Raw genomic sequence first — 116940 nt, 5'->3', positions numbered from 1 at the left:
GCTCGGGCAGGCAGCGCTCAACGGCGCGGAGCGCAAGTCGCGCCGGCAAACGTGCTGCCCGCAAGGCGGGTCCCGGCAGAGCTGGCGCCGTCCGGGGGCTTCGCGAAGGCAGGCAGTCTCGGGGGTAGCACTGCCAGGCCTGGGTCTGCAGAAGTAGTTGGGGATCCTCTGGAAGGGCTGGATCGGTGGGCCCTGATGCCCTCCACCCACGGGTGTTGGGAGGGCTGGCGGGGGTCACTGCTGTGCCCTTGGCCCGCCTGTACGAGCGAGCGTGGTGCACGGGCCAGGTGCCCGGAGATTGGAAACTAGCTAATGTGGTCCCCATGTATAAGAAAGGGAGGAAGGAGGACCCAGGAAACTATCGGCCCATAAGCCTCGCATCGGTTTTGGAGAAAAATCCTTGAAAGAAATATCAAGGATCACATCTGTGGGGGGCCAGCAGGGGAGCTCAGGCCCAGGCGAAATCAGCGTGGGTTCATCAAAGGCAGGTCCTGCCAGACCAACCTGCTGGCCTTTTATGACCAGGTAACTAAGTCCCTGGATGATGGTGTCGCCGTGTACGTAGTCCTTCTGGACTTTAAGAAGGCCTTTGACACCGTCTCTCTCCCTGTTTTCATTAATAAACTGAGCGACTGTGGCATTGATGCCTGCACAGTTGAATGGGTCAGAAATGGCTGATGGGGTGCACCCAGAGAGTGGTGGTGGACGGGTCGTGCTTGACCTGGCGGGATGTGAATAGTGGGGTCCCCCAGGGCTCGGTCCTGGGGCCTACACTGTGCAACATCCTCAGCGACTTGGACGAGGGAGTGGAAAACACGTTGTCCAAGTTTGCCGATGACACCAAGATGTGGGGGGAGGTAGGCACGCTCCAAGGGAGCGAGAGGCTGCAATTAGATTTAGACAGGCTACAGAAGTGGGCGGATGGTAGCAGAATGGGCTTCAATGTAGGTAAGTGCAGGGCGCTGCACCCGCGGAGAAGGAATCCACAGCACACAGACAGGCTGGGGAGCGCTCCCTTGTGCGCACAGAGTCGGAAAGGGATCTTGGAGTCATTATTGACTCCAAGATGAACATGAGCCACCAACGCCAGCAAGGCCAACCGCACCTTGTCCTGCATCCACAGATGCATCTTGAGCCGGTCCAGAGAGGTGATCCTCCCCCTCTGTGCGGCACTGGTCAGGCCGCAGCTGGAGTACTGCGTCCAGTTCTGGGCGCCGCACTGCAGGAGGGATGTGGACAGCACGGAGAGGGTCCAGAGGAGGCCACTCGCATGGTCGGGGGCAGCAGGGCGGGCGCTACGAGGAGAGGCGACGGGACCTGAACCTGTTCAGCCTCAGCAAACGGACGCTATGGAGGGATTTGGTGGCTGCCTACAAACTCATCGGGAGATCAACAGCAAATAGGTAGAGTCCTTTTCTCCCCAGCACCACCTGGGGTGACGAGGAACAACGGCCAGAAGCTGCTGGAGAATAGGTTCAGGTTAGAGATTAGGAGGCATCGTTTCATTGTTAGGGTGGCTAGGATCTGGAACCAACTTCCTAGGGAAGTGGTCCTTGCTCCTACCTTGGGTAAATTAAAAAAAAGAGGTTGGATGATCACCTGTCTGGGGTCGTGTGATCCCAGCGTGTGCTCCAGCCAGTGGCAGGGGCGGTCAGACTAGATGATCTGTTCAGGTCCCTTCTGACCCCAAACTACTATGAAACTATGAAGGCACAGGGTTGTGAAAAGCCAGTGTGCTCCAAGCTGAGGTATACGGAGACCAGTGCAGCACCCTGGGGTGGCGGTCCTGGAACTGGGTTTCTTCAACGTCTTCATCAATAACCTGGAAGATGGGATGCGGTGCACCCTCTGCAAGTTCACGGACAACGCCGAGCTGGGGGGAGCAGTAGATACGCTGGAGGGCAACGCTAGGATTCAGAGAGACCTCGACACACTGGAGAATTGGGCCAAGAGGAATCTCATGAGGTTCAACAAGGACAAGTGCAAAGTCCTGCACCCCTCCACTGGTGCAGGCTGGGGGGACGGGCTGGGCAGCCGCTCTGCAGAACGGGACCTGGGTGGGACGGGACAAGAAGCTGGACAGGAGCTGGCAGTGCGCCCTTGGTGCCAAGAAGGCGACCGGCATCCCGGGCTGCATTGACAGAAGCGGGCAGTGATCCTTCCCCTCTATGCAGCACTGGGGAGGCCACATCTGGAGTCCTGTGTCCAGCTGTGGGCCCCCACTACAGAAAGGATGTGGACACATTGGAAAGAGTCCAGCGGAGGACAACGAAAATAGTTGTGGGGCTGGAGGACAGGACTGGTGAGGAGAGGCTGGGGGAAATGGGCTGATTGAGTCTGGAGAAGAGAAGACCGAGCGGGATTGAATAGCCGCCTTCACCTCCCCGCAGGGGGCTGCAAAGAGGATGGAGCGGGGTTGGTCTCAGTGGGGCAGATGACAGGACAAGGAACAATGGGCTCCAGCTGCAGCAAGGGGAGTTGAGGCTGGATATTAGGAAAAATTTCTCACTAGGAGGGCGGTGAAGCACTGGACCAGGCTCCCCAGAGAGGTGGTGGCATCTCCATCCTTGGAGGTTTTGAAGCCCCGGGTAGACAAAGCCTTGGCTGGGATGATGCAGTTGGGGCTGGTCCTGCTTGGAGCGGGGGGTTGGACTGGATGTGACCTCCTGAGCTCCCTTCAACCCTCCTTGTCTGTGATTCCAAGGCAGCCCACAGTACCTTCATCATAAACCAGTAGACTTAAAAAGTAGCTGGGAAATCGTTATCACTCAGGGGGAGTTGCTAGTCCAGCCCTGTACAGCTCAGTCCCCCATTCACCCTGTTCTTGATTAATGACCCAGAAGAAAATAATAGCTCATTAATCTATGATTCTATGATTCTAAACTTAGAGATGAGGCAAATTAATGTTTAAAAATGGTAACTGGGCAGCTGTGCAGCCCAATCCGGATTGCTCAGGGAGCTGAGCTCTTTGAACGTGGACAAACGTGCGCACATCTAGGAGCAAGGGCTGTAGTTCAGCTTCCTCGACAGCAGCGACTGAAAAGGATTTGGGGACCGTGATTCATAAGCAAGTAGCACTGGGGCTGCCAGTACAGCAAGAAACAGATTAAACCGTTGAGGTGCAAGCAGGGGAAGGGCACGGATGTGGTATTGGTGAGACCATTACCAGTCAGACCCAGTGCCCAGTGCTGGTATCAGCCCCACAGGAGGGATATGGATAAACTGAGGGGTGTTCAGAGAAGAGCTGCAAGAAAGATGCGGAGTCTGGAAGAGCCCTGGCCACGAGAGACAAAGGAAACTCAATGGACTGAGTTAAGACATGGGCCTGGTACAGTCTGCAAGACCTTGCGCAGAGACTCCCCTGGGCCCGGGGTGCTCAGATGCATCCTGGAGTCGTCGTCCTCGGGACTGGGGACAAGGCAGGTGGGAGGATCCTCCCTGCTGGCTCAGGCCATGGCCTGTGCTGTGCAGGCAACCAGGCAGGATGGTCTGACAGTCCCTTGTGCTCCCAAACCATCACGGAAGAAGTCCTCGCTGCCAAATATGTCGGGCAGCTGTTGGGAGGTGGGCCTGGGGGTGTCACAGGGCATCAGCATCACAAACCAGGGATCATGTCTGTGGTTAGACTAGACTATGGCCCATTTGCGAGCTGAGCCACTTAGCCAGCTCAGGCACAGATGGGAGGTGCAGCTGCAGTTCCCTTCACGATTTGCCCTTCCCCATGCGCCGAGGTCCACAGACCAGCTGGGCTGGCTGGGACCTCCGCAGATCGCATCTAGTGCAGTCCCCTGCTCAGAGCAGGACCAGCCCAGACAACTGTCTCTTTATTCTTCAGCTTCTGGGAACAAACATCATGTGCGAGTCCCGGGTCTAACACCCAAAACAGCAAATGCACCCCTTAGAATTGCAGTCACAGTGAGGGTGGAAGGGAGCTCCAGAGGTCACATCTAGTCCAACCCCTGCTCCAAGCAGGACCAGCCCCAACTACACCATCCCGGACAAGGCTTTGTCTACCCAGGGCTTCATCACCTCCAAGGATGGAGAGTCCACCACCTCTCTGGAAAGTCAATTTTACTACCTTCCTAGTGAGAACATTTTTCCTAATATCCAACCTCAATTTCCCTTGCTGCAGCCTGAGCCCATTGCTCCTTGTCCTGTCATCTGCCCCCACTGTGACCAGCCCAGCTCCATCCTCTCTGCAGCCCCCCGGCAGGGAGGTGAAGGCTGCTGTTCAATCCCCCTCGGTCTTCTCTTCTGCAGACTCCATCAGCCCAGTTCTCTCAGCAGTTCAATTTAGGCAAGACTCAAGATACCTGGGTGCTAGAGCAGCTCAGTTCACCCCCTAATACAGAAATTATTATTATTGCTACAGATCCCACCATGAGACCAGCTGGCTTTGATCTCCCTGGACATCCTTGGTCTTCTGTAAAGCGGATCAGGACGGGATGCAGCAGGCGGGGATCTCTGTTACATCCGTGGGACTAGACTGGCTCACTCAGCTGTGACTGCGGTGCCCTTTTGCAAACTTTGACCCACGTCACCCCTGAATGCATCTCCCTGCAATTAAAGGAATGCTAGCGCATCTGCACAACACCACACCTGAGACGACAAACCAGCTGCAACATTTGGACATTGTGAATGTTTCTCCTTGCTCTGTGATCACTGTATCATTGTGCACTGAATAACAACCATGGGCTGCTCTCACTGCCCTCCCAGGATGGCTATGTGGGACCCCAGGAGACAGCCCCAGCTCTCCCACCCAGCGCAGAGGCCTGCACTAGCCAGCTGGGTAGCAGCAAACCCCTTTGCGCCCCTCTGCCCGGTGCCGTCCCTGGGCTGCACTCTCAGCGTGACAAGCCATGGGCACTGCCGTGTGCATGACCTCCCCGAGGCTGCCAAGTGCCCGCTGGCTGTTTCCACGAGCCCACGCCACGTCCCAGCCAAGCCGCTCCCCGCACAGTGCCGTCACCAGCCAGGCCCCACACGGCCTTGCGGACAGGTTCAGGGAGCCTGGGTCCCCTCCTCCGCCTCGCTCAGGCCGGGAGCAGCTCAGGGTAGCATCCCATCTGCCCCGGGGTTCAGGCAGTGCCCAGCGTGATGGGGGCCTGGCAGTGCCACTGCAGCTGGGGGCAATGTGGAGGAGGATGCACTTGCTGAGGCCTCCTGCCCTGCAGCACGGGGCCCAGCCAGCTGTGGGGCAGGGAGTGTCTCTCACACGCACACCCTCTATCAGTGGGACTGACACACGCGTACACCACTGTCCCTGGGAGCCACAGCTAGACACACCCCCCCCTCTATCAGTGGGGGTGACACATTCCCCCTACATTATCAGAGGGGGTGACACACACCCCCTCTATCAGTGGGAGTGACCCCCCCCATCAGTGGGACACACACGCACAACCGCACGGGATGGAGAGACCCAGCACGCTGCCCTGCGCGGACTGCCCCCGGACGCTCTCCACCCAGCCCTGGCACCATGGCACTGCCACGCACACAAAGCCCTGGCACAACAGCCCCGGGGTGTCGGCCAAGTGTTTCACAGCTGACGCCTCCCAGCTCTACGCCTTGCCCCGCAGGATGCCTGGGCCAGGCCTCTCCTTCCTGCGTGCAGGGGCTAGGAAAGCCGGGCCTGACAAGAGCCCCCACAGGGAAGCATCCTGCCAGGTCCTGGCCTGGAGAGGTGCCCAGTGGGAGAACCAAGACAGCCTGGCCCTGCTCCGGGCACCGGCCAGTTTCTCTCCGTGGTGCTGGCACATCTAAGGGCAGGGACAGACACACGCCCTGCTGGAACATGGGCTGGTTTTGCACCACAGCTTGCCAAGCAGAAGGCAGGGCAGCGTGGCACCTCGGAGACTAATTTGATCAGAGAGATAGGAGCTCAGTCATCACTGTCCTCACTGGGCATTATCGAAGTCTCGGGCTGCATCGCAGCCAGGAGATCCCAACACCAGACCTGTCTTAAACAACCACAGGCTCGGTTTGGTGGCGAAGGCTCAGCCAGGTTTGTTGTCTGCAAGCCATGGCCATAAGGCGCTTGCGATCTGCTGCACAAGGTGTTAATGCACGTGTGCCCGTGATAAAGTGCACCATGTAGGCTCCCCATGGCCAGTACCAGGTCCCCGTCATTTCTAATTCTCCTTCTATACAGGCCTAAAAACTAATGTTGTCTTACTTTCCACCTGGATTTTGAATGTCTTAAGCTGTCGTGTACCAGGAGCTTGTTCCACATCCTGATCTGGGGGTTCCCATCCCAGCCTTATTACCCTCGTACCGGACTATCCCACACCTTGCACAGCCGTCCCCACCCCTTCCCATCTACAAAACTTGCCAAATTTTCCTTATGGAAGGTGTTCATGCATCGGTCAGGTTTGCTGGTCAGGCTCACTGGGGATGGGGATGGTAGGCAGCTTGTCTGGGCATGGTTCAGGCTGACGGCCACTGCTACTAAACCTTACCATGGGATGGCAGGGAAAGCCAGCAGCCCGTCTGCCTCCCGGGAGCACAGGGCTGGAAGGGACGACAAGGATTGTCTGGTCCAACCCACTGCACCAGTCCTCCATCCTCCCTGCCCAGTGCCTCCTCTTGAAAACCTCCAGAGAAGGGGACTCCACCTTTCCCTCTTCTAACCGTAAGGAAGCTGGTCCTGAGATTCAGTCTCAAGCCACTGCTTCGTGCCCAACCCTCTGCAGCAAGGGGAGCAGGGCTTCTCCCTCTTCGTGGCAGTATCTCAGGTGCTGAAGACTGCCGTCATAGCCCCTCTCAATCACCTTCCCTGCAAGCTGAATGTGCCCAGCTCACCCTCTCCCTGTATGACTTGCTTCCCAAGCCCATTTGCCTCCAGCAAGTGACAAGCTTAGGATAAGATGCAGACAGACGACTGCTAAACCAGTGTCAGGTACACTGGGGGCGTTTCCTCCAGTTCTTTGGAGGCTGAACTGCCATGGCTCTGGATGTCTCCTTTAAGCAGTGTGATACGAGTTTCACACCCCATGCCCAGAGATGCCACCTCCATGGTAGCTGAGCTGGGTTTACCAACCTGCGCTGTCTGCAGGCCCGGGGTACGATGCACGTAGGGAAGGACTAGCCTGGCTGAGCACAGGCTGTAAGGCAGGGTAGGAGTAGTAAGTTAAAGGCCTTCTGTGGAAAGCACTGGGGTTCATCCGAACCTCTGGCATTTATTCAGGGTTGTTCAGACTCAGTACAACCTAGCATAACACATAAGGACAACAGGCAGGACAGTACAACCAAACCTGGCACATGAGATGCAAGGGGTATGTGGGGATGTTGGAATGGAGAATCAAAGAGCAGTGGGGCTGGAAAGGGCCTGCAGTGGTCACATCTAGTCCAACCCTGGCTTGTCCAAACCATCCCAGACCAACTATATTGAGTATATGTTAACCTTTTATCACCATGCCCCCCCACCGCTTTGCCTCTGCCAGGTTCAAGTGTAATGTCTGATGTTGTATCAGGGTTGAAGAGTTTAGAGGATGGATGTGTCTGGGATGGTTTGGACAGGCAGGAGTTGGACAAGATGTGACCTCTGCAGGTCCCTTCCGGCCCCACTTTTCTAAGACTATAAATCCATAATCTGATCTGGAGCTGGGCTGTTCTCAGTGGGGGCAGATGGCAGGACAAGGAGCAATGGGCTCAAGTTGCAGCAAGGGGAGTTGAGGTTGGATGTTAGGAAAGAACTTACCCAGGACGGTGGTGAAGCACTGGACCAGGCTTCCCAGAGCGGTGGGGGAGTCTCCATCCTTGGAGGTGTTTAAGACCCGGGTAGACAAAGCCTTGGCTGGGATGATGTAGCTGGGGCTGGTCCTGCTTGGAGCAGGGGCTTGGACTGGATGTGACCCCCTGAGCTCCCCTCCACCCTCCTTGTCTGTGATTCTCTGAATCTCCCAGTAGAGCTAAATACACAGGGGGCAAAAAGAAGGTACCGGGTAATGTGGGGCCCCTGCAAGACACGATAGGAAATTTGGTCGTCACACCAGATGACAAAGCCAATATATTTAATGACTTCTTTGCCTCTTATTTTCCTGAGCAGGGACCAGATCAGCCCCCACCATCAGACCCCCCTCAGGCCCTAGGGGAGGCGCACCCAGGCCCAGGGTCAGGGAGGATCTAGTCAGGGAACATCTGGAGGGACTGGACGTGTTCAAATCAGCGGGTCCGGATGATCTCCACCCCCGCGCGCTGAGGAAATTGGCTGTGGTCTTTGCAGGACCCCCGGCACGGCTGTACGAGCACTCGTGGGGCTCTGGGGTGGTGCCAGAGGACTGGAAGAGGCCAACGTGGTTCCCATCTTCAAAAAGGGGAGGAAGGAGGACCCGGGAACTATAGGCCAGTTAGTCTTACCTCGATCCTGGGAAAGCTTTTTGAGAGAGTTACCTGGCGCATGTCCACGAGGGGCCGGGGGGAGATTATACTCAGGGGCAACCAACACGGGTTCATTAGCAGCAGGTCCTGTCAGACCAACCTGGTGGCCTTCTACGACCAGGTCACCCAATCCTTAGCTGCAGCGGTAGCAGTGGACATCGTCTTCCTGGACTTTCAGGAGGCCTTCGACACTGTCTCTCACCCTGTTCTCATTAAGAAACTGGGGGCTGTGGTGTCGACACCCACACAGTCAGATGTGTCGCCAACTGGCGGGAGGGCCGCGCCCAGAGAGCGGTGGTGGACGGGTCACATTTCGACCTGGAGGGATGTGGGCAGTGGGGTCCCCCAGGGCTCGGTCCTCGGGCCCGCACTGTTCAACATCTTCATCAGTGACTTGGACGAGGGGGTAAAAACACCCTTTTCAAATTCATGGATGTGGGGGGATGTGGGCACACTGGAAGGGAGGAATAGGCTGCAATAGGGCCTAGACAGGTTACAAGGGTGGGTGGATGAGAACAGGATGGGATTCAACACCGACAAGTGCAAGGTGCTGCACCTGGGGAGGAACAACCGGCACCATACCTACAGGTTGGGGAACTCTTTTCTCGTCAGTGCAGAGGCAGAAAAGGATCTGGGGGTCATCATTGACTCCAAGATGAACATGGGCCGGCAGTGTGGGGACGCGGTCAGGAAGGCCAACCGTACCTTGTCCTGTATCCACAGATGCATCTCGAGCAGGTCCAAAGAGGTGATCCTCCTCCTCTATCCAGGGGTGGGTCAGTGGGTCAGGCCACAGCTGGAGTACTGTGTCCAGTTCTGGGCGCCGCACTGCAGGAGGGATGTGGACAGCATGGAGAGGGTCCAGAGGAGGCCACTCGCATGGTCAGGGGGCAACAGGGCAGGCCCTACGAGGAGAGGCGACGGGACCTGAACCTGTTCAACCTCCACAAGAGAAGGCCGAGGGGGATCTAGTGGCCTGTTACAAACTAGTCCGAGGGGACCGGCAGGCATTGGGGGAGTCACTGTCCCCTGAGCATGACCAGGAGTGACCGGGAATAATGGTCACAAGCTGGCAGAGGGGAGATTCAGGTTAGATATCAGGAGGCGCGACTTCACGGTCAGGGCAGCTAGGGTCTGGAACGAACTTCCGAGAGAAGTGGTGCTGGCTCCTACCCTGAGGGGCTTTAAGAGGAGGCTGGACAATCACCTTGCTGGGGTCGTTTGACCCCACTACTCTTTCCTGCCATGGCAGGGGGTCGGACTAGATGATCTGCTCAGGTCCCTTCTGACCCTAGAAACTACCATCAACCTCGACACAGCACCAGGAATTACATCTGTCCCTGCCACAAGGAAAGCAGGGGGGCCCTGGCAGGCAGCATCCTACTGCAGCAGAGTGTTAATATACCCATGAGAGACCCCAGGCAGAGCCCGTGCCCCCACTGCAGAGGAAGGCAAAACCCCCCAGTCCAGTACAGCCTGACCGGGGGAAATCCCTTCCTGCCCCCAGTACAGTACAGTACAGTGTCGGTCTGTGTCTGAGTGGAGGCGCAAGACCCTATAGCCAGGACCCTCTGGATTTGGTCCCAACAGGAGCATTGACACAGCCCTGTCCCCATTCCCAGCCTGGCCTGAAGCCAGCACCCAATGCTGCATGGAAGGCTTTAAAAAGGCTTAAAAGAAACAAACCCAAAAAACCCTGACATGGAACCACCAAATGTGACTGACGGTGTGTGGGCAGTGATGTCAGCACTTCTAACAGAACAGAAATGCACTTCGGGTGTGTTTACCCCTGCACTATCCCTGCTGTCAGATTGCCCAGCTGATAGCATGAATAAAGGCTATGCAAAGTTTATACTCACTAGCTGCTGCAGGCTTATTCAGACCACACTGTAGGAAGACGTGACAGGTCCCTGGAGGCAACAACACTGAGATGGCAGCACAGTGGCCATCAGTGGTGGGAGCTCACTGCGAAGAAAGAAGGGGTCCCTTGGGATGAGCTGGACAGCTGCTGCAAGGAACAATGGGGGCTCTCTCTGATCATCTTCATAGCCACACAGGATGCCTCCAGGGGAGACAGACTGCAGCCAAACCAGAGCTACGGGGCTCAATGCAAGGGCCAGGAAATGATGCACGAGAGCCAGTGGGAGAGCGGCCGACAAGATGCCCTAGCCTTTCTGGCGCAAGTCTCCTGACTGCAATTCCAGCTCCAACACTGGAGCTCTGTAGCAGGGAGCAAAGGGCTGGTAATCCTGGTTAGATCTGCGAGTCACCCTGTTAGATTAACAACCTGGAAGACCAGGACTCTCCCCTCCCCAGCACAGACGGTCTCATGGACTGGCAGTGCAAACAGCCTGCACTTGAGGGGAGGGAAGGTGAGGCCAAGCCAGCAGTCTCCTGCCCTGTCCAGACAGTGCCAGGGCCCTGCTCCATGCCCTGCTGCTGCTTTCAATGAGGCAGGTCAAAGGGGTGCAAGATAAAAGGGGCCAGGGAAAAAGCAAGGCTGTGGTGCCTCGCCCAGGGCCTTTTTATTTGAAAAGCAGATGCAGCGTTGCAGTCCCTGGGCTTGGAAAATGCTTCCAGCTCGTGAGCAGCGCGGAGTCCCAGAGCAGATAACACTGCAGACATGGAGGCTGCCGGCCGGCTGGCATGTGACCCTGGCAGGCAGGCTGCGACTCTAAGGCTTCTGGCTGCTGCTCCCGAGATAGTCCTGCAGGCTCCTGGCAAGGGACCCATCCAGCAGGAGGTTTGTTGGCTGCGGGCACAAAGTCAGGTACAGCGGGAAGGATCTGCAAGACACGGGGAAGCGGTCAGCCAGCAGTAGCTCCCGTGGCAGACGCTGGCAGGACCATGTAACAGCCACTGAGCACCATGGACCTGCCAGCACCCCCAATGCACAGCATCCAGCCCATGCAGAGGGGGAGCTCTGGGCACAGGGGTCACCTCTCGCTGTGCCCACCCCCTCCCTTCGTGTCCCACAGCCAGTGCCACCAGCTACTTTCACCCCTTCCCTGCCCCTGCTGCTGTACGCACCTGCCCGGCACCTCCTGCTGCCCCTCTGTTTGGCCAGAGTCTGCCTGGAGCTTCTGCCAGAGTGCGGCCGCTTCCTGCCTCCGGTCCAGCTTCCACAGGGTCTGCAGCAGGTGGGAGGCAGCTGCCAGGTCCCCTGCAAGGCACGAGTGGGCTCAGTTGAGCTGGGAACAAAAAGCTCTGGGGGCTCCACCTAGATTCGGGTGCTCTGGGACATCCGGCCCCCTGCATCCCAGGAAGGCGAGAGCAGCACCACGGGCTTCACAGAGGGTCCAGCCAGACCCACTCCCATGCCACAAAGCAGAGCTGGGGCTGGGCTGGAACCGGGGAGCAGTGGGGAATCAAGCACCAGCTGCCCTCGCAGTAACCCAGCAGACTCCATGGCGTGTCAGCAGCCTCAGGGGCTCCCTCCTGCAGACTGCTCCAGCCAGTGTTCGGCTCCCACCCACCGCACCGGCAAGGTGCACTTCCCCAGGACGTCCCCAGCATCCGGAGCACTGTGCCCTGAGACAGCCCAGATCGATAAAGCCCAGCCCCCCCGCATCCAGCACCTCCTGGGGGGGACTCTCTTCAGAGACTAACAGGGAAGTGCCCAAGGGCTGGGACCGGACCAACTCCACCCCCACGAACCAGCCTTGTCCTAATGCTCGAGTGGCACGGGGGGGATGAATGGGAGCAAACGAGGCCGCTCCAGCACAATTGCTGTAATGCTGAGCCTTATTCAGTGCCCAGGGCTGCAGGTTGCTCTGAAATGTGGACTCCCAGGACCTGGAGCATTTCCCATTGCAAGGAACAAAGCAGCCTGGGCTGTGCTTGCAGGGACCCCAGCCCGAGCCCCCTGTACCTGGGGAGACCTGCAAGGCGTACTGGAAGTTCATCAAGGCATCTCTGTCCCGTCCGAGCTCCAAGAACTGGGTGCCTCGCCCGACGAGAGCCAGAAGCCGGATTTTTTGGAGCACCGCCGCCTCCGGCAGGGCACCTGCTGCCACCTCGCCAATGTGGAGGCCGTCTGGGGTAGAAGGAGCAACGCCGTGAGCTTAGACATGGCATCCCCTGGCTCCCCGCTTCCCCTGCCACCAAGGATGGGGCAAACAGCTGGGAGGGCCTGGGCCATTCATCATTCTGGTCCCCCTTCCCAAGCACTCTGCAGGCCCTTCTGGGAGGCTCAGCCTCTCTGCTGGCTTCCAGCTATAGCTGGCTGCTGCTGCTGGGGGGTTGCACACAGCACATAGTTCAACATGAGCCTTTTGCAGGCTTTGCTGAAGCACTGGTTGACACAAGCACCGAGTAATGCACGTTCAGCTCCCAGACAGGCTTTGATAAAAGCAGGTCCAACAGAAGGCTGACTTGCTCCCACCTGACAGGGGTCTTGGAAGTCAGGTTTGGTGGGGCTGGAAGGGAACTCCAGAGGTCGCGGCTAGTCCAAGCCCTGTGCAAGCCAGCCTGGACAAACCCATCATCAAACCTCTCAGTAAAACTACTGATAACCCTAGCACAGCACCAGACATTGCCCCTGACCCTGCCACAGGGACAGCAGGAGGACCGTGGCAGCCAACGTCCTGCTTCTATAAAAGGTTAGTAGTATATGCACAAAATAACCCAGGCAGAGGCCATGCCTCCACTGCAGAGGAAGGGAACTCCTTCCCTCTCCCCAAGCCTGCACCAGTCTAAGCAGGGGGAAAATCCCTTCCTGACCCCAGTGCAGCATTGGTCTGACCCTGAGCAGAGGGGCAAGCCCCTCCAGCCAGGGCCCGGTAGGGTTGGTGCCAGCAGGAGCACTGGCACAGCCCAGCCTGGGCTGCAGCTACACCCAGCACCTCTGGGGAAGGATTAAACCCCCTGACACACGGAGCAGAAAGTGGGGAGCAAGATTCCCTCCCACCCCCATACAGCTACCAGCACAGCCCAGAAGCCTGGGAAATACCCCTAGTAGGGCACAGGCATCGCTGCACCCAGATCATGCCTGCCCACTGTCTGTCCACCCTCTTCTCGACACCTCCAGTGATGGAGGGAGTCCACTGACCTCTGGCAAAGTTGGCTCAACAACCAGCACTGTTCCTCCTTTTTCTCTTTCCTCTAGCGCAGCTCTCTGTACAAGGGCCAGGGAAGGGTGTTTGTTGTCTGTGCTGCTGCTGTGTACAGCGTGTACTTCCTGGAGACCTCGACGTCACACAGAGCCTAACCACAGGCTCAGTTTGATGGCAGGGGCTCAGCCAGGTTTCTTACCCACAAAGCCCAACTCCCTTACTAGCCTGTCCAAAGGGTTACAAGATAAGCCCTGGAGGCTGGTGGCAGGGCACAGGCTCAATGCGTGTACGGCACCCCGCGAGCCCTGGGCAAAGTTCCTAACATTTCACGTCCTTTTTAGACGTGGATGAAGCAGTTGTTTACCACAGGCCCATGGCACATAGTCATTTACTGACTTCATGGGCTCTCTGACCCCAAACGTTGTGCATCCTGCCTTGCTTCACACAGAATCACAGAAAATGAGAGTTGAAGGGAGCTCCGGAGGTCACATCTAGTCCAACCCCTGCTCCAAACAGGACCAGCCCCAACTATATCATCCCAGACCAGGCTTTGTCTATCTGCATCTTCAAAACCTCCAAGGTTGGAGACTGCACCACCTCTCTGGGAGGCCTATTCCATTGTTTCACCACCCTCCTCGTGAGATTTTCCTCCTAATATCAAACCTAAACTCCCCTTGCTGCAGCTTGAGCCCACTGCCCCTTGTCCTGTCATCTGCCCCCACTGAGACCAGCCCAGCTCCATCCTCTTTGCAGCCTCCCTGCAGGGAGGTAACAGCTGCTATTCAGTCCCCCTCGGTCTTCTCTTCTGCAGACTCAGTCAGCCCATTTCCCTCAGCCTATCCTCACCAGTCCTGTCCACCAGCCCCCAACCATTTTCATTGCCCTCCACTGGACTCTCTCCAATGTGTCCGTAGCCTTTCTGTAGTGGGAGGCCCAAAACTGGACACAGGACTCCAGATGTGGCCTCCCCAGTGCTGAACAGAGGGGAAGGATCACTGCCCTTGATCTGCCGGCAACGCTACTACCGATGCAGCCCAGGATGCTGTTGGCCTTCTTGGCACCAAGGGCTCACTGCTGGCTCCTGTTCAGCTTCTTGTCCCCTGTCCCACCCGGTCCTTTTCTGCAGAGCTGCTGCTGAGCCAGTTGGTCCCCAGCCTGCATCAGTGCATGCACATGACAGAACATGCAAATTTGGAGCTGGCACAGGTCAGATCCCAATCACACCATTACTTGCATGACAGGACATGCAAATTTGGAACTGCCAGGATCAAGACCCCAGGTCTCTCCTGCTCTGCCAGGTGGAAAGCTGGGTGCCTGCTAAACCAGGGCAGCCCTGGGACATCAGGCTGCACTGTAGGGACCTTGTCACGCCTTCAGTTTAGGGCACAATGAAAACCAGCAACAAAATTACTGCACATATTTTTGGAATCATTGTGTTGCCTATTTCCAAATTATCACACCATGAATTGCCTGCATGTGTGGCTGGGTTACTGTTTAAGGGGCGATTAACTGGTGAATTGCGTGCTAAGCATAACGCCTGCCAGTGGCCTCCAGCATTTACATCACAGACATCAGCACCTCTTCACAAACCACCCTGATCCCGGCACCTTTTGTCATTCATGTGCATTTCGGACCCCCGGCACCAATTTTAACACTCAAACTCATCAAGCAACTTTGCCAGAGGTTGGTAAAGCCTGACTTTGAAGAGGTCTTTCAGGCCAAGGCACGGGTAGGTGCGGCTAACCTTCCGTCAGGTCTGCTTTTAGCAAAGCCCTTCTAGCTGTCTCCACATTGATCAGTGCTGGTGTCGGTCAATCCTGCAGCCGGGGGCATACCTTCCAGCGCAGGCCTTAACAGGCAAGAGGGAAGCTGTTCAGGGAGAGCCGCAAGGGAGCACCCGGGGGGAAGGGACCCGGAGATGGCGTAGGAGGAAGGCAGACAGGACAGGCGGATCCAAAGCAGCTGCTGGTGATGAGTCAGCAGCGGTGTAAAGAGGACCGAAGGGGCCAGGCCACTGATTTTTCCGGGCATGTAACCGGCTCCCAGAAGGGGACGCTGCCGCTTGCCTTTACCTCAGCTATGATGGTAATAGTGAGCTGGGGCTTCCCTGAAATCTTTTCCTCTTGGCTTGCCCTGAGCTGCTCCATGAAGACCCCGGATGTGGGCTGGCAGCACTCCTGGCTTTGCCAACGGCCGAGGAGACTGGTTCTTAACCAGCAAGCTGGGTCCAGTGCTGCGGGTGGGCCGTGATGGGGTCAGCCACCCCTGCCCCGTCTTATGTGCCAGACAGGGTCTGCGCCTGTGACCTGAGCAGCAAGCAGCAGCCTTGGCTCTGCCGAGGGGCTGGGCAAAATCAGCACAGGAGTGCTCAGCACAGCTCTGGTGCTTCCAAGTCTGAGCTAGCGTGGAGGTGTCTGCAGCACGCTTATGAGCCCTCTGGGCCTCCACAGCTGGACTAACAGCCAACAGCAGCAGGGAAAAGCCTTCCCAAGACCCCTGAGCCAGCAGAGAACAGCGCAAAGCAGGTAGATCTATTCCCTAGAGTCTGGATCTCCTTGCTGCTGCTCAGGGCATGGCAGGTGCAACAGGCAGCCCGGGAACGGTGAGAGAACATAGGCAGCTGAGGTGAGCTGCCCCTGGGCCCTCTCAGCCTTGGACAATGCTCCAGAGATGCTCAGGACACAGGGCAGGTACATGCCAGCATGAAGCAAGGCCTGGCACAAAGCCCCGCCTATCAGCTGAACACTATGGGCCCTGCCATAGCACTTCCCATGCTCAGGGCACCATATAGGCACCACCTGCTGCACACAGGCTTTGCCAGCCCATACCCCTCCAAGAGAGGCAAGGGCAGGTGCAGCTGTACCTACCTGCACTCACAAGCTGGACTCTGAGAAGGTCATTGAGGCACCTGGAGGGACAAGCCAAAGGAAAATCATAGAACCAGAGCAGTGGAGCTGGAAGGGACCTCCACATCTAGTCCAACCCCAGGATCAGCCCTGTCCAAACCTTCCTAGACAAATCTATAATCTAACCATCTAACCTCTTCGTAGAACTACCATCACCCTGACACAGCACCAGACATCACACCCAACCCTGCTGCTGCGAAAGCAGAGGGGCTGCGGCAACGAGTATCCCGTTGCTGGAAAGGGTGTTAAAAGATGCTCCAGAGATGCCAGGCAGAGGGTGTGCCCCCTGCTACAGTCGCTCCCAGGGCTACTGCCCAGTCCTAGAGGCCACGGGCCAGCAGGAACCTCAGCCCAAGGACAAGAGCGCCTGCCCTGAAGGCACACACGCCCTGGGTCCTGCACAGGCCCCGTACCTCAGCTCCAGAGCCCCACGGCTCAGCCATCCCCGAGGCCCATATGAGGATGGCCCCATGTCTCCCTGCTGTGGGTGGAGGCGAGACACCCTGCGCACAGTCTGAGCAGGGCCCTGGGGCTGCCCCTGCAGGCTGCCCTGCTGCTCCTGGCAAGCTGCTGTCAGCCCCAGCTGGCTGCAGCCTGGCCAGCTCCCTCTCCCTCTGCTTGCAGTAACGGCACCTGGTAAACTGCGTTATGGCCTCCTTGCTGTCCGCTAGGCCAGCCCATGCCCAGCCCTGGTGCAGGTACGCGGCTGCTCTCCACAGGATGCAGCGCAGGCTCTCTTTCTTCTGGGGCAGGATGTCACAGGACAGCCCCGACTTTGGCCTGGGTGATGGGGAACCTGCCTCTGCCCCATCCCAGGAGCTCAGGTCAATGCGCAGCGTCTCAGGAGTCAGGTCACGCGTTCGGCTGACAACCTCCTCACACACAGCAATGGCGTCCCGGTGCCTCCCGAGCTGCTTCAGGGCACACGCGGCTTCCAAGAACACCTCGGGGATCCTGGGCAGAGCCGACTGGCTGTGCAGGGGCACCTGTGGGGCAGGTATGGCACGCTTTGGCTCGTGCTTGGAGGGGGAACCTTTCATGGGGCTCAGCTGCAGCTGCCCCGACCCAGGCTGAGTGAGAAGCCAGTGGCCTCGGCTGCGTAGCTGGGGTTTCCCGAGCCAGGCTGGGAACACAGCAAGGAAACAGAGCCGTGGCCCTGGCAGCATCACAGACAGCGCTGAGCCAGCCCTGGCTGAATGCCCGCACTGCACGGACCACATTAATGTGCACTGCAGTGCAATGCCATGGCTTCCAGGTGGGGAGGCCTCTGCCCCTTGGCATCTCCACCTGGACACCCCAAGAGCTCCAGGTCCATGTGCTCTGTGTGGGCCTCCCTTCCCCTCCCTGCCTGCAGCTGAGCCCTTCAGTGTCCTGCCTCAGCCCCCGCATTTGCTCCCTTGCTCTGGTGCTTTTGGGTGCCCAGAGCAGGCCAGGGCCCCTGTCCCTGCAGAGGTGCCAGAAGGCACCTGAGGGGATGTAAGTGCAGGTGAGGAAAGAAGCCATCCTGCAGAATCCAAGGGATGGGGCTCCTACAGTGTCTCACAAGCCCAGTCACCCCCCAGGCCCCTGGCAAATTCTCACCTGGTGCCGGGGCCCCTCCTGCAGCACAGCCAGCAAGTCCAGGTAGTGCTCCCCTGCTTCTGCCGTCCTGCAGCACAGAAAGGAGGGAGGGAGGAGGTTCCCCTGCAGCCAAGGGGGAGCGGGGACCGGGGGAAACCCCAAGAAAAGGCCTCTTCTCTCAAAGAGTAGGACCAAGACCGATAAGGGCAGTAAGGCCATGTGGGAGCCGTGCTGAGCCACCTGCCTGTCCCCGCAACACCAGTCCCAGCGCCAAGAAGGCAGGCAGGCAGGCAGATTCCTATTGGCCTGGCACTGGTTGGATGCTCAGCAAGGGTTCAACTGGTGCCAATCTAGGAGCCCAAAGGAGACAGGGGGCTCCAAGCAGGCTGGGTTCCTGCCCAAGAGGAGAGAGGAAAGGGCTTCACCTTCCAGCCTGGAGGCACCTCTGGGCCAGCAGGTACTTCACCTCGGAGGGGGAGGGCTGGCGGAGCAGCGACGCCAAGGCCAGGGGGTGGACCAGCAGCTCCGTTCGGACCAGTGAGCCAGACGCAGCGGAGCCAGCCTCCGGAGGGGGGCTGTCTAGAGCCTGCAGAGGCAAGGGAGGCACAGAGCTTATGGGAGGTAAACCCCTGCTCTAACCCCAGGGAGCTGCACCCAGGCTCCTCCGTTTCCGTAGAGGCCCCAGAGGCCCGGACCGGCTCATGCAGCCACCTCTGGGGTGGAGGGCAGCACTGGTACTGTAAGCACACAGCAGCGCAGGGCCCTTCAATGCCCCAGGGGCAGAGACCTGCCTGGGACTCTGTGCTCTCAGAGGGCCCCAGCCTGCCCCTGCCCCGGCATGCTGGATGGCAGGGAGCTCTCTCCGCCCCATGCTTGTTAAAACCAACTGAGCTCGGACTGTGACTGCCTGTGGGACCAGGCCCCAGTGTGCCCCCACCACAGACCAATGCCATCTTAATGGCTGGTCACTACAACTACCTGACACCCAGGCATCCTTGGGCAGAGCATCTCCACTTCATGCCACTGCCTGGGTAAGGCCAAGGCGGTCTCCGAAGTCATCTGGAGCAGCCGCTGTGGGGCTCAGTCGGCCTGGCTCCCCTTACCCAGCTGCAACCAGAGCTGCTCCAGGGTCTGTACAGCCCAGCCAGACCCAATGCAGCAGTGAGCCACACAGCTTCAGGATGCCACCCCGAGAGGCCACGCTGGGCAGACAAACCTCATGGAGCAGAGCCAGGGCCTCCAGCTCCGCGTCCATTTCCCCCAGCTGGTGGTACACCATTGCTGCCTGGGACAGGGCCGTGAGGCACTGGAAATCAAGCTGCAGGGCTTGCTTCAGGTGCTGCAGAGCCGTCTGTGGCTTACCCTGGGGGCAGGAAGAACCAGACAGCAAGACCTCACTCCCTGCTATAGCTCCAGAGTATCACCTGGAGAAACATGCTCCAGGCATCCTCCTAGAGGAAGGGGCCTGGGCCCTCAAAATGGGGTGGGTGGGGAGAATCAGGGGGCCCAGAGGAGCTACAGAGGCCAAGGCATGACAAGTCCCTAGCCTGGCAAAGCACATAGTGCCAGGCACCCCCTGGGCTCAAGGGGCTGGAAAGGAAACCCTGCAGTCTGGTGATCTGGCTACTCCACCTCCATCCCCAACCGTGCTTTAGAGGGAAGCACTCAGGGTTTCCTCTTTCCCAGGGCAGCAACAAGCCTCTCTGTGCTGGGCCCTCCAGCCTCCCCTCCCCTGGACCTGGGCTGCACTAACCCACAGCAAAGCTGGCTGAGCTGCCCCAGGAGAGAGCAGGGAGCAGCCGGCACAGCCAAAGTGCTGGGCTGGGAAACTCAAGTTGCTGCCCCAGAAAGTTGAGGTTACAGTTCCCAATGGAGCCCAGCGACACTCCACCTGTAGCCCTTGGCCCCAGGCATGCACAGCGTGGCTGTTAGGCTGCCCCTCCAGCTCCCTGCAGGCACCGGCTAATCCACCCTCCCTGCTCCTGGTGAAAGACACGGCACGTTACCATTTGCCGAGTGCAGCAGCCCAGGCAGATGTAGATCTGGGCCAGGACTCTCTTGGAGCAGAACCCGGTTGCAGCCAGTTGGAGGAGGGAGAGGGCAGCTGGGAGATTCCCAGCCTCCAGCTCCTGGAAACCTGCAGTGTGAATGGTAGATATTAGCTGTGCGCCATGTCCGTCGCACCCCCGGAGTCGGGCCTCTGTGGCAGCCTGTGCACCACGGGCAACATCCTTGTGTCGGCACCAGCCAGCCTTCCTGCTCAGTGCTGCGTTACGCCTTTGAAAATGCAGGGACCTCAACCACCCCAGCACGTGCTGTGGGCTGGGCACAGCTGTCAGAACTGCTACCTTTCTTTTATCTGGAACACTTGCAGGAGACCATTGCATTCCTTTCTGGGAACAGAGCTGGGACAGCAGAAACCTCCGAAGACAGCACAAGACACATACCTGCATGCTGGCCAGAGGCAGAGGATGCGGTTCGGGGGTGGCACAGGCAAGGGCAGGAGGTGATGAACCAGAAGGGAGAGCTGGAACAAACTGAGTGCAAAGGCTGAGCCGGCACCGTTTGAGGACCTAGCAGAAGCTGACTACAAGCTCCTGGGTGAGAGTCCTGAGAGAAGTGTGTGGCTGGGAGCAGAGAAGCCAACCCTGGCTGCTGGACTCCCTCGGCCCTCTGCAAGGGAGCAGGAATTCTGTGCAACCTTCAAGTGAATGGATCTGCCCCTCGGAAACCTGACCCCACCCTGGGAGCTACAGACCAGAGTATAAGCTTGGCTAACCCCTTGGGGCCAGAGAAGCTCTAGGACCTGCTCTGTCACGACAGTGAGGACCCCAGAGAACCCATCCCTGCATACAGGCTGCAGACATGCTCTCTGATGAAACATCATTGGGCTGCAGCCCGAATATGAGCCAAAGCTGCGGATAATACATGCTTAAGCTGGTGTAGATTGACGTGCTCAATATATAACCGCTAGGAAGCAGAAGCATAATCTGTTAGCCAAAGCCCCTAGTTTTCACCTAGGACAAATGCAGGCTATTGCTTTTAACTAACAGCTGCAACAACTTGATAAGAACCAAATCATGTGTAGTCAGTTGCAATCCCACTGAAACGCTACCGGGTCTGTGCTAACTGCACAGGATAAGAGAGAAATGTGTGTCATATTTACAAGAGATGAACGGGAAAGTCAGAGGGGCTCTGGGAAGTAGATCCAGGAGCACAGATGTAAAAGTGGCAGTGTGCCACCAAAAACCACCCGTGGCCAGCCTCACCCACGTGCAAGGGATTTGTGATCAGCTGCAGAGGTACAGCAAGAGCAGAAGGCCTCCAAAGCATGGAGGGGATGGAGAGGGGCAGGGGCCTGGCTGACCTGCCTCTCACTAGTCATTCCAAGGCCTAGGTACCCAGTTAAGGCCACAGCATGGAGAAGCAGGGGAGCACCTGTGACAGAGGCAGGGTGCGGGTGGAGACAGGAGCCTGGGGGACCCCACAGTGCTGAAAGCCGAGCAGGGGCAAGTGCAGGGGTGTGGGGGGGGTTGTTTTCAAGGCTGACACATCACTGGGCTTCCTCCTTGGCCTCTTGTTCAAGTGCAACACACTGAAGGGCAGGGAAGGCTGGAAGGGAAGAGCTAGGGAAGTGCAGTGCAGGCAGGCTCCAGAGGCAGGGCTGGAGGGACAGTAGCACCCCTGGAAAGGAGGTGTGTAGAGCACTGGATGCACCCTGTGGTGCAGGAAACGTGCCCAATCCATACCTTGCAGGAAGGCAGCTGAGGTCCACAGTATCTCTTTCACATCCCGGGCACTCTGTACCACGAGGGGTGAAGTGCCCCCATCAGCAGGCACCTGCCAGGCCCTGAGTAGTGCCAGGAGCTCGTTCTCACCTCCAGGGCAGGGTGACAGCACTGGCTCCTGATAGCAGACATGGAGGAGAGTGGGTGAGATGCAGAGCCCTGGAGACCTCTGGAGCCTTCATGCTATGGCGGTTCGCATGCCCAGACCACATCGCCCAGCAGCCTATCTCCGGCCAACAGCGTCTTCACCACTGTGAGGCTGAACGGTGCTGTGCTCCAACTGTGCACCAGGTCACACCACCCCTAGATGAGGCCAAAGGGCCCCCCAGGCCCACCCAGCCTTGCCCTAGGGCATCCACTGAAACCTGCTAGAAGCCCACAGATGAGTGCATGTGGGCTGCGTGAGGAATGCACGTGAGCTGCATGTGTACATGCCACAGCCAGGGATTCTCCTGCTCACCCCCTATTGACACTACTCCCCTGGGAGAGCCTTCACTGCCCACCACCAGCAGGAGAGCTCCTGCTCTCTGGCTGGAGACCACGGCTGTGTCTGGACTCTCGCTGCTGGGGGTAGTCCAAGGCCATGGGAGCAGGGAGCTGACTGGAAAGCCACTTAATGCCCTTCAAGACGTTATACCAAAGCTGTAATGCCAGCAGCAGGCAATTGCTGCTCAGCACAGACGGGCTCCAGGCTCCCAGTAGCGCAGCATACCCTGCTTGTCATAACCCTCCAGTGCCGTTCTGCAGCCAGCCCACAGGCCCTCACGTTGGACAGCAGGCCCTGTACAGACAGCAGGAGGGCAAGCTCAGCTCCTCCTGCCCCCAGGGATTTCTCAGGCTTCTGGGCTGTGCTAGTTGCTGCAGGGGTTGGGAGGGAATTCCTTCCCCGCATCAATGCTTTGTGTCGTGGACTTTTTGTAAGCCCCCCTCAGAGGCATTGGAGGTTGGTTGCAGCCCAGGCTCGGTATGGGGTCTAAGATGTGCCAATGCTTCTGCTGGGACCAAAGCCAAAGGGTCCCAGATAGCAGGTCTTGCCCTTCTGCTCAGAATCAAACCAATGCTGCATTGGGGGCAGGAAGGAATTTCCCCCCCTGCTCAGATTGGTATAAAATGGGGGTTTTTGCCTTCTTCTGCAGCATGGACACAGCCTTAGTCTGGGATCTCTGGAGTGTCTACTAACAACTTTTGCAGCACTTTCCCTGCGACAGGGTCGGGTGTGGTATCAGGGTGACTGGGCTAATTTGCTCAGAGTTTGGACACTGGACTTGTGTGGGATGGTTTGCACAGGGCTGATCCTGCCTCAGGCAGGAGTTGGACTAGACATGACTTCTGCAGCTCCCTCCCACCAAGAAATGATTCTGGGTGGGATCTGTAGGGAGCTGGCTGGGTGGACTCCTCCCCATGCCCCCAAGCAGCACCAGCAGCAGCAGCAGCAGCACTGTGCTGGCACTGCTTGGGAAGAAGCATGTAAGCAGTCCACTAGAGCACAGGGGGGAGCTGCTGCCTGGTTGTGAGACCCAGCACCACGGCATGTCATGGTGCCCCGTGTACAGTAGCCAGCCAAAAGGGTGCCCAGTGCCTACTTACTTCAGCTTTTGGATAATAGAATCATAGAAAACAAGGATTGAGGGGAGCTCAGGAGGTCGCATCCAGTCCAACCTCCTGCTCACAGCAGGACCAGCCCCAACTACATCATCCCAGACAAGGTTTTGTCTATCTGGGTCTTCAAAACCTCCAAGGATGGAGACTGCACCACCTCTTTGGGGAGACCGTTCCAGTGCTTTACTACCCTCCTAGTGAGAAAGTTTTTCCTCATGTCTAACCTCAGCTTCCCTCAGTGCAAGTGAAACCCATTGCTCCTTTTCCTGTCATCTGCTCCCACTGAGAACAGCACAGCTCCATCCTCTTTGCAACCCCCCTGCGGGGAGCTGAAGGCTGCAATCAAATCCTCCCTGTTTTCTCTTCTGCAGACTCAGTCGGCCCATTTCCCTCAAACTCTCCTCACAAGTCCGGTCCCCCAGCCCCACAACCATTTGCATTGCCCTCCACTGGACTCTCTCCAACATGTCCACATCCTTTCTGTAGCAGGGGGCTCACAGCTGGACACAGGACTCCAGATGTGGCCTCACCACTGCCGAATAGAGGGGAAGAATCACTTCCCTTGATCTGCTGGTAAAGCTGCTACCAATGCAGCCCAGGATGCCGGTAGCCTTCTTGACAACAAGGGAACAAGACTGCTCAAGGCGAGGGGCAGCACAAACATCTAGAAGACAGGCAGCATCCTGCAGCTGCCTCTGTACCTTGGCACCACTCAAGAGCCGCAGAAGCCCGGTGATGCTGCCCAGGCGGTTCGCTGCCAGCCACAGCACCCCCTGCAGAACGCCCAGTTGATGCAGTGGAGCTCGCAGCTCCTCGGCAGGCACCTCTTGCAGCACCTTCTGCCAGAGCTCCTCGGTGCTGAGATCTTGCCCAGACACCCCACCAGCTTCCAGCACTAGAAGAAAAAGAATGAGCAAAAGTAGTTATCACATGGGGGCTGGGGGGGAATGTTTTCCCCTCCTGCTGCTACGAGTCAGGGCTTTTTGGTTTTTCTTTTTGTTTTTTTAAAGCCTCCCCCACAGGTGCTGGGTGCTACAGCCCAGGCTGGGGATGGGGCTGGGCTGTGCCAAGGCTCCTGCTAGCACCAACCCCACAGGGTCGTGGCTGGAAGGTCTTGCCCCTCTGCTCAGGGTCAGACAGGCTGCCATATTTGGGTGTCAGGAAGGAATTTCCCCCCGGTCAGACTGGGAGTGGGGAGGGGTATAGCCTTTGCCTGGGATCCCTTGAATGTATATTAACATCCTTTGCAGCATCAGGACACGGCCCCCTCTGCTTTCCCTGTGGCAGGTTTGGGTGTGATGACTGTGTTGTGCCAGGGCTGATCACATGAGGTTGGACAATGGGGCTGGTTTGCACAGGGCTGATCCTGCCTCAGGCAGGGGTTGGACTAGACGTGACCTCTGCAGGTCCCTTCCAGCCAGACTTCCCTGTGTTTCTGAGAGGCCAAATATCATTTGGAAAGGCAGCCAAGGCTATTGCAACAGCTCAGAGCACCCCACAAAGATACAGCCCCTCATGGAGCTGCCCAACATCCACTGGCTCTGGGAAAGGCAGACAAGAGCCTTTATCTCCCTAAGCTGAGAGAAAGAACAGAAACCATGGGGGTGAGCAGAGAAAGGACCTGAGTAATGAAGGGCGCTCACATCACAGAGATCAGCCTTTGACTGGAGCTTAGCCAAAGCCATCACTGGCTTTGCAGACTCTTCCTGCACTCTCTCCTGCCAAGAGCAAGTATCCCACTTTGTCCGTTCTAGAGATTCAGCCCACTTCTTCTAAGTTCCTCTGCTCCCAAGTCCCTGAAAGAAGCTCAGACAAACACCCCTTCCCTCTCTCGCCGGTGACCTCCATCCCAGTTTTGGCCTGAGCACACTTTACGTGTTTGGTGTTCTTCCTCAAGGTCCTGAGCCCCAGCCCTGCAGGCTCCAGGATGCCACAGATGCCACATCCACTTGGCCCCACGCCCAGTGAGCTCTGCTCTCTTGCCATTTGCACCAGATAACATGAAGTCGCCTTCTTAATGCACAGCCCCACCTGTATTTTGCCCCAGCCAGCCTAGCCCCACCACAACTCTGAGAGACTGGGATGTTCTCCTTACCCCTCAAGAGCCCCTGTCGTATGCCTTCCGGTTCTCCCTCAACAATGCAGTCGGAGCTGCCAAGATCAAACAGCAGGGAGTTGTAGAGCACAGTCAGCTCCAGAGGCAGGCTGGGGAGGACAGCTGGCAGCCCTGCAGTCAGAGATGGGCCCAACGCAGGGCCAAGGCAGATGAGCATCAAACAATGCACCTGAGTGACCCAGATGCCAAGGATTTACCAGGTTGCCCTGCTGCCCAATTCATTCCCACTCGGGTTCCCGTGCACTCCCCGAGCCCTACATTCACCCGAGAAGAAAAGCTCTGACCAGGCCAATCTCCTCTCCAGCACTTGGAAGTCAGCATTAGGAGGCCACACCCCAGCTTCCTTCAGACTAGACACCCAGAGGCTTTGACCCTCCAATGCAGAAACCTCCCCTCTGATTTTTTGGGAAATCACCAATGGGCTTTGCCCTCCCTGGTGCAGCTCTTGTCTCCTTAAACGGCAGGGATTTTGCACCATCTCTTAGGTACAAGTATAGCATGACCGTTCTAGGATGGCAACTGCTTTAACCCACTGACCAACCCACACTGCTACTGCCTCTTCCTAGCGTGCTTGCCTCTGGGCAGCTCTTCTTCCAGCACTTTCTCTCTAGCAGGGGTGTCAAACATACAGCTGGAATCAGTTCACAAGACTGTTCCATCGGGCGTGGCCAAAGCTGCAGAGCATGGCTGTTGGAGCGTGGCCTGCTGCAGAATTCAGGGTCCCTAGACCCCGATGGACATCGTCATCGGCAGCAGGAGGGCAAGCAAGGACAATGTAAATACTGTCCTGAGGTTTGGATCCAGTCTGGGGCCTGAAATGAGTTTGACATCCCTGCTCTACAGGAAGTCGCTTCTAGCTCCTCCACCAGCTGCTGCACTACCCCAAGTCTCCCTCCTTCAGCAGGGAAGTTAATACCATCTGTCCTTGCCCAGCTCTGGAAGACCCTCCAGCATGCTGCTGCTGCTCCTTCCAGCTCCCCTCGCTACTGAGAGGAAAAGGAGGCTGCTTCATGGCTCCCAGACACATCCTTTAGGAAAAGGAGCAGGTGCAGCTCAGGACGGGGACACGACCCCCGCTCTAGGGCTCCTCTCATCACCTCCAAATATGCGCATCTCAAAATGCTGCGCGGCTGCACCTGCAGAGACAGGCCCGATGCGGGCACAACGACGGCTGCCCCTTGAATGGCGATCCCTGCTGTTCCACTTCCGCTGGACGGTGCACACAGGGACAGCAACCTTTTCTCCTTTAAAGGGTTTTCTCCTTTAAAGAAGAATGCGTTTTTAAAGGGGTGGATCCTTTTTTGTTCCCAACCCTTTCATGTCTTCTTGCAACCTGCTTCCGGGTCGCAACCCAGGGGTAGAGAAACACTGCCCTACACAAGCCTGCTGCTCTGACTACAGAGGTTGACTCCCCTGTCACAAAGCAGCTCTGCCAGCAGACCCCCGCCGCAGCGACACCGATCCCTGCACGCATCCAGGGGTCCGTCAGCAGCGCTCCGGCACCCGCCTGCCTCCGCGCTCTGCAGGCGGCGCCTTGTGACACACGGGGTAGCTGGAGCGCGACGCGGTACCTTGGATCTTCTGCAGCAGTTTCTCAAAGGCGCGTCGGTGCTGCAGCACCGCCTGCTTCGCCGCGCGGCCCGACCCCGACGAGCTGGCGACCTGCAAGGAGGCCACAGTCACGCGCTGGGGCAGGGCTGGGGGAGACCTCCGGGCGGAGGCGTGGGGGAGAAGCCCCTCGTTGGCACCCAGCCTGGCCTCGGCCTCTCCCTTCGGGAAACTGCCCCGGCGCAGCGGGCAAAGCAAGCGCGGCACGGACTGAGGAAGAGCAGACTGCACTGCGAACGCACACACCTACATTCACACATACACGCGCGCGTGCACTAGCAAACCGATGTGCACGCCCACATGACCACAACCCATGGACGCATGAACCCACACCCCCAACCCACACATGCAGATGCGTGTGTACGCGAACACCCGCATGCACACTAGCACACATTAACACCCTAACATGCACACCCACACCTGGACAGACCCACGCCTACACACCAGCACACACATTTACCCCCGTGCTAATATACAACACGTCCGCATTTGCACACTAGCACACGCTGACACACATACGAGCACACACCAATATACACATACAAGTATGTGCATGCACACTAGCACGCACACGGCCTCATGCGGACACGTGCTAACGGACACCTGCACACGCGCGCTGACGTCACCGGCACACACGCATGACGCGTGCACACACACCCGCCAGCTGCGGACCAGCTGCGCGCAGTCCCCGGCCCACAGGCGCTCCATGCTGCTTCCCGGACGGCCACTTCCGGGGCCGCCGCTGATTGGCCCGCGCCTCGCAGGCGAAAGCTGCGATTGGCGGAAGCAGCCGGAAGTAGGTGCGGTTGCCCGGGGAACGAGGGCGCGGGAGATTCGACATGGCTCTGGAGCCGTTTCCCGGGCCTGAGGGGAAGGGGCGTGGCCAGCTCCAGCTCCGCGACGGTGGCCGAGAGCAGCCAAACCTCTTCCGAACATGGCTTGCATGAGAGCCGGACACGTGCTCAGCTGCGCCCACGTGCGTGAGCACGCTGAACGTGCACCAGCACACACACATCTAAACACACGTGCCGAATATACATCATAGGCCTGCATGCACACGTAACACGCTCAGTACACATCTGCACCCGCCTGCAGGCCGGCCGGGGATGTCCGAGCTGGATGGCCGCGGTGGGGGCTGAAACTGGCTGGAGCATCGGGCTCAGACGGCCGGGATCCGTGGCTCGTGGTGTAGTTGGCAGCTGGTATGAAGCGCAGCGCCCCCGGGGCCGGTCCTGGGGCCGGTTTTGTTCAATGTCTTCATCGATGACCTGGAAGATGACCAGCACAGATGACACCCAGGTGGGGCGCCCACTAGATACACTGCAGGGTCGGGCTGGGATTCGGAGACCTCGACACGTTGGAGGATCGGGCCAAAATAAATCTCACGAGGTTCAACAAGGACAAGTGCAAAATCCTCCACTGGGGAGGGAGCAATCCCCTGCACCCACGCAGGCCGGGGGTGATGGGCTGGGCAGCAGCTCTGCAGAAAAGGACAGGGGTGGGGGGCAGCAGATGATAACTGAACAGGATCCAGCAGTGTGCCCTTGGTTATTTTAATTATTAAAATATGTATCTATATCTTTAGATATATGTATGCAGTGTGCCCTTGGTGCCAAGAAAGCTACTGGCATCCTGAGCTGCATTGGTAGGAGTGCTGCCAGCAGATCAAGGGCGGCGATTCTTTCCCTCTGTTGAGCACTGGGGAGGCCACATCTGGAGTCCTGTGCCCAGCTGTGGGCCCCCACTACAGAAAGGATGTGGGCACATTGGAGAGAGTCCAGTGGAGGACAAGGAAAATGGTTGGGGGACAGGACTGGTGAGGAGAGGCTGGGGGAACTGGGTTGATTGAGTCTGGAGAAGGGAAGACTGAGGGAGGATTTGACAGCGGCCTTCACCTCCCTGCCGGGGGGCTGCAAAGAGGATGGAGCTGGGCTGGTCTCAGCGGGGGCAGACGACAGGACAAGGAGCAATGGGCTCCAGCTGCAGCAAGGGAAGTCGAGGTTGGATATTAGGAAAAACTCTTACGAGGACAGTGGTGAAGTGCTGGAACGGGTTACCTAGAGAGGTGGTGGACTCTCCATCCTTGGAGGTTTTGAAGCCCCAGGTAGACAAAGCCTTGGCTGGGATGATGTAGTTGGGGCTGGTCCTGTTGTGAGCAGGGGGCTGGACTAGATGTGACCTCCTGAGCTCCCTCCCAACCCTCCTTGTCTGTGATTCCATGCATACACACCTATTATACACCTACAACACATTAACACCCCCTCTCTAATATACACCATGTGCAGACATTAAGATACACCCCAATATACCCCTATACATAATGTGCACATTAAACACACTAACACAACTAGTATACCCCTACACACTTAATAAAGACCTACAGGCGCACACACTCACACACACAGCCAATACACCCCTACGCACACTCCTAATATATACCTACACACACCCACACCTAATACACACCTGCACACATAATATACACAGACAGCACACTTTTAACCCCTCCCCAATATACACCTACAAGCACACACATTAACACACACAATGGCATGGGCACTGCAAGAGGTGCTTTGTGAGCAAGGGGCAGCAGTGCCACAATGGCTGAGGCAGGACATGTACCTGCAGCAGGCCCGGCTCCTACACAGTGGCGCATGCAGCACTACAGGATTGGGCTCTGCAGGGCTGCTGCATCCCCTGGGCCCGACACACCCCTTCTCCAGACTCTGCAACCTGCTCAGTGCGTCAGAGAGGAGCAGCCAGGTCCCGAGTCTGGCCTGTGCAGCACAGACCCCGTGAGCAAGGGCTAACCCAGGCCCGACCCCCTCTGCCTGCTACAGACAGGGCTGAGCTGCAGTAAGGAGCCTTTTTGCAATCCCCCGTCATGGTTCTTCTACTTTTAATGCAGTTTTGGGGCCAGTTAGGTTGGGGGCAGCAGGCTATGCAGCCTCAGGGAATCCCCTGAGGGCTCCCCTCTTCCCCAAAGAGTGCTCACAGCCATGCTCCTGGCCCCCTCACTCCCTGCTTTCTTCCCCTCTCCAAGCTTAACACAGGACCTTTGTGCATGCGGCTGCATTTGTGAGGCGACCGCTGCGCGCCCTTCCCTTCACCTCCTTTGGACTGTGCCCCACTCCCTGTGAGTAACGTCTTAGCCCTGTGATGGGCTGGTCCCAGCAGACCCAGTAGGAAGATGCAGTCTCTCCCTGATTTTGATCTCACATTTTATTTGCAACGATTGAGTTTGCAGCAGCACGGACCCAGGCTCAATCAGTCACCTCTGCTTCTGCTGGAGGGCAGGTCACCAGTGGGGGCCCAGCTGGGAGCAGCCAGGCCCCAGAACCATCCTTTACCCAACCTGGATCCATGTAGGAGATAGCAACAGTCAAACGCCTTAAGCAAACCTTCTCCACCACCGATTAAATTATTCGGGAAAAATTAAATAACCTTAGTGATAACTACCCTTCTCCAACCCCATCTGTAAGGATCTCCATGCATTTTACAGATGATCCTGCCTGACGGCACCCCTTGTGAGGTAGGTCAGTAGTATCCCCATTTTACAGAGAGGCAAAACTGAGGCACGAGAGGTGAAATGACTTGCAGGGGATCACAGTGACTCAGCTGCAGAGCTGGGAATGGAGCAGGGCCGACCAGTTTCCTGCCCCCCATCCAGAGCACAAACCAAAGGGCTCTGGAGGATGGAAGCAGCCCAGAGGGGAGCCCAGACGGGGCAGGTTGCAGCCACCTCGCCCCTCCAGGACCCTCTCACTGGCAGACACAGGAATCACCTCCCCCTAGGGGGTGAGGTCACCACAGGAGCAAAGGAAGGGACAAGCGGATACTGAGAGCTGCCCGGGAAAGTGCAGCCCCTTGGCAGCCAGCTGCATGCAGAGCTCTCAAAGTGCGGCAGAGCAACAGGGAACTCGAGGCACGCAAAGGCAGAAGCAGGTGCCCTGTACTGCTCTCCAGCCAGGAGACAAGGTGACTCCTGGTCCCTAGCAGTGGACTTTGCACACTGGCCTGCCTGGCTTCTCCCTGGGGCAGCAGCAGCCAGGCGAGCGCTTTGCAAAGATGATCAAACCATTTCGCAGAAAGGAACGAGCAGAAGGGAAGGGGCTGAGTGCTGAGATCCGCCACCCTGGGGAATCAGTGCAAATCTCAGCCCTTGGTGCCACGAGCCAGGCAGGACAGAAGCCTGGGCATAGCCTGGCAACCCATTTGGCACTGATCCCAGGCCTGCAGGGGAGTGGGATCTCTGAAGATTTCCAGGCTGTACAAAATAGGCACGCACCAAGACCTCCCAACCATCCCTGCTGGCAGCTGGGCTTGCACCGGGGAGGGGCTGCAGTGGAGTCTTATTCCTGTGCAGATGGACAGAGCCCACCATGGCCAGGCAGGGTCACTGCCAAGGAGCATCCGGCCACCCTCTACCAGAGCAAAGCGGGCAGCAGTGGCCGGGCCAGGACTGACCCTATTCTGCAGACACCGGCAAGAAGCAGCAAACTGAGGATGTGAAAAGACCTTTCCAGCATCACCAGACGGGCTGAGGAATGCACTGAAATGCATTATCTAGCCACGATTGCAGGATCTGGTACCATCCCGGCCCATCTGGAGCGCAGAGGACAGGCTGCTCCTGCACCCCAGAAACAGGGGGGTCTCTGCAAGCTGTGCCTTGGGGGACAGTGCACAGACACCCACAAGGAAACTGGGCCTTGTCCAGAGTTCCCACCCACTGCATCCTTGCCTGGGGGCGACCCTGGCTCTGCTTGGGGGTGCTTGCAGGGAGTTCTACCCCATTCCAGGGACAGGTGAAAGCTGGCAGTAGGACAGCAGCAGCACGATGCTCCAGGGGATGCTCAGCCTTGCCTGTGGCTGGCCCACTGCCTCCCTCCTCTGCATGTCAGCCCCAGAGCTTAAACCACCAGCACAGCTAATTTCATGGCAGCAACTGGCACCCTGTGCCCCCAGGTTCAGCGGAGACTGCCTGTCATTTCCCAAGGCAGCCAGCAGGCTCAGGGGGAGGCTAGGCACTAGCACAAGCAACGAGTGCAGCCTTGGCTCTTGGCGTGCTGCACAACCGCCGGGCTTTAAGGCCTTTGCCCTGGCACAATCTGTGGGCAAGGCAAGAGCCCCCAAGGACACACTTGCCTGCCTGTACACTAAGGCCAGGAGCCTGGGCAACAAGCAGGAGGAGCTCGTCCTCCTGCTCAGTGCAAAGAATTATGACGTCATTGGGATAACGGAGACCTGGTGGGACTCCACCCATGACTGGACCACGGGTATAGAGGGCTATACCCTGTACAGGAGGGATTGTGTTGACAGAAGGGGCGGGGGTGTAGCTCTCTATGTGAAGGAAAGCTACACGTCCCTGCAAGCTGATGTTGGTGACCCGCATGGACAGCCAGAGACCCTCTGGGTAAAGATTCATGGGGAATACGGCACAGGGGACACAACGGTGGGAGTCTACTACAGACCTCCCACTCAAAGTCCTGAGCTTGACCAGGAGTTCGCCCGGGAACTGACTGAGGCTGCTTGCTCCAGGACCTTGGTGGTCATGGGTGACTTCAATTACCCGGACATCTCGTGGGAAGATCACTCAGCTAAATCCGAGCGGTCGCAAAGCTTTCTCTCGTGTGTGGATGACCTCTACCTGACTCAAGAAGTCTGTGGGCCAACGAGAGGCAAAGCGCTGCTCAACCTGGTACTGGCTACGGGGGACGACCTAATCGGCGACCTAGTGATCGATGGGAAGCTGGGTGACAGCGACCACGACCTGATCACCTTCACCATCCGCCGTAAAGCTGGCAAGTCAGTCAGCAACACAGAAGTCCTTGACTTCAGAAAAGCCGACTTTGACAAGCTCAAGAGGCTTGTCGGTCAGGCCCTCAGGGACCATGACCCCAGGGAGAGGGGAGTTCAAGAAGAGTGGTTGCTTCTCAAGGAAGCGATCCTCAGTGCACGAGCTAAATCTATTCCAACACGGAGGAAAGGCAGCAAGAAGGCACAGCAGCCCCCCTGGCTCTCCAGGGACCTAGCGGACCTCCTGCGGCTAAAAAGGAAAGCCTACAAAGGATGGAGGATGGGATTCACCTCCAAGGAGGATTATTCTGCACTGGTCTGGTCCTGCAGGGAGCAAACCAGGAAAGCCAAGGCTGCAACTGAACTCCAACTAGCTTCAGGCATCAAGGACAACAAAAAGTCCTTTTTCAGGTATGTGGGGAGCCGGAGGAAAAGCAAGGGCAACGTTGGACTCCTGCTGAACCAGATGGGGCAACTGACAACTGACGCCCAGGAAAAACCCAACCTATTAAATAGGTACTTTGCGTCAGTCTTTCATCAGTCCCATGGGACGCCCATGCCTGCTATGGGACAGGGAGATCCGGGTGATGGGGTTTGCTGCGGGTAGGTCTTGCTTGACCAATCTCATTTCCTTCTACGACCAGGTGACCTATCACCTGGACAAGGGAGAAGAAATTGATGTCACATATCTTGACTTCAAAAAAGCTTTTGATCTGGTATCCCATGATCACCTCTTGGCCAAACTGCCCAGTTGTGGCCTTGGCTCCACCACGATCCGCTGGCTGGGAAACTGGCTCCGTGGTCGGACCCAGAGGGTTGTAATCGATGGCAGTCACTCATCGTGGTGCCCTGTGACCAGTGGGGTCCCTCAAGGCTCTGTCCTTGGACCCATACTGTTCAACATCTTCATTAACGATGTGGACATTGGAGTCAGGAGTGGACTGGCCAAGTTCGCCGATGACACCAAACTTTGGGGCAAAGCATCCACGCCAGAAGATAGGCGGGTGATCCAGGCTGACCTGGGCAGGCTCAACAAATGGGCGGATGAGTAACCTGATGGTGTTTAACACCGAAAAATGCAAGGTTCTCCACCTTGGGAGGAAAACCTGCAGCATCCTTATAGGCTCAGCAGTGCTACGTTGGATAGCACTACAGAAGAAAGACTTGGGGGTCATCATTGACCACAAGATGAACATGAGCCTGCAGTGCAATGCTACAGCTAGCAAAGCGACCAAAACGCTGGCTTGAATCCACAGATGCTTCTCGAGCAAATCCCGAGACGTCATTCTCCCCTTGTACTCGGCCTTGGTGAGGCCGCAGCTGGAGTACTGCGTCCAGTTTTGGGCTCCGCAATTCAAAAAGGATGTGGAGAAGCTTGAGAGAGTCCAGAGGAGAGCCACGCGCATGATCAGCGGTCAGGAAAACAGATCTTACGATGACAGGCTGAGAGCCATGGAAAAGCGCAGGCTCAGGGGTGATCTGATGGCCACCTATAAGTTTATCAGGGGTGGCCACCAGGATCTGGGGGAACGTTTGTTCACCGGAGCGCCCCAAGGGATGACGAAGTCGAACGGTCATAAACTCCTGCAAGACCGTTTCAGGCTGGACATAAGGAAGAATTTCTTTACTGTCCGAGCCCCCAAGGTCTGGAACAGTCTGCCAGCGGAGGTGCTTCAAGCACCTACACTGAACACCTTCAAGAGCAAATTGGATGCTTATCTTGCTGGGATCCTATGACCCCAGCTAACTTCCTGCGCTTTGGGCAGGGGGCTGGACTCGATGATCTCCCGAGGTCCCTTCCGGCCCTAATGTCTATGAAATCTATGAAATCTTTGGTGTGGAAGCCTAGTCCGCCTCTCAGGAGGGACTGGCTCAACAAGGCCCCCATTCAGCTGGGGGCTTCTTGGCACGACTGCAGGGTCTAAGGAGCCCTCTCCGGTGAGGGGTCCCATTACACTGATTGGAAAACTGGGGAGACTGAGCTCCCACGTCAGTGCTCATACCCCTAAAAAGCCTAAAGGTAACATGGAGTTTAAGAGTCTAGGTCAGTTGTACAGGACTCTCCCTCAAGCCAGGGGGGTGGAAAGAGCCTGGGACATGTCCCCACCTCATTGCTAGCAAGTGCCAAGCACAGGATCTTGTGGAGCCAGGACTTTTGGGTTCAGCCACTGCTTCCTTACGTGGATGTGCCCAAGTCGCAGCTACGCATGCCTTGGGTGTGGGGTAATCCAGCCCTGATGGGAGCAGGCATGCTGGGGGCAGTGCTCACTCACATGTGCCAGGTGCCCCGAGATCCCAGACCCAGGCTGCAGAGGGCTTGGCTGTCCAATGATGAGTTGTGCTGGGAAGGGGAAAGCACAGCACAGTCCCGGCAGCAGCAGGGATGTCAAGCCAGCCACAGCCTCAGAGCTCCCAGTACCATCTGCTGAGGCTGGGCAGAAGTCAGGCAGTGGCTGCACAGTGAAAGGCGCTCCCACACTGCAGAGGAAGATGCTCAGAGAGGCCCCTACTCACACCATGCAAGAGCTGAAGGAGCAGCTGGGCACTGCAGAGAACAGCCCCGTAGCAGGTGACCCTGTGCGTTGCCCACCAGAAGTCAAGTACAGAGCTCAACTCCCTTGCAAAGAGCTAAGCACTGTGGCCACGGCAAGAGGGGGCCCTTGGCTGCACCACACACTCATTGGTACAGCTGTGGAGCTGAAGCCAGATCTGGCTGCTCTCCCCAGCAGTGTCAGCAAGTTGTGTGTGGGGTGGGCCAAGTGGGCGACTCCATGGGTCCCGCCAGCAGAGACAGCCCCTTCCAAGCTCTGTCCTGCCCTGTGCGGCTTCCAGGATCATTTCCCCACCGCAGGGGGAGATGACAAGGGCCAGAAGTATCGAGGAGCCAGGTGGATATGACTTATTAGACAGCCCTGCTAGAGGCTCTGGAGCTGGCGGTTGGGGCTGGTTTGGGATCTGAGGAGGTGGAAAAGGGGTCACTGGTTCAGAGAGGGCCTTGCCCAGGGCACACTGGCCTCAACTCGGCTGTCCCCTCCCCCACCAACTGAGCTGCATCTCAAGAAGCAGTGCCACACAGACCATAGTTGGGCCCTGCCACCCTGCACCTGGCAGGCTTCTCCAGCTACAAACCCATGCACACAAACCCAGGGGTGCACACATGCAGAGCCCTTCCACGGGCTGAGGAAGACAAGGAAGAAGGGCTGGTGGGGCCAGAGCTCACCCCGGGCAGCAGACAGGGGTGGCAGTGTCATAGAAGCAGCTGCCGCCAGGCTGGGGAAGCAGTTCCAAGGCTGCATGCGCTTCACAGGTCCTCCTCTTCAAAAGCCTGGCTGGCCCATGGTGGCCACTGCAGGCTGCGCTGCCCCTCACTGATCAGCTCAGGGACATGCTTGATGTGTCCTTCCCCCACGCAGCTGGTCCCTCAATCACCAGGGCAGACAGCCGGCCTCCAACCCCAGCGTAGGGGGAAAAGACACCCAGCTCCGTGCTCACGCATTCTGCGAGCAAAAGCCGACTGGCAGCCCCTTGCAGCAGGGAGGCAGGAGCAGCCCAGGCTGCCAAGTCCCTGCAGGCCCCACACAGCAGGGAGGCGACAGATGCACTGGTTTCCCTGCTCCCTCCCGGCGGCTCAGCTGCTACCTGGGTTCGAGCTGCCTGTACCAGGCACTAACGGCACAGTCCACGTGCAGCACCAGGGAGATGCCCAGCAGGAGGCAGACGAAGCTCACCACGAAGCCCAGCGCCTCAAAGAGGAACCTGTAGGCAGGATGGGGACAGAGATGGCATTGCAGCCGGGACCCTGTGGGAGACATGGCCGCCCTGGCTCCCTCCACCTTGGGGGCCCACAGCCCTCTAGCACCCAGGAGCATACAGCCCCCCAGCCCCACAGATGATGGGAGTGCAGCCAGGGATGCAAGACTATAGGAGCCCTACCAGCTCCCCCATCCCGCAGGCCATGGCCCTCAAAAGCTCACAGAAAGGTCACTGCTCAGCCCTCATCAGTGAGCAGCCAGTGCACCTGGGAGCTGTTCCATGAGGGTCACTTGTTTCCTCCCCAGCACTTCTCCCGTGATATGGAGACGTTCCCCCACTGGAGCTACGGCCTGCAAGTGTTCATTTCCTTCCCCTCCAGAACAAGGGACCAACCCCCCTGCCCAGAGCAGCCTCAGGGACTCACTTGGGAGCAAAGACCTTCCAGACCATGAGATGCCTCCTGAGGATCATGGCAGTGCAGACACAGGCCAGGAGCTGCCGGAGGAGAGGGAGAGGCAGAGTCACCATGGAGGAGCCTCTCTCAGCCACATAGCTGCCAACTGTGCAGAGCCCTGGCTGCCCAGAGCCATTTCAGATGGGCCATGAGGACAGCCCGCAGCCAGGCTGGGCCTGAAGCAGCAGCCAGAGAATCCCTCTGCCGAGGTGAGGAGCTCAGCACTACCCAATCACTCCTTCCCCACTCTCCCACCCTGCAGGCTACCACAGCTGCCATGCCTCCAGGAGCTATACCACGGCTCCCCCGTGTCCTTGGGCCCCAGACAGGCTCATAACCACCTTGTGCAGGCAGGCAGCAGGTCATTAACTCTCTGGACCCCACCACTTGGAGACTGCTTTCCTCCCTGACCGCCCCCTGCCCAGTGAGGGGGGCTTGGCCCTGCCGTTACCTGCATGCCAAGGACAAAAAGGTACTTGAGCCCCAGCTGCAGCAGCATGGCTGAGAACCTCTCCGGGGCTTCCCGCAGCCTCATCTCCATGAGCGGCTCCTGCTCCTCATCCTGAGGGTCCTTCTTCAGCCTCTTCCGCCGGGAGCCGCGTGTCTCGCACAGGAATGGCCAGAGCAGGAGCAGGGGGCAGCCAACTACCTCAAGGACAAAGGCACGGGGAGCTGACGAGAGTCCCGGCAACACAGGGTTCTGGAGGCAGGGACTGCAGTCCATCATTACCAGTGACTGATGACACCTCGGACCCAGCCCCACCCAGGAGAGCAGAAATGTCTGCAGACTGACTGGAGAGCTGCACTTCTGCTGGGGGCCCAAGAAGGCCCCCTGCCATGTCCCGAGCTGATTCCTGCAGCACTGAGCCCAACAGCCAGCCTGGGAGGCTGGGAAAGAGACTGAGGTCCTGTTCCCTGGCACCCAAGAAGAAATCCACTTACCTGCAAAAAGGATATGGGAAGCAAAGGTGTTGGCGGCCACCAGCAGGGCAGGTACCAGGTGGGTGGTATGGTCCTCATGGAAGCCCACGAAAGCCGCGTTCCAGTGGATGGCGGGGAAGATGGGCTGGTGGCCTGTGGAATAGAAGAACTGGGCGGTGGCGAGGACCCAGGCGATCACCGCGTTCCAGGGGACCACAAAGGGCTCTGAGAGAGAGAGAACAGGGTGAGGAGCAGACCTCTGAGATGCTTCCCCTAACCCAGACAAGGCACATGCTAACCCCGTCTCACTGCCAAGGGCTTCATTGGAAAAGGCATTAGCACGGTCCTCAACTGCTGCACGCACAGCTCATGTAAAGACTCTGCAGAAAGCAGAGCTTGCTGAGCAGAACTGGGCACTACCCCACATTGCTACATGCACTAGATTAAAAGGCACTGGGAAAACCAGGCTGTGTGGGCTTCGCCAAAGGCTAATGGGTCAGGAGGCCTAGTAAGACTGGCCTGGACCCCCCCCAAAAAAGCTGCCATGTGCTGGGTCAATCCCTAGGTCAAATCTGCCCCACCTGCCATGTCACACAGCAGCAGAGAACAGAGGCTGGAAGAGAGAGACTGGGGTCTGACCAGGGTTTTCCCGTTTCTCTCTCCCTTGCAGCCTCCAGCACTGAAAGTCTGGGAAGCTCTCATGCAGAGGCCATGCCCCTCACCCCTGGGCTCAACAGCAAAGGAGGGCTGAGATGTACCAGGATTGAAGTGATGTGGTCAGCACATTTCCCTATTTAGCTGGAACATCTTATCTTGTGGTGGGAACAAGGATGACTGTGGACACAGGTGACAGCTGCATAAAGGAGGGACTGAGGCCCCCGGATCCCGGGGCCTTAGGACACCGGCTGTGTGTGTTATAAGGGGCTCTGGGGGTAATAACCCTTGCTGAGCTTGTGCCACTAAGTACTGGGCCTAGGGCCGTATCATAGGAGTCTTTCAGGACTGGGCACTGGGACAGCATCCTGGCATGATGCATGGATGACCTAGACAAGGGGAGTGACACCGGAGTCCCTCTGCTCACCTCTCCTTCAAGAAAGGAGAAGAGTCCAGCCTAGGGCATCCAGAAAGCCCTGATGGTCCCTACCCACCCAGCCAAGGGGCTACAAAGCTCTCCACAGCCTGGGAGGCCTCTGACCCACGCTGGGGCTGGGGCTGCTCTCACAGCCACACGACCCAGCTCGGGATAGCTGGGGCTCCCCTTCCCTTTCATAGCTGGTAGAGTCAGAAGGGACCTGAGCAGATCATCAAGCAGTCCCCTCTTCCCCGCCTGGGAAGAGGGGACTGCTGACACCACCTGCTTGGGGAGGGGCCCTCCTTGATTCCCAAGAAAGGCGGCTGCCCAGGCGATCCCAGCACCTGACTCACCCGCCTCGCCGGCCAGGCTCATGGCAGACACATGGAGCCGTAGCAGTATGAAGGCCTCCAGGAAGAGGAGCAGGAAGGAGAGGCTCATGCGCTCGCTGTGCAGCAGCAGCAGGAAGAAGCCCAGCAGCGTGAGGGTGATGATCAGCGCAGCCGAGTACACGCTGCCCAGCCCATAGGCAGCCACTGCTGCCCACCGACTCCCACCCTCCAGCTGGCTATTCAGGGACTCCTGCATCCTCCTGTAGATCTGTGAGATGACGTGCAGCAGGTCGGCTTGGGAGCTGGGTGCCCCCTGGTAGGGGGTCACAATGGGTCCGGCTGCAGCCCGATTGTCCTGGGCGAACACTGTCACCGGCTTCCACAGCACCAGCAGCAGCCCCGTAGCCACCAGCCCATAGACAGCACGAGGGAAGGCGACCAGCGCGGCCTGCACCAGCTCCTGCAGCTTACCCAGCGTGTCCTCGGTGCCCGAGGTGACGGCCCAGTAGCAGGCAATGCAGAAGGCTATCAGCGGGAAGCCCCAGCGCACAAAGAGCACCAGAGGGCTGGTGCTGTTGAGGTTGCCGTAGTGGCGCAGCCAGCGCCGTACTGCATACACCAGCCCCACCAGCGAGGCCACGCACAGGAGGTAGCAGAGATTCTTGACCTGGGGGCTGCGCAGGCTGGACAGCGGCGCCAAGCAGGGCGAGGGCTGGCAGTGCAGCACCTCATCACGACACTGGTGGAAGAGGCTCGAGAGGCGCAAGCAAACCAGCAGGGCAGCCAGGAGGCCCAGCAAGGGCCGGCTCTCCTTATGGCAGGAGAGGGAGCCTGGGGGCTGCTTGGGGGCATCTGGGGGGGTGCTCAGCTGGCCATCCCAGTGGAGCTTCCCCACCCACAGCATGGCCAGGGAAGCCAGGAGGAATGGGACCACCCGGGACTCAGCTATCACAAAGCTGTCTGAAAACATAGCGCCACAGCGGAGGGCTAGGATGCCCAGGGGCAAAGCCGGCTCCAGCCATGCTCGCAGCCTCTGCCACAGCCCCATGCTGGCCACCGGTGGCCGGACACTAGCCAGATGGATTCGCCGCGGCCGCTGGCTCCACGAGTGCCAAAAGAAGCCCAGCTGGGAGGCTGCAGCTACCCATGACGCCACCAAGATGGGGTCCAGGTCCCCGTGGGCCCATCCCAGTAAAGCTCCTGCCAGCAGGCCCCCAAACAGTGAGTAGAAGCAGTGGTGGTAGAAGTCTAGGGCACTGGCCAGCTCGGAGGCGATGTAGCAAAGCAAGCAGGAGGCAGCAATGAGGGCACAGCCGGCCACCATGCGGAAAGGGTGGAAGCGGGCCCAGGATGTTGTGCACACAGCCCGTGCCTCCTGCAGGTAGTGCTGGAAGTGGCTGCGCAGCCGCCCCAGCTGGGCCTCCAGCTCCGGCAACGCCAGCAGCCCCTCCTGCACCTGGGCCAGCAGCTGGGCATGCTCCTCTGCTGCCGCGGTGAACAGCTCCTTCAGCTGCTGCAGCCGGTTCCCAGGCAGGTCCTGGGCAGCCAGCGCATAGGAGTCCAGGAAGCGGTCCACCTGGGAGAGACGGGGTCTGTCAGCAGTTGCAGGGGCATTGGCTCCCTCCTGCCTCCCCCAGGCACTATACTGCACCCAAAGCATCATCAGCACTTGCCTCTCAGCTGCACAACCTGTCCCTATGTAGTCCCATGGAAGCTGGATGCAACTTGGCACAAGCATCCTGCTCCCTTCCAAGCCCCAGCCTGTAGGTGCAGGACACACCTTGTTCCCAGACACAGGGAAGCACACATCTGAGTGAGGTGATTGCCTCCTCTTTATCGCACTACTAGCCCTGCGCCAGCCACATGCTCCACTAGCAGCCACTACCTGTTTCCTTCTAGGTCACTGATGACATCCCCAAGCAGCTTCAGGTCTCACACCCACTCCTGCGGCACCTGCTGGAAACTCCCCTGGCCAACAGCAATGCCCCAGTGATATCACTGGCCAGTTGGTCCAGCCCCCTGGACATGGGCTCTGGGGATGTTTTACAATCTAACTACCAGGCACGTCTGAAGCAGGCACCTTCCAAAAGGTGCTCCTAACAGCGCGGGGTCCAAAAGGCTCCTTCCAACAGAGAGCAAGAGGAGCCACCTAGGACCATAACAAGAGTGGGCACCAGGACACCTGGGTTCCAGTGCTGCTGCCGCCTCAGTGACCCTGGGCAGGTCTACATGCCTGTCACCCAGGCGCTGGGGTGGGAAGGACAGCCGGTGCGTGATGCAAGGAGATCCCTGCCCTACCTGCTTGGCATTGACATGATATGCTGCAAGCTGGCTGAGTGCAGCGGTGACAGCGTCCCCATCCCCCTCAAACAGGTCGGCCATCACCTCTCCGATGCTGCTGTAGGGAATAGGCACGCCCAGCAGCAGGGCCAGCGTGGGCACCAGGTTCACCTGTGGGACAGTTTCCGGCTCCTGAGGCAACAAGAGAAGGGCATGGCTGCTGAGCACGTCCACAGGCTGAGGTTGCTGGTACATTCGTGCTCAGCATCCCCTGAGCTGGGACACCCCTGGTGCTGCACCTTTGGGTCCTCACTGGTGACTTGCAGGGCCTCAGGGCCACCCCCCCCTGCACAGGACAGATGGGGGGCAGCTCAAGAGCAGCAGAGGGGCTCAATCCCTGGAGATGCTCCAGAGGGGGAGTGGGAGTCACAGCCAACACACCCTTCCTGGAGTCACAGCCAACACATACCTCACTTCCCCTCCCAAATCATCCCCTGCAGCCTGTGTGTGGAGACAGGCTGGGCTACCTGTAACAGCTCCATGACCCAGGGCCACAGCCCTGGCTGGACACTGCCTGGCAGGGCTGGGGGCCTCAGGCTGTGTGCATGCTGCCCCGCTCTCACCTTTGGTGGGCCAGCTCGGAAGAGCGGCGTTTTGCTGTACACGAAGAGCGCCGCATTCACCTCCTTCTCGCTGTCTCCCCCATGGTCCCCAGTGTCCGTCATGCCATGGTCACCTGCCACCAGCAGCAGTGTGTCGTTCTCCAGATGATCCACCAGCGAGCTGTACGGGAGAGCAATGAGCCATCACCACTTCCCACAGGAACAGCCTTATGGGTCCCCAGACCCTAACAGGGACCCAGGACTCCTGGGTTCTCTCTCTGCCGTCAGCCTCTGCACTAGCTGTTGCACCCGCTAGCACCGGCTCCACAGTGCTTGTGCTTTCTGGGGGCTGCTGTCACTGCAGGCATGGAGAAGCCAACTCCACATGCCCTCCCGCAGGCTCCAGTTCTGACCTACAGCTCTAACCCAGCTCGCTCCCCTGCGCAGGGTCCTGGGACAGCAGGCCAGGACTGACTCAATCCCCAGTGATTTAAGAGCACGTGGCTGACTGTGACCCCATTAGAGGCAACCCCAGGGCTCTGTGTGCTGCCATTGGGGGTTCGTCTGTCGCCTTGCAAAGCCACCACTATGCTGCAGCATGTGCTCCCTGCTCCTCAGCCCACAAAGGCCACCCAGGCTCCCCATGAGACCACGAGTTGCCCCATGCAGGCTCCATGAAATGGGTTGGGGATGCAGGGACCCTGTATCCCCATCTGAAAATCAGGGTCCTGAAGGCACCACAGTGAGCTGGCATCCCCTCCCCTCCCCTGGCCTCCGGTCACCTGATCATCTCGTTCATCTGGGTCAGCTTCTTGGCCATTTCTGGGTGGTCAGGCCCGTGCTTGTGCCCACAATGGTCCACGCCCAGGAAGTGGGCGATCAGCAGGTCCCAGTCCCCTCCATCCACTGCACAGCGAGAGAGGTGGGGGATGTGAGGTGGGGGGTGACCCTCTCCCACCAGCTGGGTGCCCCCTTGTCACCCTCAGGCTCTTGGGACGGGGCAGGACACCCAGTGTTTCCCACTGAAGGGGAATAACCACGGGTGCTGTGGCTCTGGCTGGTCCCCGGGCACCTTTACCCAATCTCTCTTTGCTGCCGTGAGCTCTCTGAGGACACTGCCCCCTGCCCTGCATTCAGGGAGTGCTTGTCACCTTGTGGGAGCTACAGCAAGCCCCACAGAAGCAGAGGCAGCCCCCACCCCACTCCTTTCTCTTTCCTCCTCCAGCATCAGGAAGGGAGATCATTTTAAGGACAAACTCAACCTCCCTCTCCCCACAAGGAGCAGGCACCCAGGCCCCTCAGGCCATCATGTTATGCAGATGCAGAAGAACCCCCCTCCCCGCCCAGCCCAGCTGCAGGCCTCTCCCAAGCCAGGAGCAGCACGTCCCTCTCAGAAGAACACGGCAGCCCCCAGACCCCATAACAGACTCTGGGCAGGTGGGTCACCCCCAACCTGGGCCAGGCTCATCACCCGACGTGGGCACAGCCCCAGCCCCAAGGAACAGGTGCTCACCTGTGCTGTAGAGGTGCTGCAGGATGCCATCGTCCACAGTGTGCAGGTCCTTCACGTTGAAGGACGGGAAGAAGTAGGAGCGAGAGAACATCTTGGGGAACAGCCCGTCCCATGTGTCGTCCCCCATGAACACCACTCTCCTCCCTGTGGAAAGGGACAGGAGTTAGCACTGTGACCTGCAGGGTGCCGGGATGCTCCCCACCCTCCTGTGCTAATCCCAGGAGTCTGGACAGGCCCAGAACAGCACGGGGACCCCAGCTCCACCCCAGCCTGGGCTCAAGGTCAGCAGCACCCCAGAGCTGTTCTTCAGGCCTACGCCCAGCCAGCTGGGAGAGCTCAGCCCTGTTAGTAGTGCCTGTAGCGCACGCTCAGTGCAGCACAAAGGGTCCCTCTTATGGGCCATTTCTGCAAGAGACCAAAGACTGAACACACTAAAGGACACATATGATTTACGTAGTTGTAATGAGGCAGCTGCTGGGCTCGGTGCTGTGACAGGCCAGGCCAGACCTTGCCCCAAACATCAGGTGAGAGACAACAGAGAGGTGAGAGCACTGAACAGAACCAGGGGCCTCCAGGCTCTGGGAGTCTCCAATGCGCCTCTCAGAGAATTTACCCGGCCCCAGCAGCGTCTCTCAATGGTTACAGCCTAACACGGGGTCACCACCCCCAGGGTAAAGCTACTGCTCAGGTGAGTCTGGCCATCGTGTCTGTCCCCACAGCCAGCCCGGGAGAGCTGGTCCTGTGTCTGCTCCTACCTAAAGACTCCTCAGGGCAGGGGTCGCATTCCCCACTGCAAAACCCGGACCAGCTGGAGGACACATCAGACATGCCAGGTGCCCATCCCCTCCCAGCACCAGGAGGAGGGTGAGACTGGGCTGGAAAGCTGATAACTGAGAGCTCCCTCTTTCTGCCATGCCAAGAACAGGGAGTTGGAAGGGGCAGGTCATCCTGCAGATGAGGATGACCGTGACCATCCCCATTACATGGTGCCTGGGGCACTTCCCCCACCTGCGCTGGAGGCATCTGGGATGGGACCAGCACCCTCCTCCAACAGCCTTGCCGAGATCCAGACCTTCCTCTTGCCCTCCTCCCTGTGGCCCTGGCTGCACCCAACTGTCCCAACATGAGGCCGTGCGCCTGGGGCAGAACCTGTATGTGGCACGAACCCCAACATGAACTCATACAGAGCCTGAACGTGGCGGCTGCAGCAGCTCACACCTGAACTAAAGCACTGACGGCCAGACCCCCCTCCCCTGTGAGACACTCAAGTGTAACCCCATTGCACCCTGCTCAGGCCCCTGGAAGTATCGAGGGGGGGACATTCTCCCCCTGGTTCCTGTCCCTGATTTCATCCCCAAGCTCAGGGATCAGGGTTGGGAGAGACCAAACCTGTTAACTCATCAAGCAGGGGGAAAGGACTGCACCTCAACAACTAAGAGCAACAGAAGAGTGCCAGCAAAGCAGCTTTCCCCCAGACAGGGCACGAAGCCATGCATACACGTGTGTACAGATATGCACGTGTGCATGCATGCGTGTGTACATGCATGCATCTGTACACACACGTAGATATGCGTCTGCATATGAACGTATGCATACATGTGTATGCACACACGTGTGTGTACAGCAATACATGCGCGCCCGTACATGCATGTGGGCACACATGTGCATACTTGCATGCAGGCACGCACACACACAAATGTGCGTGTGCGCAGATGGGCGTGCGCTTCGTACAAGCACCTAAGATGGAGGATGACCTCGTGGCTGCACACCCACCCGCCCTAAGCACTCCCACCCAGCGCCCCTCCCCGCACCGTTGTGCACAAGCTGGGCCAGCAGGTTGTCCTCGCGGATGGCGTAGGAGGCGAAGTTGCTGCCAACGTCCACGAAGGTGGGCAGGGAGCCGGTGGTGAGGCCCTTGATGCGCTGCATGGTGGTGGTGGGTGGGTCAGCGCGGAAGCGGTAGAGCCGGGCGTAGTGGGGCTGGGTGGCCGCCAGGTGGTGCAGGGCGCCCAGCTTGTTCTCATAGGGCCGCGGGCGCGGCCGTGCCTCCTCGAAGCGAGCAAACTCGAAGGCCAGCGCGTCCACCAGCACCAGTACGGCCCGAGCAAAGCGCCGTGGCAGCCAGCACGAGCCTACGGCCAGGGCCGCGGCCGGGGCCGGCGAGGGGGTGCAGGCGCTGCGCTGGGGCAGCTCCACCCGCAGCAGCAGGAACCCGCTGGCGAAGAGCCACAGGCCGGCCAGGAAAAGAAAGCCGGCCCAGGCCAGGAACAGCAGCACCGGGCAGCGCCTCATCCTAGGGGCAGGGCAAGGGTCAGTGCGGGGTCCTAGGGAACAGAGGTAGAGGCACCCCGCCAACCATTACGCCCCGCCCCTCCCCAAGCCCCGCCCCTCGCCCACCAGGCCCTGCTCTTCCCGTTCCGCCCCCTTCCCCAAGCTCCTCCCCTCTTCCTTCAGACCCCGCTCTTCCCGAGTCCCCCCAACAAGCCCCGCCCCCCGCGGGCCTCCCCCGGACCAGGCCCCTCGTGCCGGCCCCGCGCCCCCCTCACCCCGGCACCCGCGCGCGCAGCAGCGCCACCCGGAAGCGCCGCCGGTCACGTGGCGCCGCTACGAGCAGCCCGCCCCCGGGGCAAGAGCGGCGCCCGCGGATCCCCTGCGCCCCCTGGCGACAGCGCCCGGCGCTGCAGCGCGGGAGGACCCGGGGCGCTTCACGCGGGGCCGGGGCCGGGGCGCGCTGGTGGCCGAGCTCGGCCGCCCCGCAGGGAGCAGGGCCCGCGGCCACCTCCGGTCCCTTCCGTTGGCTTATCGGGGACAAGCAGCTCGGCCCGGAGCATCCAAGTGCGGCCCTAGCCCTTTCCCCTCGCAGCCCTCCCCGCCAACTACAGCAGAGCAGATGCAGGGCTTGACGTCGCACAGACGGCCCCGGGCCCGCAAGGATACGGGCCCCGGAGCCACTGCCTTTATTACATGATTCAATCCAAATTAAAAAAATCAGGAAGGAAACGTAGGAGAGTGTTTAAGGGGGGAGGGCAGCGCTCTGGCACCCGAGGCCCTGCTAGCTGGACTGGCGCTGCTCGGACTCGGGTAGCTCCACGCTGGGGGGCTTCGGGACGTCAGGGGCAGGCAGTGAGAGCTCCGGGGGCTTCACAGCATGCGGCTTGGTCAAGGCACCATAGATGCCCAGAGCCTAGGGAGAGGGAAACAGCCGTCAGGTGGGAGAAATGAATCCCGAGCAGAGGCCTGGTTTCCAGCCTCGAGCATGTGGTCAGGAAGGCCCAGCCTCCTGCCTGGGGCAGGGCAGCAGCAGCGGCCTGGTGCCCAGCAAGCCCCAGAACGTGCAGGTGGGAGTCCAAATGTCAGCAGCTGAGCCAGGCCATGGTGACTCCCACCCAGAAGCCTCCTGCTCCGAGCCTCGGGCTCACTTGTTCCCCACGAGGACGTGAGGCGCTGCATTCCCACAGCCTTCCCAACCCGCGTGCCAGGCCTTGGCCGTGCTGACCTGGGTGACCATGCTGGTGATGTCGCCGGTGTTGGCGGGCAGCAGAACGGTGTTGGTGTCCTTGGCCAGGTGGGAGAAGGCGTTCACGTACTGCTCAGCCACCGACAGGGAGGCGGCCGCGTTGCCGTTCTGCAAGAGAAGCGGGGCAGAGTCATGTTCTGGGGAAAAGCAGCTCCTCCGACAAGGGCACGAGGTGCTGCCCAGCCATGCCGCAGGACCAGCACTCCTTGCTCTGCCCCAGTCACAGCTGATGGGAAGGTGAAGCCCCCACGTGCTTTACTGCATGGATGAGGGGGGCATGGCTGAGTGGCTGGGAAGCCACAGGCTCAGGATTCCTAGGCCAAGGAGAGCAAAAGGGACCTGGAAAGGGAAAGCTGGGTAACCCCCAGCCAATATTAGCAGCCTTTATGGACTGGCTCCCTCCCCCCCACACGAGGATGACCAGGGAACCTCCCGACAGAGCAGCACAAAGGTCAAGTAGGAGCCCATAGCACAGCCTTGCTGCCAGGGAACAGCAGCGTCTCCAAAACCCAGGGTGGGAGCATGGGGGTGTCCCAAACACACGGGGTGTCCAGCACTGGCCCATGGGACCTTCCCTGGGGGCCTCCAGGCACCCTGCAAACAAGAGACCCACATACACATGCGCCTGGGGTGAGTCATGCAGCTACCAAGGGGATAACCACCCCCTGCCACCTGCAGTCCCTGCCATAGAGATACTGGGATGCGCCTGATGCAGCACGGCAGCAGCCCCCAACTTCCTCACCTCCCTCCACCAAAAACACACACTCACGTGTTTTGTCAGTGCAGCCGCCAGGAGTTCAATTGCCTCAGCCTTGGCCTTGGCTCTGACCAGAATGGCGCTGGCCTCTCCTGGGAAGGGAGAGGGGGAATCAGCAGGGGAGGAAGCACCAGTGCAGGGAGAGCCCTGACACCCCTGGAGCCACTGGTAGGTGGCTGGGCCCTGCTCTGTGGAAGGGCAGCATCTGGCTCGAGCCAAAGGAAAGCCCAGGCCACAGCAAGGTAAGGTGCCCACTCCGTGCCTCAGCCTGGACTAGACTGTGGCTCAGCAGCACCAGCCACGCACAGGCTGCATGCCCTGTGACACCAGGCTCCAGGCAGCCAGTAAGACAGGGGCCTGGGGTGATGCCAGCCAGGGACCCCGGCTCCTTTCCCACCCAGGCATGTGGGAGAACCTGCTGCTGCTGGAGGAAGCAGGTCTGAGCTCTCCCCACCTCGATGGGGCAGCCCCATAGGGGGCATTATGGAACCCCTAGTGCACTTCCAGCCCAGGCCATTACCAGAGGCTTTGTTGATTTGCTCGGCCTTCTGGGCCTCGGAGGCTAGGATCTGCGCTTGCTTATGTCCCTCAGCCACGTTGATGGCAGACTCCCGCGTCCCCTCCGATTCCAGCACCGTCGCCCGCTTCCGCCGCTCGGCCTCCACCTGTGAGGAAGTGCTGGGGTTGGTGGCTGCAGGAAGCGTGGCTCCCCCTCCTTGGGGGAGGCATGGGCCTATCTCCCTGCAGAGACCTGCTGTAAGCAAGGCACAGGAGGCAACCCTGGGAGGGACCTGAGAAGCCCTGGGCAGCCCAGCCTGACTCAGCCTGGGCACTGCAGTGAGGAGCAGCCAAGCCATTGACGCAGTGCTTGCTGCCCAGCTCGGCCTGGGCTGCTGCACTCCCACCTTATGCAGTGGACAGTGAGCAGGCAGCTCATGCCATAGGCTGCACTTGTGATTTCACGCTGGGTAGCACAGGGCTCTGAAAGGGACCGAGGGCAGCTTCCTGCTGCCCTGAAGGGCTGCTCCTGGCACACTGCCAGCCTTCTGCCACCAACGGGTGCTGGCAGGCATTCATGGCACCTAAAGCCAAGTGGCAGCAAGCAGAGCCACTGCTGCTTTGCTGGGACCAGTCAGAGCTATGAGGACCCACTTCCCCAACCCTCAGGGAACAGAAGGTGGGGTCGTGAGGGCAGAGCCAGCTCTGGCTCCAGCACCTATGTGCGTAGAGGCTGACCTGCATTTGCATGGACTCCTTCACACGGGGCGGCACGTGGATGTTCTTGATCTCGTAGCGCAAGCACTGGATGCCCCAATCATCTGCAGCCTGGTTGATGGCATCCACAATGCCGGCATTGAGGGATTCCCGTTCCTGGGGTTGCGGGGGCAGGCAGGGAAAGCCAGGTGAGAGGGGCAGGGGGAACCCTCCAGGCCTTCTCCCAGAGAACACAGCCCCAAGGGGGAAGGGGAGGGGGTCCAAGGCAGGACTGACTGCACCTTCCAGATGTCTCCCATGGGGCCAAGGCCCCACTTACACAGGGACTGGACAGTGTCCAGCAGAGGTACCACTAAACATAAATGACTCCAGGCCTGACATGAAGAGCCCAGAGCTGAGGCAGCCATGCCTTGCAGTTTTGGCAGCACAGCCCAGCGGGGCCTCTCCAGACCCCAGCTGTGCACCAAGAATGGCACCTACTGCACAGGAGCCCCCATGGCTGGGCCCTGCCAGGGCATACAGACTGGCTGGAAGGGCCCCAGGGAAGCAAGCTTTGATGCTGGATGTGGAGGGGCTTGGGCGCCTTCCACCCCCACTGGCTCTGGGAATGCTGTTGGTTCTGCCTCACCTTTCCTGGGACCAGATCCCTCCTCCTAGCAGGACAATCACCACTAGGGACACTCAGGGGCCCAGCCTAAGATGGGTGCAGCTGTTGCTGCTGCCTCGGTACAGACCGTCCCTCCCCCACTGCCACCTCTCTCCAGCCTCACAGGCCAATGGGTCTCACAAGAAAGAGCACGCTGCAGCTGGGCTGGAGGCCCTGCCATTCAGGACCTAGGGAAACTATCCAGCTCCCTCCCACCCCTGGGTCCAAGCCCCAGCCCCAGCACCCAACTCACCCGGAAGACTTTGTCGAGGGAGATCTTGCCCAGCTCAGACCGCATGGTGGTTTGGGCAAGCTGCGTCACAGCGTACTCAGGGTCCTCCACCCCATAGCTAGCCTGGAACGGGAGGGCACAGCATTCAGTAAGACCCTGCAGGTCGACAACCCCCCTCCCTTGCTGGGAGGGGTGTTGTTAGGGCCCACCTCTCCCCAGCAAAGGCAAATGCTCATGCCAGAGCACAGCACAGCACGGAGATGCATGCAGCAGTGCTCAGACGAGAACAGGAAACAGGCAGCCCCACGGGGGCGTATGGCAGAGCCCTGGCCCCAGAGTGGGTGTCTACTGGACTTAAAGCAGCAATACCCAGCCCTGCCAGCCCCCTCCATGCACAGCAAGCATGGGCTGTCCGCAAGAGGAGTGGAACAGCAGGAATGGCAGGCAGTGCCCGCTCTCCTGGCCCCTACCAGCTGCTGAGGGCCCACAGGTGGCTCAGTGCAGCACTGGCCAGCCCATGCACAGAGGGCTCAGGCCGATGCCCAGCCCAGCAGGGAGCGTGGCTGCTGCTTCCAGGCTAGGGCAGAGGATCTGGTCCAGGACACAAGGGGCAGGGGACACCAGCCCCAGGCAGAGTCCCCACAGGAGAAGATGAGGAGAGGAGCACGTGTGGCCCCCCACTTCCCCATGCAGGAAGCTTGGAACAGCAGTAGATTGGGTGGGGGCCTGGCCCCAGCCTTCCCTCCCCTGCTCCAGGCCTGGCTCCTTCCATGACCTCAGTCCCCTTTGCAGTCCTTCGCACAAGCAGCTACAGCAATGCAGAACAGGAGGCACAAAGGGACTCCCCCAGGCCCACAGCCAGCTACGTGGCCAGGCCGAGCCCCACAGGAACAAGGTAGGTACCTTGTAAGGGTCCATGATGCGCAGGTAGAGCACACCATCGATCTGCAGTGTGACGTTATCTGCCGGGAGAGAGGGGAGCAAGTGGTTACTGGGGCAGGGGATCTTCTGACACAATCACACGTTCATCAGGGTTATACGCTTCTCTCCCCCGAACCAGCTAGGGGCAGCTTGTAGTAAAGGGCCAAGTAACTGATAAACACGGATGGGAGGTTAAAATAAGCTATTTACGGTATGTAACAAAACCTACTCCTGTAGGTCTTTCCCCCGCCATGTTTCTCCCTCCCCACTGCAGCTCCGGCTCTGGCTGGGGCCCTACTCCAGCTGGAGCAGGGAGCATGGAGCACAGGCTGCCTCTGGATCTAGCTTCACAGCAGTGGCGGCAGCTCTGGCTCTGGAGCCAGAGCTGAAGCTGCCACCAATGCAACAGCTGCTATGAGACCAGGCTGGAGGCTGCACATGCTTTGTGCTTCTGCCCCCGGCTGGAGCAGGGGCTGGAGTTGCAAGGGGAAAGTAACTGGGGGGGGGGGGAAATGTGAGGAGAAGACAGCAGCAGGAGCTAAACAGGGGGGAGGCAGTGGGGGGCTCAGCAAGTGCTGGTGTCCGAGTATGCAGGCACCATGGGGAGGGACAGGCATCATAAAGCACAGGCATGGCAGAGCAGGTGGGAACGAGGACAACTAGCGTGGAGGGCAAGGAGAGAGGCAGATGCCAGAGGTGCCCTGCCAGCAGGTACTGGAGGGGCCAGGTGCCAAGGGAGACAAGGGGCAGGGCTCAGGCCCAGCTAATGCAGTCACAGCAACAATAAACCTCGGAGTTTTTCACTACTGCCCATGACTACAGGTTGTCCTTTCTACATTGCACCTGGACTCCAGAAGGCTGACTGCTGGCCCCAGCCTCCCAGCAGCCGAAACCCTGCACCAGGCACCTGAAAACATGTCCTCAAAGCAGTGCCGTGCTCCGCAGGCCCTTGGTCAGCAAGTGCTGGAGATGGTGGCTCACCTCCCTGGGGATGGGGGGAGGGGAGGAACGGTCTGAAAGGTCAAGAGCCCGTGGAGAAGAGTAGGCTGAGCACTAGGGAGGATCCAGCAAGGTGGAGGCTGGAGATGGGAGCCCAAAGGGCCATGCTGTTCTCTGCACCTCGAGTTCTACAGACAAGGTCAGATTCAGATGTACCAGGGTGGAGTATCCCACACTTGCCAGGAATACACCAACCTCCCCCCACCACAGCTCCCTTGGCCCTGGAGGGGGGAGGAGAGGGCTGCTGCTGCTCACCCAGGGTGACAGCCGACTGCTCCGGGACATCGATGACAATTTCCTTGAGGCTCTGCACGTAGCAGATCTTATCCAGCACCGGGATGAGGAAATTCAAGCCCTGGAAGGGAGCAGGGAAGTGGCAGTTAGAGCCTGGATCCCAGCATCTGGGCAGATGGTGACACACTTCGGAGCCAGGGATCATTGGGGTCATGATCTGTTGAGGTCCCTTTCGACCCTAGCATCTATGAGTCTCCACCACTACCCACAGCTGCACAGCAGGGCAGACTCCAGCATGTGCAAAGCACCTGCCCCAGGCACGAGGCTACAGGCTGGGCTCAGTTTCCCACATGCTGCCTTTCAACCCTTATGTCCCCTACCGAGAAGCCACTTCCATGCCTGCAGCATTACCAGCTGCTGAGAGCATAAGGAGCCCAGAGGCCGAGGACTCAGTTTAACCAGGGGGCAGCAGGCACAGAAGGCAGGCAGCCAGCAGGAAGTGGTGAGACGAGACTAAACCAGGTGTCAGCAGAGAGAAGACCAGCAAGATCAGGTGCGCAGGCAGAAAGTGCGGTGCCCCAGTGATTGAACTGGCTTGCAGAGGTTGTTAATGTTAACACCGTGTGAACCACACTGATGTGGTAGCACAAACTTCATCCACAAACAAGGTGGGGATGGGGGGAAGCTGATTCTGCCCTGATCTGTGCTTATCACACACAGTCCTGGGGTCGGGAACAAAGTGTGGCCTGCCCAGCAAGATCCCGGTGCAACCGGGCTGCAGTAAGGGAGCTGGAGGGAGGCGAGACCCGCACCATGGGTCACCGCAGCACAAGGCCTCAGCAGCCAGGGTCTCTCCCTAGCCAAGGATCCACCCGCAAGGGAATGGGGAGCCCTGGACAGACAGGACCTAGGCTGCAGTGGAGGAGGGAGGATGACAACCAGGCACGGGCCACATGCAGAGGGCGGGATGCAGCCTCCCCCGGACAGCGCAGGCAAGGGGGGCTGGTCTCGACTCCTGTGGCAACAGCCCCCACATCCCAGCCCCGTCCCAGGCACTGCCGAGCAGACAGGACGGGGGCACTGGAGACGCGTGCGAGGATCCCTCCTGCCCCCTCCAGAGGCAGCTACAAGCCTCAGGGACGACGGCAGCGAGGTGGGACAAGCAGCAGCAGGAGCCTGAGCTCGGGCTTGGCTGCCGGGGGCGGGGGGGTGGACATCGCAGGTCCCAGGCAAAGCGGCTCCTTACAGGGTCCAGGATACGGTGGAAGCGGCCCATGCGCTCCACCACCCAGGCCTCCTGCTGCGGCACAAACAGCACCACCGTGTTGAAGGGCAGCCCCGACGTCGTGGACGCCGCCCGCCACGGGCTCTGTGCAGGGAGGGAAGGAAGGAGACGGTGCCACGGTCAGGCCTGGTAGGACCTCTGCCACGACCCCCCACCCTGCTATAATCCTCCCTGCCCCCGACAGCCCGCTGCCCCACCCCCGCCCCCACAGGCACTTTGCCCCTCCCGCCCCCGTGTCCCTCCCCCACGCACCACAGCCCCCCAGTCCCTGACCCAGGCCTGCCCCCCGCCCCTCACCCTCAGCAGAAGCCGCCCGGCCCCGAGCGCCCTCCGAGCCAGCATCACCGCCTCCCGCCGGGCACTTGCGACCAACGAGACGGCGCGCAGAGCGACTCCCGCGCGGCTGCGTCGGAGCAACGCGCCCCCCAGAAACACTTCCTGTATGCGCCGGAAGGACGGAGCCGGCAAGATCGCGGTCGGTCCGTCCACGAAATGCGTCTCCCGAGGGCACTTCCGGCCCCCTTAGTACGACGGTAATATTCGTCCCCCCACCGTGAAATAAGTCGCTCGTTAGGCGTTCCGCTGTCGTGCAATAGCGAGCAACCGGATTGGGCGGGGGGAGGAGCCAGGACGCCTGGGTTTTTCCCTGACCCAGCTCAAGCCTTCACTTGCTCGGAGCCTCGGTCTTCCCACCTGTGTAATGGGCACAATGAACCTGTCCTGTGTACAGGGGGTGTTAATCCAGCCCTGCGGGGCAACGGGGCAGTTGTACACAAGGCCAGTGTGGTTTTGGGCCTCATCCACAGCAGCATTAGGTGCAAGACAGGGGAGGTGGTGGTGCCTCGGCTCAGTACTGGGTTGGCATCATCTGGAGGTTGGCATCATCTGGATACTGCGTGCGGGTCTGCGCCCCGCAGTTTGTGAAGGACGTGGAGACATTCGAGAGGGGCCAGAGGCAGCAACAAGGATGCTCTGGGGCGTGGGAGGCTGCTGGAGCAGGGCATGTCCATGCCGATGGACAAAGGGCTGACAAGGGGCCACGAGAGCAGCCTGCAAACACTGGAGGGCTGCCAGAGAGAAGAGGGGAAGCAGCGCTTCTCTCTTGCTGCTGAGAGGATGCGCACCAACGGGCTGAAGTTGCAGCAAAGCGGGTTTAGGTTGGAGATCTGGAAAACGGCATCGCTGCTGCAGCCAGGAGCCCATGGGACAGACACCGGGACGGGGGGACTCCAAGACTGGAGGCATCATGGAGAGGGTGGGCAGGGACTGCGTGGGTGCAGCGATGCCTGTGCTCTGCTATGGGGACTGTGGCAGGCCAGTAGGGGGCGCTCCTACGTTGAGCCACCCACCTCCCTGCCCCTGACCACCCTCCCGGCCCCCAAGTGCCTCCCTGGGGGCGCCTCACATCCGGCTGACCCCCTTCCTGGAGCACGCTCGCTAGCCTGGAGGTAACTTGAGCTGCCACCACCCCGAGAAGGGACTTGGCCTGTGTCCTCGGGGAAACACAGGCCTAATGTCCTACGGGTACTCGACCCAGTACAGGCACTCGGGGCACTTCCCCAAGTCCGCGGGCAAAAAGTAAAGTCTTCCTTAGTCCGCAGACCTAAGGGGTCTCTCTGGCGTAATTTAGACCCACCCCTCAGTAAGTCTCCTCCACCGATCACAAAGGAGAACTGTATTGATTCCAGGGGTAGGGTGAAAATAGGGTACAAGATTGAGCAATCTCATAGAAATCCCATTGAGCAAGACCGTCTGGCTGCAGTAGTCTTTTGATCACGCATCTGAGTTACTGCCAGCTAGATATCTACCCAGATCTCGAGTAGCTTACTCACAAGCATCATCCCGAGGCTGTTGGAGATCCCCTCTGGAGGCAGGCCGTTCCCAGCTCCTGACCTATGGGGGAGAGAGCCAGTTTCAGATGGTCAAGCTCCTCTCTAAGCCTGAGTCCCCCGCATGGCTGCTGCCCCCTCCTCCTGGACAGTCTTAACTTGTATAGCCCCTGCGACCTCATTCACCTGGTCCAGTGGAGGCCAGCACCTGTTGGCTGTCGGCCAACCAATTTGAAATACATCACCTGTCACCGGGCAGATTCCAGCTCCCCAGGTAGATGCCCCCCACCCAGGTAGCTGATGCCAGTCCCGTGGGCAGAGGGAGCAGGTTTCCCCTCCCTCAGGACTGGAGCCAGCTCAGGTTACCTAAAAAGATAGGGTAAAGGTGCGTCTCCTCTGCTGGGCCTGTCCTAATCACATTGTCACGGGGCAGAGATTTTGGGGAGAAACAAAGGTGGCTTCCTGCCACAGGGACTGCCCAGGTTTCGGGGCTGTGCTGATTGTACCCCCTTTCTGCTCCACGTGTCAGGGGGTTTAAGGCGCTGGTGCTGGCTGGAGCCCGGCTTGGACACTTTGCAATGCTCCTGCTGGGACCAAAGAGAGGTTAGTGGCAGGAGGGTCTTGCCCTCTGCTCAGGCTCAGACCGATCACCAAATCTGGGGTCAGGAAAGACTTTCCCCCGGTCAGACTGGGTGGGGGTGGGGGCTTTCTTCCTTTGCTTTCCTCTGCCTGGGGTCTCTAAATGCATTTGAACCCTGCTTGCAGCATCAGGACACTGCAGTCTCCTGGCTTTACCTGGGGCAGACTTGGGGGCTCTCGGTGTTTGGAGCAATAAGCCGGGCCGTTACGCCAGGGGCCACTTGCATAGCTTTAGGCACAGGTCGGCCCAGTGACATCACCCCGGAGTTAGTGGGGCCACGGCTGGAAATTTAGCAACGGGGGAGCAGTGGCCGCAGTTCTGGAAACAGCTCTGGAAGCTGCTGCTGCTCCCCCGTGGCCTCTCAGGTGTGGCAGCACCATGGCTGGATCCAGCTGACGTGGGGGGCGGCGCTGTGGCTGTAGCTGGCCTGCAGACCAGCCCCATGCCAGGTATCCAGCCACTGAGCCCAGTTGGGGAGGACAGGCCTGCAGGGCAGGTGGGAAGATTGAAGACCCGGACTGTGCTCAGGGGAAGAGCCTGGGGTCAGAGCCTGGCTCCAGCAGCGCCACTGGGGTCTGGCGTCCTTTGCTCCCTGCCCATGGCAGCTGGAGAGTCTGTCCCCAGGGCTGAGCATCACAGCCAGACTCCCAAGGGACAGCCGGTAGGAGAAACACCAGCCCCAGGCACCGGGGCCTGCGTCAGGGCCTGCAAACAGGGGCAGCTGCATAAGGGGCCAGCCCATGCTCTGGTCTCTCCATTGCAGCATCTCCCCCCGTCCTCACAGGCCCCCTGCACAGCTCCGAGGTCGGGAGAGCGTCCGCCATGCGCTCAGGTCCCTGCTCGCAAGCACGACGAGGCGGCTGGGCTGTTTCCAAATGACCGTTTATTAAATTAGAAAAGAAGAAGGAGGTACCAGGGACAATGTGACTTTTTGGGGGGGGCGGGGGGGTTATTATTTTCAAGTTTCTGCAAACGTTTGTTTCCCCCCACCCTGGGCTCTGGAGGATGATGTGAGATCGCGGGCGCCGAGCCCCGTGGCGAGTGAGAGGGAGGGTGGGGGCGGCCGTGGCAGCCTCCCTGTGAAACGTGGACAGCAGCTCTGCACTGAGGTAGCTGGGATGGAGCCGCTCCCGCCCTCCATGGGTGGGCTGGGGGGCCCGGCGGCTTCCTTCTCACATGCGCCCCATTGCTCGGCGATGCTGTGGACTCGGGTGGGAGGCGGTGGCTGACAGGTGGGTGCTGGTCATGCGGGATTGAAAACACCGCCTCCCTCTCCCCCAGCAGCAGCCGGACTGGGGGGCGAGTCAGGGATCAGCATGGGCTCCAGGGAGCCGCCTGCATCTACCTCGCTGCACTGGGGTAAAGCAAAGCCCCAAGCCAGAGCTGGCCTAGGGGGGAGTGAGAGCTGTGGCTGAAGTGGGGAGGGAGGGAGGGAGTGACTTCTCTGCGCTTCCCACCTCCACTCAGGTCTGCAGGAGCTCCCACCCCTGGCCACACCAGCCCCTGGCCGTGTTGGGGGGGGCACTTCCCCTTCTCCCCCTACAAACACCCCCGAGACTTGCGAGCGGATGGCAGCTCTCGCATCTCTGAAAGCCCACAGCTCCCACCCCCTGCACACACGTGCCCCTTGCGTGTGGGGTCAGGACTGGCCATGGCACCACTCTGTGGGTCGGCGTCCTTTGCTCCCTGCCCATGGCAGCTGGGGAGTCTGTCCCCAGGGCTGAGCATCACAGCCAGACTCCCAAGGGACAGCCGGTAGGAGAAACACCAGCCCCAGGCACCGGGGCCGCCAACGGATCCTAAATCCCTCTCTTTCAAGAGGCCCCAGCCTGCTGCCAGCCTCCACGCGGCTCTCTCCTCGCTCCACGTCCACCAGGTCCCGGGGGCTGCACTAAGGCCCCCAGGTCTGTATCCTCCTGCCAGCCTGCCCCACAGGGCAGCACGGGTCAGGGAGGGTCCGTCTGACCACAGACTCACTCAGCTCCCTGCAGAACGGGCCAGGCCAGAGGCTCCCCCCTCAGACTGAGGGGAAACCTCACCTCTGGGCAGAGGGAGCAGCCCGGCTGCCTGGCCCCTGGCCGGGGAGACACCCATGTGTCCGTGCCCCACCCCCAGCCCACCCCCTGACCCGTCCTAGCAGCTGCTGCCCAGGGGCCAGGCCTGCCACGACCGCTCCGTCTCATCTACGCACCACACCAGGCTCTGTGGGTCTCATGCCGCAATAACCAGCAATCCCCATCCCCCAGCTCCTGGCCTGCTCTGTTCAACTTGCAGCAAACGCTCACTTCAAAGCCAGCGGCACCTGGCATGCCCTGCCCGGGGAGAGCCCATCCCCTCCCTGCCCCACACATGGTGTCCTGTGAGGACAGAGCCATAGACCCCAGCCCAGCAGCACTGTGCACACCCTTCCTCCCCACTCCCTCTGACCTGCTCCTGCCCTGTCCTCCTGGTCTGGACTCAGCCCCAGCTGCCTAAGCATGGCCCAGACCCGTCAAGACAGGGCCACTGGAGGGGCTTCTGCTCCAGCCCCTGCAGCCTCCCTGTTTCCCATAACAGGACCGAGGGCTCAGGAGCTCTGCAGGCAGTGAGGCAGGAGAGGCCCCCTCGCCTCTTGCCTTCTACTGAGACGCCTCAGCTGTGATCCCACCCCGACATCCCAGCCCTGGCTCCCCGCACCCTGGTGCTGAAGAGGCCATGCCCCATGCCCCCAGCTCCCTCCCACATGGCACTACAAGGCCCCTTTGGGACCACCTGTCTCCTTGCACCTGTGACAGCCTGGGCCCAGAGCCGTCCACCAGCCACGGCTGACTCCCCTGCAACAATAAATACTAATAAATACTGCACCCCAGCTCCCTGCACTGCCCCTTCCTCCCCACAGTGGAAGGTCTGGCCCGGTCCAAGCCCCCCATCCCAGCAGGGCATGGCACTGTGAGAGACCTGGGGATGTCTCCAGCACTGGCAGGTGAGGAAGGCAGCACCCTGGCAGCCGTCTGCACGCTCCCACGTCACCCTGACTCCTCTGTGCTCACCACCATGCAAAGCCCCGGGGCCACTGGCAGCCGGACACCGCTGCCAAGGCTTGATACCCCACAGCTTGGTGGGGCGGGGGCACAAGCTCCAGGGCAGAGGCTGAAGAGCTGTCCCTGCTCTTGCCCTTTACTGGTCTCTACAAGGTGCTGGGCACAGAGACCTGGGCTGGCCCAGCCCCGTTCAGGCCCGAGGCGAGTAGCAGGGGTTCCTTGGCATCTCAGTGAAGGATTTCAGTTCGTAGGGGATGCCGGAGTCGACCTCGATGGACTTGCGGGAGAAGAGCAGTCGGATGTCGTCGTGCAGGTAGATCTTCCCTGACTTGGAGCTGTGAAACCTATGGGGAAACACGGGTTGAATGTACTGAACAGGAGGCAGCAGTGTGCCCTTGGTTGCCCAGAAGGCTACTGGCATCCTGGGCTGCATTGGTAGGAGCACTGCCAGCAGATCGAGGGCAATGATTTTCCCCTCTATTCAGCACTGGGGAGGCCACATCTGGAGTCCTGTGTCCAGTTTTGGGCCTCCCACTGTAGAAAGGACGTGGACACATTGGAGAGAGTCCAGCGGGGGGCAATGAAAATGGTTGGGGGCTGGGGGACAGGACTGGTGAGGAGAGGCCGAGGGAACTGGGATGACTGAGTCTGCAGAAGAGAAGACCGAGGGGGACTGAATAGCAGCCTTCACCTCCCTGCAGGGGGGTGCAAAGAGGATGGAGCTGGGCTGGTCTCAGTGGGGGCAGATGGCAGGACAAGGAGCAATGGGCTCAAGCTGCAACAAGGGGAGTTGAGACTGGATATTAGGAAAAACTTTCTCACTAGGAGGGTGGTGAAGCACTGGAGCAGGCTCCCCAGAGAAGTGGTGCAGTCTCCATCCTTGAAGGTTTTGAAGACCCGGCTAGACAAAGCCCTGGCTGGGATGATGTAGTTGGGGCTGGTCCTGCTCGGAGCTACTAGATGTGCCTGGAGGGACTAGATGTGACCTCCTGAGCTCCCTTTAACCCTCATTTTCTGTGATTCTGTGTGAAGCAAGGCAGGATGCACAACGTTTGGGGTCAGAGAGCCCATGGAGTCAGTAAATGACTATGTGCCATGGGCCTGTGGTAAACAACTGCTTCATCCACGTCTAAAAAGGACGTGAAATGTTAGGAACTTTGCCCAGGGCTCGCGGGGTGCCGTACACGCATTGAGCCTGTGCCCTGCCACCAGCCTCCAGGGCTTATCTTGTAACCCTTTGGACAGGCTAGTAAGGGAGTTGGGCTTTGTGGGTAAGAAACCTGGCTGAGCCCCTGCCATCAAACTGAGCCTGTGGTTAGGCTCTGTGTGACGTCGAGGTCTCCAGGAAGTACATGCTGTCCACAGCAGCAGCACAGACAACAAACACCCTTCCCCGGCCCTTGTACAGAGAGCTGCGCTAGAGGAAAGAGAAAAAGGAGGAACAGTGCTGGTTGTTGAGCCAACTTTGCCAGAGGTCAGTGGACTCCCTCCATCACTGGAGGTGTCGAGAAGAGGGTGGACAGACACTGGGCACCTCCTGAGCTCCCTCCAATCTTCACGGTCTAGGATTTTATGACAAGACCCAGCATGGGCAGGCCTGACTCTGCCGTGTGAGGTGTGGGGGCAGATGCTCCCACTCAGCTGCCTCATGGGGCAATGGCAAACCTGGGCCCCCCCCATTTCAGCTGGACTTGTCACCAAGACAGGGTCTCACGGCTAGGACCCGTCATCTCCTCGTGGCACGTGGCTTTCCCACTAACCTGTGCCATTCTTCAAGACAGCCACCACAGACGCCAACCCCCCCGCCCCGGCAGCATGCCTACAGCCTTAGGGGAGATGGCCACCCCCTGCTTCACAGCCGGGCGCTAGGAGAGGCTGTGGGGAGTGCGAGGGGAGCAGGAGGTGGTGGGGAGAAAGGTGAGACGCTGGCCCTGCTCCTGGAAGTGCTGGGAGGCAAGGGTGGCCATCCCTCCCACCAGCCCCATCGCCGCCCCTTACCTCAGGTGCATCAGGTAGCAGAGGACCCTGCGGGGGGGCTGAGCGCAAGCCGGGTTGCTGGGCACCGCACCAGCCCCCTCGTCCTCCCCCACGGGCACCAGGAAGATGCGGTGGCGCAGGAAGGTCATGTGATGGGCCGGCATATCCTGGAAGTCGTACGTCACCAGGAACATTTTCACCACAGTCTTGTTGGGGTTAAATAAGGTCTAGAAAAAAAGTGTGTAGGGGGGAGAAGGTAAGGAAGGTTGGGGGAACGGGGGGACAGGGAGTGGGGGGAGGGGGTCTGTGCCCCTGGGGTGAAGAGCGGGGAGTGCTGGGCTGCTGGGCAAAGGGGCATGGGGGTGTAAGGAGGTGCCTGGCTTCAAGGGATGCGGCTGCAGGGCAAAGGCTGTGATGGGGCCCACTCAGCACCGGGAACGGGAGCGGATAGAGGCTGGGGGGCCAAGGGCTACGAGAACCTCAGCACCATGCCCAGAGAGGCTCAGCTCGAGGCCCGAGCTTTGGCCATGCACCAGGCCAGACTCAGCCTGGCAGGGGGACGGGATGTGGCCGGTCTGAGCCCTCTGACGCCCAAGCTCACCACTTGGATGGTTCCAGCTTTGGGCACGCTGTAACCCTTCTTTCCCAAGGCTTCCAAGTCGATCACTCCCTGGAACGACAGAGCGGGGAAGATGGGGAGGGAGCGCCGGGCGGGCAGCCTGGCCCCGACATGCAGCCGACAACAAGGGGCAGGTGGGAAGAGGTGGCGCTCAGCCTGCGCCACATCCCTGCGGCCAGGCCCCTCCCTTCCCATGCAGGGCGGCACCATCGCTGCACGTGCCGCCTTGCTCAGGGCAGCAGAAGTAAGGGATGCCCGTCCTGGCAGGAGCCGCCTGCCCGGGTAGTGCCTTGGTGAGCTGTGTGTCACCTGCCAGGGCAGCAGGACTCCAGTGACACCCCGGAGAGGAGAGCGGGCAGACGCACTCCCCCAGGCCTCCTTATTACAGAGCACTTCCCCCACAGAGACCCTGCTTGAGTGTCTGGACCCCTCTCTGCCGAGAGCCAACAGCTTCTCCTGCCATCTTGGAGGGCCTGCTGGCTCCTAAAGCTGAAGGGGAATCCCGCGTCTCTGGGTCTCAGCGTTCTTTGCTCCAGCTGGCTGGTGCCCAGCTACCCAGACTGGCCAGAGGATGAGACATGCCCAGCCCAACAGGACCATGGACCAGGCTGGCTGGCAGGGCCCTCAGGAGGGCAGGGCTAGTCCGAGCCCCTGCTCCAGGCAGGATCTGCACCGGTGTGTCTGATGTACGTTTAAACACCTCCAGGGCTGGAGACTCCCAGCCTCCCTGGGTGTCTGCCAGGGGGAGAAGGCTCCCCTTCATCCCCAGCCTGCATTTCCCCTGCTGCAGTGTAAAACCCTGTGGTTTCTATCCTCTGCGTAACCTCCCTGCAGGGATTTGCAGCCTGGTCTCGAATCCCCCCATAGCCTCCTCTTCTCCATGCTCAGTCACCTGCGTCTGCCTGCCTCTTCCTGTGTATCGGGCTCCCCAGGCCTCTAGTCAGCTTGATCCAGTCAACTTGATCAGTCTCTGCTGGACTCCTTCTCTGGCCTCACTAGCCTCATGCTCGAGGGAAATCTACCTAACAGCTTAAAAAGGTGAACTTGGGAACAACAGTTCATAAGCTGGCTAAACACTGAGAACTGAGGATAAATAGACATGCGATTTATGGTCCATTATATTTTACCCAAATCTTGACTCTCCTCCTTTTGGAGAGGCCTTGATCTCCCAGCAAGCAGCTTCTTGGCTTCTGCTAATCGTGTATGTGCTACCCTAGGGAATTTCTCTCACCCCTTCCCCTCTGCTGGTTTCACTCTACTGTGATCACAGACCCGCAGAAAAACACCTTGCATTCAAAAGTTGGTCTGACTTTATCCCAGCAATGTAGTTGATCCAATAAAAGTCACCGCCCTCCAAAATCCCTGCCTCTGGCATAATTTCTGGACTGCCATGCCTACAGCGTCACTCTTATATTGCAATTGGGTCAAGTCTTTCTTGCGACAGGTGCCCCAAGCTGGATTCATAGTTTCATAGTTTCTAGGGTCGGAAGGGGCCTGAGCAGATCATCAAGTCCGACCCCCTGCCATGGCAGGAAAGAGTACTGGGGTCAAACGACCCCAGCAAGGTGATTGTCTCTTAAAGCCCCCCAGGGTAGGGGCCAGCACCACTTCCCTTGGAAATTGGTTCCAGATCCTAGCCGCCCTGACCGTGAAGTCGCGCCTCCTGATGTCTAGCCTAAATCTCCCCTCTGCCAGCTTGTGACCGTTATTCCTGGTCACTCCTGGTCCTGCTCGGGGGAACAGGGACTCCCCCAGTGCCTGCTGGTCCCCCCTGACTAGTTTGTAACAGGCCACTAGATCCCCCTCAGCCTTCTCTTGTGGAGGCTGAACAGGCTCAGGTCCCATCGCCTCTCCTCATAGGGCCTGCCCTGCTGTCCCCTGACCATGCGAGTGGCCTCCTCTGGACCCTCTCCATGCTGTCCACATCCCTCCTGAAGTGCGGCGCCCAGACCTGGACGCAGTCCTCCAGCTGCGGCCTGACCAGTGCCGCATAGAGGGGGAGCATCACCTCCCTGGACCTGCTCGAGATGCATCTGTGGATGCAGGACAAGGTGCGGGTGGCCTTCCTGACCGTGTCCCCACACTGACGGTCCATGTTCGTCTTGGCATCAATGATGACTCCAAGATCCTTTTCTGCCTCTGCCCTGACGAGAAGAGAGTTCCCCAGCCTGTAGGTACGGTGCTGGCTCTTCCTCCCCAGGTGCAGCACCTTGCACTTGTCAGTGTTGAATCCCATCCTATTCTCGTCCGCCCACCCCTGTAACCTGTCTAGGTCCAATCGCAGCCTATTCCTTCCTTCTAACATGCCCACATCCCCCCATTCACCCACCCACTTTAGGGCTGCAGGCTCAGCACAGGGGCCAGACCCCTCCTGACAGCCGCGTGAAGCCTCTCCCCCAGCTTTGCAGCACAGCCAGAGCATGACTCCTGGCCAAGGAACAAACCCCGCAACTACAGGCGCTTCCCTGGGGGTAGCCAGGAGGGAGCAGAGCCTGCCAAGACAGCGGGTGTGCTTGGCCATGCCTTCACATTCCCCAGAGCTGGGCTCCATCTCTCAGGCCTGCAGGACCTGGCTCTATCCCAGCTGATTCCTTCAGTACCTGCCTGGCCCCAGCCTCAGCCCCAGCCTCAGCGACGTACCAGGAAAGGCGAGGGTGCGCTGTGCTCCGAGATGTCGAAGTAGGTGACGTCGACGGGCAAGGTGGCGTGCTGGGGGCAGTATGAGCCACTGGCCCCGATCTCCGCTGTGAACCCTTCGATGCGGCCCGACGGTGCAAAGCGTCCCTTCAGGATGGACTCCTGCAGGGTGTGGGGAAGCAAGCAGCCCTGAGCCCCTGCAGCCTCAGAGCTGCCCACTACAAACCCCAGGCCACAGTGGAGACACCAATGTCAGAGGCTGCCAGCCCCAGATGGCTCTGATGCCCCTGCCAGGAGCCCTCTTGCCCTGTCCCATTCCCAGCCAGGGGCCTGGCGGGTGTCAGAGCCTGCTGGTGCATTTACCTCGAAGTTGCCCAGCAAGGCCCGGCTGATGGAGGCGGCAGCCCAGGCGGTGGGGGATGGCCGGGTACCCACGGGCCCCTTCCGGAGACTGCTGCGGAGATGTCTCCTGCTGAAGATGAGGCAGCGTCAGAGCCAGTCTCTTGCCAGCCAGCAGCTACAGGGTCCCGGGGGTGTAGGCAGGGGGTCTCCTCTCCTCTCACCAGCCCTGCATCCCCTTCTCTCCTGCATGTAAGAACCACCCACCCAGCTACCAAAGGGGTCCCTGTCTTGGGAGCCCCAGCAGCCCAGGTGCTGGGACCCCCTGCTTCCCCCTGCCCGGGGCTGAGCACCTGCCCCCAGTGCCCGCTGCCCGGCTTGGGGAGCTTGTGCAGGGGGAGGAGGCAGCTTGGGGCACTCACGATTTCAGGCGCAGCCCGCTCTTCACCCGCCGCCCGACCGTAGTGCAATCTGCAGAGCTCTGGAGACGAGAGACCACAGGGGCGCATTAGGGGCAGCGCGTGCCAGTGGGAGGGGGGCATCTCCAGGACAGCCTGGCCTGTGCCCTCGCAGCCAGCTCCCACCCAGCCCTGCCTGACTGCTCCTGGCACAGGAAACCCTTTCCCCAGAGAAGAAAAGCACACGTGTGTACATGCATGCACACGCACTCTGCCCCGACACAGGTTCACATGCGTTCACGCATAGAGTGACACCTACCCAGAGGCTCCCAGTCTGGATGCTCCCCAGCCCCATGGGGTCCATATTGAGCTCCGCTGATGCCCGCTGGACACAGGGCTATGGCGCTGTGCCCACCTGCCCCCATGGCTGTGGCCCCAGGGGCTGGTGAGGGGGCAGGACGAGGGCTGCCGGCCTCCCCTGCACAAAGGGTACTTGTCCTTTCAGGCCTTTTCCCCTTCTGGAAGCCACACAAAAGGGGCAGCACAAAGCAGAGCAGGGAGCAGCCGCATGACAGGTGTGAAGCTTCTGGGTGGCCGACAATGAACTGGGGCAGGGGCAGGGGCAGGGGCTGGGGCCAGGGCTGTGGGGGCGTCGTGCCAGGACGCGCGGCAGCACGGAAGAGGGAAGAGCCCTTGGAATGGGGCAGGCACACCCCGACTCGGGTGCTGGGGAGCCCAAGCTGGCAGCGAGCAACCTCAGGGGAAGCGCAGTGCGGAGGAGCTCCACACCCCTCCCCTCCCCGCTGCCGCCCCGACACCAGGCAGCTAAAAAGCCCTGGGTGGGAGAAGGGTCTCCCGCACCTCTGATCACCGTCCCCTTCCGAGTCCCTCCCCCACAGCCCACTCACCCTGGCCCCGGGCAGCAGGTGGTTCCAGAAAGGGGCACCCTTGGCATCGGTGCTGCGGCCGGAGGCCGGGACCGGCGGGCAGAACGGGGCCCGCTTCTTCCGTGCCGGTGGGGACAGGGCCTCGTCCTCTGAGCACGAGTCGGCTGCGCCCTCGCCAGCCGGCAGCAGCTTCCGCTTGGCCGCGCAGCTGCCCCCGCCCAGCCGCCCGCCCGGTGTCTTCTCCGCCGAGCCCAGCCCGTTGTTCGCGGGGCCTGGGGCTGCCGGAGGGGTGCCAGGCTCCTTGTGCCCGTTGGTTGCGGCCGGCGGCTCCCCTTCTGAGCCAGCCCCGTTGCTGCAGGCAGGGCTGCTCCCTGGCTCCTCTTTCTTGCCACTGCCGGTGTCCACCCAGGGCTTTTGTGCAATACGGTGCAGGTCAACGTCAAGTAGGGTTTGGCTGCTGGCTCTGTCTGCCCGCGGGGCCCCATTCTCCTCCGCCGGCTGCTCCCTGGCCCCGGCTGGGCGCGGAGGCTCGCTGCTCCCCGCAGAGCCACTGTCCCTGGGGGCTGGGCAGCCATCTCTCATGTGCAAAGTGCTGCGAGCGATGTGCGGTGGCTGGGAGGCAGTGGCAGCCTCCCGCCGTTTGTCCTCTGGGCAGGCCCGGGAGCCGCTCTCCCGGCACCCGCTGCGGCCAGAACTGCCTTCGCCCCTGTGCTCCACCACACGCAAGCCACTGTGGGAGAAGTGCTGTGCCGAGCCGCAGAGCGACAGCTCCTCCACCAGCAGCCCATCCTCAAAGGCATCGTCCTCCAGCGCGTCCTGGCCGGGCCGCAGCTCACCAGGGACCCCGTCCCGCCTGCCCTCTGTCCCCGCGGCCCCCCATTGCGCCCGCTTGGGATCCCGTGTGCTCTCCGGAGCCCGTGGCTCTGTGTACCCCCTCTTGACAGCTGCCCGCCCGCCGGCCGGCTCAGAAGCACTGGAGAGGTGTGAGAAGATGGAGACCTGGTAGACCTTCTGGCGCTTAATCTCCGTCTCATTGTAGCCCACCAGGAGGCTGTGGCGCGGGCAACGCTCAGGGGCTGGCTCCAAGCCCGCTTCGCTGCCCGCCCGCGACAGCCCCGCATCCTGGCTGCGCTCTGGGGGAAGGGGTGTCTCCGCGTGGATGTGCCGCATGGAGCCTCACTGGGCCGGGCGCCGCGCTGCGCCGGACACAGGAAAGCCCATAAAGTAGCAGGGAAGGGGTGGTAAAGTGCCACGAGGTCACGGGGGCCTTAGACCACCCCCGGCTCAGCAAGTCCGGATGAGGCTTTGGTTACGGAGCACACTGCAACACCGCATCTGTTGGGGGAGAGAGAGGGGAGTTAGCTTCTGAGACCAAGGATAATAAAAAGTCCTTTTTCAAATATATAGGGAGGATGAAGAAGGCACTGAGTAACGTGGGGCCCCTGCAAAGTACGCTGGGCAATCTGGTGGTTGCGCCAGAGGAGAAAGCGGACCTCTTTAACCAAGTCTTCACCTCCATTTTCTTGTGCAGGGACCGGGACTTCCCCACCGTGACGCAAGACGGACTCGAGGGGAACGCCTCCAGACCTCAGGCTGGGGAGCACCGGGTTAGACAGCTTCTGGAGGGACTGGACGTGTTCAAATCAGCAGGTCCAGATGCTCTCCACCCCAGGGTGTGGAGGGAGCTAGCTGGGGTTATTGCAAGGCCCTTGGCACCGCTGTACGAGTGTGCGCGGTGCTCGGGCCAGGTGCCGGATGATTGGAAGATAGCTAATGTGGTCCCCATCTTCAAAAAAGGGGGAGGGAGGACCCGGGCAACTATAGGCCCATCAGTCTTACCTCAATCCTAGGGAAACTCTTTGAGAAGATCCTCAAGGAGCACATCTGTGATGGGCCGGCTTCAGGGATGATGCTCAAGGGCAACCAGCACAGTTTCATTAGGGGCAGGTCATGTCAGACCAACCTGATTGCCTTTTATGATCAGGTCACAAAGGCAATAGATGCAGGTGTCACCGTGGACATAGTCTTTCTAGACTTCAGCAAGGCCTTTGACACCGTCTCCTACCCCATCCTCATTAAGAAATTGGGCGACTGTGGCATTGATGCTTCCACAGTCAGATGGATTGCAGATTGGCTGAAGGGTCGCACTCAGAGGGTGGTGGTGGACGGGTCATATTCAACCTGGGGGGAAGTGGGTGGCGGAGTCCCCCAGGACCTGGTCCTTGGGCCTGCGCTGTTCAATTCCTTCATCAGCAATTTGGATGACAGGGTGAAATACAACCTGTTTAAATTCGCTGATGATACCAAAATTTGGGGTGAGGTGAGCACACTAGTAGGGAGGGAAGGACTGCAGCAAGATCTGGACAGGTTACAGGGGTGGGCTGACATAAACAGGATGCGTTTCAATACTGACAAGTGCAGGGTGCTGCACAGGGGCAGTAGTAACCAGCAGCACACTTGTAAGATGGGAAACTCCCTTCTTGAGAGCACGGAGCAGAAAGGGATCTTGGAGTCATTAGAGACTCCAAGATGAACGTGGGCCGACAATGCGAGGTCATGGTTGGCAGGGCTAACCGGACCTTGTCCTGCATCCACAGGAGCATCTCGAGCAGGTCCAGGGAGGTGATCCTCCCCCTCTATGCGGCACTGGTCAGGCCGCAGCTGGAGTACTGCGTCCAGTTCTGGGCGCCGCACTGCAGGAGGGATGTGGACAGCATGGAGAGGGTCCAGAGGAGCCCACTCGCATGATCCGGGGACAGCAGGGCAGGCCCTACAATGAAAGACTGCGGGACCTGAACCTGTCCAGCCTTCACAAGAGAAGGCTGGGGGGGGGCCTGGTGACTGTCTATAAACTCACTAGGGGGACCAGAAGGGTTTGGGGGAGACACCGTTTCCCCGAGCTCCCCCTGGCACGACAAGGAACAATGGATACAAATTATTAGACAGTAGGTTTAGATCAGACATCCGCAAGAACTACTTCACAGTCAGGGCGGCTAGGAGCTGGAACCAGCTTCCGAGGGAAGTGGTGCTGGCTCCTACCCTGGGGGGCTTTAAGAAGAGGCTTGATGACTACCTGGCTGGAGTCATTTGAGTCCAGTCTTTTCTCCTGCCCACGCGGGGGGGTGGACTTGAAGATCAAGGGCTATGGGCTGTACAGGAGGGACAGGACAGGAAAGAGGGGTGGGGGCACGGCGCTCTATATTAAGGAGGAATACACATCCTCGTCAATTAGCAAGGAGCCAGGGGAGGGGCACTCTGAAGTGCTTTGGGTTAGAGTACAAGGCAGTCGAGGGGAAAGGGACTTAACGGTGGGGGTCTACTACAGACCTCCCGACCAGGGAGAGGAGCTTGACCAGGAACTCTTGGGTCAGCTCACAGAGGTGGCGAAGGCTAAGGATGTGGTGGTCATGGGGGACCTGAACTTCCCGGACATCTGCTGGGAGGAGCAGTCAGCCAGGTCTGACCGCTCACGCAGGGTCTTGGCCAGAGTGCAGGACCTCCATCGAACCCAGGAGTGCATAGCCCCACCGGGGGGGACGCCTTGTTGGACCTAGAGCTGGCCACGGGTGATGACCTGGTGCGGGGGCTGCGGGTGCTCGACCCCCTGGGCGACAGCGATCATCGCCTGCTGGGAGTCACCATCCAGCACAAGGTAGCAAAGGCCTGCAGTAAGGCAGCGGCCCTAGATTTCAGGAGGGCAGACTTCAACGAGCTAAGGAGGATAGTTGGGGAAGCGCTGAGGTCCCGGGGGGGAAGGGAGCCGGGTGTCCAAGGAGAGTGGTTGCTCCTTAAGGAGACGATCCTCCAAGCCCAAAGGAAGGTAATCCCAACGAGGATCAAAGGGAGCAGGAGAGCACACAAGCCTCTGTGGCTCACCAAAAGCATCCGGGAACGTCTCGTTGCTAAAAAGGAGGCTTACACCCAAGGGAAAGAAGGGGTCATCACCAGGGAGGACTATTCTGTAGTTGCTCGGGGATGTAGGGGGGCAGTTAGGAAGGCCAAGGCAGAGATGGAACTGGGACTGGCTTCCCAGATTAAGGACAATAAGAAGTCCTTTTTTAAATACGTAGGGGGTAAAAAGAAGGTCCCGGGTAATGTGGGGCCCTTGCAGGACGCGTTGGGAAACTTGGTCGTCACACCAGACGGCAAAGCTAACATGTTCAACGATTTCTTTGCCTCCGTCTTCCTCAACAGGGATCAGAACAGCCACCTCCCTGCTGGGACCCCCTCGGGCCCCGGGGGAGGCACACCTGGGCCATGGGTTAGCGAGGATTTAGTTAGGGAGCTTCTGGAGGGGTTGGATGTATTCAGGTCAGCCGGCCCAGATGATCTCCATCCTAGAGTACTAAAGGAACTGGCCGGGGTCATTGCAGGACCCCTGGCACGGCTTTGCGAGCACTCGTGGTGCTCTGGAGAGGTACCGGAGGACTGGAAGAGGGCCAACGTGGTTCCCACCTTCAAAAAGGGGAAGGAGGACCCGGGAAACTATAGGCTGGTTAGTCTCACCTCGATCCTAGGCAAGCTGGTCGAGAAAATTATGCTGGCACACACCCAGGAGGGGCCAGCAGGGACTGCATGCTCAGGGGCAACCAACACGGGTTCATCAGTGGCAGGTCCTGTCAGACCAACCTGGCGGCCTTTTACGATCAGATCACCAGATCACTAGATGCAGGGGGAGCAGTGGACATCGTCTTCCTGGACTTCCAGAAGGCCTTCGACACTGTCTCTCACCCCGTTCTCATTAAGAAACTGGGGGGCTGTGGTGTAGACACCCACACAGTCAGATGTGTCGCCAACTGGCTGGAGGGCCGCACCCAGAGGGTGGTAGTGGATGGGTCCTTCTCAACCCGGAGGGACGTGGGCAGTGGGGTCCCCCAGGGCTCGGTCCTCGGGCCCGCACTGTTCAACATCTTCATCAGTGACTTGGACGAGGGGGTAAAAAGCACCCTGTTCAAATTTGCTGATGACACTGAGATGTGAGGGGACGTGGGCATGCTAGAAGGGAGGAATAGGCTGCAATCAGACCTGGACAGGTTACAGGGGTGGGCGGACAAGAATAGGATGGGTTTCAACACAGACAAGTGCAAGGTGCTGCACCTGGGGAGGAATAACCGGCACCATACCTACAGGTTAGGGAACTCCCCTCTTGTCAGCACGGAGGCGGAAAGGGATCTGGGTGTCATCATCGACTCCAAGATGAACATGGGCCGGCAGTGTGGGGACACCGTCAGGAAGGCCAACCGCACCTTGTCCTGCATCCACAGATGCATCTCGAGCAGGGCCAGGGAGGTGATCCTCCCCCTCGATGCGGCACTGGTCAGGCCGCAGCTGGAGCACTGCGTCCAGGTCTGGGCGCCGCACTTCAGGAGGGATGTGGACAGCATGGAGAGGGTCCAGAGGAGGCCACTCGCATGGTCAGGGGACAGCAGGGCAGACCCTACAAGGAGAGGCGACGGGACCTGAACCTGTTCAGCCTCCACAAGAGAAGGCCGAGGGGGATCTAGTGGCCTGTTATAAACTAGTCAGGGGGGACCAGCAGGCACTGGGGGAGTCCCTGTTCCCCCGAGCACCGCCAGGAGTGACCAGGAATAACGGTCACAAGCTGGCAGAGGGTAGGTTTAGGTTAGATATCAGGAGGCACGACTTCACGGTCAGGGCGGCTAGGGTCTGGAACCAGCTTCCAAGAGAGGTGGTGCTGGCTCCTACCCTGGGGGGCTTTAAGAGGAGGCTGGATGAACACCTTGCTGGGGTCATTTGACCCCAGTACTCTTTCCTGCCATGGCAGGGGGTCGGACTAGATGATCCGCTCAGGTCCCTTCCGACCCTACAAACTATGAAACTATCTACAAGGTCCCTCCTGACCCTACTTCTGTGATTCTGTGATCCCAGGTCATCTGCTTCAGGCTGTTACTGGGGAACCGAGCAGGATGCAGCCCCCCAGCCCTGGTGCCAGCGAGCGCCCCAGCCCCCTCTCCCTGGGCAGGCGGGCTGCAGGACAGAGTGGTCTGCCAAGCTGGGAGAAGCTGGGCCGGCCTAGAAGCAGGGAGACACCCACCCGGGGAAGGAGAACGCAGATGAAGAAGGGCAGGGTGCAGGGATCCCACCTGCAGGGTCCATGTTGCATCCTCGGCCAGAGCCCTGGGAGCCAGGAAGAGGTGCGGAGCACCCTGCAAGGCCGAGGCCACAGGGGACAAGCCAAAACATGCAGGGGGAAGGGACCAGGTCTCCAAGAGGGAAACGCAAACAGGACGTGCCCAGGCTGGCCCTGGGAGAAGGTGGGTGAGACTGCCCCAGGGGCTTAGGGATGCCCTCTCCCAGGGCAGGTGGGCACATTCCCCAGGTAGCAAGACCCTGGGAGCCAGTGAAAGGAAGTGCACTGGGAGGATCCAGGCCATCGACCCCAACCACAGGCTGCAGAATGAGTGTGGACGGACAGACAGCCACCCGGTCTTCTCCGTCACTGCCACCCTGGCCTCAGCCCCTGGCTCTCAGCAGCCTCGGGGTTTCCTGCCCCAGTGCATTTTCCACAGCTCTGCCCAGCCCCGCATGAGCTGTCTCCAGCAGCGTGTCACCCCCACCCTGCCCTGGAAGGGTTGCACAGCCAGCCTGCTTGTGCTATGTGGCTGAACCCGCCCTGCCCTTATCATCAGCCTGTTCCAGCCTGGGTGCCTGCCCCGCAGCCCCGTCTTGGCAGCCATGCCCTGGCCTCTCCATGGGGGCAGAGTGGCTCTCTCCTGGCCCCATCCCTACCCCCTGAATAGACCCTTTTAGCCACCTCTTCCTGAAGGGAGGTGTCTGGGATGGATCAGAACGAGCCGTTCCACGTCACCCCGGAGGAAAAGCCCCCTGCTCCGCTCAGCAGGGAGCTCTGGGTGCCTGACGCCATGCCAGCCTCTGCCCCAGGCTGCCCTGCCAACCTGAGGAAGGAGGAGCACAGCGATGCAGCCACATAGAAATAATGATGACCACACATGACCTAGGAAGAGGCCTGTGCGCAGCACACCTCTGCCCTGCAGGCAGGTGGGCGGTATGCATGGAGCTGCCGGGAAGCAAGGGCTGAGTGGGGAGGATTTGGGTGCTGGGCTGGGCATTGGGAAGAGCCCAGCTCTGCTCCTGCCCTCTTCTGCCAGGAGCTGGCGAGGTGGGCAGGCAGCTTGCGGTTTGAGCCCAGAGCCCTGGCAGCATGCAGGAAAATGCCAAGGAAGTGGCTCGGAGTTAGCGGAGGAGCTGAAGCAGCGGTGATGGGAATTGGCCCAGCCAGCCTGCATGGGGAAGGGAGGCCGAGATGGCCGCTACGCCACACCTCCCCACCTGTGCAGCAACAGGATGCCCGACAGCTCTGTGCTGGGGGACCTGGTGCACGGCACTGCAGGCAGCTAAGCAGGAGATGCCCGGTGCTTGTGAGAGGCGCTGGGGTCCCAGCGCTGCATCTCTGGCTGGGAGAAGGCCTGGAAACCCAACCTCCAAGAGGAAAGGAGGCAGCTTCTGCTGCATATGGAGAAAACCCACCCGGCAGCCTCGGAAGGGCAGAGCACCGGGAAGAGCCCAGCCCTGGCACTCCCGACTCCTGCCTGATAGCGACGGTTTCTCAGCAGGTTCCAGGGCCTGCGGGGCTCTGTCTACAGGCAAGCTCTCGCTCTGTCTAGGGCGAGACCAGAGGGGCAGAGTCATGGCAAATCAGCAGTCACGGCTTCTGGCTCTTGTCCCTCTGCCCTGTCCCTTGCCCGGGGCAGGCCCTGAGGCTTTGTCTGTAGTGTGCAATGAAAGGTACAAGCAAGCGCTTGAAGAGAGGGCGACATCAGCTCCCAAGCCTCTGCCCCCGAGGACGGGGGGCTGGGTACTCACCGCTCTGCAGCCGACCCCCTCGCCGAGCCAGGTAGCCCTGGTGGCCCCGCAGCACACGGTCGTTGGCACAGCTCGCCGGAGACACCTGCCACCCCGGCACCCCCCAGAAGCGGCGTGGCTGTCGGGGAATGGCTCCCACCATCCCGGGGTTTGCGGTCAGGCTCCTCAGGCTGTCGCTGGCTGTCTGGCCTGCTCTGCGTGCTTGTGGGGAGGAGAGGGAGGGAGGTGAAACAGGGCTGATGGTGCTCTGCACCCAGCGGTGCTACAAGAGGAGCAGGAGACACAATCCCCGGCTGGACCAGCAGCCGCGGCGGGACGTCAACACCCAGACCCATGGGCAGCCCCCAGCCCTGCTCACCGGTAATGGCAGCCTTGACTCCTGGAGGCGATATCCTCCTCCCAAGGCTTCAGCTGGGATTCATGGCCACTTCCTTCCTTAAGCTTAATCCTGGAGCCCGAGCTAGCCAGCTCCCTCCCCCCACCCGCCCCACAGCCCCTGAGGCCTGCAGAAGAGGAGACACCGGGCTGGAGGGACCCAGGAGGCAGGGGACCAGGATGGGAGGATCGCCAGCAGCCCCGCCAGGATCTCCCTGACCCCAGGGACGGGGGCCAGGCTGGAGACCTGCCACCAAGCGCTTCTTGGCTGGCACGCCGCGCCCCCAGGACAGAGCCTCAAGGGTCAGGGGACTCCCTGTCACAAGAGATCCTGTTGTCAACACCGAGGCAGGCAGAGACAAGGAGCCTCTCGGTGCAGAGGCCTGGCAGCCCCACGCTGTGACAGATCCCTCCCGGCTCCAGCCGGGGCCAAGACAAAAGCCCTTTGTGAGCGCTCACCTGTTCACAGGCGCCCTTCACGTGCCGGCGCCGCACGCAGCATCCCCCCAGCGACAGCTCATGCGATCGTGATCCCACCGGCCTGTCAGACGTGGCACCTGCGGAGAAGGACGGCAGAGTCAGGCCCATCCAGCAGCTCCTTGCTAGATGGGGAATGAACACAGCGCTACCACTACCCACACCCCAAGAATGCCCTAGGGTCCAGCTGGCAAACCTAAACCGCCCTTGCCAGGCTGGTGTCCTGACGTCACCTTCCACCCTTGCCGCTGGCCGAGGGGCAGGGAGGGGAGTTGTCCTACAAACCTTAACTCGCACGCGAGGCCCAGCCAGCCTGGCGCACGTACACACCTGCCTCTAGCCAGCTCCCCCGGGGGCCCTGGCACGCACGCTTTCAGGTGGGATGGGTGCACCTGCATGGCGAGGAGTGAGAGCTGCACCCCAGCCCTTGCTCCGCACAGCCCCCGGCAGCCGTGAGAACCGGCCTCCCACCTGCTGTGGGGCCAGGGGCTGGCCTGGGCCAGGCCACTGCAATGGTGGCACACTCTGGTTGCAATAGGGACAGCCTGCTTGTGAGCACCGGCTTCTGTGGGCAGCATCCCGGGCCCGCCGGGCCTCTGCAGGATGCATCTGGAGGGCAACCCCAGCCCCCACGCGCTGCCCAGGGGCACCCAGCTGCCCCTGGGGCCTGTCCGTTCCCAGCAGCGGCTCTCACGTGGCACCAGCAGAGCTGTGGGTCTTCCTCCTGCCGAAGCCACGCAGGGGGCCGGTCCCTCGCGAGCACAACCTGCCCGGAGGGGCACCGACAAAACCCCAGTGCTGGGCACGACCAAGGAGGCTCACCTGCCTGGCACAGGGGTTCCCCGGGGGCTCCTGCAGAGGAGGGATAAGCCCTGCCGCGGGCTCCAGGACGCAGGCACGGTGCTGCTGGACCCAGCTCCCGGCACCCTGCAACGTGACTCCCGCCCCCTCCGGCTGTCCTGGGGGGGCTGGGGTTTGGCTCCCGGGCTTTCCTTTTTCCGGCAAGGATTCTCCCCCTAGCGACCCTGCCGTGGCACTTGGCTTTTTACGGCACCCGGCTCCTCCCCGCGGCAGCCTGTAACCCTTATATAGCGAGCGCGGCGGGGCTGGGCACGGGCTCCGGGGGCTCCCACACTCCAGCTGCCCTGACAGGCAGGCAGGGGCTGGGAGACGGCGGCCAGGACTCCCCTCCCCTTCCCCGAGACAGGTCTGCTCCGAGGCCCGAACCCGGACAGACGCCGGCCCACCCCCACCGCCACAGGGAAGAGCGGGCAGGCAGCGCCCTGCCGGATGGCTCTCCTGCAGCCCCCAGCGGTCCAGGGCTGGGAGCGAAGCCGTGTCAGCCCCAGCTCGCAGGGGTCACGACGTCACGGGGGGCTGAGTCCAGGCTGTTGCCCAGCGCAGGGGCCGGACTAGGGACAGGACTCCTTTGAGTCGGGGTTGAGGGGAGAAGACGGTTCGCTGGTCTACCGCTGCAGGGACGGCAGTGGGGCTGGACCAGACGTCCTGCGAGGATGTTTGCGACCCTACGGCTCTAAAACGGGCCAGAAGCGTGGGCGAGGCGGGGAGCGAGAGCCCGTGGGTAGCTGGTGTCAGGGCAGCACCCCGAGGGGCTGGCAGGCCCCAGGACAGGCAAGCTCGCGAAATCCAGACCCAGGCTCACCTGGTTTCTCCTCCTGGCACAAGACGCTGAGCACGGGGGAGCAGGGCCCAGGGGACCCCAGCCGCACATGCAACACAGGAGCCAGGAGGCCAGCCCGAGATACCCCGTGGCACGGGAACGGGAGGGTCTGACACCCAACGCACGAGGTCCTGCGACTCCGCAGCTACTGGACGCGGCGACCGGCACCGGAGGCCAGAGCACCCCAAGTGCCCGGGCTCCCGGCTTGGCGCTGAGGCCCCATGCAAACCCCCTCCTGCAAAGCCCACCTGCGGCAGGGAGGACTTCTGACCCGCGCTTGGAGCGGGCACTTCGGACGTGTTATGCTGCAATGTGGGGGGGAACCGCTTTTTCCTTCCAGCCAAAAACACCCCGTGCCCCCCCGCCGGTCTCCTCGCCCTTCCCCCACCCTGCTCCTGAGCCCCTGCCCCATCTCCGCATCCAAGCCCCCCCGGTTTACAGGCCCCAGGGAAGAGCAGTCAGAGAATGGAAAGCAGTTTCAAGTCCTTCGGGACGACCAGCCCTTTTTGAGAAGCAGCCAGCTCCCCCCCACACCCGGCCTAGCCCTGCCAGCTCAACCCCGAACCAGGAACCCGAGAAACCTGCAACACGTAAGCAAGGGAGAGGGGGGAAAATCATGCTCGGCAGCCGCTGGCGGGGGGGACCGCCCCGGCTGGGGACAGACCTTTGTCTCCGCTTTCCTGTCTCCAGCTCGCTGGGGCTTGCCTGGCGGAGGAAGAGGAGGGCCGTGGGGGACAGCGAGCAAAGATAACACCCCAGCAGGCATGCTGCAGCCAGGCGAAGCGCTTGGCAGCCCAGCCGGCGCGAGCGCCGCAGCACACGGGAGGCAAAGGGAGACGCGGAGAACCGGAGCCTCTCGCTGGAGCGCGGCCGCGGACCCCACGCAGGATCCTGGTGCTCGCGAAAGTGAGAGCGCAAACGTGCTGCGCACGGCGAGGGCACGGCTGCCCCGGTCTCCGCTCCACCCCTCTCCGGACGAGGCCCGGACCTCTGCCTGGCACCGCCGAGCTGTGATGGAGCCCCTGCCCCTGCTCGTGCCCAGGGACTGGTCCCGCCGCGGTCAGAGGGAGCCGGCGACCCTCGCGGTCCGGCCACGCCAGAAGGGCCGAACGTGGACGGGGAGCGGTGGGACGCCGGCTGTTTCAGGGGGAGAGGGGCGACTCCCCCCGCCTGCTAGCACTGCGGCTCACACACACACGTGCACACACGCACACGCACACGTACTCCCCCGAGCGGGTTGCTGCTCCTGGGCTGACATGCGAAGGGATGGGAGTCTTCTGTCAGAAAACAAAGAGGCAGCGAGGGAGGCAGCCAAGCTGGGGGTGGGGAGGACTCTCCCTGCAGCTCGCTGCACGCTGCAGGATGCTGGGGTCTCCAGCCCGGCCGCTTTCCCCGTCAGCGGCAAGTCCTGGCCGCGACTTCCCGTAGGACGCTGCGCGGGGCTCAGGGCCGCAGGGTGCACCCCGACCCAGCGCAGAACGGGTGCTGGAGGAGGAGATTTGGGCCTAGGATAAGGGAAATGAACACACGCACGGTTCCACCCCCGGCCTCCTTTCTCCGGGCTGGTCTTTGTTGCTAAATGAAAGAAAAAGCTGCCTCTTCCTCCTCAGACGGCTGCGCCAGCCAGGCCGATGCAAGGATCTCGCCACGGTCAGGCCGGCGCTGCCTGGCAAGCTCCCCCGAGGGGCAGCGCCGGCCCCAATGCCCCGTCTCTGCTGCATTTCCACCCCCGGGGCGGGCGCGGGGCCCTTCCCCGCAGGGCAGCGCAGCTTCTGGGGCAGCAAGGCGAAGCCCCGTGCCGACAGGCTTGGAGAAGCTTCCCGGCGAACACCTGCTACGGGTCACAGCCACGCACCTGCGCGTGCGGGACTAGCCACGACAGCCCCCTTCGCGTGGGGTGCAGCCCCGCCGCCTGGCCTGGCCTGGCCCGGCCCTGGGGGTGCCTGGGGCGTGAGGGGAGGAGGCCGCCATCCTCCCCTGCCCCTGCCCTCCTCCTTCCATCAGATGCCCCCCGCATAGCCCCGTCTGCCCCATCGACACACACTCCCGTTGCACCCCACGCATCCCCAGCAGCTCCCATCGCTCCCCGCAGAGCCGCTGCACTGCTCCGGGCTGCGTCGCCTCTCCGCCGCCCGGGATGCAGCAGCGCGAAGAGCAGGGCCCGAGCCCTGGATGCAGGAGCAAGGTAAGGGTAAAGGCTCGTGCACATGGCATCTGCCCCGTGGGAACCGTCTGCTGTTCCTGCAACCTGCGCTGTCGCAGACCGCTTCCTTTTCCTGTGACAGCCTTCAGATGAGGCCCTGGGTGCCTGCCGTCAGGCCAGCGGTGCTGCCCGGCAAGGCTGCAGCCTGCAGATAAGGCTGCCGCGGCTGCAAGGACGGCTGCAGGGATGTCCGCGTCTCCCCTGCCCGCGCGACACAGGGCAGGGGTGTGCCCAGCACCGGCAGGCACACCGCGCCTCCCAGCCTGCTGCAGCTTGGCAAGCCTGGCTTTCGCTGAGCCCAGCGCCGTGACGCTGGGTGGGCAGGAGCCTCCCGGGCTGGGGCCCTGCCTGTGCCTGCCTGTACCCACTCTGCACCTGCCCAAGGAAGGGGCTTTCTGCTGCCGTGAGCCATACGCGAGCCTCCCTGCCACCCCACCCTTTGGCTAGTGGGAAACCCATCAGCGAGGCAGGGGGTCCAGGCCCGGCGGGAAGCCGGGAGCCTAGGACTGCAGCTGCAGAGGGAGGCAGCCGACACGGCAGGCCGGGGGTCTCCACGCACTGGCCACGCTGCTCCGGCTGCCCCAGCAGAGGAAGGGCCCAAAATGGCTTGAACACGTGTCCCCTCCACCCCCAAACTGCAGATGAACCCAGCCTGGACGTGCCTCCGCAGGCAGGCCGGGTCCCACCCAGCACCCGCGCCGTGCAGAGACTCAGCAACGCCTCTGGGGGGGCCGCCCAGCTCCGACCACCGTACCTGCTGCCGCTCGGTCCATGCGAGTGATGCAACGGGGCACCCGAGTCACGCAACCGATGCCCAGAAAGAGGGTTAGGTAACAGCCCGGAAAGGGGAGGAGAGGAAGCAAAGAGCCCGCACGGACCACGGACCGGGAGGAGATGGCTGGGCTGCTGGGAAGAACAGGTGCCAGCAATTGCGAGATGCTGAGTACGGGAAGGGCGGTCAGGGCTCCACAGCCACAGGACCGCGGTTCCCACTCAGACTCACCCCAATGCATCCACTGCTGGACCTGGAGGGAGGGCAGAGCGATGGGCAAGGCTGGCAGGGAAGCGGATACAGCCAGAAGCCAGCGTGCCCCTGTCCACCTGGGCTGGCCAGGCCACGGCGGAAGAAGCGCCAGCCGGGGGGAGCTGGTCAGCAGAGCAGGATCCTGGGAGGGAGCAAGCCCAGAGCCCTCCGCACACAGGGCTGGGATGCCTTGCCCACCACCCCGGGCAGCTAGCATCACCCCCAGCCTCTGCCTCTTCCCACGCAGCAGCGTCCATCCACCCAGGAAACGGCCCCACGGCTGCAGACTTTGGAGGCATCCCCCCCACAGGGGCTGGCGCGCTTTCCCTGCAGCCTGGCAGGGCAGGGAGCCCATGCTGCCACCTCCATCCTCAGTGCAGGCTCCCCCAGCCTGGGCATCCTGCATCTCCCGGCCCCCATCAGCCAGCACCTCGCCGAGCCTCGCCACCCCCAACTGTCCCCCCCCCACCGCTGACTCACCCACCGCCTGCCTGAGTCACTGCCTGAGTCACCTGCCCCGACCACAAGCCGGGGTGTGACGCACGGCCAGGGCAAAGCCACCGACTCCGGCTGGCAGGCGGTGCCGGATCCCCCCTTGTTCAAAAGAAGCCGGGTTGGGCCCAGGCAGAGGATGCCCCTGGCTCGAGTCCAGGTCCAGCGGTGCTGGAGGACTGCAGAGAGAAGGCCCAGCGTGGCGGGGGGAATGGGGGGAGGGAGGGCTCCCTGCACCCGTGCCCTCCGCCCCTCCGGAGATGGACCCCCCAGGCCCAGAGCAGGGGCCCGGCTGCTCGCGCTTGCTCTGCCTCCCTGCTGGGCACAGACCGCAGCGGGACAACGGGTGCTGGAAGCGCCGAGCTGTTTGCTGGGCGAGACGAAGCGGCCCCACTGGGCAAGGGATGACCGGGGGGCTCACACTGAGCTTGGGTCTTTGCACCAGCTGCAGCTCCCGCGCGGAGGGTGTGCAGTCCCAGCGCCCCAAACGCAGCGCCGGGAGCTGGAAAGTGCCATGCTCCAAGCCTCATGGTGCGAAGTGGGGCAGACACAGACCCGCGAGGCGTGGGGGCTCCTGCGGGGGGAGCGGGGCACGAGGCATATACTGAATGGAGCTGTGAGCTTGCACTTTGCTTCTCGCCCTCCCAACCTGGGGGGCAGGAACGTGAATGAAGCAGGGTCTGCCCCATTCCCCAGCCTCCCCCGCCCCACACACAACAGCGGGGCACCCTGCAGCACAGCTGCTTCTTGCACACGGGACGCGTCCAAGTAGGCCTCACAGCCAGCAGCCAGGCCCTGCACATACAGCAGCCTCCCTCCCTGCCGAGGAGAGCAAGCAGGCTTCAGGCAAGCAGAGACAAGGGGGGCTGGAAGGGAGCTCAGGGGTCACATCTAGTCCAACCCCCTGCTCCAAGCAGGACCAGCCCCAAGTACATCGTCCCAGCCAGGGCTTTGTCAAGCCAGGGCTTAAACACCTCCAAGCGTGGAGACACCACTGCCTCTCCGGGGACCTTGTCCTAGTGCTTCACCACGTCCTCATAAGAAAGTTTTTCCTCATATCTAACCTCAACTTCCCTTGCTGCAGCTGGAGCCCATTGCTCCTTGTCCTGTCACTTCCCCCCACTGAGACCAGCCCAGCTCTGTCCTCGTTGCAGCCCCCCTGCAGGGAGGTGAAGGCTGCTGTTCAATCCCCCTCAGTCTTCTCTTCTGCAGACTCAATCAGCCCATTTCCCTCAGCTTCTCCCAACCAGTCCTGTCCCCCAGCCCCACAACTATTTTCATTGCCCTCCGCTGGACTCTCTCCAACGTGTCCACATCCTTTCTGTAGTGGGGGGCCACAGCCAGACACAGGACTCCAGATGTGGGTCTGTGCAGCACAATTGGGGATGGCACATGCTGCTCTTCTAGCTTTCTCCTGGGTAAGGAATCTGCCTTTCCCCACAAGCACCGACTTGCCATTGATCACAATGGAGAACTGCCAGGAAGAGGACAAGGGGCACAGCCACGCCCAGCTAACGCACCGACGACGGCTGGGGTCGCTAGGACAGATGCGGTCCCCACATACCGCTCATCACATCCCACAAGAGCACAGGGGACAACAGATTGGGCTGCAGAAGTCATGGTAGCAAAGCGCCAACAAACACTAACCCACAGAGCCAGAAGAAGCCCGCTGCCTTTACCGACATGCACTGCCCAGTGCTTGAGGCAATCGGGGGAGCCAGGCACTTCCTCCATTTGGAGGAAGATGATCCGTTTCCCTCCTCCATTCCCAGGTCAGCAGCAACGCTGTGATGTGCCACATCCTCGCATCCCAGCTGGTTGCATTCGCCTGGGCACCACCGAACATCCAGATTGAAGCGGGGTGTGAACACCAAGCGCAGCGGCAGTTTGGGGCCGCTCCCTGTGCAGACATGCAGGTGTCCCAGGATCAGAGCACTTGCACTTGGAGCTTATTCCAGAATAACTCCTGGCACGAACAGGCCCATGGGCTGTTACTGGGGGGACAGAGGCACAGACAAGAGACTTGACCATGGTCACACTGAGCATAAGTGTCAGGACCAGCTCAAATGCCAAATGCGCACTGAGGAGGACTCATAACCTGGCCTGGGAAGGACAGACAAGATGGGCCAACAGCTCACAGACAGGAGAAGGGCAAAAGACAGTTCCTTGCTAAAATGCATGGTAAAGAGGTGGCACCAGGACTCCTGGCTTTCAGTCCAGGATCCAGCTCAAGCACTGTGAAGGGATCTGGCCTCACGTCCCCAGGAGGGAGAGTGGCATCACCCTGCAGGCATTTCCCAGCAGGAAAAGCCAGAGCCCACGAGACAGAGATGGGCTCAGATCATGCAGAGACCAAGGAAACTCGTCACGTCACCACAGGGCCGCCCCTCGCGTCCAAATCCTGACCCGGGACCCTTTGGCTCCTGGAACGCAGCTTGGGCAGCACCAGCCAGAGCCCTCGGGCTTGGAAATCACAGGCTTCAAGCTGCACCGGCTGGACACGGCCAACTGCCGGGGAAACGCTGCACGTTTTCTTCCCCTCTTAGACTGCCAGCACGTGCAGGTCTCCGCGTGTCGCTCGCAGCATGGAGGCGGCTGCCAACAGACCAGGGGTGGAGGTCTAGGGGACGGACGAGGCTGCCGATGCCTGGGAAGGAGCCGAGGAGCGCAGGAGAGGCGGGTTAGCAGGACGTTTCTGCCGAAGCGCTCGGCGGTCGACGGTGCTGCCGCGTCGGTCGTTAGGTTCCAGAGTCAACACCCCACTGGGATGAACGGAGAAGCGATGGTTTCACTCCGAGCCTCTGGGCTGGCTCGCCCTTTGCTCCGTTCCTGCTCGAGACGCCCCGGTCTTCCCTGTGCTTTTGGTCTACCCGATTCCTAACAAAGCCGTGCAGCCTGGAGGCTGCTCTAGCGTAGGTCCTGGCGGCCACCCAGAAAGGAAAGGCATCTGGAGAGCGGCGTGTCCCTGCCACCCTCGGCCAGGGACGCGGGGCTGGAAAGGCAGAGCAAAGCCCGGGCAGCGGCTACCCCTGGTCCAGGAAGTCCCCCGTCCTCGGAGGGTGTTCCTGGAAAACCATCTCCGCCTCCTGGGCAGGGCCCGGGCCGAGAGGCACCCTGCTGCCCTCCTCAGTCTGCGTGCAGCCCCCGCCCGAGGTACGTGCACTGCTATTTTTGCAGCAGCTGGGGCTGGAAATGCAATTTCTTTGTGCGAAAGCCTAGAGGGGGAGCAGAGCTCTGCGGCAGGGAGAGAAACTGCCAGGGCGCCGCGCACACCAAGCCGGCCTGGGAGCCCCGTCAGCTAGACTGCCAACTCCTCTCTGGCCACCAACAAGCCCAAATCGACGAGGCACGCCTCACTCCGGCACCTTCGCCAGCCCTCGGGGCCGGCTAGAAAAGCCCGGGTGTCTGCCAGCGAACCCCCTGCACCGAGAACCCCAGGCACCCCGCTGTCCTGGCCCGCGCCGGCTGAGGCTGGAAGGCAGAAGCCCGCTCGGCCTTGCTCCTTCGCTGGCTACATCTGCTGGTGCCCATCCGCCAGCTGTGCCCCCGCGGCACTCCCAAGAGCAGGCACACGCACAAGTGGTCACACGAAGTGAGGGGAATTTTCCTTTCCTGCCCGACAGCCGCGTGCGATGCCCAGGCCTATTGTGGTGCAACGACCCTGGAGTCTTCCCCCACGGCCTTTGCTTGGGTTCCCCGCTCTGCCCCCTCGCGCTGGCTTTGTCCCACGAGACCTGCCTGGCTGGGCGGGAGGTGGCCCGAAGTCGGGTGCTGCCTAGAGAAGGACGTGTCCCCCAGCCCAGCCCAGCCCAGGCCTGCTGCATCCGGCTCCGCTGCTTCTCTTCAAGGTGATGCCAAGATCAGAGCCGCTTGCTGTGGTGGAGATGCCAGCTCGGCTGCAAGCCTTGCACGCGGGGCTGAGGGCCCACAGCTGACACCACGTGCCCGGGTTTTGTCCTCCAGAAGCCTGCCCGCCCCGCTCGGCGGGTCACCCAGTGCCTAGCTCCTGCCGCCCTCGGGGCCCTAGGAACACAGGTCGCTGCCGCACCTGGGCCAGGACACCCTCCCTCCTCTGGCTGCGGCCCAGGGTTCGAGTCCCACCTCCTGCCCTGTGCTCAGTGCACCTCTGCCGCCAGCCTGCTGATCTGGAAGCGTGCCAGCGACGCCACCCTGCCCAGCTGACTCACCAGCCCCTCTCCAGCACGTCAGGCCTTGCTTCCCCTCTTGCCGTGCCCTGCAAACCTGCTCCAGAGCTCCCACCACTGGGAAGGGAAGGGGAAGCAATGCCCCATGCTGCCGCCCAGGCCAGATCGGTCCAGCCGGGAACCCGACTCCTGGCTCCCAGCCTATGCCCAGGTTTTGTCCCAACCCTCCCCTTCATGTCAGGGTCTGGCTCCAGTCTACCCCAGACTTCCCAGGAGCATTTCCCAATGGACTATGCTGAAGTCCTCTCTCCCCACCCCAGGCCCTGGAAGCCTTGTCCCCCTCTTCCCCCCAGAGCATGACCGTCTCTGCTCTGGACAGAGGGACATCCCCGCTGCCTGCCACAACAGCACCACTACGGCCAGGCTCGCCAGCCAACTCCAGACCCAAAAGCCCTCCCATCATGGGCCAGTCATGTCATTTAACTCTTTATGGCCCTGCATGCACAAGGCCATGCAGAACCAAGCGGGGCTACAACACCTGCAGCCTCCATGCACCGCGCCACTCTTCCAATGCCAAGCTGGTCTGCAGGCTGAAGGGCTGAGCTGGCGCTCTGGCCTGCTCCAGCCACCCCCCATCGTGGTTGGCTTTCAAGGGAAGCCAGCCCGGAGAAGGCAACCCAGCACAGGAAGCCAGAGGGCGAGAGGCTGGCCCCCTTCCCCCCGCACGCACACCGCATCCCGGTGGGGACCCCAGGTACGGCCCTGGCTCAGCGCACATGTGCAGAGCAAAGACAATGAGGAGGGAGGCACCGGATCTCGCATGGTAGCTCGGGGAGGCGAAAGCTCTCCCAGCCCCTTCCTGGGGCCCGGGCAGAGCACGGCAAGATCGCACCAATCGGAGAAGGTGGGGAACGGGTCACGTATCAGTGCCCTGGGGGGCACGTAGGGGCTGTGCCCTAGCTGGCCCCAGGAGCTTCCCCAAAGCCTCTACAGCGGTGGGAGGACGGGCGCGCAGGCAGGGGTTGCCCCACACCTCACAGCGGGCGTCAGCCCGCAAGGCACAGCACCCTGCCCCCTGCCTGGCTGCGAATGCCCAGTGCTGGCAAGGTGGGGGGTACCCTCGGCACAGCGGGGGGTGCCCCGCAGTGATACGGGGGGCAGGCGGACAGGCCGGCACCCAGCAACAGCCTACCAGCCCCGGGGAAGGGAGCCCCCATCCACCCGCCCCCCTGGCCAGGCTGGGGCAGACAAAGCCGGGCTGGGGAGGGGAGCACGGCTGCCCCCGGGATCCGGCCTGGAGCCCCCAGCCGCTGGGCACCAGCGGTGGCTAAAGCCTGCAGGGAGCTGGGAGAGGGCAGAGACCTGCCCCAGCCTGGCAGCGCCCGGGCCCGCACTTACCCGGCAGAGGGGCGCGGGGCTGGCGAGCGCGCGGTGGCGGTGGCACTGGCCCTGGGGGGGCCCTGCGCCCAGCCTGCGGGTGCTGCTGCAGCCCAGGCCCTGGGCCACCCGCCGGCCACCTCCCTCTGCTCCTCCGTGCCTGCGGCCCATTTCCTCCCAGCTGATGGAGCCGGCTCCCCGCCCGCCTCCACCGATTGGTGCCAGGCGCCCGCCCCGCCCCGCCGCCCGCCCCCTCGCACAAAGCCCGGCCCTGGCTGGGGGAGGAGGTTTTGCAAACGGGGAAACTGAGGCTGGGGGAGGGGGAGGAGCACTGCCGCAGCTGCTGGGCCGGCAGGGCAAGGGGGGCTTGCAAAGGGTTAGGCAGGTTTCTTGCAAGCACGGGGACCTCCTGCATGTGCCCCCTCCCCACCTCTCTGCTGCCCCTCCCTCCTGGTGGGGTGGTGGGGCAGAATCGGGGCCTGGCACTGGGCGGCACCCAGCTGGGAGTGCTCCGCCAGCACCGCTGGGCGTGCAATGCAAGGGAAGCCGCAGCACCACTGGGCCTGGGGGACCTGGCACTGACCAGCTGCAACACGCTGGCACACGGAGGGAGCCCCGCGCACCAGCTCCCGAGGGCCAGGCCTGCTCTACCCGCCGCAACGGCAGAGCTGCCTCCGGCTGCTGGAGCACTGCCAGCCTCAGACAGCGGCAGGAGCAAGAGCTGAGACGCGGCCTGGCACAACCCGCTCCACTGGGAGTAGCGGGGAAGGAGCAGCCGGTCCTGGGTGCCCCTGCGTGGCTTGGCATTACCAGGTGGCCAGTCCTGGGGCAGGCCGTCACCTTGGGGGCCAAGGGAGGGGCCATGAAGCCCTTTGCCTGAAGGTCACAGGTCGGGATATGGCTACGGGCTGCTAGCGAACAGCAGCGGTTCGGCGGCCCCCACGCAAAGCCGTGCGGGGCTCCCCGTGCAGCTCCTCGCGCAAGAGTGACGGCTTCTTGCTGATCCCGTGGGGCTCTCGCAGCAGGGGCACCGTGGCCTCTCGCGGGGCAGGGCCCTGCCAGCCGTGTGACGCAGCCACTGAATCGTGTCCACTTCTCCAATCCCCACTCCCGTGCCTGCGCGCCGCAGTCCCAGCCCTCGCGGACCACAAAGGGGTGTCAAGCGCGATCCCTGGCATCACCGTGGCAGTGGCTTTGGCTGCTGGGACCAGGCTGCGCTTCGGCGGCAATGGAAAATGCCGCAGCGTGCTGAGAGCTGAAAGCAGGGGACGGGCGCAAACCTGAGGCCTCTACCTAGAGAAGCCAGGCACTGCGAGTGTGCAAGGTGTGTTCTCACACGAAACTTCCTCTCCAACACAAAGCAGAGCGTTCGCCACAGCACGGCACCTCGGGACTACGCGAACATAGGACTCGCCATTTCCCGGGTCAGGGCGCAGGTCTGTCGTGCCCAGTCTCCCGTGTCACACGATGGCTGGAAGGGAGAGCGACCAGGCCGAGCAGGGCTTTCCCCCATTCCTCTCTCCCACGTAGCCTCCAGCATCGGTGGTCCAGGCGGGTGTCATGCAGAGGCCGTGCCAGTGACTGATGCCCCTTTCCTCTAGAACGTGGAACTGGATGCACCCTCAGCTCCCACCACGTCTGGTGGCCACCAGTCCCACCCTTGGATGACACGCTGGGGGAAGAACAACTTCCTGGTGTTAGTTTTAAACTGACTGCTGCTGGGGTCGTGCTGTGACCCGCGGTTCCTGTCTGGTGAGAGACAGTCAGTCATAAATCCCTCGAGCATCTCTTTTCTAAACTGACCGGCCCTGGTCTCTTGAGTCTCTCGTCATGTAGAAGCCCCTCCATAGCACTCGACATCCTTGCTGCCTTTCTCTGGACTTTCTCCACTTCTTCTAGATCCTCAGTCCAGGAACCAAGGGCCACACGGATGAGCTCAGGGCCCCATTCAGTCAGGGGCCTGCAGCGGCTCTATTCAGCACACGCAGGACCCCAGGCTGCTCACGCCAGCACTTTAATGTGATATCCTGCTTGCTGCCAGCTTAGTCCCATGACAGGCCACTCTGGAAAGCCTCCTTGCCCTGCAGGGCTGGCACGGAAAGAGCGTCATCCTGGACTCTAACCTCCAAGGCTCATGCATCAGCAGGGACAAGGTCCCACTTCTTTCGGCCAATGTTGGCACAACCAGCCAGCGTCCTGTAGGCCACAGCCAGGAACGTGGCGGGTTGTTGGTGGAAGCCCCGAGTGAGCAAGGCCCCCAGAGGTGAGGAGCGAGTGGTACACCCACCTGTCCCTCGGTACCCAGCTCTGGAGACTTTGGCCTTGCTCCGTTCGGTCTCTGCAGGCCCAGCAGGAGCCGGTTTGCACCTGACGTCGCTGGAAACCGCACCACCTCCCGTCGGGCTGAATCTGTCCTGCTCGGCCTGTCAGATGCACAGCGTGGGCTGCGCGTGCCCCAGCCCGACCAAGCCCAGCAACGCACAAGAAGCAATGCCAGCAGAGCAGCGGTCAAGAGAACAACGTCCCAGCAGCTGGCAGGGGTTGGGATTCCCCGGGTTTCCTGCTGAGAGCAGGACAGAGCCGGGCAGCCAGGACACGGCCTTGCTCCCTTGAACGGGGATGGGGGATACAAGCAGCCGTGCTTAGGGGTGGCCTCACCTCCCACTCCACAGACTCCAGATGCTGCGTTAAGCCCAGGCCAGGCCTCACCCCTCCCAGACACGCCAGCACCCCGTCCCGCCGACTGTCCCGCTCAAGCAGTCCGAACTGCCCGGAACCGCTGCCCCTCAGCCCGGAGACCCCTCTCAGACCGTAAGAGCTGCCAGACTGGGTCAGACCCTCGGTCCGTCTTGCCCAGTCCCGTGTCACACTAAGGCTGGAAGGGAGAGTGACCTGGGTCTGACCAGGTTTCCACCCGCCCCGTTCCTCTCTCCCTTGCAGCCTCCAGCACCGAAGGTCGTTTTAAGCCCTTGGGTTCAGCAAATGCCCCCCAGGTACCTGCTGGAGGTTGCTCCCTGCCGAAGCCACGTTCACTTGGCCCAGCTCAGACACTGCATGATGGTTGCTGGCTGTGTCATTTCTCTCCTGCTTTTGACACAACCCCGTGACTAAGCAGAGAGAGTCCACGAGCCGTGGCCAGCTTCACAGACCCCTTATAGTCAATCAGTAATCAAAGCCTATGAGGCAGAAAGGTCCCCCACCCTGAGAAGCTGCTGCCCACCCAAGTGTCCTGGTGTCTTCCCCCAATGTCAGACCTGACGGCTGCGGGGCACTGATCTTCCCCCCGCCTCTCTCCACGAACGGTCCTTTCCATCGCCTGTGATGGAAAACCCCATTAGCACCGTGCGGGGACACCGTGTCACTGGCAATACCCAGTCCCAATTGTATTTCCCAGGACACCCACATTGGATTATGTTCATTATCCCTGTCACTCGAGATGCAGCCTTTTCATTTCCTTCCTAATGGATGTTGGAGGCCTATCAGATTCCAAATTGGCCCGGTTCAGCTGAGTCCCCTCGTCCCAGGAAAAGCCAGAGAAGCCAGAACAGCTTCATCCCTTCTTGGGAGTTGAGCAGGCACAGGATCTCTCATGGACAGGCACAGCCTAGGACAGAAAGGGACCCCTTCCCTGGGGCAGCCCATCGCGCTGGCCTTGTCTTTGCTCAGATCTGGGGGTGCAACGTCTACTATCACTACTGCCTCTGGAACTGCTCTGGCCTCAGCAACTCTGGGAGCCTTGGCTTTGGGGCAAATAAACCCTCCCTTGCCCCCAAAACCACTCCCTAGAAACACCCTCCCTTGCCCCCAGCCAGATATCCACGTTAGTAGCATCCTGGGGGTCCAGGAGGCATCGCTGTTTGGGCAGATTGTGTCACCAGCATCATGCTATAAAGGCAGAGAGCTCAAGGAGCGACGGTTTCCATAGTATGTGGCTCCTGCTGGAGACCCCGACAGGCAGGCTCACAGAAAGGAGACAGGAGCTATCTCCACCATCCATCTAGAAAGGCTCGATGCACAGACAGGAGAGAGGAAACATCCTCTGGGAACGAGCCCATCAGGCCCCACAGAGTGGGAGCACTTGCAAAGACAAGCAGAAGTGCTGGCATCTCAAAAGCTCGGCCCCAAAGAGCTGGCGGGTCTCAGCCCCGCTCCTCTAGGACCAGTCTGCATCACAGGAGCCAGCGGCTCTGCTGCCGCCCCCACTCGGTCTCAGCAGGCCGCAGAGTTAATGAACTGCCCCCTGCATGTGCCCTCAGATCTCCCCCCTCGGGAGGCCCATCCTGGCGTAGACACGATGCTAGGGATTTCTTCTCCCTGGTCACGCTCCGTTTTGTCCTAGGGAGCCGAGACCAACGGGCAAAAAAGCCGTAGTGTGGAAAGGGCCTGAGAAACGCTCTCTCCAGACCTGGAGGGGAGACCCACAAAGCCAGGACCAGGGGGAAGTCTGCGTTCCTCCGGTCTGCGATTAAACCAGCCCATTCACACCACCTCTGGACCCCACAATCTTCCCCGGTGCCAAACGCGCGGCACGTTTCCTCACGCAGGGACCAGCCCCCGGCCCACCTGCGCCATCCCCCCCACGGCTGCGTTGCTGCCGAGGCAGCCGTGACGGGAGCTGGTCCCTCGCCATTCTCCCCAGGAGGGACGTCAAGCCATTCCTCCTGACGACGGGGGATAACCTGGCGCCGTGTCTGATGGCACACATAGATCCCGGCTCTCCAGGAGCGGGGTGGAGGAGGCACGTACCCTGTGTTACGCAATGCATCCCAAGCTTGCCAGGGCCGCTGTGATCTAACCCGCTCCCAGGTGGGACTCTCTGCTGCTCGCCTCTCCCCAGATGCTTATTCCAGCACTGAGCATCTAATTCCTCCTCGGGTTTTTATTACGGCATCGCCCAGGGGCCCCGGTTCAGGTAGTGTTTCCACTGTGCCTGGACAGAAGACCACCCGAAGACCTAAGAGCTTAAGCACACAGGAGAGAAAGAGGGCAGAGGCACAGAGTGGGGAAGCAGCTTGCCAGGGGTCAGGGTATTACTGCTGCTTGCATTGCCGTCGGGCCTCAGAGTCACGGACCAGGACCCTGCCGTGCTAGGTGCTGCACGTGCACCGAGTGAAAGCGCCAACCCCTGCCCTGGAGAGCCGACCACCGCCATTGCAGCCGGGTCAGTGAGAGTCAGGACGAGAAGCCCCATGCCCAGGCCCCGAACCAGAGCCCTCTTCTCAGAGCCACGCTGCCTCTCTGGCAGCGCCGTCAGCCCCAGGGAAGCCCTGCACGAGACCGGGAACATGCCGCGTGAGCAGGGAGGCAGCCAGCTGGTCCCAGCCCAGTGCTCACGCCAGCCCCAGTCCCAGTTTCTAATGGCCATCTCACGTCCGTTCTCTGTTCACCCTCTAAGCCACACGGAGAGTTACTGGTCTACACTGGGAAGGCAGGACATGTAGCAATGGGTTTAAACTGCAGCAAAACCAATTTAGAACAAATCTGAGGAAAAGCTGCTCGCGAGCAGCCGGACGGCGGAGCCGGCTGCCTGGGGGAGCGGTGAGGGGGTCTGGAGGCTTTCAGGCAGAGGCTAGATGGTGTCCGCCGTGGGTCAGGAATGGTGCGGTTTCAGGAGACTGCAGTAGCTTGCCCTTGAGGTCCCTTCCCAGCCTGGGAGTCGATACAAATTCAGAGCCGTTTTAAAAAGGGATGGAGGGTTTTGAGCCTGCGAGAGCTGCAAGGCCGAGCCAACTCAGGGTCAGGGCTGACAGTAGTTTGTCTGGGCCTGTTGGCACAGGGCTGATCCTGCCCCAGGCAGGGGCTGGACTAGATGTGACCTGTGCAGCTCCCGTCCAGCCCGACCGCTCTAGGATTTCTATGGCCGGCAGCTTTGGTGGGTTGCAAAGCCGCCCGGACCTGGGGTAGCGGTGCAGACCGAGCCAGACTGTTGCCAGAGCATGTTTGCAGGCACATCCCTGCTGCTTTTCACCCCAGCTTCGTGGCAGGGACCCAGCCCAGCCACGAGCCCCCAAAGTCAGCCAAGCAGAAGAGAGCACGCCACGCGGCCCATGCAGGCGCACCCTTGCGCTCCTCTGACTCAACCCTGGGCACGGGTGTGAGGACACGTGTGCTCCATCCCGCAACCGTCCCACCCTGCTGCAGCTGCCCATGCCTGGCAGGCTCCAGGCGGGTGTGCTAGCTCCTTCCCACGTCTGGCTGAGCCGGGCGCGGGGTGACAGCACCCAGCCCGCTGGATCCTTCTGATCCCACCGCAAGGCACTGCCCCTTTGCCAGGTGCCGCACGGGAGAGGTCTGCAGCAGGTGCACCGACAGGCCCGGGGCAGGCAGGGAGCTGCGCGGTCCTTTCCCCTGGGCGCACGTCCAAGGCATTAGTCAGATTACAGGAGGCAGCACCAGCCCCTACAATCACGACCGTGGTGAAACTCTGACCCGGTGCTATTTGTGGCATGGGCAGGCCTGGCTCGGGCTCTGCCCAGCCGGAGCCCTGGAAATATTTAACCCTGTCTGCTGATGCCGGGGCAGATCCTGCGCTGCAGCCCAGGAGGCAGGGGCAGGGTGATTTGGGGCACCGAGCCTCCATCAAATTGTAGCATCCTAGAGCAAGGGGTGCTGCTTCAGAGACCACATCCAGCCCAAGCCTTGCCTGAGGCAGGATCAGCTCCATCCAGACCAGCCCAGACAAACCCACTGTCCAACCTCTGAGCAACATGACACAACCCCAGGCATTACACCTGATCCTGCAGCAGGGAAAGCAGGGGGGCTGCGGCTGCCAACCTCCTGCTGCTGCAAAGGTTATTCATCTGCCCTCAGCAGATCCCAGGCAAAGGAAGGCAACCCCCCCAATCCAAACTGATCTGAGTGGGGCGGGGGGTAGAAATGCCTTCCTGACCCTAAATCAGACGGGCGCTGGGTGCCTAGGAAATGGGAGCACCAGCTGATGCAAAATGCACTCAACACTGTGTGAGGAATTGCACGCTGCCAGCTTTTCCCAGGGTTTGGGTAGGGGAGAGGGCACATAGGGGACTGGCGTCATTCTGCCCGAGGCTGATCTACGAGGTCAGGCGTTGAGCAGGGCAGGCCTGGCAGGTGGTGGTCACCTGCCCAGCGCCCCACTGGAGCCAGACAGCCACAGGCCACTGGCAGTGGAGCGCAAGGCTCCCCTCAGCCTCCTTGATGTGTCCGGCCGCAGATGCCCTGCAAGTCCAGCCCGCGCGGTCCCCTGGGGTGGGCAGAGGGGCTAAGCCCTGGCAAGGAATGAAGTGCCAGGACGGCGGGCACGCTGTCCACACTGCCGCGGCCCCGGGAAGTCACGGGCAGCGCTGCCCTGGACGCTCATCTCGCATCAGAGACTGCAGGAACGAGGGATCCTCCGGCAGTCCGCAATGCGTTGCTGTAGCAACTCACCAATGCCGAGCTGCCTCCTCCTTTGTCTCGGCCGCCAGCCCCTCCGCGTGCCCCTCTGCGCCTGCCATCGCTCACCCGCCGGAGAGGAATGGTTGGGAGCTGCCGTGCAGGAGACGGCCGCAAATCTGCCCCCTCGCAGGCGGTGCCTGAAGCAGCGGATAGGGGTGCTGCTGCTCCAGCCAGGGCATCGGGGCTAGCTCAGCCCTGACACGCGCCAGGGCACCCAGCACTTCGCAAACGCCCTTGTGGGCAGCAGCAAAAATGGCTCAACCAGCCGGTTCCTACGGCATGTGCCAAGGTGCCCCCCTCCCCGAGTCCTCCTGCATGTCCCAGAAGAGATGGGGCGTTCACTTCCAGGCCCTGGGCTGCCTTTGACCTCTCAAGGCCCTTCCCTTCCTGCCCCTCAAAACCACCCTGCAGCCTGTTAAACAGCTCCTACGTCCTGCTCCAGAGGCAGCTGCACATCAGTGGGGAGTTCACCGAATCCCGCATGCAGAGCCTGAGCAGCGGGTCTGTCCGGCAGCCCACAGCAAAGCAGCCCGCACGGCCTCTGGCGCGTGAGCTCAACGAGAAGAGTTTGTGCGGTGACCAGCTTTGCTCCCCCTTCCTCCTCGCAAGCCAGTCAGGTGAGATGCCTGACCCCACTGCAAAGGCTTGATGATCACAACCGAGGCTTGGGAAGCCTGGGGCCTGACCCAGGATGGGACGCTGACCTCCAGCAGGTCACGCGACGCTGTCAGCCGCGCTTCATAACAGGCTGGGAGCGCAGGCAGGCTGGGGCTTGGGACTATGAACGCCGGCTGGGCTGCGGGTTCTCCAGCTCCGGCTTGGACCCAGCCCCACCAAAAAGCAGCAGCGCAGCAAAACCCCAGGGCCGACGGAGGGAAACCTTGATGTGCGGCACGCTCCAGAGCTGAGCAGAAACCCCGCGGGCGGGTGCGCTGCTAAGCTCTGCAGGCCTGGGGCTTAATCACATTTCCTGGAGGCCTCATCCTGCCTCAGTCTGCAGTAAAGCATCTGTACCCGATCCCTCGAGCCAGTCAGAGCAGCCTTTGTGCCTCCCTTGCCTCTAGGTCTCAGCACTCAGGCAGCCTCCTGCCACACAGCTCCATGCACGCTGCATACGGGGCTTTCAGCCCAGACTCCGGTCTCCGTTGCACCCAATCCCAGGCCCGTTAAATTCCTTTGTCCACTGCCGAGAGCCCCAGCGTCGTGCCGAGCATCTGCATTCAAGCAAGAGCCTGGAGGCCTAAAATTAGGCCCAGCAGATGATTCATGAGGATTCAGCCGTCCCACCGCTATGGGGAACGGGGCCAGCCAACACCCAGCTCCCCAGGCAGGGCAGGACGGGGTGGGAAGCCCTGGCACCTTGGGGCTGCAGAAGGGGAATGGTGCTTTCCTAGCTTCTCTCGTGGGAAGCAGAGGCCTTGCTGGATGTCCGAGCGAGGGAATGGCAGACAGAAAGCCCATTTTTCCAGAGAGCTGCCTGAAAGCAGGAGTGAGACAAGCTGCCTTCTGAGCCACGCATGCCCACGCAGTCACATGGTCCTAGGAGGGAAGAGGGGGCCGGAGAACATCACCCCACTGGGCATGCAGCAGGGCCTCAGGCAGGGGTAGCCAAGTCCTCCCCGGGCAGCCCAGGAGGGGAACGGCTGTCAGCCCCTCTTTGCTGACATAACTGGCCAGCCCCTCCAGCACCAGGCAGAGCCTCATGTGCCTCCCCAACATGGCTGCGGACAAGCCTTTTCTTCTTGCGTCCCGTCACTGCGCTCCAATGTGAATCCAGAAACAGGCCCGCGTAAGCTGGAACAAACGAGGGAGCCGGAGAGACCGAGCCAGGCGTGCAGGTGCTGCAATGCTGGGCAGCAGCACACAGGACCCAGACAAAGAGGGGTGACCAACCGTAAATCAAGCAGGGCTCTCCCGCGGGGTCCAGCGGGGGTTCGATCAGTTCCCAGCAGCTCGCCCCTTCTTGCCGCACTCCAGGTGTCCCTCACCGTGAATCAGGGAGCCCTGGAAAAAGAAGGACCGGGTCCCCAGTGCCAGGCAAGGGGACCTCTGAGTCAGGTGGGGGAAGAGAAGCAGAGGCATCCTCCAGCCCACGAAGAGCAGCAGTGCTGGGAACTGATGCAAAAGCCAGGGCAGAAGGCGTTGGGGTGGGGAAGGTGGTGACAGGGCTGTGTCTTTGTAACAGCAGGTGTGCATGGTAGGGGGAGCTCTGCCATCCCACAAGCACATGACACCACGAGTGCCCATGTCCCTGGACATGCAGGGGACCTGGGAGGAGCCATGCCTTCACCCCAGGGAAGGCCATGGTGCTGTGCTGTGCTCCAGCATCATGCCAGAGACTGCAGATGGGTCCCCAAGCCAGCAAGACGTCCCTCACCCTGCTCGGGGAGGGCTAAAGGGGACGAGGGGCCCTCATTGCCCCCAGCTGGGCAGCAGGGCAAGGTGACACGGCAGAAGAGACCTGGAGGGTGGAACTCCCTTATATCCCTGTTGGAACGGCGGGAGCATGGAGCCAAGCCAGGCTGGCACCAGGCCTCATCTCAGGTTCCCGAGAAGCCAAAAGCTGCAGTGGATGTGCTGGACAATGGGTGCTAGGCAGCAAAACCGGGCCTCCAGCTGGTTATCAGCCACAAAGGGGAAACCCAGCAGCAGCCCCAGCCGGCCTGTCACAGCTGCCTCCTGGGGCTCCTCCCTTCCTGGCTGTAACTGTGGCTTGGTGTAGACTTGTCTTTGCAGAAGCTGCCCTGCCAGACTTCAGGGTCAGGGGGATCCATCTCTCCCTGCTTCCTCTGGTGTCCCCTTGCTGGTTCTGCCCCTTTCTTCCCTGCCTTGCCTCCGGGGCTGGAGGTTGAAAACTACCTCCAAGATGCTTCAGAGGCCTCGTTCCAGCAAAGCACCCATGCGGCACAGCTGGGGGGCCGCCCCAGCCAGCAGTCCCTGGTCTATCCATTGTGCGGCAGGACTGCTAACCTCCCACCAGCTCACTCCTGGGTAGGCTGGTGGCCACTGGAGTTGCTCTCAGAAGGAGTCCATGGAGGCTCCGAGCAACGCTGCCATCATCCAAGCAGCTGATGAGCACTCACCTCCTCGCATTGCTCACCTTTACGTGCCCCGCATGCCCTCGAGACCAGACCACGCGGCCGGGCCTGGCCACACCTGGAGACCCAACCAGCTGAGGCTGCCAGTCCCCAAGCAAACCATGCTTGCATGGGAAGCTGGACACGTCCCCGCAGCCAGAGAAAGCCCGTGGGGGGTATCAATCCCTGGCCTGCTGCAGGGCTTCCCATGAAAGCCGCCCATAGCGTGCCTTACCGCACCAGGGCCAAAACTGCGAGGCTTTGGGACAGGAAGCGAAGGAGAATATCTCGTGACGGGGATGGCTGGAGAATTGCTCACAGGAAGAATGTGATTACCCCAGCTGGAGTTTGCTCAGTAAATCCGGGGTGAGGCATCACTTCTTGCCTAAATACTACCGCCTCATCCATAATTGCCAGCCAGGACCCTGAGGCTGGACTGAAGGCGGCAGTTTGCTGCCGAGAGGTGTTACCCGCTGAGTCATCAGCACCCCTCCCTGCACCACCAGCATCTGCATTGCAGGTCTCCCACCCGCGTACGGATCCAACACGGACCTGCTTAGCTTGGGAGCTGTGCCAGGGCCCCAGCACAAGGCAGCAGGACAGTTGTGAAGATGCCCAGGGAAGGGCAGCGCATGCAAGGTCAGTCACTTCCCACCCTGGGACCTCAAAACCAAGAGAAACCGAGAGAAAGACACCAATGCCCATGGACCACTTGGCAATGGCAAGGCTGCTGGTCTGCCATGATGGCTAGCAATGACCCCCATCTGCACGCATCGGTCATCTCCAGTCTTAGAGAGTAAGCCCCTTGGGGCAGGGATTGTCCTTGGATGCTGCCTAGCACAGCGTGGTCCTGGCATGACCAGGGCTCCCAGGCACTATGTTAATACATGTTATAAATAGCAAGAGCTACCAGCCCTCATGATGCAGCAAGAACGGGGCGGGGGGGGACTGCAGAGGCAGATCCTGAGCTCAGCCCTGCTCATCTTGGAGACCCTTCCAGCACCAAGAGGAAGTGGGCTCTGCCTGTCCAGCTGGTAGTCAAGGAAGAGACTGGAGCCAAAGAGCACCAGCTGTCCCTTCTCTGGAGCAGAGCAAACAATATCCCTTGACCCAGCACCCAGAAGTGCCTGGATGGCTTGGAGAAGACAGTGATATCAGTGCAGCCTGCTGGACCCATGCAGGGCAGAGAAAGCACCGGGCGAGAAGCAGAAGCAGTCCGAGAAGTAAAGGAAGGAAGCACGTGGTGAAGCCGCTGCAACAGCATCACAACGAGGATGCCAGGAGCCACGTGAGAAACAGAAGGCAAAGGGCTGTGACAGGAATAGGCCAGGGGGATCTGGCTGGTTTCATGCAGCTAGGGAGAGGGACACAGGGCAGGTGCAGCATGCCATGCTCCAGTAGCAGAGCCCACGTGGGAGTCTGGCACAGAGCGGGGAGAGCCAGAGAGCTGATATGCCATTCTCCTCTCCGACATGTCTTAGCACAGCAGTCATACCCCAGGGTTCACAGGATCCTGGAGCAATGGGGCTGGAAGGGAGCTCTTGAGGTCACGTCTAGTCCAAGCCCTGCCGGGGGCAGGATCAGCCCTGTCCAAACAAGCCCAGACACATCCACTGTCCAACCTCTAAGTAACACGACATAGACCCCCTGACAGCACCAGGCATCACACCTGACCTAGCCACAAGGAAAGCAGGGGGGCATGGCCACCAACATCCCACTGCTGCAAAGCGGGGGGGTCATAAACAATCCAGAGACCCCAGACAGGGGCCGTGCCCCCGCTGCAGAGGAAAGCAAAACCCGCCAGTCTGGACCAGTCCGAGCAGGGGGGAATCCCTTCCTGACCCCAATGCAGCATCAATCTGACCTTCAGCAGAGGAGCAAGACTGTCTAACCAGGACCCTCCAGCTTTCATCCTAGCAGGAGCACCTGCACAGCCTGATCTCAATCTCTGTGGCTGTAGACACTAATTCCCACAAACCCCTGCAACTGTCCTGCATGGTCACAATTAAGGGGTCTCATTGCACCTTAGCTGATGCGCAATAAGCACCCCTATGCTCACTCCTGCTCCACCACGAGAGCTAAGCCAAGGCCCCTTTGCTCCAGTTCAGTCAGGGGTAAACTGCTCTGATTTCTCTCTCCCTGCAGACTCAGGCATTACAGGTCTGCCAGCAGCTGAAAGGCATCTGGGAACTGCAGGCTCAGAGCAGCGCTCCGGTGACAGCGGGAAAGGAGCGTCCCTGAAAGGGGAAGAGAAACAAGCTGAGTCAGCGACAAGCTGCAACGCAGCCGCAACGGGGCCCTGGACAAAGCAGGCACCGGAGAGCAGCTCCAGCTGACGGGTTTGTGCAGCAGCGCAGGCTCTGGCGTGTGCCAGAGCCAGGATGGGCTGGCCGGGAGGTTTCTGAGAGCAGGCCAAACATGGGGGGGCATCTCCCCTGCCCCCGCACCCACCTTAGCTGCACAGAGGCATGAATGGATGCGGCACTGTGCCCCCAGGAGAGTCAGCGCGCGAAGGCAGATGGGATCCGTGTGGCAGGCCAGCCAGGGGACAACCAGAGCTCCCCACCCAGATGGAGCAAAACCAGCTGCTTTTGCTGGTCTGTCCACAGCCCTGTAGGGCAACTGGATGCCGTCCACCCTCTGAGGCCGGGTCGGGCCAGGAAGAGGAGAGCTGCCAGACCTTCGACTGCACGTCGTCCCTGCTGGAACTGAGCAGTGCTCTGACCCCCAGCTCCCTGCACGACGGGGGGCTGCCCACCTCTTAGGGTGGAACCGTGGCTTGCAAGGCACTACAGGTCCCAGCATGCAATGGTGCCTGGGCCAGCTGCTCAAATACAGGGGAGCAGCATTGCATGTTGGGACTAGTAGTTTCCCACAGGGCCTCTTGCAAGACACAGGGCCCCGCTACAACAGACGTAGCTTTGCTGCTGTCCTGCGAGCTGCAATGAGGCTGAAAAACCTCATTTCCATTGTGAGCCGCCTTAATCCTCCCAACCCAAAGCCCTTTATAATGCACCACATTAGAGACTGGCAACATGGAAACCAAACAGGCAAATGGCTCCTGTCTAGCTCCAGCGAGGAAACCCTGAGCACAGCATTCCAGGACCCCAGCCCCAGGTTCAACAGCACCGGCAAAGGCTGTTGGATCTGGGACATGCTCTCCTTAGCTTGCCACAACCCAGGTTGCTCCCTTTCTACACACGCACAATCTGACAATTCCCAGGGGCTCAGCCCCTCTCCACATTCAGGGTTTCCTCCTGACCAGAGCTGGCCCCCACATTTCACTGCCTCTTCTTCCCCAAGGACAGCGCACGCTCAGTCAAATATGCTAAAAGCGGACCTAGGTCTGCACTGCAGTTCTCAGCAAGGTGCATCAGAAAGGCATCACCAGTGATATCTTTACATATTTAAAAGGTACTATGATAAAAAATACATATACCCATACGCATACATACAATATATATATGTACACACACACACACGACTGATACAGTGGTGCCCAAATATGAGAGGCTACACACACACACACACACAAAACCTCTCGCATTTGGGCACTACTGTATCGGTCACACACACACGGCAGTGGACAGAACGGCACATCTCCAGCTCCTGAAACTCAGGTCTCACGAGTTAAGTCAAGTCCTATGGTAAACAGGACCCACTGGATTTTTCCGGCCCAATTTTAACAAGGTATTTAGGCACTTACAATGATTTTCAAAGACCCCCGGCTGCCCCAGCCTCACTGAGTTACTCAGGACACTGGGAACCTGTTCAGGAGCTTCTGAAGAGTCCACAAAGCATTTATTGACGCTACTACCTGTATAAACAGCTTTACAGAACTGAGCTTCTGGGTGAAGAAGAGCACTTTGTGCTCGAAAGCCGGTCCAGTATCCCTCCAAACAGCTCCTTCTTGTGCATTTCCTGGATCGCCACAGTCCAACCCTACTTAAAAGCCTGCCCCTTCACTGCTACAATTCCAGGCCTCAGGGGCATCAATGCACAAGTCCACCCCCCGCAGTAGTTTACCGTGGTACGGGTGGTGGCTGAACAGTCCTGCAGCCTGGAGGATGTTATCTACCAAGACAAACTTCCCGTCGCGCTCTTGCCCTAACGCAGTCTGGAGTGCCCCACTCCAAGGGCCTGGCTCAGCCTCCACAGGCCCCTTGGGCCTTGTGTCCCCTGTTGATTTCCTGAGCACAGCGGCCATTTCCACGTCCTGGTTCCAATCGTCGCTCAGCTGGTGACAGCTCTAAGTCACCACCAGCTGAAGCAGAGTTTGAACGCGTGACCTAGAGAAGAAAGATCCCAGCGCCCAGCTGACGGGGCCCTCCCCAGCAATACAGGCAGCCCTAATTAGACCGACCCAGCTAGCTAAAGGCAAATCCTGCTCTTACCTGCAGCTCCTGCAGACAGGAATCAGATCAGTGGACAGCTCTGGAAAGAGAAGGAAAAGGATGGCAGAGGCAGGAAACACCAGCAAACTCCTTCCCCACCCACCGCAGCCTCGGCTTGTTCCTGCCCCCAAACTCCCCAGCACGTGCACAACCCAGGGCCCGCACGGCACCCCCAGATCTGCCCCGCGGACCGTGGCAGCACGTGGAAGGGGCACTGCTGCTCACGCGCCTCTCTCAGACGGTGCCCGGGAGCACCGTTATCACCCACACTGATGTTCAGCCCCCAGACACCATCTACCCCCGACTCCCAGGGGGGCGGGGGGGAGCTGCACGTCTCTGAAGGGCGCAAAGAGACAGGCAGGTCAACGCAGCGCAAAAGCACCAGCCAAGCACGGTCCCGGATCAGGAGCATCAGGGAAACGGGGTGCCGCTCCATCCGCGCAAGTGCCGGAGAGGGGCCAGAGCCGGAGGAGGGAGAGCTCAGGGCACGAAACCCGGGAGAAGCCGGGGTGGGAGGGACCCCACGGAGCCTGGGAGCGGCCTCGCTGCCCGGCAGCCCGCGGACTACACGTCCCAGCGTGCACCGCGGCGCGCGCCGGCTGCTGCAAGGCAGGGGAGGCGCGGTGCATGCTGGGACTAGTAGTTCCCCCTCCCCGGGTGCTCTGCCGCGGCCCCCCACACGAACGGGCACCCAGACAGCAGCCCCCGCGGCGTACGTCACATCCATGACACCACAAACGTAACGGGGCACGGCCATACAAGCGGCCGCGCAGCCACACGGGGCGGGCCCCGCTCAGCACCCACCGGCGCCAGCAGCCGCTCCCCGCCTCTAGCCGCCGCTTCCGGGTCCGCCTCCCGCCGCGGCCCCGCCCCCCGCCGCTCATTGGCGGGCCGGCGAGGCCGCAGCCAATGGGGGGAGGGCGCTGGCCCGCCCCCTCCACGTGCGGCTATGTGATGACAGCGGGAAGAGGCGGGGCCCAGGGGCGGCGGCTGCCTATTGGCTGGATGGAGGGGAGGGGCGGGGCCGAGGTGGCCGCAGAGGACCCCGAGTTTCAACGTGACCCTTCACCTCTGACCTCTCCCCCCCATGAATCTGTCTCTGTATCTCGCTGTGTGGGAATACATATAGCTATAAATATTATATCAATTATATAAAATACACATAAAATATTTAAATATAGATATAAAATATAGAATATATCTTTAGATAGATAATATATAATATATACATATATTATATATATGTAATATTATATTTCTATCTAATATATATAATCACTAGCTCTATAGATGATTATTAATCTACCTGTATCATTTCTAGCTCCTACCTCCCCACCTATATCATCTATATATTGCCTCCAGCTCCATATAGGCATACCTGTCCTGTCTACATCAGCTCTAGATAGCTCTGTATCTCTAGATGCATCCGCAGAGATGGACACGGTATAGATAGGTAGGTGCACAGTCATCTATAGAGATGATGTCAATACATAAAGATTCACATAAATGCAGAGGTGGAGGTACCGAGAGACAGATAAATAGATTGATCGATCGATTTTATTAAGGCCGGGGTGCCTTCTGGGCTCTCCACAGCCCTGTAGGTAGTTAACTCACCCCAGGGAGCTGGCCTGCAGCAAGCGAGGTGCTGCCTCCCCTCCCCTCCCTTATATAGATAAGAATAAAACACTGCCCAGCAAAACTACCCTCACCCCTGACACAGCCCCCATCACCCCCGACCCTGCCGCAGGGCAAGCAGGGGCCGCCGCTGCCAACGTCCTGCTGCTGCAAAGGGGTGATAGATGCTCCAGAGATCCCCACTGCAAAGGAAGAGAACCCCCCCCCCCCCGGTCTGTACCACTGTGACCAGTGGGGGAAAATCCTTCCTGCCCCAAATGTGGTGTCAGTGGGTGCATCGACACGTGCAATTAGCACGCAGGAATAAACTCGGGTGCAGTTCACATCAGAGTCAGCCGCTCCTAGGTACACCGTCCGCACGTGTGCCGGGGACCGCAGCAGTTTGAGCCAGGGCGAGCAGCCCTAGGCTGGCAGGGGGTCCAGAGGGTGAGCTCTGGGTGGCAGCATCAGGCAATGGAGGGGCTGGCTGGGGCACCAGGGTGCTATGGTGCGGGGCTAGGCGGCAGTCAGCTCCCACACTGTAGCACCCCGATGCCCTGGCCAGCCCCGGGCACTGTGTATACCTGCATTTTGGTGAAGTAAATTACTCCACTGTAGGATAGTGCTTGTCCTGGACAGTACTATCCCACGGCAGAGTGAATTTCTTTCACGCATCCTAACTGTGGCGTACGTGTAGAGGGTGACGCTTTACTGCGGAGATCTATATACAAGGTGTGTATATATCGCTATACTAGCCAACTGCCCATCAGGAATGATGGGGGAGGGGGTCAGGGATAGAGCGCCACCACCCACCACCCCGCACCACTGCTGTCCCCCAGGAGCAGGCGGGTTAGCTTGCCCCGCCATCCTCTCCGCCCCCTCGGCCAGCACCCCACGCCACCACCACCTGTCGGGAGCAGGGCTGGGGGGACCGGTGCCCCCAATCCAGCTGCTCTGTCCCCGCTGCCCGGTCAGTGCTCCGCCGGGCCGCCGTCTCCTCCCCAGAACACTCTTGGAGCACTCTGATTGGTTATTTCAGACAACCAATCAGAGTGTGAATAAAGCGTTATGGGCAGACAGACAGACTTAGGCTTTTATAATCTTAGAATGTATGAACATGGATTTAAATATAGGTTTCCCTCGCCAAACGCTGGGGTTAAGTTGCTGAAAGTTCCCGTGGTTGGCAAGACAAAAGGCCTACGGGAGAAATGGCAGGCGGTGGGCTGATGCGCAGCCACAGAAAACCGTGGTTACTCTAAACTGCATACCGTGGTTGCCGAAATGGTGTATAGAATATTAACCCACGGATACTCAAAACCGTGGTCGATGAAGGAAACCTATACCTAAAGCTGGCTGTCTATGAAGTCTTCCTTTTCCTGGACCCTTGCACGTCCGTGTCTATTCTTTATCTGTAGTCTGTATCTACACAGGGTTATAGATACAGATATAGACAAGCTTTGGTTCACCTATAAGGTGCAAATCTGCCCTGCTTTCTGCTGCAAGTAGCTGCCGTATGGAGCACTGGAGCCCATGAGAGAGGGCGTCCTCCTCGCCCAGACATGGGGACTCCTGCCTCCATTGCAGCCCAGCCCGCTGCGGGACGCAAGCATGTCTCCGTCCGCCGCTGGAGCAGCCCGTGGCTGTTTGCTGTGTGGGCAGGGGAAGGTGTGCGACACCCGCTGCAAGTGGCCTCGGTGCTGCTGGGGCTGGTGGATGCTGGGATGTGCTGACGTGGCACTGGCCCACGGCACTGCCAGCTGCTCTGTCCTACGTGCCCCACTCCCAAAGCAGGGGCCCCGGGATGTGATGGCCCCTCTGCAGACCACCTCCCCGCTTTTTCTCACGGCTGTTCTTTCCCCGTCCCTGAGTGCAGGGTGGTGGCTGGACATGTGCTGCCTGCTACGAGTCACCCATGTGGGGCTTGCAAACCTTTGGGAGGGAGCCCAGGAAGGGGAGGGGACACGGCATAAAGCCTCACAGCTGCTCCAGAGGGACAGCTGCACGCGCCCCTGGAGTGTCCCCTTACAAACGGGGGCATGGGCTAGTGACGCGGCCTGTTTCTGGGCTGCATGGTCCTTGGGGCTTCCCTCAGACGGGCACGTTTGGCCGGCTGCCCCAGTGAGGTCACCCCAGGGCGAGCGTGAGCACGCGCGGGGAGCTGCCACAGCCTCTCCTTGGGGTGGGGCACAAGCTGCTCAGCCAGTTCTGCAGCTTGCCCTCCCCCCCGGATGCTGCGGCCCGCAAGACGTGGGGCAGGAGGATCACCAAGAAGCACCTGACCACGAGCAGTAGAGGGCAGAGACCACCGTGGCCTGTTCCTTCGGCCTGGCCTCCTGCTGCTGATGTGCCAGTTAAATAAACCCCTTGGGTTGGGGTTTTACATGGGGCTGGTCCATGGGTAGCACCCTACCACAGGCAGGAGCACTGGTATAAAGGTGCCGGGGACCGATGCAGCTGCGGGCACAAGTGGCGCCCCTCCAGGCACTCTCCCATCCGCCTCGTGCTCACACTCCCGTGCTCCAGTTTCAGGCTCGCTGAAGTCTGGGTCTTATCTCTCCCCAGGGGGAGAGTGGATGCAGCTGCCTCACTTCTCTCCATCCTCTTCTCCCCAGCGTTGTCCACAAGGGAACGGTCTCCAGCACTGGACAACGCGCAGAGCCACCTGCTTGGCTCAGACACCTGGAGAGAGAGAAGGGCAGCCTGGAGCCTGGCGGAGCAGCCCCGGACTCCCGGTTTCCCTCCCTGAGCTGGAGGGCAAGCGGCTGAGGGGCTGGAGCCTGCCTCCTGCCTCCTGCCTGTTTGGCTGCAGCACTTTTATGGTGAAACCAGGCCCTCCCTGCCCTGCCCAGTGCCGCACTCCCAGGTGTGATGACCTGAGCTCGTAGGGGGACGAGTTCCCCGGACACCTGGTCCTTGCAGTCTGGCCACCCCTGGAGCACAATTCATGTCACGGTCGGTAGCTGCTCATGCAATGCTGCGCTGTCTGGTACTGTCTGGACGCTCTCTTTGGAGACGGACGTATCGCAGCGCATTGATGGAGTCCGTCTCCGGCTGTGCAGAGCCGCACGGGGAGGGCTCTGGAAGGCAAGCCCCGCTCGGAGTATGTGCCCCTCGCAGTGACTTCCCTGGGCAGCGCCGGATGCTCCCATCGTAGCACCGAGCACCAGGGCCTGGGATCTGTGTCCCCGTGGGCAGGCGCTGGGGCTGGGGGTCCAGGCCCCCGAGCTTTGTTGCCTGCATCTGCACAGGGACAGTGGCAGCAGCCCCTGGCAGGCCCCGGGGCAGTGGGCTATCCTTGCCCACGGTCTGCACTGAGCATTGGCTCCTGGAAAGGGAGGGGAAACTCGTCCTCAGCTCTGTGGGGCCCAGTGGGGCAGGTGTGAGCTGGCTGCAGTCCCTGCGCTGCACCAGGTTCTTCCCTGCCCCTCGTTTGCTCCTCAGGGTCTGGCCCATCTCTGAAGAGCCCCTCCCTGCGAATCGCGGCACCCCAGGCTATCCGCAGACCTCCGGGCACCTCGCTCCACAGGTCAGCATAGTTTTCACAGAGGGGGAAATTGAGGCACCCAGGAGCAGTGACATCCTCGAAAGCCTCCCCACTGTCAACTCAAGTCCCAGGGTGGTGCTCTACCCACTGGAGCACACTGTCCCCTTGATCCTGCCCCGGGCACCCTACAGAAGGGGGCCTGGGAAGCCAGACCTAGGGTTTGGCTGAGGGCAGGGCTCGGGCTCTAAAGCTGGGCAGCAGCATCGGCAGCGCGTAGCCCATGCAGGGAAGAGACCTGCTGCCCCCCCGTGCCCAAGCAGCAGAAGCACACTTTTTTCTTCCACGTTCCAGCTCAAATCAGCCAAATCATCTCCAAAGCCTCCATGAACCACACCAACCGAGCAGGCAGACCTCAACTGTTCTCAACACCATGCACGGCGCTACGACTGGCGAGCATCCTTCGTCCCAGGGTCTCGTCCTGGGACCCAAATCCCCTGGCAGGCATCCTACGTGCAGGCCCAAGCCTGGAGGTCTTGGGATTTGGATGCCCCCGCTTGAGCTTAGCCCACAAGAGGCCGTCTACACTTGACCTGAGCCAAAAGGATGGAAGCACACATTTCCTGGGGAAACCCAGGCCCCAGCTAAAAAAAGCCCCATGCCCGATGCATGGACCACAGAGGTGCCCTCCCCTGTCCCTAGGAGTGGGTGGTTGCATCTGCCAGGAGCAGCACAAACCCTGTCCCCACCTCACCTTGGTGCTGACCCAGGGCAAATGCTGGTGCCTGAGAGAGCAAACCCTTGGCTGGGGAGCTCTGTCCTGTTTCTGAGGCCCAGGGTCCAGCCTGGATGTCCCGGGACTGCTCTGCTCCCTGCCAGGGGCCCTGATGCCTGCTGAGGATAAACAGCTTCGGGTTCCCACTGAGGGGGGCTGTCGGGATCACTGCCCCAGAGGTCATCCCCTCGCTGCTCCTTCTGTGCAAGGAAGTAGCTGTGGGAGAGCCCCTCGTTGCAGGTCATTGGCCCTGCAGTCTCCCAGGGGAGTGGAGGTCAGTGACCAGCTAAGGGCGATTCCTCGCTAGAAAGCAGGCGTGCCCTTGCCCATGGCAGCTGGCACATGCTGAGACTCGGTGAGGTCCTGGTGCAGACAAAGCTGTTTCCAGCATTCGCTCCACGAGTGGGACGAGGTCAGGACTGGGGCAGCCCAGGCTTGGACCTGACCTGCCCACCCAAGTCGCAGCAGCCCCCAGCACCAGATGCTAGTCACCACTGCTACGCCAGTGCCAGGTGACGATGCTCCTTTTCCTCCTGGGGATCCTGCCCCAGACAAACCCAGTGTCCAGCCTGTGAGCAAAACTACTGCCAACGCTGACACAACACCAGACATGACCCCAACCCTGCCACAGGGAAAGCAGGGGGTTGCAGCAGCCAACGTCCTGCTGCTGCAAAGGGGTGATAGATGCTCCAGAGATCCCCACTGCAAAGGAAGACACCCCCCCCCCCACAGTCTGTACCATTGTGACCAGTGGGGGAAAATCCTTCCTGCCCCAAATGTGGTGTCAGTGGGTGCATCGACACGTGCAATTAGCACGCAGGAATAAACTCTGGTGCAGTTCACATCAGAGTCAGCCGCTCCTAGGTACACCGTCCGCACGTGTGCCGGGGACCGCAGCAGTTTGAGCAAGGGCAAGCAGCCCTAGACGGGCAGGGGGTCCAGGGGGTGGAGGCATCAAGCAGCAGAGGGGCACCAGGGTACTATGGTGCGGGGCTAGGCAGCAGTCAGCTCCCACACTGTAGCACCCTGATCAGCCCCGGTCACTGTCTACACGTGCATTTTGGTGAAGTAAAGTACTCCACTGTAGGATAGTGCTTGTCCTGGACAGTCCTATCCCACGGCGGAGTGAATTGCTTGCGTTCATCCTAATTGTGGCGTATGTGTAGAGAGTGACGCTTTACTGCGGAGCTAGTTAGCCAAGTCTGCAGCAAAGTGCCTGTGTAGGTGCGCTCAGACCCTGAGCACAGGCCACTCCTCTCTCCTGGGGAGCCAGCAGCAGGGCTGTTGCCTTTCCCCTGGAAGGGGTGGGGTTGGCCTTCCTACCTGCTGTTGAAAATAGAGGAAAGGAGCTGATAAAGGTGGGTTATGGCCTGAGAGAGCACCTGCCAGCTGGCAAGGGAAGCCAGTGGGGGCTGGGTACTTATCATCTCCACCTGGGTGAGCCCCACCCGGCAGCCCCAGGTGAAGCCAGGTGCGGGCAGGCATTGTGCATGGGACGCAGCGCACAGCAAACACCTCCCTGACGTCAGCCCGGCCCTAGGGTGAAGGAGGGTTGGCAGACAGGCCGTACGTTGGCAGGCAGACTTGGCAGGAATGCCTCGCAGCGCACGGGGCTGTGCCCTGCTTCCCTTCCAGGACGCAGCCAGGCTCATCTCACAGTTGCCTGGGTCCCGGGGTCCTGCTGCTCCTTGCCCATGGTACTTCCAGCCAGCTTGTCTCCGGCCACCGCTGCCTGCTCCCCTTCTTGTGCCACCTCACTGCACTCCTGGCTGCTCCTGAGGCCAAGCCCGGGGGCTTAGCATCCATCTGCAGGGCCCCCCACTCTGCAGAAGCTGGAGGCAATGCGCTCTCCACCACGGTGGGGATGATGAATGGGTGGAGATGGGCAAAGCTGAGCCAGGGCTGTGGCTTTTTGTGGCAGCGGCCAGGACTTGCCTGTTGCAATAGCCAAAAAGGAGGGATGCCAGCCACAGGAGAGTGGCTGAGGTGGGGAAGGGCCTGGTCCTGTGTCTGTACCCAGTCAGCCCAGCACTGTGTTACCCCTGTCATCTCCCAAATCAACATGCAGCTGTGGAGGGGTTGGCTGCAGAGCCCAGCCAGCGTAAGGTCAGAGGCAGCCTTGTCTCTGTGCAGGATGGCGGGGGGACAGCTCGTGACTTTGGCTGCACAAGGGGCTGTTGCTGTCACCAGCTCTTCGGCGCAGGGGTGTGGGGGCTCCTGGCACTGTCCTGCGTCCTCCCAGACAGATGCACAATGTGACAAATCCACAGAGTCCTACTCCTGCCTTCACTGCCCATGGGGCCCACCGGCTGGGCCCCTCCAAGCACCTGGCACCTCCCTGGAGAGCAGAGCCCCAGGGCTGGGCTCAGGCCCTTCTCCCTGGCCATGCCCCTGCTCCGTGCAGTGCTACTGCCTGCCAGCGGCAGGTGGCAGCAGGCTCCAGTCGATTATCCCCATGCCGAGGCTCGGGGACCGCTCTGCTCCAGATGGTTTCCTTGCCTGGCTCAGTCCACCTGCAGCCCAGCACGGAGCCTCCCTGCGTGTGAGCAGGGGTGCACACAGGACCGGTGGGAAGGCTCCCTCTCAGCTGGCCAGGCTGGTCCAGATGCTCTAACTCAGCCCCTGAGGTTGGATAGGTGCAGCCCCCCACTCCAATGACTCCCTGTGCAGCCCTAGTGCTTTACCTGAGCCAGACCTCCCTGCTGGGCCCAGAGAAGGGCCCTGTGCACCGCTGGCCATGTGCCACGATCTCTTCACCATGCCGGGGAGATTACCCAGAGATGTCTTATCTGCAGTCATTGTCCTGCTTCTTCCCATGCCCGGGAAGATAGCCCCTGGTCTTTCAGTCTGATGTGTGATGGGACATGTATGCCTGCCTATGCAGCTGCTGTGGCACGGCTAGGAGAGGTGGCAGGGGGACAGGGATCCTGGCATGGCCCTCTCGCCCCAACCACCTAGGAGCCCCGGGGGCTTGGCGGCTGCATAGGAACCCCCCTTGGAGACAGAAGCAGCTCCCCATTCCCAGGATTTCCAGGGCCCTGATTGCCTGCAAGGCTGAGGCCGCATCCTGTAAGAGCACTGAGCCATGCCTGGTGCAGCAGCCCTGCAGTAGCAAGGGAGGGGAGTTGCAAGGAGTGGCAGGGCTGTAATGTGCTGCTCCGGCTGGATTTCACCAGCCGCTGGGGCAGGAGATTTGGACACGAGCCAGTCTCTGCATCCCGGGCGACCATGGGTTGAAAATCATCATAGGAGGACCTAGATGCCTTCCCTACTTCATCCCCATCACTTGGGCCTTGGCCCCCTTCCAGGCTGCCCTTTGCTAGACCGTGGCCATGCATTCAATGCCTGACGGGGCTACAGATGTCCGAGCTGAAGGATGCCGAAGGATGTGACAGTGGCAGGGGGCCAAAGCCCCCCATTGCCGAGCCAGGACAGCGCGCTCTGAGGGCCTGTTGCCATCACAGCCTTGCTGCAAAGACAGCAGCCCAGGCTGGGGGAACAGGCTGGAGTTGCTCCCTCTCCTTCCCATCCCAGTGCAACCTGCTGCCTGCTCTTGCAGATGCTTTCTTCCCCCCATGTGCAAGGGCTGTGAATAGGCATGAGCCCCACTTTCAGTAGGAGGCCATAGGGAGAAGCACCAGAGCCTTCAACTTGCTGCATGTTCCTAGTGGGGAAGAAACCCAGGACAGAGGGAGCTGCTGAGGGAGGTGGAGAGGGCAGGTGGCAAGGAGGGGCTGAGCAAGCTACCACCAGCAATAGGGGTTTGATCCTGGCATCTCCTCAACAGAGGAGTGATTTGAGCCTCATCACCCCTTGTGCAGGGCAGGCATACTGTAGCAGGGCTGGGCAGAGAAACTACCTTTCCATGCACACAGCTACATGAGCATGCATGCCTGTGCTAGGGTTAGCAAGCTGGTTGTCTCTGGTGGGTTATGGAATAGAGAGAGATCCCACACAATTTACTGATTCCTTTGATGCGCCTGGCTGGGGGAGTATTTGGTTGATTGCACGATTTCACAATGATTGCACACTTAATTCATACAACACAATTTTATTTTAAAATTCCTTGCTATGCATATAACACTGCTTAGCTTTAAGAAAAACCACAAACATTAAGAACACAATAACTACATATATTAGAAACAATGCTCCAAACCCACTTCCTTCCCAAACAATGCTATAAGAATTAATATTACAAAAACAACTACAATTGCAAGAAAAGGTTATTTCTCATGGTATACTTACAATCCTAGAATTCCTAGAAACCAAATCCCCAAGGATACTTCCATTCTTTAGTGATGGTTTTAGGGTTGGTCTCAGCAGTGATAGGAACAAGTCCCCTTCCTTCAGTCCCACTCGGGCGCTCCAAGGCTTCAGCGTGAACGGGAGGTCTTTTTCGCAGAAAGGGCGGTTCAGGTGATCAGTCTGATCCGGCTGCACTTGCGGCTTCTTCCTTTGGTGTTCTGCAAGTGAGGTTACCTCCAAACTGGGACTGAAGGTTACAGGTTATATACTGGGTGAGTTGCCGTCTTGGGTCCCTCCAACCCAAACCTGTCACTACTCCCAAATTTGAGCTCAGATCTTTTACCAGATTTTTGCTGGGTGGTCAGTTTGTAGTCTTGCTTTTTGGAGATTTTCCATAACACCGCTGTGACCTCTTTTGCCAACTCCTTTTCCAGAAGCCCCTAGGTTTCGATCTCTCAGAATGATTGCCCAAGGGCCGCTTTTAGGTTAACTTTGTGAAAGGCCTCTAGAGATAAAATTCAGAATCAAGACATTCACCATCTAGGCAAAAACAAGCAATAACCCTAGATGAAAAGATGAGCCTTGCCTTTTTTTCTAAACCGGCTAATGGGTATTTATTACAAGTATTCAAACTATTACATTCGATATGACACTGGTCAACTGACTGCATATATCTGACCTGTCAAAGGTTATAGCATTTTTCTTCCAATGCCCAGGGAAGAAAACTACATTTTTTGTAGTTTTCTTGACAGAAATACGATTTTTTACTGTTTTTTGACATATTTAATGGGAAAACTGTGCTTTTTCTGTGTATTATTTGCACCTATGGGCAATTTTTTGCAATTTTTGACTGATATTTGACTGGTCTATTGACTGAACTTTATTTGACCAGTCAAATACCCAACCCTAGCCTGTGCAAACACTGACATGCATGCACACCCAAGCATGCATGCGCATGTGAATACATACATATGAATAAGCCTATGTGTGCTCGCACACTACAATGGAGACCAGGGGGCTTAGGTAACACGGTGTCTCATCACAGGTCACAACCACATAATCCATTTTACTTTCTCTGTCTGGGCACCGCAGCTCTGTCTGCTCCGCTCCAGTCTTTGCTTCCAAGTTGTAGCTGCCCGGGGCCCTCTGCTTCTTGCAGCTCCCTAGCGCAACACTGCTGACAGACATCCCTGTGAAGGCTGCTCCCTGCGATGCAGTGCCACAGAGGGGCTCCGGATGGGGCAAGGCAAGCCCCTCTTCTTGGGTGCTTTGGTGCTTGGTGCTGGTGCCTGGCTTGGCAGAGGTGCCCACGTGACTGCTCTGCACTCCAGCCAACACTCTCAATCCCCTGCTTGGCTCCAGAGAGGACTGAGGATTAACCCATGCAGAAATCCCTGCCAGCTGTGGGGCAGGGGCTTCCCATGCAGAGTGGGTGCCCAGGAGAGTGGAGTCGTGGGGATGAGGCTCAGGCATTCCCCGGTGCACTGGCAGGCTATGCAAAGCCCTCTTCCAGCATGAAGCCTAGCCAGCCCTGTGCAATGCTGAACAGGACAACAGGTCCTGGGAGCTCACACTGGGGCAGACTGTGCCCCATTGACGAGAGGTTTGGGCTCCCTTCCTGTTGCTGCTGCTGCAGTGTGCTGTGCGACCCCACTAGGCATGGCGGCAGGGTGCAGTGGGGGAGCACAAAGTGCTGACAACAATGGTATAGAGCCCCATTTCCAGTGCCAGGTCATGCCCCTGGGGCAGAAACAACTTCAGGCAGAAAACTAGAGCCATGGGGCTGGAAGGGAGCTCCAGGGGTCACATCTAGTCCAACCCCTGCATGAGACGGCATCAGCCCTGTGCAAACCAGACCAGGCAAATCCATCATCTAAACTCTTAGTAAAAGTACTGTCAACCCTGACACATTGCCAGACATCACACCTAAACCTGCCTCAGGTAAGACAGGGGGATCAAGAGATCTCAGGTAGAGGGCAAAACCTTCATTAGAGGAAAGCAACCTCCGCCCGCCCCAATCTGTACCAATGTGACCGGGGGAGGAAATTCCTTCCTGACCCCAATACAACATCGGTTTGACTGAGCTGGGCAGCAAGACCCTCTAGCCAGAAACCTCCAGCTTTAGTCGCAGCAGGAGCATCGGCTCAGCCCAGTCATGATCCCCAGCCTTGGCTGCACCCAAGCCCCAGCTCAGTCTGAGCTGCACAGTGCAGGTGGTATCATCACATCAAGTGTGGAAAAATCACATCCTTAACTCCAGGAGAGCAGGATTGGCTGCATCACGGGGGTGGGGGCAAGCCAAGGAAGATGAGCCCCCCTAGAGATGTGGGTGCCCAGGGGAAACTCAGCCAGGGGAAAGTCCTGCAGCATCTCTGCAGGGAGCCAGGGAGAAAGGCAGAGCCTCCATGAATGATGCCAAGAGAAGGCAGCTCCAGGAACATCTGGACTGGCCAAGTTCGCCGATGACACCAAACTTTGGGGCAAAGCATCCACGCCAGAAGACAGGCGGGTGATCCAGGCTGACCTGGACAAGCTCAGTAAATGGGCAGACAAGAACCTGATGGTGTTTAACACCGAAAAATGCAAGGTTCTCCACCTTGGGAGGAAAAACCTGCAGCACCCTTATAGGCTCGGCAGTGCTACGTTGGATAGCACTACAGAAGAAAAAGACTTGGGGGTCATCATTGACCACAAGATGAACATGAGCCTGCAATGCGATGCTGCGGCTAGTAAAGCGACCAAAACACTGGCTTGCATCCATAGATGCTTCTCGAGCAAATCCCGGGACGTCATTCTCCCCTTGTACTCGGCCTTGGTGAGGCCGCAGCTGGAGTACTGCGTCCAGTTTCGGGCTCCACAATTCAAAAAGGATGTGGAGAAGCTTGAGAGAGTCCAGAGGAGAGCCACGCGCATGATCAGAGGTCAGGAAAACAGATCTTACGATGACAGGCTGAGAGCCACGGGACTCTTTAGCCTGGAAAAGCGCAGGCTCAGGGGGGATCTGATGGCCACCTATAAGTTTCTCAGGGGTGACCACCAGGATCTGGGGGAACGTGTGTTCACCAGAGCGCCCCAAGGGATGACGAGGTCGAACGGTCACAAACTCCTGCAAGACCGTTTCAGGCTGGACATAAGAAAGAATTTCTTTACAGTCCGAGTCCCCAAGGTCTGGAGCAGTCTGCCAGCGGAGGTGGTTCAAGCACCTACATTGAACACCTTCAAGAGCAAATTGGTGCTTATCTTGCTGGGATCCTATGACCCCAGCTGACTTCCTGCCCTTTGGGCGGGGGCTGGACTCGATGATCTCCCGAGGTCCCTTCCAGCCCTAATGTCTATGAAACCTATGAAATCTTGGGATGCCAGCTCTCCCGACCAGTGTCAGGGGTGCTGTAGCCAGACACCAAGGAGAGGGAGTGACTGACCTCTCCAAGGGCATGTTCTGGCTGTCAGGAAGTCCCAGGAAGCCAGGAGCTGCCAAGAGAGATGAGCACTGTGGGCCACCCAGCCCTGCCCTGGGCTGAAGCAACCCTGGTCTGCGGTGAGCCAGCTTGGGGTCAGTCGTCCTCCTCTCAGACTTAGCAGAACAGGCTCTGCTTTCTGGCAAGCTGTGGAGCCCCTGGCTGCTGCTGGGCACTGGTGAGGGCAGAATGCGTCCTGCATCCGAGCCCTGGAAATGCAGGGGTGAAGCTGTCCGTGGAGTGGACACACAGGCACACAGACACCATGGCCTTGAGAGCAGCCACATAGGGCACCCCTGGGGTGCCTCGTTCCTGAGTTTGGTGAGGGCAAGTGGAAGGAGGCAGATGGGGTCTGTGCAGGAGCAGCCCCCCGGCACTGCTGAGGGACCAGGTGTAAGGGCTCATCTACACCACCGCAGCAGAGGGGCTGAGCACACCCTACCAAGCCGTGTCTGCAGGTATGCTCCATGCCCAGAAATGTGTGCCAGGCTCATCCCTCTGTGCCTGCTCTCAAGCCCTCCTGACACTGCTCCCTTCTAGTGCCAGACAGAGTCCGGGATGGGGAAGCAGGCTCATCCCACCAGTGTTAATGGTCCTGGGATTTCAGCTACAACCATTTCTTCCCATTTCTAAGTTCTTCCAGCTTGAAGCCAAGCCAGACCTCGACGCCAGCAGGAACCTTGCAGACCCTTATCGCAGTTCCCTGAATATAAACAGTCCCGTATGTCCCAGTCAAGCTGGCTCCGACTTTTGCTGACTTTGATAAACAGTTTTCCTAACAGCTAAGTCACGCTTTTGTTAGAGAGCAGAGGCCTCCAAACATCTTGTGCCCTTCTCGCTGTCCTTTGTCCTGCTTTATAATTAAGAAAGACGGCCTGGGAGGCCACGGTGCTTTCCTCATTAGCTTTGTCTACCCTCCTTTTCCTGGACGGCTCCATAAGGCTGAAGAGCTCGATCCATTACATTAGCAAGAATACAAGTGGCAGTGACGCTGTGGAAGTGGGAGTTGTTGGGCGCACTGTAAATCTGTGCTTTTTATTTGCTTTTTAAAATCTCGCTTTCCCTCAGAGGTCCAGCAAGAGTGAAATGCATCCTGTGCAGTCATCTTTCAGGAAGCTAATCAGAAACATCCTGATGAAGAGTTCATGAGTTTCTATTATTTTAATGCTTCCCTGGGCTACATCTCAGACTTACTGATTGACGTACTGGGTGAAATCTGTCAGGTGTGCAGAGCATGGAGCAATGGCATCATGGATACAGAGGTGCAGTTGGAAGAAACCACAGGCTCCTGCATGCAATGCCCTGCTTCCTTCTGAAGATCATGTGGCACACATCTCCACTGGCTGCATCCCACTGCTGACGAAGGTGATACCTGCATCTGCGCCCTTGTATATAAATGAGTTGTGCCGCTTGACTCCTGGGTGATTATTGTATGGCCACATTTGGACATTATGCCAAACCATGTGGGAGGCTATGAAAATGCTCTTAATTATTATTGATTTCTTATGTTAAGGTAGCATCACGAAGCTGAGCCCCACTGGGCCAGGCATTGTGCAAACATGTGCTGATGTTTGTTTCCAGGAGAGGATTAGTAACCAACTGGATAAAGTGCTTTGGTTCCAGAGACATGAGCTGGCTCCACAATTGTGCTGAAGGCTGTTCTCGGTGAATGGGTATCAGATCATTTGGGCTGGGGAGGTAAAAGTGGCTGGATGAAATTCTTTGCTAGCCACCCTGGTCCTTGTCTGCTGTTGGCTACAGAAACTGGCCCAATGGGCTGTTAAGTTTGGACTAACATTTAACCCTTTCTTTTGGACTTGTTTGAGATGTTACCATCCACGTATAAAACCAGAGACAACATGTGATTGCAACAGACAGGGGCAGCAGGTAGTATTGGAGAGACTTCTGTGATCAACAGGACAGGGTGTCATCATGGCACACCAGCTGCTGAATCACCCCTGACCTCATATTTAGGAATCTGGCATCAGGAGTAGTTTGCAATAGACTTGTTATTTTGCTCTTGTCCCAAATATGGAATCCAACTTGGCTTGGAGAAAAAGGTAGATAGATAGATAGATAGATAGATAGATAGATGAGGCACCTATGCAGGCTCCCATATCACTGGATGAGTTCTGACACTCAGCAAAGATCCCCGCACTCAGGTTAACCCTATCCTGCCTGAAGGCAGATTTCATATATAGCTGGTCTCAACCCCCAGGACTTTATGGTACTATTTGGTTGGAAGCTCAGCTAACCTGAAGGTTAATATGGCTGGTCTCTTCCAGGAGGTAAGAGGGGTGCATTGTCTTCAGGATGTTTAGATACGCTAAGAAGTCTCAGCAGTATCTTGAATGGTTTATTAACCTGTAATAATTGTATAGGAGCTCAGGTTTTATAAAATCTTCTACTAACACAAATGCATTATAACAAAGCATGGTTACCAAGCTATGATTTATCACCCTATGAACCACCATCAAGGTGCTGTGTGCACTCCTGTGATCTTACTGATGCATTGGGTCTGCTAATAAGCTTTCAGATGGCTTTCTAGCTCTGTTTAGTAATACTCTGGTTTCTCTTCAGATCGCATAAATCTTTCGCCTTTTACTAAAGATTTCCTCAAGCAAAGAATGTTAAAAATGTGGAGATTTTCCTAATGTTTTCAGATACCTGAAGTTAGTCAGCTGTGGAGAGTCCAGCTGCAGAAGAAAGGTTTGGATGGCAGTTCTGGAATGAAGCAGAGCGAGAGCGAGCAGTACTTACAGGTAATACCATCTCCCTTAGGCTAATAGATTTCTTCGCTGAGAGTTAGAAGGTAACTCTGGTGACGTATCCTGGTCCTGGATGAGTGGATGCTCTCTGAGACAAAACCTTGCTGTGGTCTCACTGTTCTCTGTGCTCAGGCTCCATTACTTTGTTCTGTATCTATGGTAACTTGTCTTTTAGCTTTGATGCATGCTTTTTTGCAATGACTGAAAATTACAG

General features: G+C 60.0%; 4 protein-coding genes and 1 pseudogene across 23 annotated transcripts; 1 reads left to right on the top strand and 4 right to left on the bottom strand.

Annotated features, from left to right (window-relative positions):
• Positions 1 to 10877: 10877 nt before the first annotated feature.
• Positions 10878 to 27779, bottom strand: FANCG (FA complementation group G). Of its 3 annotated transcripts, none has more exons than XM_090037532.1 (14): positions 27665 to 27779; positions 26971 to 27061; positions 25379 to 25510; positions 23985 to 24178; positions 21646 to 21802; positions 19903 to 20033; positions 19113 to 19259; positions 18322 to 18482; positions 17918 to 17984; positions 16970 to 17322; positions 16298 to 16338; positions 12248 to 12412; positions 11407 to 11539; positions 10878 to 11162 (listed from the first exon to the last, which is right to left on the bottom strand). In XM_090037532.1, exons 1-14 carry the CDS (start codon positions 27713 to 27715, stop codon positions 11051 to 11053), a joined length of 1935 nt encoding a protein of 644 aa, XP_089893658.1. In that variant the 5' UTR covers positions 27716 to 27779; the 3' UTR covers positions 10878 to 11050. The 3 variants fall into 3 exon arrangements, with proteins under 3 accessions (XP_089893658.1, XP_089893657.1, XP_089893659.1); XM_090037531.1 differs by having other exon boundaries at positions 27611 to 27735; XM_090037533.1 differs by lacking the exon at positions 27665 to 27779 and adding an exon at positions 27551 to 27607.
• A 2435-nt stretch (positions 27780 to 30214) lies between these two features.
• Positions 30215 to 46635, bottom strand: PIGO (phosphatidylinositol glycan anchor biosynthesis class O). Of its 6 annotated transcripts, XM_090037528.1 has the most exons (12): positions 46483 to 46635; positions 46277 to 46433; positions 45542 to 46023; positions 43731 to 43874; positions 43000 to 43123; positions 42239 to 42398; positions 41634 to 41807; positions 39357 to 40911; positions 37953 to 38156; positions 37462 to 37655; positions 36981 to 37051; positions 30215 to 36559 (listed from the first exon to the last, which is right to left on the bottom strand). In XM_090037528.1, exons 1-12 carry the CDS (start codon positions 46559 to 46561, stop codon positions 36439 to 36441), a joined length of 3465 nt encoding a protein of 1154 aa, XP_089893654.1. In that variant the 5' UTR covers positions 46562 to 46635; the 3' UTR covers positions 30215 to 36438. The 6 variants fall into 6 exon arrangements, 5 of the variants coding, with proteins under 5 accessions (XP_089893654.1, XP_089893650.1, XP_089893651.1 ...); XM_090037524.1 differs by lacking the exon at positions 46483 to 46635 and having other exon boundaries at positions 46277 to 46319; XM_090037525.1 differs by lacking the exons at positions 46277 to 46433; positions 46483 to 46635 and having other exon boundaries at positions 42299 to 42398; positions 45542 to 46137.
• On the bottom strand, positions 46630 to 53992 carry STOML2 (stomatin like 2). Its single transcript, XM_090037529.1, has 10 exons — positions 53834 to 53992; positions 53498 to 53620; positions 52273 to 52372; positions 51001 to 51059; positions 50119 to 50220; positions 49241 to 49375; positions 48525 to 48669; positions 48017 to 48096; positions 47227 to 47355; positions 46630 to 46914 (listed from the first exon to the last, which is right to left on the bottom strand). The coding sequence occupies exons 1-10, from the start codon at positions 53876 to 53878 to the stop codon at positions 46783 to 46785; spliced, it is 1050 nt and encodes a 349-aa protein (XP_089893655.1). The 5' UTR covers positions 53879 to 53992; the 3' UTR covers positions 46630 to 46782.
• Positions 53993 to 56875: 2883 nt separating this feature from the next.
• On the bottom strand, positions 56876 to 101238 carry ATOSB (atos homolog B). 13 transcript variants are annotated; one of them, XM_090037510.1, is made up of 12 exons: positions 101190 to 101232; positions 100386 to 100425; positions 94808 to 94918; positions 74562 to 74659; positions 73728 to 73928; positions 65904 to 67217; positions 65020 to 65078; positions 64622 to 64730; positions 64262 to 64420; positions 61604 to 61672; positions 61024 to 61229; positions 56876 to 59369 (listed from the first exon to the last, which is right to left on the bottom strand). In XM_090037510.1, exons 6-12 carry the CDS (start codon positions 67050 to 67052, stop codon positions 59216 to 59218), a joined length of 1905 nt encoding a protein of 634 aa, XP_089893636.1. In that variant the 5' UTR covers positions 67053 to 67217; positions 73728 to 73928; positions 74562 to 74659; positions 94808 to 94918; positions 100386 to 100425; positions 101190 to 101232; the 3' UTR covers positions 56876 to 59215. The 13 variants fall into 13 exon arrangements, with proteins under 13 accessions (XP_089893636.1, XP_089893648.1, XP_089893638.1 ...); XM_090037522.1 differs by having other exon boundaries at positions 64622 to 64727; XM_090037512.1 differs by lacking the exon at positions 101190 to 101232 and adding an exon at positions 100654 to 100937.
• Positions 101239 to 116518: 15280 nt separating this feature from the next.
• LOC149867897 (U5 spliceosomal RNA) lies at positions 116519 to 116643 on the top strand (annotated as a pseudogene).
• Positions 116644 to 116940: the final 297 nt, after the last annotated feature.

This window comes from Crocodylus siamensis, chromosome 3, assembly GCF_052110815.1.
Source record: "Crocodylus siamensis isolate JL-2025a chromosome 3, ASM5211081v1, whole genome shotgun sequence".
Taxonomy (NCBI): Eukaryota; Metazoa; Chordata; order Crocodylia; family Crocodylidae; genus Crocodylus; species Crocodylus siamensis.
This window is presented reverse-complemented; position numbering and strand designations above follow the sequence as displayed.

Coding starts and splice junctions, on each gene's coding strand:
- FANCG (XM_090037531.1), bottom strand. CDS start 27,715: ATGGAGCGCCTGTGGGCCGGGGACTGCGCGCAGCTGGTCCGCAGCTGG. Junction 27,062..27,610: donor ACGTCAGCGCGCGTGTGCAG/GTGTCCGTTAGC, acceptor GCCTCCTTGCAG/GTCGCCAGCTCGTCGGGGTC. Junction 11,163..11,406: donor CAGCAGGAGGTGCCGGGCAG/GTGCGTACAGCA, acceptor CGTGTCTTGCAG/ATCCTTCCCGCTGTACCTGA.
- PIGO (XM_090037528.1), bottom strand. CDS start 46,561: ATGCTCCGGGCCGAGCTGCTTGTCCCCGATAAGCCAACGGAAGGGACC. Junction 43,875..45,541: donor GGCCCAGCTTGTGCACAACG/GTGCGGGGAGGG, acceptor CCCTTTCCACAG/GGAGGAGAGTGGTGTTCATG. Junction 37,052..37,461: donor TTTTTGTCCTTGGCATGCAG/GTAACGGCAGGG, acceptor CTCCTCCGGCAG/CTCCTGGCCTGTGTCTGCAC.
- STOML2 (XM_090037529.1), bottom strand. CDS start 53,878: ATGCTGGCTCGGAGGGCGCTCGGGGCCGGGCGGCTTCTGCTGAGG. Junction 52,373..53,497: donor TCCACCGTATCCTGGACCCT/GTAAGGAGCCGC, acceptor GCTCCCTTCCAG/GGCTTGAATTTCCTCATCCC. Junction 46,915..47,226: donor TCACCAGCATGGTCACCCAG/GTCAGCACGGCC, acceptor CCCTCTCCCTAG/GCTCTGGGCATCTATGGTGC.
- ATOSB (XM_090037516.1), bottom strand. CDS start 67,052: ATGCGGCACATCCACGCGGAGACACCCCTTCCCCCAGAGCGCAGCCAG. Junction 64,421..64,621: donor CCTTGCTGGGCAACTTCGAG/GTAAATGCACCA, acceptor CACACCCTGCAG/GAGTCCATCCTGAAGGGACG. Junction 61,673..64,261: donor GCGCACCCTCGCCTTTCCTG/GTACGTCGCTGA, acceptor CTGTCGTTCCAG/GGAGTGATCGACTTGGAAGC.